Source organism: Dipteris shenzhenensis, chromosome 2, assembly GCF_047967505.1.
Source record: "Dipteris shenzhenensis isolate YYH24624 ecotype China chromosome 2, Dip_SZ_1.0, whole genome shotgun sequence".
Classification (NCBI taxonomy): domain Eukaryota; kingdom Viridiplantae; phylum Streptophyta; class Polypodiopsida; order Gleicheniales; family Dipteridaceae; genus Dipteris; species Dipteris shenzhenensis.
In genome coordinates, this window is record NC_141597.1 from 3,495,023 (window position 1) to 3,639,201 (window position 144,179).

At 43.3% G+C, this 144,179-nt stretch overlaps 2 protein-coding genes across 2 annotated transcripts; both read left to right on the forward strand.

The window, feature by feature from the left end:
• Positions 1-15,323: 15,323 nt before the first annotated feature.
• On the forward strand, positions 15,324-76,079 carry LOC147904245 (glycosyltransferase BC10-like). Its single transcript, XM_087385470.1, has 11 exons — positions 15,324-15,654; positions 26,611-26,727; positions 26,866-26,966; positions 46,847-46,918; positions 58,204-58,285; positions 63,085-63,165; positions 63,364-63,402; positions 63,715-63,780; positions 65,677-65,823; positions 75,374-75,502; positions 75,786-76,079. Exons 1-11 carry the CDS (start codon positions 15,424-15,426, stop codon positions 75,801-75,803), a joined length of 1,083 nt encoding a protein of 360 aa, XP_087241596.1. The 5' UTR covers positions 15,324-15,423; the 3' UTR covers positions 75,804-76,079.
• Positions 76,080-129,924: 53,845 nt separating this feature from the next.
• Positions 129,925-139,209, forward strand: LOC147904246 (3,9-dihydroxypterocarpan 6A-monooxygenase-like). Its single transcript, XM_087385107.1, has 3 exons — positions 129,925-130,897; positions 131,007-131,642; positions 138,844-139,209. The coding sequence occupies exons 1-3, from the start codon at positions 129,977-129,979 to the stop codon at positions 139,207-139,209; spliced, it is 1,923 nt and encodes a 640-aa protein (XP_087241233.1). The 5' UTR covers positions 129,925-129,976.
• Positions 139,210-144,179: the final 4,970 nt, after the last annotated feature.

Sequence of the window (144,179 nt, forward strand, 5' to 3'; positions counted from 1 at the left end):
TATACACACATATATATACATATATATACATATATATATGTATATATATACATGTATGTGTATATATATGTATATATGTAGATATATATATATATCTATACATGTATATGTATATATGTATATAGATACATATATATATATATATATATACATGTATACATATGTATATGTATATGTATATGTGTATATATATATATATATATATCTATACATATACATATACATATACGTACATACATTACATACATACATATATATATACATATATATATATGTGTGTGTGTGTGTGTGTGTGTGTGTGTGTGTGTGTGTGTATTGTTATTTTAGATCCTTTTGTGATTAGCTGGTTATTTAGTGTTTGATCTCATGGCTATAGGATATTTGACTAGCTTTGTTTCTTTTTGTAGGTATATTTACTTTGCTAAATACCTAAGTTTAGTCTTAATTATTTAGGATATTTTCCCTAAGGTTTATTTTAGGTTCCCTATTTATGTATTGGTTAATTATTCATAGATATATATTGTTCTTTTGTTTACTCATATATATATATATATATATATAGAGAGAGAGAGAGAGAGAGAGAGAGAGATAGATAGAGAGAGAGACAGAGAGAGAGAGAGAGTTTAAGTTTTTGCTTTATCAAGTCATTTCTTAGTCACCATATTAGACCTAGAGTTCCATAAGAAAGTTCTAGAGATTGACCGAAATACTTTCAAAAATGACTCGAGTCTTCTTTGCTACTATTGGCTCAGTTAGCCAGTAGAAGATTGGTGCCAACTATGGCACCTGAATCACACATACAAAAAAGCTTCACTCATAATGCTGGTGCAAATTCAAAATCAAGTTGAGACTTGATAATCCAAAATGAGAAACAACAAGAACATTTTATGATTACAACTCCCGAGTTAATGAAAAGGTTTTTTGAAATTCATGGAGTAAACGACATCTCCTCTATGTATCCAAGGAAAGAGAGACTATTTGGAGACACATCTCCATGCCCAGTGGGCACTCATAGCCTAACAACTATGGATGATCTCAGTCAAGGAGAAAGAGAGATTATTACACAACGATAGCATACTCTCCCACCTTTCGATAGCTCACAATTAAAGCCCAATGGAATTCCATATGCAAACCCTTATATTCCTGAGAGACATATGGAAATAAATTTAGCATTGGTTAATAACAAAGCATGGAAATTCGGTGACTACTCACTCTTAGAACTGATTTCTATTTACATGTGGGCAATAATGGGAGACTTCAAAAAAGAAGGAAGAGAATTTAAAGAGTGTTGCAAAGGCTTAGCAAAGGCACAAGAATATGTGATTGATGAGAGCTACAAACTCATAGCAAGCTTCAGTATGAGCCATTTCGATGCTGATTGATGTGAATGTGCATATGGCATGTTCTTACTAGTAAAAACTTGCAAGGTAGAGAGTGGACAAAGAGAAAAGAAACATCTAGATGAAACATGGAACTATGTCCATACGTAAAATGCCTATGCCCAAAAACAATACCCAAAAACAATGAAATGCAATCATATATTTTATGGTTTGACCATGCTACATGGTTCTTGTTCAATAACATTGATTCTTTGATGAAGTGTGAATCCTTAAAAATCAAAATGATGACACTAATCATGTGGTTTGCAAATGATGCTAGACTAATAATCAAGGCATTGATAGTCTTTGCACAATTGAACTCATAAAACAAGGACTTAAAATTATTTGTTGTGACCAAAACGTGGATCTCTTTACTGCGGTGGATGGGAAAGGAATCCAATTTATACAAATGATCCTTAAGTCTATTGAGCACATCACTTTTTATGAGGATGACCAGATAAGAAAACAGAAAACACTTTTTTGCCCAAAGTAAGGAGATGGGAGGGCACGTAGAACCATATGATAAAAATAAAGCCAAAGAAAATCACTCCACCATCATCAACTAGACCGTATGTCATGAATATAGGTTCCCTAGTTTAGTCCTCTAATTCTAGTATGGGGAGAGGGCATGGGAATGCAATAATATCTAACACCATTACATCAAAGAAGTATGTGTTAACTCATGATGACTTACCAGTGCGACGATTGTGGAATTGACCGTAGACTTAGATGGAATGCAAGGATGGAGGAAGATGTATTATTCATTTACCACATGGTCATATTGGTTTTGAAAAGCGTAAAAAATATCAATTACTATATTTTCACGTACTATTTATCAATGGAATGTTAGAATCCATCTCTATAAAGAATTTGTTTGAAAAAGTGGTTCAAAAATCCCATGTGAAATTTGACATGAACATATGGGATAATGTTGGCTTTGGATGAAAATTTACACCCAATGTACAAAAATATATATATAAACCAAATGAAATATTTTGTGAAGTTCTTATCAATGAGAAAATATAATGTACATGTGAATCAGAATGGCTAAGGCCATTCAAAGAGAAGGAGTTTGGTCATGTAGTAGCATGTGACTTAAAAATAATACAAGACATAAGTCTACCAAAAATGATAAAAAAAGGATTGAATCATACCCCATTAAGACCAAACAACCTTTAAGAAGTGAAAGGGGAATTGATATCCATGATGGAATCAATTGCAGAAGTCATATGTCCAAGCCTAGGTAGTGAGGAATTAAAAAAATATTCACGGATGACCTAGATCAGTTATGTAAAATCTTGAGTCTTTGCAAAAATCGAATCAACTCTCAAACATACTGAGTAGAAAGAAAGGAGAGATAAAGGAATTGACAAGAGACTTATATCTATGCTACATATATAAGGCTCAAAATAATGTAGCATGTGCATGCAAAATATTAATACGACAATTAGCACGAGAAAGCTTGAAGGAAAAGATTTCAGGTGTAGCACAAAATCAATAGAGGAAATATCCATGAACATGTGTGAAATACACAGATCAAGATATCCACAAATCAAAGTGTTATCAAAATGGCTTCCATATATAATTGCTTCATATAAAACACAAAAAATCCTTCAGATGGATAACAAATGCCCATAATTGTTGTTTCTCTCAAACGGTAGTTTTAAAAATGTCACTTCTAAAAGTATGCCTAATGCCACTTCAAGAAGCTTGCAAAGATATATAAGCAAAAATCTTTCTACATAGTGGATCAAGATGTTGCATATGGATGACATATACTTAAGGAATGGGTTGTAAGAAGTAATGGAGAAATTAATCACATTAGCATTCAAAAGAAAAAAGAAAAAATACATTCTCTTACCAAATGACATTACTAAACCAATCATGAATGGGATATGGATAGACAAAAGTGATAGAGTGGGTTTGAAGTTTGAAAAACATAACATTATAAATATAACAAACTGATTCACTGAAAACATGTTTATTTGACTAGGGGATAAAGTGTAGAAGCAAACAAGAATACCTATGGGTTCTCATGCTCACTAATGTGGTGTAACCTTAACCTCTTCTACTTTGAATTCTCATTCTTTAAAAGACTGATGAGGCTTGAAAGATGGGACCTGATAAATCTTTTCCAACATTCATTTAGATTCATTGATGATATATGTCTGATCAATGTCTAGAAACAAAAAACTTTACCCAGAATGAGTAGGGGTAAATATTTGGAACTTGAACAACTTCCTTACATACTAAATTATTACTTGTTCATAGATATATTGTTCTTTCATTTACTCCTACACACACACACATGCACACGCACATAGATATATACATATATATATATTTATATATGCATGTATGTTCAAAGGGTAGATGTCATGAACTTGGTTTTAATGATGGTATGCTTGCTTTGATCAGCCAATGGTGATTATTTATAACGTATAGCCATGATCAAACATGAGCATTTAACAATTTGAACATTCAAGACACATACTAAACAATGGATGTGGTGTCATTTTGGAAAATACATCTTATCCAATGACGACACTATAGTCATCAACAACTTCTACATTGTACTAAACAACAAAATGGCATTGGACAAGACACGTTCGATGAAAACTAGAACTTGGCACACTTGCTGATAATTTATTGCAAAGTCGAATTACATGACAAGACAAAACCAAATAGATGTCCATAACATCATTAATTGTGAATTTGGTTATAATTAATTGTAACATGGATAACCTGTTTTAGACCTTCCTTCCCATCATGACATGTATTGTTCTAGCAAAATGTTATGTTGGATGGTGGCAGGTTAGTATCTCACCTTCAATTAATATGACAAATTCCACAAAGTTTGATAAGAATACTGAGGTATTTATATCATGAGTGTTATTCGATTGATATATAGTCTCTTGGAAATTCCTTTAAAGACAATACTAGAAAAAGAAATTTACCATTTGATTGAAATACTGCAAGAAAATTTACTATTAGACAAAATGATGCTTGGAATTCGACTTGTATTGAATCAATTTTTGTTGAATTAAAGTTCACGAGTGTAGACAATTGGTTTGCATATGTTTTGTAAACACACACACACACACTTCCTACCCCTTCCTACTTTTGTTTAAACCCTTGTTTCTTTATCTTCCCACCTTACCCCCCCCCCTCCCCCCTTTTTTCCTTATTCATCCCTACTTTCCTTTACTTTTCCTAAATTTCCTTATTCTCCCTTTCTCTAATACTTTATCCCCAATTTTTCTTATTAGTTAAATCTATTTCATTATATTCCTTAGAATAAGTTTTTACCTACCTCACTTTTTTCCTTTCTTTTTTCTTATCTCTTTTTCCCTTATTTTTCTTTCCTTCTTCCCTTTTTATCCTTTATTAATGGCCTTCTTTCCTTTTTTATTAATCATTTTTTATAATTCCATATAAATTTCTTATAATTTTTCTATCTTCTAATTTTACTGGGTTCTTTTCTAATTTTTTACTTTTCTTCCTTATCTCCTAATTTATTAATTTTTCTTACTTTTCTTTATTACTTTTTCTTTTCGTGATTAATTTCCCAATTTTCCTTGTATTTCTTTTTTAATTTCTCCTTGTATTTTTAATTTATTTTTCCTATTTTTAAAGTTAAACCTCCTAAACTACTCCTAACCCATTTAATTAAACTCCCTAAATCTATTTACTACAAAGCTCTCCACTAAACTACTCATTAACAAACCTAAAACATAGCGCCCCACTCCTCGACTCTCTATTTCCCGACCCCTCCCTTCCCCGACTCCCTAGCCTATAAAAGACCACCTCCTCTAATCTAGTTCCTCCCATTCACTCCCAACGTCCTTGCCTCAGTCTCTACGCTCCCCTACTCCCTCGTACCTATTACCGCTTCACTCTTGTCTAGCGATCCCCGTGCCGATGCACCCTCTTATTTCACCTCCTTGTATTCTCTGGTGGCAACATTACTGTTACGAGAATTAAAATTATCCCATTAATTGAATCCTTCAGTATTTAGTTTAGTGAGATCCAGCATTTTTGTCGCGCTGCTGATGCATATGTGCTCGTTGTTCCGTAGTGATGCATGTGTGCTCCTACATGGTTGGATATATGGTTGCGGCTGTATGAGTGTGTAGCATTGTGTGCATCACTTACGCGATGACGGTATGTGTAGCATGTGTGTACCATCCGTACAATTTTATTCATGTATAGCATCAAGTGCACCGTGAGATGGTATGTGTCGCATGTGTGCATCATTCATCTGTGATTTATTGATTTCGTGTTACTATAATACTGAAAGGTTGATTGATTGTGGTGATTAATTCCAAGGTTATCTTATGCTTGAAATATTTCATTACTATTGATTGTGTGAATCCAGGGAAAGAGTAATTGATTGGGCGATGGCATTTGGCAAACATGATCCGCCATATTTTGGGCGCATAGGCGCAACTCCAGTGGTGCGGGGATGAATAAGGCTTATGCCTAATTTTTGATATTACAAAAGCTTATGTACATATTTGAATTTTGGAATATTAGTGGCTTGGCTAAGTGTATAAACTAAAGTTAGTAAAAGCTTTATTTTTAGAAAAAGCCAGCTATTCTAGAAGGTGGATGGGCTTTTTGTAAAAGAATGCATGGAGGAAAGCACAAAGGCTTTTGTATGATTTTTTCTCAGAAGCTTTTTGGAGGAATATACATAAATACATAGGAGGTGGAAGGAGAGTACCACTCCTATGGGGGGAGATTGTACCCAGCACACTTGTTCTATCTCTCCCGTTTGTGAGTTTTGAGAGTTGGTGCATATTTTTGAAGAGTGTTGCTGTGTTTTTCAAGGATTTGCAGGTTTTGCAAGCGTTTCCCATTGCAGTGGTATCATAGCCCAGGTTTCGTTGTCCATAGCATGGGAAGCACACGCATCCCACTTCCTCGAACAGGAAACCGCAGCATGCATCAAATTGCAAACATCACGTACGAGAGTGCAATGAAGTTCGAGGTAGCAGAAGCGAACAGTGCACAACGGATCAGAGGCACGAAAACGTGCGGTGAAGGAAAAAAACGCAACAAAAGAAGTCCTCCAAGTGTACGACAAAGGCGGTGACCAAGGCATAGTCCTTGGCATACCTGGCACCAAAGGCATCGTTGGTTGCGCACGAGGAAGCCTTGGAAGATTGCTCTTAAAACTTGCTGGGAGGTCCCCCCATCTTGGTACTGTCCTTGCTCAAGTCCCCTTAACAATTGGTGACTATCCACTAGATCAAGTCACTTTGTTGCTCTATTCTTTGAAGTTTCTAGTCATAAAGATATCCTTCAAGGCAAAAGTGCAAACAAGGGAGCAACCCAACGGATTTTGGAAGAGGAGAATCTCAAAAGCAAGTGTTCACAAGAGCAAGAGGCAGTCTACAAGTGCTATTCGAACACGAGCTTTGCTTTGTACCTTGCAACGTGGATTCACTTGTTGGAATCGTGTGAGTTCGAGAGCCCACAGAGATACTATTTGACAAATAGCCGCTTTGAAAGCTCGAAAACCAAATTGAGATAAGTCTTGTGTTTGTGTGTATTTCCTTTCATAGTGATTTCTTCTTTGCACCGTGCACATACTTAACTGTGTCTGGAAGGCGTATTTCATCAGAGATAGGTTATCCTGAAGATCTACATCATGATGAGGATGTGGAAAACAATCACCATCGGTCAAGAAGAAGTTCAACACCGATGACACTTACTAAGGAAGAATGGCGAGAACACTATCAGCATGAGAAGCAACAACGTCAAGAGATTGAAGATGCTCGACGCCAAGTGATGACAACTTGGAAGCCACCTATATCAATTGAGAACGAGGAACCTATGGTTGCATCAGATTCCCTGGATGCATAGACACATCATGCATGGGACCTTGAGTACATGCACGACATGTGCGACATGCATAAAGCCAACGAAGAACGTGCAAATTGAGTGTTAAAAGAGATGACTGAAGTCATAAAGAAGCGTATGAAGGACAGAGATGATGAAAAAAGTGAAAGTAGCAAATCATCGGACACCAGTGATAGTGAGCATGAAAGAAGCAAGATGAGACATCAAAGGAAGAAGAAGCGACATGTGAAGACTTCACTACAACGACATCATGACACTACTCCTTCACATGAGTCCAGCGATGAAGACAACGTGGGAAAGGCCATCTTGAAAGCACTCAAGCTTCGTGATAAGAAGAAGTCTGGTAAGATTAATCGCAAAATTTTTCTTTTCCAAAATATGATGGTAAGTCTAATTGGAAGCCTGCTAAGTCATGCATTAATCGAAGAACCAAAGAACTTGTCACATGTTATGAATGCAAAGAGAAGGGACACTACTCTTATGAATGTCCAAAGAATCCACTTGCTATTGCTACACACAAGACAGGTACCCAAGCAAAGAATGCTACCAACAATAACGGAGGCAATGGAGGGAGAACCAATGGACGTACCAACGGTAATAGTCAGCGCAACAACTCCGCATAGATCAACTACATTGATGATGGATCCCATGATAAATCTTTCAAGCAAGAGGGTGAGGATGAGGACAATGACACTGAAGATGCCGACTACACCCCTTCAGGTAAGTGTTGTTCAAGTAAAAGTGCATCTTATTTTCATACTTCTTTGTTACATATGACTGCACTATTGCACGAAAAGGAACATAGTGTCTTATTTGATGATGGAAGCACCCATGATTTCATTTTGCAATGTTTAGTTGAAAAAGTTAGGGCTCTCAACTATCAAAACAAAATATAAAGTCAAATCAGTTTTTCAAGGATCGAATTATAATTGTTTGCAAATGGTTAAGGATCTTGAGGTGACTTTAGGGCCATTAGTTGAGAGCCGTGATTTCTTAGTCACTCCTTTGCGTGAGCAAGATCTCATTCTAGGCGCGTCTATCATAATGCCAAACCTGATTATCTTGAATGCACCATTACTATGACTCAAGGCACTGAGACTATGACTCTAGAATGTGACAACAATCTTCCCCCTTGGCCTATATTGTCACATACCCAAGCTACAAGAGCTTTGCGCAAATGTGAGAAGACATATCTGGTTATGGACAATAAGATTGAGGCTAGTCCTGAGACTAAGAAAACTAAGCAAGAGACCTTGGATCCTTTTCTAGCTACCTATGACAACTACTTTATGGAAGACTTACCCCCTGGCCTACCTCAATATAGACTTGAGGATCATAAGATTGACCTTATTCCAGGTAGCGCACCACCGTGTAAATCACCATATAGGCACAATCCTACTGAGCAGTAAGAGATTCAATCCCAATTAGATCTTTTGGCTAGAGGCCTAATTCGACCTAGTAGCTCACCATTTGGGGCACCCGTTCTTCTCGTCAAGAAGAAAAATTAAACTTTTTCGAATGTGCATCGATTATCGTGCCTTAAATAAAATCACAGTGAAAAATCGATACCCCATTCCGAGAGTTGATGATCTTTTTGACAAGTTCAAAGGATCCACAACCTTTAGCAAGATCGATCTTAAGTCAGGATATCATCAAGTGAGAGTGACCAAGCCCGATATTTTCAAGACTGCTTTTAGAACCCAAACTGGTCACTATGAATTTCTTCTTGTTATGCCTTTTGGATTGACCAATCTACCACATTTAGTCGGATGATGAATCGTATCTTCCTACCCTATCAAGACTTTGTGGTAGTTTTCTTTGATGATATCATGATTTACAGCAAAAGTCGAGAGAAACATGAGAAACACTTGAATCTTGTTTTCTCTCTCTTACATGAGAACCAATTGTATGCCAACCCGGATAAAAGTTCATTTTTCCAGCCTGAAATTGAATATCTTGGACATTGTTTTAGCTGAAGACATGCGAGTAGATCCCAAGAAGGTAGAAGTGATAGTAAACCGGCCACAGCCTAAAGATATCCATGAGTTATGATCTTTTCTAGGTCTGTGTAGTTTCTATCGTAGATTTGTTAGAAATTTTGCACACAAGGCACATCCATTGACCAAACTACTGCGTAAGACTCATGCTTTCTCTTGGGGTGAGTAGCACACTTTAGCTTTTCAACGACTTAAGGGTGCAATGATGCACACACGAGTTTTGACCATGCCGGACTTTACGAGACCCTTCTTTGTCATGGTTACTGATGCTAGTGGACAAGGTTTTGGGGCTGTACTTGTGCAAGATAACCATCCAATTGCATTCGAGTCACGTAAATTAAAACCAGCAAAGCTAAACTATTCCACGTATGATAAAGAACTAGCCGCTGTGGTGCATGCCCTTAAACTCTGGAAACACTATCTTATGGGTTCCGAGTTATGCATTAAGACTGATCACCAGAGTCTTAGACATCTCCTTACTCAGTTGATGATCTCGGATCGGCACATTAAATGGGCTGCCTTTATTGACAACTTTAAACCAATGATTCAATATCAACCAAGCAAAGACAATGTAGTTGCCGATGCACTGAGCTGCGAGCTAACATAAATGATATCTCAGTCATCGAGGGAGACCCTTTCGAGACTATGAAGGCAGACTATTCTACTGATCGAGACTTTTTAGAAATTTGGCATAAGATTAAGCAAGCTAATAGTACCCCTATGGCCTCGTATTCCATTCATAATGACTATCTATTCTACGAAAAGCGCTTGTGTGTCACTGCACCGTTTTGATGCTTGGTACTAGAAGAGGTACATCAGCCACCCTACATGGGACATAGAGGCATCACTGCTACGTATTAGACTGTAATTCAAGATTTTTTCTAACCTAAGCTTAAAGTTGATGTTGCAACTTTTGTTGCATAATGTCTTATTTATCAAAAAGTCAAGAGCAAATATCAAGGTTTACTTATGCCTTTACCAATTCCTGATGGCCCATGGGAGCAGATTTCTATGGACTTTATTACTGGATTTCCTATGACTAGCTCAGGTTTTGATATGATTTGGACTATCATTGATAGATTTAGCAAGCATGCTTACTTTATTCCTTGTAAGAAGACCTTGACCGCAATTTAGGCTACTCATTTGATCATCAAGCACATCTTTATACACCATGGCCTTCCAAAAGTAATCGTGTCAGATTGGGATAGTAAATTTTATCTTTTGGACTGCACTCTTTAACAATCTTGGTACGAAGTTAGATTTTTCCATTGCTTTTCATCCCGAGTCTAATGGCCAAACCGAGGTCACACAAAATACTATTTGTGACATGTTAGGTGCTTATGCGTCTAGTCAGCCAGGAAAATGGGACAAATTTATACACATATTACAATTTGCCTACAACAACACTAAGCACTTTGCTATAGGCAAATCTCCATTCCAAATTGTCTATGGAAAGACCATTCCTACTCCATTGACCCACCTTAAGCACCAAGTAGAGGCTGCTAATCGATTTACTGAAGATTTCTCTAGCATTTTGGCTAAGGTCAAAAAGAATATCAAGCATGCTCAAGTTGTGTATACTGCACGTGCAAACAAGGGTAGAAAGAAAGTTGTATTTGCTGAAGGTGACCTAGTCATGTTATGTATTGAGAAGCGTAGACTTAAGAGTATTGAGACACACCCTATAGTTAAGTTTGCTCCTAAATCCTATCGTCCCTTTAAAGTTTTGGAGCGCATTAATGACAATGCCTATTGGCTCGAATTACCACTCGATTGGAAAATTCATAATTCTTTTCATGTGCACCTCCTGAAACCTTTCCATGGAGACCCACCAGTTCAACTTATTTTAGACGATGCACCGTTGCTTCAAGGAGAGACCCAACTCTTAGAGCTAGACCAGATCATTGATCAACAAATCACTCAAACAAGACGTGGAAACTCGTATCCTATTTATCTTCTTACATTTAAGAACCACCCTGTTGAGGATGCTAAGTGGATGCCCGAGCAATATTTTCGCTAGTACCCTGATTTATTGACTACTTTTTTGTCACGCAATTGAGGCCAATTGCGATTTCAAGCAAGAGGGATGTTATGAGAATTGGAATTATCCCTATAATTTAATCCGTCAGTATTTAGTTGAGTAAGATCCTGCATTTTTGTCGCGCAGCTAATGCATGCGTTGTCACTATTCCGTAGTGATGCATGTGTGCTCCTACATGGTTGGATATACGGCTGCGGCTGTATGAGTGTGTAGCATTGTGTGCACCACTTACGCGATGACAGTATGTGTAGCATGTGTGCACCATCCGTACGATTTTATTCATGTTTAGCATCAGGTGCACCATGAGATGGTATGTGTTGCATGTGTGCACCATTCATCTGTGATTTATTGATTTCGTGTTACTATAATACTGAAAGATTGATTGATTGTGGTGATTGATTCCAAGATTATCTTATGCTTGAAATATGTCATTACTATTGATTGTGTGAATCCAGGGGAAGAGTAATTGATTGGGTGATGGCATCTAGCAAACATGATCCACCATATTTTGGGCACGTAGGCGCAACTCCATCGATGCAGGGATGAATAAGTCTTATGCCTAATTTTTGATATTACAAAAGCTTATGTACATATTTGAATTTTGGAATATTAGTGGCTTGGCTAAGTGTATAAACTAAAGTTAGAAAAAGCTAGCTATTCTAGAAGGTGGATGGGCTTTTTGTAAAAGGGTGCATGGAGGAAAGCACAGAGGCTTTTGTATGATTTTTTCTCAGAAGCTTTTTGGAGGAATATACATAAATACATAGGAGGTGGAAGGAGAGTACCACTCCTATGGGGGGAGATTGTACTCAGCACGCTTGTTCTGTCTCTCCCATTTGTGAGTTTTGAGAGTTGGTGCGTATTTTCAAAGAGTGTTGCTGTGTTTTTCTAGGATTTGCAGGTTTCACGAGCGTTTCCCATCACAATTACCTCTTGCTCAGCATTGTCTACATAGACCAGCGAGGCAATGACCTCATTGCCACACTCCAGATCGTAGACTCCCTTTGCTGAAATTACTCCACGACACAGTCTTGATGATTGTGACCTCACGCTTTCCTCTGCACACTGAGCATTTGATGCAGTACCCCGGCCCCCGCCCCCCCTTTATTTATTTTTACCCCTCCTCTCCCTTCTCAAAATTTCCCTTCTACTTCATTACCCCCCCCCGGCCGCCAATCTGCTCTATATGCTCTAATTTCCCCCTCTATTTGGTTCATTTTTCTTGTATTATAAACTTCTTGTTTTATTATTATTTTAACTTTTAGTTAAATCCTTTTCTAATAGCTATCCCTATTCATTATATCCCTAATTAGTACACTTTCATCTAGGTTTTTTCATTTTCTCCTCACCCTTTTTCCTTTTTCTTGCTCTACTTTTTACTTCCTTACTTATCCTACCCTTTCCCTAGTTTATCCTCTTGAATTTTTAAATTATTTTTTTAATAACCCTCGTCCCATTTTTATTTCAAATTAGGTCATTCCAATCCACACACTAATGATTCGTCTTTTTACATTTACAAATTTGCTACCTAATTCACACTTGAACAAACCCATCTTCTTCACTTAATTTTTACATCGTGCTGGTTAAGTTTATGGTTAAGCTTCTGATATATTTTGACCCCGATAACGAGGAGCGTTTATGACACCTGTCTTCCTAACCTAACTTGGTTCTCATCATGTTTTCTTGTTGGATGGTGGCAGGTATGCAGACTCTCCTCTTCAATAAAAGAGATGCTTATCAGAACTTCACCATGCTCCAATTTATTTTGCAAATTTTTTTTTTGCAAAAACATTGTTGTCATTTCTTTTATCTATTTTTATTGCGATTTCGTAGGTGCTTTACCTACATATGCAAACTATGCCTTAATTCTATAATGTTATCTTTCCATCCTTTACCCTTACACTTTTGTCCTTTAACTATGCAAAAGGGGTTGTCGTCTTGTCTTCCACACACACTTACTTCACCTTCTATCCCTTTTATGCCACTCACGCTCTAGTATTCCATGTGCCATCTGAACCTGCCCAAAGGAAGTTGTGCACCATCCATCTTAGCTGCCCCATGCATCCTCGATGGAAACACCAGCAAGAGGCTATGTACTAGGCCATTGCAAAGAAGAACCTGATTGACTATTAGTGCTCTACCTACTAAGGAGAGTTTGGCCAAGCTCTAGCTTGCGCCAAACACTCTTTAGAACTAGGGCAATTTGCTGCTCTGCTGAGATGTCCATGCTCACCTGGCAGCCAAGGTACCTCGTTTTCTAGCCTCACAAAATCGAATGAAAGCCAAAAGCATCCCTCCACTCTTGGACCTTCTATAACCTCCTCTATGCCCTTGAAAAAGCCAATATTTTGGTCAAGTTAATTTGGGCCCCAGAGGCCTCATAGTAGATAGTGAAGACCCCCATGATTCCCTCAAGGCTCGTGGCGGTTGAGTCCTCCACATACAGAGCTATCATGTACAAATAATGAATTTAGCAACTCCTCCTCCTATCAAATCCGCAACCTCATCTCTATAAAACCAATCACTTGAGAGCATAGAAAATAGGGCAACGCCTCTGCTAGTACAAAAAGAAATAGGAAGGGGCTAAGGGGGAAGCCCTACCGAACTAAGCAAGAAAGAGAGAAGGCCTCACCCGTGTGCCCCCCAATGATCACATGGCTAGAGCTCCTGCATAGAGAGCTGAGACCCTCTCCAAGAAACCTAGTTTGGGTATGGTGTTGTCCAAAATGGACCACTCGATTCTATCATATGCCTTCTCAAAAATCAAAATCCAAGAGAAGGATGGAGAGAGATTGCGACTCCTCCTTGGCCCAATCTACTCCTCCTAGAAGTTAAAGATGTTGTCCAAGATAGTGTGTTCCTGAATAAAACCTATGTGCATGTCATGAATGATGTCCAGTAGTAGGTGGTGTCTTAACCACAAGCTCAAGACTTTGGCCAAGATCTTGTAATAAGCATGTCATGAATGATGTCCAGTAGTAGGTCATCAACCACTCTTGTAACCTATTGCTCAGGCCCCCTTCTCCGAAGGTAGCTACTAGAGGGGCAGAAGCCGCACGCTTTGGGGAAGATGGGCTGGTTGTTGGGGGGGCTCTTGTTTGCTCCTCGTGGGAGTGAGAGGTTGCTTGCACTCTGCTCTTGCAGTTAGCCCATTGCCTATGACTCCTACTACTGTTGCCGGTAGGGCCTCTAGGTCCTGTCTGCCTAAGGCTCCCTCTGTTGTCTCTGCCCATCCTACTGAGGGGTAGAAGGGCCCCAACCCTGACTATGACGTCTGGTGCAATCTCTAGCTAGGTGGCCAATCAACCTACAACATAGACACTATCCTGGTAACCTAGATACCTCTAGCCTCTATCAAAGCATTTGCCCCTCAAGGTCATCTACTATCATCGTGAGCCGAGGGACACCATCATCTACCACTACTGAAGCTGTAATCTCCGTGTGACCTTGATAACAAGGGGGCTTGTTTAGGACACCTGTCTTCCTAACCAAGTTAAAGCATGTTCTCATACAATTTTTTTATATTGGATGGTAGCATGTATTCAGACGTCTCCCTTCAATAAAAGGTTGGTCAATTGTTTACTTTCGGAGTTCACAAGCTCCTCTTCTTCTGACAAAATCTTGAATTGTCTCTACTTTATCAAATTGTTGCGCTCAAACTCTTTTTCAAAGGAGCTCTATTTTGTCGGAAGCTTTTCTCTTATATTTCCAAGCATTTAACTATGCCACACAAAAAAAAAGGAAGATTACACAACATTATGAGTTCCTATTTTGTTTAGATACTAAGTTTATATATATATAGTGGGTTTTGTTCTTTCCAAGTGGGTGTGTGAACTCGTTGGTGCCACTCACCTCGATAATGGAGAAGGTACCTTTCCCTTGATGAGAGGGGGGGTGAGGCTGAGGAGTCACGACAAGTGGACAGCACAAGATGTCAAGATGGATGGTGACATGGAAGGTGGTTTGAATCATGGGTAAGGGAGGGACGGCCAGCTGGCGGGGGGAGGCCATCGATGGCAACTGCCACTCAAAATACACACACACACATTCACCCCACTTTACCCTTCCACCACTCTCCTGCAACCCGTTACCACTCCCCTCCTTTCTTTCTTCAGCTCCCACAGTCCACACACTCCCCATGACGAAGAAGAAGACTGTTGGCCATCATCGCTGGCGATGGAAATTAGGGTTCCTTTTCTTCCTCTCCATCTTGCTTCTCACCATCCTCAAACTCCAGACTTTCCTCACCTTGCCTTACCTCAGTACCTTCCCCTCGCCCCCATCTTCAGAGCTGCACCGGAAATTGGCCTTTCTGTTCCTCGCTCGCAACCGGATGCCCCTCGACATCGCCTGGGATCGTTTCTTCAAGGTCTTGCGCCTATCCTCAAGTGGTGACCCTATTGAAATTGTCTGAGATCGCTCCCCTTCAATGTCCTTGCAGTTCCGATCGATCGTCCCCGTTTCATTAGGAAATGCTCCCTTCATGTTCACTACTGTAAAAGCAACCAAGGCACTACGAATGTCTCTCCATGCTTAGCTGTCGATTAACCTTCAATAAAAGTTGCAATGCACGTGTTACACTGATGGCAGACGTGGAAGATTGGTATGCGTGATGCCTCTACAAGGCGAAAGCAGACTCTTGACCTGCAGTAGGGGAGAGCTCCCCGTTCCCTCTCCTCTATATAAATAAGGGTCCACCTAAAAAATTAGGAGCATACTAGTCAAATCTGATCTGCCAGCTGGTTGGCTAGAAGGAGCAGCAATCAGCGTAGCAAACTTCATGAAGCGATCCAAAATGGTTACACACATTGTCGTTCCCAGTGCCAATGGCTAGTGGTAATCCATGACAAAGTCAGTGCCGATCTGCTCAAAGGGATGATCTAGAATCTCAAGGGGCTGGAGTAAACCTGGGAAACATATTGGTGTGCGTCTCTCTACAGATGCGGCCAAAAAATATTCTCTCCAACTTCTCTAATGTGCCTTGATTAATGTCCACCAATCGTTGAGTCATGAGCTGCTTTCAATAAGCATACAAAGTCTGCCCTTGTGAAATAAGTACCCACCATGTATGGCAAAATCACCGGGCTGGTCATCCAACATCAGCTTGTACCAATACTTCTCAAACTCTCGAGTCATGCTACTGTTTCTGCATCTGGGAGAGCGTGAACCTGTTCCCCCCTTTCTTCATATAGGTAGGTAGGACCTTGAAATTGTGCCACCAATGAGCTCCCAAAATGCTCTCCGCTGCAGTAAGGTGGAAGGGTTCCTTTGGACAGAGAGTCTACATATGCTCAGTGGAGCACGCGGGCTAAGAGACACTGAGAAGGAGAGAAAGGAGAGAGAAAAGGCACAAGAGAACTGCAAAAAACCCCGCTACAACTGGGGGAAAACCTCGCAACCAACAGGCTGCTCGAGAGCTCAGACAAACAGCTCAACAACCTCGAGAAATGGAGACACAAAGAGTGGATGGACTGCTCCACACTCCTGCCCTAGGACTGCTCAACAAGGCAGGCTATGCTGCTCCGCAAGGCACTGGACTATACTACTCCAAGAGATGATACCAAACAATGAGAATGGGGGGCCTATATATAGGCAGCCCCCCTTGCCTGGTCGGCTGATGTAAAGGGGGCTGACCCCCTTGCTGTAGGGCTGATCAGCATGTGGGACGACCCAGCACTAGGGCTGCCCACAGCCCTATAAAGGGGGCCTTTCCCCTAGCCTATGAAGGCTGACACCAGCCAAGGTGGCCGACCTGGAGGTCAGCCCACCCTATGCTCTACAGCCCTCATCTAGGGCGCCTATAAGGGCATACCCATGCAGCACAACAGGGTATATCTGCCCAGACAGCCCTGCACGAACCTCCATGGCCTATGTGGCAACGCATGAAGCAGAGGAAAGCCACACAGTCCTACTCTCACGGAGGCGGGCACACCCACAACACAGGCCCTCTCTCTCTATGCTACCCTCACTCATTGGGTGGGCACACCCACAATCAAGGTCCTCTCTAACTAAGGTGACATCAGGAGATGTTGACCTCCAACATGGTCACCTCCCCACTTATGAGCCCCCAAATGAGGTGCGCATCGGTGTGTTGGACCAGAGAGAGAAGAAAAGAATGGGGCTGCCACATGGGCATCAAGCCAAAGAGAGAACCTGGCAGATGGAAGACACCATGGAGGACAGCAAGGGCTTGGAAAGGTCACGTGGCTGTTTGAGAATGGCTGAAGCAGATCTGTGTGGGGGATCCAATTTGGAAAAGAGGCGATGAGCTGGCAGGTGACGTCAGCAGTGCTTGGAGCTGTACGGAGCAGTGCCACGTGGCGCAATGGAGGCAGGAACAGCAGCACATGTGTCATGATTAGGGAGCTGGTTGGGCTGGGTATAGCCAGCCAACCAGGCCTATTTATAGGCTGGATACAAGGCTGGGCCTTGCATGGAAATGTGGGCCAAAGGCCCTTGTTTTGTGTGCCCCTTTGGGGCAGTTTTTGGAGGCAGTAAAGGCGGCCAGGGAGGGGCTGAGTGGGTCGGCCAGATCTCCCCGTCCTTGTCGGTTTTTTGGTAGGCCCTTGGGCCTATAAAAGGCAGGCCTTGTGGCCTCGTTTAACATCCACTTGGAGCAGCAAGTAGCCTGCAGATAGGAGCAGCACATGAGCATCCCCTTGGGCATATTCTTAGGAGGTGAAGGGAGCACAAGGAGCTGCAGACTAAGAGCTAGGAAAGCTGCCCACCTACACTGGTATCCATACAGTAAGGTGGAAGGGATCCTTTGGATAGAGAGTCTACATACGCTTAGTGGAGCACGTAGGCTTAGAGATCTAGAGACGTCGAGCCATTTAGCAATAGAACATTTTGGTATTGCATCTTGTCTAGTTTGTGGATGGGTGGAAATATAAAGTGTTGCTTTTATATTTGTCTCTGAGCATTGTCTATTTCTAGTTTGCACACACACATGGATGTTGTGAAGTACACTCACTTGTTGAAGCATTGATTCCATAGTGAACACTTCCGCGTGTAATTCCTGGGCTAACTATCACTTCCGCTGTGGGATACCTTCTGTGTGTGTGAGGTCACCTTTTCTAACATAATGTTAGAGTTGAGCAAATTAGTGTATCGCACGATTATTCCACTTAAGATTAATCATGGAAACTTATAGAGCGTTTAACTCATACATAATTGAGAATATGCCAATCAAGAGATCTATATTTAATGCAATACATTCATTGAAATATAGCAAGTAGTAGTGTTTGGGAAACGTCAAAAAAGATACATATGAAATAGTGGTGATAGCTCGATTTGTAGGATACAACTGCTAGACAAGGTTAGAAGAAGTTAGAACTTCAAATAATCAAAACATGATAGCCATTCTATATTTGTGTAGGTCTAATTTCATAGCATAATTGCAACCCATAAACACAAAACCTTGCAAGATCAAATGATTAGTGAGGGAATAGGTAGGAAAGATTACCCAAGGACCAAACACTATAGTTTGCATTAAGAGGATGAGTTTGGGCATGTTCGTGGATTCATCTAGATATATGTTCCTGTCATATTAGTGGACGTGCAAATTTCACCTTGTGAAGTTTTTGTCCATATTGTGGCTTGCCGATATTGTGATAAATTCTTTCTATCTTTAGTGGTGCGTTGCCCTATCAGCTAGATTGTCTAAGCATTTCTTTGCTTAGATGCTTGTTTGGGAAAGACTAAAATGAAATCGAATAGTCTTCACAAGCAATTGTAGCTTGAATGAAGAGAATGTGGACTACTTTTTAATTAGCCTTCTCTTGTAGTGCTAGCCTTTGTCATGGTTGAGTCTGTCCTTCACCTCTGGAGTGTGGATAGAAACTCATGTTGGGTGCGGGAAGAAATGGAAACGGAGTGGAATGTAAGGGAGCAAACAACAAGCTAAAGCAAACGTGAGTACTTGCAAATGCATAATGAAAAAGTACAAGCAGGTGGCCTATATGCCTCGAAGTCAACCATATGGTTGACCAATGAAGTCAACCTAAGGGTTGACTGAGTCCTAAGACTAGCCTACAAGGCCTACAAAGGGTTGGCCTATATGGCCCCGAAGTCAACCATAAGGTTGACTAGTGAAGTCAACCTAAGGGTTGACTGAGTCCTAAGATTAGCCTACAAGGCCACACCAGGGCTAAGTGCTAACAAACCCCCCTCCATGGTATGGCTAAAGTATCCTGGATACATCTTAGGTTCATGGTTGCCGTCCAAGATGAATATAGCAACCTATGACAATACAGGGAGATCAACATCACGTAACAAACGGTGCCAAGTGTAAGGCATGTCGAAAAGCCTCAAACTTGGGCCGTGGTAGAGCCTTCGTGAAGAGATATGCTAAGTTGTCCTCCGTGGGAACATAGGACAATTGTATGTCTCCAACTGCTAGTCGCTTTTGAACATAATGATAATGAACCTCAATGTGCTTTGTGTGCGCATGAAACACAATAGCCAAAGCTGGGCTGTCAGTGTAGATGGTAGTAGAAGCTGGCTGGCTGATGTCAAGATCTGCGAGTAGCTTATGGAGCCAGGATACTCTACCGTTACTGTGAAGGCTGCCCTGTATTTTGCTTCACAACTAGAAGTAGCAACTGCAGGCTGCTTTTTGCTGAACTATGAAATGCATGAAGATCCAAGCGTGAAACAGTTGCCACTGTGAGAGACTCTCGTGTCATAACAACTTGCCCAGTCATTGTTTGTGGAAGCATGCAAGACCAGTGGAGTCTCGTCACCATAGAACAGTCCCAAATTTTGTGTGGCCTTCAAGATGGAAGATCCGCTTCACTGCTTGCCAATGCTCTGTACTAGGCATGTGCATGTACTTGCTCAACTAAGAGACGGCATATTGAAGATCAGGCCGGGTATGACATAAATAAATAAGGCAGCCTACAGCTTGCTGATAAAGGGTGGCACCAAAGGGTGCACTCCCATCCTCGGAGGAGAAACGAAAGCCAGGCTCCAATGGTGTAGAAATTGGCTTGCAATCTTCAAACTAGAAGCGGTCTAGGAGCTGTCCAATGTACTTGGACTGACTCATCATTATACCCCCTTCAACATATGCAAATTAGACGCCCAAGTAATAGTGCAACCGGTCCATATCTGTTTTGCAAAGCTGCCTTGAAATCTGCAATTTTTTGCAGGTCTGGCTGAGTGATAAGCTTGTCATCTACATATAGAATTAAAATCAGAAATCCTGATTCACTCTTTTGAACATAAAGAGTAGCCTCCATAGGGCTGTTTTTTTGAAACCCAAGGCATAGCAAAAAGGAATGTACCTTGGCATACCATGTCCGTGGTGCTTGCTTTAAACCATAAAGAGCCTTTTAAAGCCAGCATACCTTAGTTTGAGACCCTGGAAGTTCAAATCCTGGAGGCTGAGTGACATAGATCTCTTCCACTAAATCCCCGTGAAGGAAGGCGGTCTTGATATCCAACTGATGGACCTCCCAATGCCTGTGAGATGCAAGAACAATGACACACTGAATAGTCGTGATGCGTGAAGTGGGGGCAAATGTCTCTTCAAAGTCAATACCATGCTGTTTGGCATAACCTTGCTCAACAAGGTGAGCTTTGTAGCGATCAACACTGCCATCAGCTTTGCACTTCAATTTCCCACATTGTGCCGATGGCACGCTTGCTGGCAAGCAAGTCACACAACTCTCAAGTGCCATTGACATGAATGGAATCAAGTTCAGCTCTCATGGCCTGCATCCATTCGTGAGTTTCAAATGCATCTTTGTGACATAGAGGCTCCTCATAACAGGCAGTGGCAATCAATGCAACATTCAGCTCAAGCAAATTGCCATGCATCTGTTTTTGTTCCCCTCTGGTGTAGGCAACCAAGGGTGCGTCTTGCTTGCTGTCCCTGAGGGTATCCAAAAGCCAACGAGGGACTGATTTTTGCTGTCTCTTGACAGCCCTCTCCTCTTGAATTGCTTGCTTGATAGCATGGCCATCTTGCGGTGGAAAATCAGGCTGAGCAAGAGCAACGGGAGGAGGATTGGAGCTGCTAGAAGCATGTGGCATGGTGCTTTGCATTGTGTCATTTGTATCTGTGAAAGGCGGAATAGAATCAAACACATCAGAGGCTTCCATTGAAGGCTGTGTTTTACAGTCCAGCCAAGGTAAAGGGGCATGCTCATAAAAAACCATGTCCCTACTGACAATCACCTTGCGTGTGCTAGGCTGAAACAATTTGTAACCTTTGCTTGGAGAGCTGTAGCCAATGAAGATGCATTTGTCAGCCTTATCAATTGAGAGGGTACATGCAGTGTCTTCCAAAGGCGGCTTTTCCATTCCTAGACATTATGGGAGTTTCCACTGGCATAGCTGGTAGCACCCTCGAATCCCACAGCCGTTAAGGTTCTTCTTTCCCCAGTTGACAAGCAGCAGGTACAGCAGGCAGCTCAGTCCCTCCAGGACAAGGCGCTCGTGGGCAGAATTGTGGGCCTCACGAGGCAAGCTTGGCATTAGAGGGTAACCACATTCAGGAGGTCACCATCTATGGAAGAGGCGTCTTCCTCATCCAGTTGAGCTCCCTCGATACAACCTTGAGACTCGTGGAGCAGAGCCCCATCCTCCTTGGCTTGCATCTAGTATACCTCTTTCCTTGGTACCATGGCTTTACGATGGAGGACATGGACACGACACACCATGTTGCTCGCTTCCCGGTTAGGCTTCGCTTCCCAGGGCTCCCAAAGGAGTACAGAGCCATCTTCCCGTCCATTGGTTGGGCATTTGGCACAGTGCTTGAGTCTCTGCCAGATTCGGCCACAGTAGTGGTAGCAGATGACGGGGTCCCCAGGATCAGACTAGTGGTGGACAGCCTAGAGTCCCTCCTAGAGTTGATTCTTCTAGAGACCCTTGGAGGGGGTACACTTTGACAGCGAGTGGAGATTTGTGGGTTACCAGGCTAGTGTCTTCGTTGCAGACTGATGGGTCACTTAGCCAGAGATTGCTCCCGTGGCCATGGCCGAGTGCCTCCCCCCCCACCCAAGACACCTTGGACATCACCTATCACTCAATATCGTGTTTAGCTTGCACAACCAGCCCACTTTGGAGCCTTTGCATCATGGGTCTTTTATGTCACGTGCCCTTCCAGTGACATGGACACATCCTATATCTTCTGCGTGAGGCACCTCAATTACACTACTTCCTCAGCACAGTCGAGGTTGTGTTTCACGAGACACGTAGATACCTAGAACCTGATATTCCACATGAGCTCGTTGTCCATCTTTGGAGAGACTTTTACCCCTCAGGTTCAGCATCTCTAGGGTACTCTCCACCTTCTTCAGCTCCCAAATATCCTCCTGAGCAGGTTTTACCTTCCCCAAGACAGTATTTACACACAGTATTTACACTCTGAAGGCACTCCTTCTCTTGGATATCCTCCGGAGTATCTCAACCAACCCCTTTTCCCAGCCTTACCTGGATATTTTTCCACAGGAATTGCCATAGCGGTTACCACTTTGACGACGAGTGGATCATCCAATCGAACTTATTTCCCGATAGTAATCCACTGTCGAAACCTCCTTATTGGGTTTCTTACACTCAAAATGAAGAAATCCAAAGACAGGTGACCGAACTACTCGACAAAGGTCACATTCGGCTTAGTTGCAGCCCTTTCGGATCTCTTGTACTACTACTGGAAAAAAAGAATAAGTCAATGCACCTCTGCATCGACTGCCGAGCCCTCAACAAGCTCACTATAAAAAACAAGTATCCATTGCCTCGCATGGATGACCTTTTTGATCAACTTCTGCACGCAACATAATTTTCAAAGTTTGATCTTTATTCAGGTTATCATCAAATCTGCATACGAGAAGGCGATGAGTACAAGACAGCTTTTCGAACAAAGTATGGACACTATGAATGTTTGGTCATGCCTTTTGGGTTAAACAATGCCCTAGTCACATTCATAACACCAATGAACGACATCTTCAGGCTTTTCCTCGATAAGTTCGTCATCGTTTACCTCGATGACATCCTTGTTTTCAGCAGATCCTTACATGAGCACAAACAACATCTTCACCAAGTTTTTGAAGTTCTCCGCGCAAATTCTCTCTACATCAACGTTGAGAAGAGTGAGTTCTTCAAAACCCAACTTGAATATTTGGGACATGTTATTTCAGCCCAAGGCATCTCTGTGGATCCCAAGAAGGTCGAGGTAATCCGAAACTGGCCTACTCCTAAGAATGTTCATGATGTCTGCTCTTTTCTCGGATTGGCAAACTTCTTCCATACAAAGATCTATCGGTTTTTCGAGATTGCAGCTCCGATGTCCGAATTATTGAAAAGCATGGCAGTTTTCCAGTGGCTTGCCGAAACAGAGTATAGTTTCCAACAACTCAAGCAAGCACTCACTACCACACTTGTTATGGCTATTGCTGACCCAAACCTTCCGTCCGTTTGAGGTCATGACCGACGCTTCCGACATTGCTATAGGAGCAGTCTTGAGGTAAGAAGGCAGAGTTATTGCTTTTGACAGCCATAAACATTCCGATATCCAAACTAGATACCCGGTTTATGATAAGGAGTTTCTTGCTATTGTACATGCTTACCGCTCTTGGAAACATTATCTCATGGGAGCCGACTTAGTGGTAAAGACATACCATCACTCTCTAAAGTATATCTTTACTCAGCCAGTAATGAACGCTCGACAAGCACACTGGGTTGAGTTTCTGGCCAACTTTCACATGACCATCGAGTACATTCTAGGACTACGCAATGTAGTTGTAGATGCTCTCTTTCTTTTCTTTCTTTCTTTCTCAGCAGGCTAACTCTAGCATTAGCTATGGTAATCTCTACATTATCTGTGGATGTTCCAAATTCGTTCAAAGGGAAGTATCTCCATGACAAAGAGTTCGGCACAGCAGTACAAGTTCAGAATTTACCATGATATTTTCTACACCAGTTCATTATCTTCACCAGGGTCTTATTTTGAGTGGCAGGAGATGTTACGATCTGTGACATATTCCTTTCTCTACACTCTAGACTTATGGATGGTTTGATGAATGGACACTTGTGGAAGGGTATGACCTTTCGACGGGACACTTCCTATGAGGCACAACCCTTCACAAGAGACACATTCTATTGAAGAGACACTACCATTATAATGTACCCTCTCATTAAGGGTCACACTCTTCACATGGGGTACACACCTCTTCATGCTCATACACTTTGGAGTACACACCTTTTCATGTGTGACTCTTCACTCTCTATATAAGAGCGGCCCAACTGTATGGATGACAGACTACATACACTCAAGCAATACAATATTCTTTGTTCTCTGCTATTTCAGTCTCTTTTCTGTTCCTTAGCACATTTCTAAATATGGATTTCTTACAGCAAATAGCTGTCTTGCAAGTAACCAGCCCAAATCAAAGGGCAGATGTTTGCAAATTTTTCCAATGCAAAGCTGAGCTGAATTTGTTCCAAATGATGGCTGAATGTTACAAATTTCAAAGGACAAATGGCCCAAATCAAAGGGCAAATGCAAATAGAACCCAAATTTGGCAGTGTCAAGCAAAGAATGCTGCAAATATCAGCAAATCTAGCAAAAGCCCCAAATTTGGAGAGGACAATTATGCCAAAAAGAGCAATTTCTTGCCAATGTCACTGAAAAACCCCCAATTTCATATCAAAGCAGCCAAATGTCACTGCTATATAGGCAAATGTGACAAAATAATCTGCAAATCTGAAAATATCCCGCAATCTGCCACCAATAGATCCAAAATCCCCAATGTCGAAGTTGAAATGAGTAAAAAATAGGGCAAATACTGCAAAAGCCCCAAAATGTGACCAAAAGGAGCAAATGTCATTGCAAAATCTGCAAATGTGACACAAAAGCCCCAATTTCTAGAGCAAAATCAACTGAATGTCACTGCAGTGTGTGCAAATGTGTCATAAAAGAGGGTGAAAAGCTTCAAATCCAAACAGTACCAAGTAGATCTGAGTCAAGGGAGCAAATCCCAGCCAAATGGTGCTAGTAGTTGGAGGAAGGCCCAAATGACTGAAAAGAGACAAAAAAACCTAAAAAAACAGCCCAAAAATTCTCGAAATCAACTTTTGACAGGTTGTACGGATTCCTGGCAGTGGTGTGCACGTGTCGGTACATGTCCATACGGCTGTACGGACGTCGTGCAACTGTACAGACTAAAGTTTTTTCAGTTGAATGGTGCGGGACAGGGTGGTTTGTATGTGGGCAGCTCAAAAATTTTGAAAAACGTCAAAATCGGACCTAAAAAAGTCGAAAAACAGCTGTTGGATTGCTTTTTTTGCTCCAAAACAGGTTTCTAGTGACGAAATGAGGCACCAGACCAAGCTGGAGCAAAATGGCAGGTAGGAGCAATGGCTGAGCATGAGGGGAGGTATTTAGGAGCAAGAGAACTTGTTCTGATACCACTGTTGGATGCGAAAGCAATGTAAACGAGTGGAATGCAAGGCAGCAAACAACAAGCTGAAGCAAACGTGAGTACTTGCAAATGGATAATGCAAAAGTACAAAGGCATGGCCTATATGGCCCCGGAGTCAATCGTATGGTTGATCGTGAAGTCAACCTAAGGGTTGACTGAGTCTTAAGAGTAGCCTACAAGGCCTACAAAGGGGTGGTCTATATGGCCTCGAAGTCAACCATATGGTTGACTAATGAAGTCAACCTAAGGGTTGACTGAGTCCTAAGACTAGCCACAAGGCCATACCAAGGCTAAGTGCTAACAACTTAGTACGAAGACCTTTGTATAAATGGATGCTCAAGTATGTGTGGGTGTGTGGATTTGTATGTGTGAGAGCATATGTTTATACTATGGTCTACACCTACCGTTGGGTGCTGATGACATCGGTGGATGTCATAATAGCTAGTCCTTGCTATGCATGATGGAGTTTATGGTTTTCAACCTTTATGAGTGACCATCAGCTATCATGAGATTGAAACTGCACTGTGTTTTCTTCCTTTTTTTAAAGAGGATGAGTTTGGGCATGTTCGTGGATTCATTTAGATATTTTTAAGATGATAAAATGTGAAGCATGCAACAATGGGGAGATTTAGTTGAATAAATATTGCTTTTGTGAGCTGCATATTATTAGCATAGGGCAAGTGTCCAGTTCTTTCTTGCTTCAATCTTGACCAATCTTTCACTTTGTAATCTTTAGCATGTTAATATCTCTTCTCTAAGGTACTTTTCAAAGAATGCTAAGCTGGGTAAATGTGCTCGCACATCATGCTTGCAAATCTTGCCATATAATCTTTTCTATATGTTAGTTCAGCATGATGTTCTGATTTTCACTTTAATGGTTTGGTTTATATCATGTATAGGGTGCTGAAGAGGGGCTTTTTTCAATATATATCCATTCACGGCCTGGATTTGTGTACAACAAAAGGACTACAAGCTGCAGACACTTTTACAATCGTCAGCTACGAAACAGCATTTTGGTACTGCCCGTCTGGTCTCTTGGTTAACCCGTTTTAACAGATCACGCCTTTTGCTGGAGTTCACCTAAGGAGATGCTGTTTATTGTCCACATATATCTAATCTGTGAGGGTCGTCAAATATGCATGTTGCCTATGCAGGTAGATTGGGGAGAGGCAAGCATGATTGAAGCAGAGCGGTTATTACTGGCGGAGGCTCTAGAAGATCCTGCAAATGATCGTTTTCTTCTTCTCTCTGATAGGTGGGAGAGATTCTTCATGCTTTTTGGTGTGCAAACAATTGTGTTTTAAATAAGTATTTCCGATCAATTATCAATCTCTAAAATACATCTGATTGGCAAGTATCCTATTTTGAGGGCTGAGGATATTCAAAAGCATCGGAAAAGTGAGCTTTCTTTTACAGTTTTGTTTGTTTTTTTTTGGGGGGGAGGGGGAAGGAGAGCATGGGGGAGTGCCGACAGAAACTCAGTACGAAGACTTTGTATAAATGGATGCTCAAGTATGTGTGGGTGTGTGGATTTGTATGTGTGAGAGCATATTTTTATACTATGGTCTACACCCACTGTTGGGCGCTGATGACGTCAGTGGGGATGTCATAGTAGCTAGTCCCTGCTATGCATGATGGAGTTTATGGTTTTCAACCTTGTGAGTGACTCTCATGAGATTGAAACTGCACTATGTTGTGTTTTTAGAGGATGAGTTTGGGAATGTTCCTGGATTCATCTAGGTATATATTGAAATAGGGGGAAGGGAGAGGGATGAAGAGGCTGCCATATGGGCAGCATACTGATCTTTTTAATTTCTACATTCATCCACTCTGTCCTGGAAGAGACAACAATGGTGTCGGCCATTGTACGGGCCACACATTGTGTTTGATTATAGTTGGGGGCCATGGAAGGGGCTTAAGGGGCTGCTGTCAGCCGTGGAGATTTGCAGAAATGTCGGCACCATGCAATCACCGAATCGCACAGACAATACCTAAGTATTGAATAAAGAGATCTCAGCATCCACAAATTGTGGGAAAAATACTCAAGGATGAGCCAAGTACATCCAGCCAACGATGCTGGGCAAAATAGCAGTCAAGGATGGCTGCCACCTACTGAGATCTACAGAAGAGAAGTTATGCCATACTCTATACAATCTGCGGTGCCTTCAGAGACTTCTGTAGCTGCATAGGAATGACTAGAATTAGCTGCCGATTTATAGGTAGTGAGGGGGCCTTGGAACCTGCCAAAATAGAGACTGGTCTGCTGGTTAAAACCCAACTGGGTCTGAGTGGATCTGCCCCGATTTTGTCAGGGATCTGCTCTTGTCTGAGACAGCTGTTCCAAGCTCCAATTTCAGGTGTACACAGTCCTCCAAAACGGTGCCTCGCTCCCTCAGTGCCTTGACCCCTTGTCCTCCTGATGTGGGAGCTCACAAGGTAGTGACACCCCCCCCCCCTGAGAAAAGAACTTTCTATTAATGACGGCCACACAGAGGATGCATTGATCTATGGACTCGCGTGCTCTTCTAGACCATATTTTCATTGCGAGATTGTATTTCACAGATGGTGTATATTCTGATATGGGCTATTTTTGCGTATTTTCTTTATTCTCACTGTAAGCTGCAGCAACCTGGGTAGTTTGCTGTTTTAAGAGGAGAGTATGTCATGGGGACGTGAAAAGTGATGTAAAGTATTTTTGTAACTCAACCCATGCTTAACCCGGGGTAAACCGTGGTTAAGTCCAATATGAGGGACTGGCTAGAGGGAGTGCAAACTTTCCTAGAAGTTCCTAAGGGGCAAAGTCTAGGTGCACCACTAGGTCCTAGGGGCAAGGCAAAGGCACTAGAGCGGGCTCTAAAAGTTGGGCCCAAGGACAAGCAATGTTGCCCTTGGTCAGGTGGGTTAGAGCTTTAATGAAGGGACATTTGTAATGCATGCAGTTGCATGCCTTTTACCACCCACCATCTCTCTCCCCTCACCCGCCTGGAGCATTCCAGGCCTAGCAGAAGCACTCTGGGCTGATTTTGGCTTTTTGGCTGGCTGTTGCTGCTGCTTTTCTGCTGCTCTGGCTCTTCCTACAGCTCTTGCTGAGGCAGACCAGCTATTGGCACACATCCCAAGGCAGTGCACGGTTGCTGGTGCACATTCCGAGACTGTACATCACGTTTATTGCACTCCGTACAGCCGTATGGACCTGAGGTGCAGTCTCTGAGGCTGCTGTACGGACTCCTTGGCACACATTCTGAGGCAGGTACGATTCCCGAGGTGACCTGTGGTTGGTTAGAAGCGAGGTTCAAGGCCCAGATCCCAAGGTCGAGGCTTTGTGGCAGATCTGCAAGCCTGTGTACCGCTTCAGCCCTTTCCTGCCTTCCTTCCGCCTTCTTTCTGCTCTTTCTCTCATCTCCCTGAGGCTGGAAGACACCTGCGCCCTGTTGGGAGCCTGGTTAGAGGATAGGCGCGAGGACTGAGCTCGCCCCTCTGCCACGGACAGTGGGTGTTTTGTTAGTGTCTCCTTTTTGACTGTTGTTTCTCATTTTGAAGTTAGTTGCAGTGCTTTTCTTGTGTCTGGAGTCTTTTCTGGTCCCCACAGGCTCAAGCAAGCACTGAGAAGCAAAAGGTGTGCCTAGGGAAAGGCCAGAGGGACAGTGTGTTGCATGTGAAAGCCTTGAGGCTGCTTGGGTATACTTTGCTAGTGGTTTGGATCCTTGGATGCCTTTCAGTTGGGTCAGGACAGAACAGGGTGCCTAAGATTGCCTTGCCATTTGGATTCTAGTGGTGCACTTGGATTAGATGCCCAGAAGACATACAAAGAATTTGCAGAGAGTAACAGTGCAGGGGTGAGCCCCTGGTGTAAAACGTTCCATTCAAAAGCATTAAATAAATACTGAAAGGGGCGCCAAGGCATTTGGGGCCAGTGGGTTCATTGTGTACTGTTTTCACTGAGCAGGGGCATTCTAGCCTCCCCATTGTTGTTGTTGAAGTTTATTTCTAAGTACTGTTAATTGATTGATGTGACTGAAGCTTGCCTTATGACTATTTATGAGGTTTATGATTGAGTAGACGAAGATTACTGCCCTTTAGTTTCTTGAAGGCCGGTTACAAGGACGAACCAAATAAGAATGTCCACATGGGCAGCACTTTGATGGCCATGTGGGCAGCAAGCTCACAGAAAAACACAGAGATATGGGGCTGCCACATGGGCAGCACATGGGCTGCCATGTGGGCAGCAGGTTCAAACGAGCACTTGGTAGTTAAAAGTTCTCCTGGAGGGCAGATCTGCTATGGAATGGCTAGCAGGCTGTCAGAGGCAAGGAGGAGCAGATCTGCACAGGAAAACCAGCCCGGAAACAATGCGAGTACGTGGTGCTGATGCCAGCAACTGTACGGTGGTCTACAGCCGGCTGTATGGAAGCAGAGGACCAGATCCAGAGCTGGAACATGGCCTGACAGGAGGCGGAACAGCAAGGCTGGATAGGCACCTAGTTTGAAGAGCCTATGGGCCTGGGAAAAAGGCCAGGAACAGGTTGGGTTTATGAGCAGGACTGCTTGGGCCAGCGGCAGCCGGCCAGGCCGGGCCTGCAAAGGCATCAAAAGGAGCCAACCAGGTTGGCCAGCAGGGCCTGCGTGGGTCGGTTTTATGGAGCTGGTTGGATCGGCTAGTTCACCTACTGGGTCAGCCAATTCGTGTAGCTCTCAGCCCCTATAAAAGGGGAGCCCTTAGGGCTCATTCCACATCCACTTGAGCAGCAAGCAACCTGCAGATTGGAGCAGCAGCAGATCAGGACCTATAGGGCCTACATCCAGGAGCTCTAGGGGAGGCTGAAGAGCTGCAGACATAGCTTGGAGGGGGCTGCACACCTAGGCTGAGAGATAGGGCAGCAAGGTGCAGGGATCAAGGCACGGTGACTAAAGTTTTCAGAAGCTCGGCAAGGAACACACGGGCTCATGGATCTAGAAGTGCCAAGGAGGTAGTAGGACAACTTTTGGTAAGGGCAGAGCACCGTAGTTTAGTGGGACTCTAGACCCTTGCTCGTGCCTCTGCTCGCTCCCCTGCCTCTGCTCGCTGCTCCTCCCCTGCCTCTGCCTACTCTGCTCCTCCCCGCCTGTTCGCTGCTTCTCCCCGCTTCTGCCCTGCCCTCCACCCACGCTGCCCTGCAGCTCCACCCGGCCTGCCCTCCACCCGCGCTGCCCCGCCCTCCACCTGCGCTGCCCTGCTCTCCCGTGAGCAGCTCCCTCCCTACTCGCCTAGCCTCGCCGCTCTGCTGCTTCGCCCTTACCCGCTCGCTCCCTTTCTACTCGCCTAGCCTCCCTCCCTACCCGCCTAGCCTCACCGTCTGCAGCTCCCCCCTACCCGACTAGCCTCGCCACCTGTAGCTCCCTCCCTACCCACCTATCCTCGCCTTAGCTCCCCTCCCCGTCTAGCCTCGCCGCTTGCAGCCCCTTCCTGCGTCCGCCTGCAGCCCCCTCCCGCGCCCGCTGCCTCCTCCGCCCGTTGCCTCTTCCGACCCTCCGCTCATGCTGTTCCGCCCATCCTCCTGCAGCTCCGCCCTCCTGCAACCCCTCCCCCTCCTTCGCCCGCTGCCTCCCCCGCCTTTGTCCCCACCCTCTACCATAATGGACGAAGGGGGATGAGGACAGGGACTCACTCAGGCGGGAGACCCTTCGGTCCAAATATACATACACGAGGAAATGGGGAAGGGGAATGGTGACAAGGGAAAAACACAAAAGCAACTCAACTTGGAGGACTTCAACAAATGCAGCAACCGGAGCGGTTTGATAGTGGACATGTAGAGAAGGGGGAACGGGGAAGGAGAGGAAGGCCACGGAGGGCAGGGTGAGAATGAGTGGAAAGGGGGGGGAGAGGGTAGAGTGAACTAGGTAGAGGAAGTGCACAGGAGAGGAGGAGCAGAAGTGATGTAGATTAGATGTCAAATCAATATGTACCTTACAAATCTTTTGGGGTTGACTTATATAGTCCCCCTCATTCCCCACAATTCCCTTCCTATTTTCCCACCTATTTCCCACATAAAACCCGTCCTTTTCCCACCTTCATTACAGCCATCCCTTCCCAAAGAATTTTGCCCTCAAAATTTCCATGAGGCTGCCTAAAATGGAAAAATACTGCAGAACCCGATCAGCTTTGTAGTCCTGCACAATGCTCTCGGGTTGCCAAGAATTCTCATCTTCAGATAAACCTTTCCATTTGATGAGTTATTCTATGTAAGCCTTGTTCCTGAGCACATGATCTTTGAAGTCTTTGATTTGCTCTGGCACATAAATGATGTGGCCCTCTTCATCCATAGGCGGCAACTGAGGAAGAACCTGGACATGCTGTCCTACATGTGGTTTCAGCAAGGATACATGGAAAACATTATGGATCATGGAGGTCCTGGGTAGTTCCAAGTGATATGCTACCTTCCCAACTCTGCGGATGATTTTGTAGGGACCATAATACCTGTGGGCAAGCTTTGTGTTGGTATTACCTTTCAGCGAGGCATATCGATTCTTATGGAGACGTAAATGCACATAATCCCCTTCTTCAAAAGATAAGTACCTCCTTTGTTCATCCGCATACTTCTTCTGCTTGGCTTGGGCATCGTGCATATTCTTCTTAGCCAACTGCAGAAGGGCATCCATACTCTCCAAGTCATTTCTTGCTTGCTGATTTTTCACAGCCAAGTCTGCAACCCTGGAAGGCATTCCCACTTTGCATCCATACATTGCCTTTAATGGACTCATGCCAATAGAGAGATGTTTGGTGCTGTTGTAACAAAATTCAGCCAATGCTAACCATTTGTCCCAAGACTTCTGTGTGTCATGACAGTAATGCCTTAAATACTCCTCCAGCCATTTGTTCACCCTCTTTGATTGTCCATCCGTTTGGGGATGATAAGCAGTACTAGGCGCAAGGGAAGTACCAACTGCAGTGAATAACTCCTGCCAAAAGTGACCCATAAACTTAGCATCCCTGTCACTGACAATCTCTTGAGGAAAACCATGGTGCTTGAACACATTCTCAATGAATTGCCAGGCAACCTGTGAAGCGGAGTACCGAGTCCTAGTCGGTATGAAATGGGCCTGCTTGGTCATCCTGTCAACCACTACGAATATGCTATCCCAACCCTTATCTGTAGAAGGCAAGCCTGTAATGAAATCCATGGCAATGTGAGTCCATTTGCCTTCAGGAATGGGTAGTGGTTGCAGAAGGCCTGTGGGTAACCGGCTGTCCACTTTATTTTGTTGGCAGGGCAAACATTCACTGACATACTTAACCACGTCTCGCCACAAGCCATCCCACATAAAGCTTTCTTTGACCCTCTCATATGTTTTGGTGATACCCGTATGCCCTGACATAGGAGATGAGTGCATTTCCTGTAAGACCAACAACCTGTACTTGGAGTCTGGTACAAGATAAATTCTATCCTTGCACCATAACAGTCCGTTGCGGAGCTGAAATCAAACATGTTCTTGGCTGGACGGACTCTGTAACTCCACAAAGATAGGGGCTGCATCAGAATTTTGCATGTATTCCTCCTGAATCCCAAGTATCCACTCCTGATGAAGCGTGGAAATGGCAGACAGTTTGCATGACCACATCCTAGACAAGGCATCAGCAACCACATTCTCTTTCCCTTTTCTATACTCAATGTCAAAGTCATAGGACTGAACTGCAGCCAACCATCTCTTTTGCTTCATGGATAAATTAGGCTGCGTTAAAAAGTACTGGAGTGTCCTGTGATCCGTTTTGACGTTAATCTTGCTACCGTACAGGTAGTGGTGCCATTTTGCAAAAGCATGCAAGATTGCCAGCATCTCCTGATCGTAGACATGATAATTCATTTCCCTGGCATTAAACTTCCTGCTCTCAAAAGCAATCACCCCATGCTCCTGTCTTAGGACAGCCCCTAAACCTTTGCCATTGGCATCCGTCTCAACAATGAAAGACCATGAGAAATCAGGGCATTACTAAGGGCATCCTTGAGATTCTCAAAACTGAGTTGTGCTGCTTCTGACCATTGGAAGGCATCCCTTTTCAGCAAATCAGTGAGAGGGGCAGCCCTTTTGGCAAAGTGTCTGATGAACCTCCTGTAAAAAGAAGCAAGACCCAAAAAACCCCCGAGCTGCGTGGTATTATGTGGTTGTGGCCACTCCTTAATGCATTTCACCTTATCTGGGTCTACCCTGATTCCATGCCTGCTTACAACATGTCCAAGATATTCAACCTCATCTGCCATAAATGTGCACTTGCTGGCCTTGACATAAAGCTGATGCATCCTCAAGATTTCTAGCACTTGTCGGACATGGCCTATGTGTTCCTGTGCATCCTTATTGTAAATGAGAATGTCATCAAAAAATACCAGCACACATTTGAAAAGAAGGGGGTGTAAAATCTTGTTCATGAGTGCCTGGAAGGTGGCTGGTGCATTAGTCAAACCAAAAGGCATCACCTTGAACTCATATAATCCTCTTTCTGTACGAAAGGCAGTCTTATGCTCATCACCCTCTTTCATCCTGATCTGATGGTAACCTGACCTCAAATCAATCTTCGTGAAATACTGAGCACCCTTGAGTTCATCCAGCAGGTCATCAATCCTGGGAATAGGAAACCTGTTCTTAATGGTGGTCTTATTCAAATCCCTGTAATCAATGCACATGCAGAAAGAGCCATCCTTCTTCTTCACCAGGAGTACTGGAGATGCAAATGGCGAGGTGCTATGAGCAATGAAGTTTTTCTCAAGCAAATCTCGCACCTGTGTTGCCACTTCTTCCCGTTCAACCTTAGAGAGTCGGTACGGGGCCTTGTTTATTGGTTTACTACCATGTTCCAGGACTATGGCATGATCAACATCTCTTTTTGGGGGCAACTGAGATGGCATATCAGCAAACACATCCCCAAATTCTAAGAGCAATTTCTGCATTTCACAATTATCCACATGGGGAATGCCACCCTCTTGAGGTACAGAGACATTCAATGCATATATGGCACTTTCTTTCTTGAGCTCCCTAGTTAGCTGCCTTGCTGAAATGACCTGCAATTTCTGAGTTACCACGCCCTGCAATGTAACGGATCTACCCTTGTGGCAAAATTCAAGAGATAAGGCATTCAAACCTATGCTGGTTTTCCCCAATGATTGCAGCCAATCACACCCCAGGACAGCATCTATTGGCCCCATATCCAATGCCAGAAGATCACCTGCAAACTCATAGTCTTCAGAGAACTTGATCCTTGCATCCTGGCAACAATGTCTGCTGATCATATGCTGTCCATTAGCTATCTCCACTTTCAGGCCATGGTCTATCTTAGTAGCAATCAATCCCACTCTTTGCAGTGTCCTGCAATTAATGAAACTGTGAGTGCTACCGCTGTCTACCAATACATGAACAGATCTGCCATTAATCATTCCTTTCAACCCGATTGTGTCAGCACTTTTGGCACCCATCAAGGCATGAAGTGAGATGGCTCTGATACCAATGTAGAGAAGGGGGAACGGGGAAGGAGAGGAAGGCCATGGAGGGCGGGTGAGAATGAGTAGAGTGAACTAGGTAGAGGAAGTGCACAGGAGAGGAGGAGCAGAAGTGATGTAGATTAGATGTCAAATCAATACGTACCTTACAAATCTTTTGGGGTTGACTTATATAGTCCCCCTCATTCCCCACAATTCCCTTCCTATTTTCCCACCTATTTCCCACATAAAACCCGTCCTTTTCCCACCTTCATTACAGGACAGCACCGCGGCCCAGAGGAAAGGGGCCCACCCGAAGCCCATGCCACTCACCACAGCCTCGACCACTATGATTACCACCACCACTTCGCCACCATCATCTGCATCCGCCTCATCATCTATGCCACCTCTCCCTCTCCTGCATCATCATCACAGGCCTCCTCCCTAGTAGCCCCATCACTAGTCCCATCAACCACGGCTCCACAGTACTCCTCCCTCGTATCCCCTCTACCTCTCAGTCAGCCACCCTTCATCGCCTCGTCTGGCCTCGCTACTCCTACACACCACTTCCCCGCGCAGATCACGTTGTCCCCACCCTCATTACAAACTCAGCAGCCCACCTTCATTCCAATCCCTCTCGAGATCCAGTTCCCACCCGGACCATGATTTCCTAGGTCCCCACCAGATGCTTGGGACTCCCTATTGGCTGAGATACACAGCATCCGGGCCCGCCAGGCAGATCTGACACATTACGCTCAGGAGCAAGCCCGCTACACCCTGGAGTAGGCCCGTATTATATATGAGCAGGGCACCCTTATCCAGGGGCTCAGACATGACATCACACAGCTCCGAGAGGAGCTCGGGACCCTGAGAGCAGCGCCCTAGTCACAGAGATGGAGGCACAGATAGCCATGATACAATTGGCTATAGCAGAGACGACTAGATGGGTGGACGTGGCGAAACGGGAGCCCGCAATGGCAACCGTTTCAGCCGCCATATAGGAGCAGTAGCAGTGGGCTTCAAAGGCCCTCAACATCCGGATACGAGGGATCATGCGAGACAGCACCAGCACCACGACGACACCCACGGAGGAGGTGATCGCCTTTGTGACCACCACCATGGGGGTCCCCGACCACGGCATAGAGGGAGCATGGCGTGTTGGGAGAGACCCCACCGAGAGTAGCCCCTAGTCATCCGCTTCAGAGATTCACATGCTCAACTAGCAACACTCCGACGTAGAGCCGCTCTACGAGAGCACCCCACCCTGTCCATGGATGAGGATTTGACACCATTGCAGATTGAGGAGCGACGAGTTCTTCTCCAGCAGCAGGATGTTGCCGGCAAGGAGGGGAAATGGGCCATGGTCCGAGATGGTAGGTTGTTGATCGGCACCCGTCGGGCTCCCACTCGTGTCCCCTAGGGGGACGGGGCCTATGAGACTAAGGTTTTCGAGACCCTAGCCTGTACCATTTGGAACTGTAATGGTACCTTATTGTCAGACCTAGGAAACTTCTCGGAATCTTACACAAAACGAGACATAGTCTTTTACACGGAGACACACCAGAGCCTAAAGTGTCCACTACCGATAGTCAGTGGCTACACATGGGAGTCAGCCTTCAGGGATGAGACGAGGAATACATGAGGAGTGTGTGGATCAGGCGGGGTCGCAGTATTGTACAGGTCTTCCCTCGCTGGAGTCATCTCCGTTGAGAGGAAGGACGCACACTCTCGATTCATGTGGATCCGGATCCGATGCACGGCCACTCGTGACCTTTTCATAGCAGTATGCTACTTCCCGCCAGATACATCCCACTTCGCTAGAGTTGCGTGAGAGGAGGGTGAGACATCGCCATATGCATCCTCACATCTGGATATCCTAGATCTTTCAGCTCACAGGGAAGTTGTCCTTGTTGGAGACTTCAACGCCAGGACGAGCACGCGCCAGGCACCACTCTTGGACTTCCGAGACGACTCTATCATGCTACGAGACACGGACCTAGACGGAGCAGGTATGACCAGGATCTCATCGGACTGGCACGGGTCTGTTACACCATATGGACATGCGCTCCTTGACCTGGGCAGGATGCATGATCTCATCATCTACAACGAGCTTGACCTATGGCCCTTCTCAGGTGGTTTTACTTGCTTCCCATATAGGGGGGGCACCAGTGTAGTTGATTACATCATGGGATCCCCTACCTTCACCTCACGTATCACCGACTTCACTGTAGCACCACTCCCTCCAGGAGCTGATCACACATATCTATTCTTCACTATTGCCACCTCACACTTAGCCACATGACACCTACCACGACATACACTTTGATCAGAGCCTCTCCCTTGCCTACTCTGGGCGCCTAAATAGACTCCTCGTTAGCACCGATTCTAGCAAAGCTATTCAATGACGCTGTTTGCCTTGGCTTCCCCTGCACTTGGACACTCAATACCATCACCCCCATCCACAAGGTAGGGGATCCCATGAACCTGTGTAACTACAGGACTATCATGATTGGACATGTGATGTCCAGGATCTATGCAGCAATATTGGATGCATCGGTCAGCCTGTCCGCAGAGATGAGAGGGCTCAGAGCAGAGGGTCAGGCCGGTTTCAGGCGAGATCATGGGACTATGGATCACATACTCACACTTAGGAGTGTCATAGAGGAGGCCAGATCACGGAAGGAGAAGGTATATTGCTGCTTTGTGGATTTTCGCAAAGCCTTTGACACAGTGCCTGGAGCTCGACTCATCATACGCCTACAGGCACTGGGATTTGACCAGGAGATCATTTGGGCAGTCATGGCACTTTATGAGAGAGTCTCAGGCGGAGTTCGGACATGTGCAGGATGGACAGAGGGGTCAAATAGGGTTGTCCCTTATCACCAACCCTGTTTGGCCTCTACATCGACAAGCTTGAGACTTTCATGGGGGCTTCCGGAGGGACTGGTTGTTCACTTGTCGGGATCATCATCAGGATTCTTCTTTATGCAAATGACGTGGCACTCTTGTCGTCCACACCTGAGGAGCTCCAACGACACCTAGATGCATTGCAGGCTTTTTGTTTATCCCATGATTTGGAGGTCAACCTTGGTAAGACCAAGGTCATGATCTTTAACACCTCTCAGAGTAAACATGCATTGGAAGCAGCTCACTTTCAGCGGTGGGTCACCAGTTGAGATCGTATCCTCATACACTTACTTGGGGGTCATCTTCTCTGGCCCGGTCTTCACGATGAGACCAGCGATGCAAGCCAGACTGAGCAGGGGATACGCCTCACTGGCTCGGCTAGAGAGACAGTGCTTCCACTCCCACTTCTAGGACCCTCAGACCAAGGCTCTTCTCTTCGACTCCTTGGTCCGATCAGCCGGTATGTATGGCAGCCCTTGTTGGGGACCTGACATGTTAGATATAGAGTGGACATGGTTGAAGCGCCTGCAGATCCTTATGCTCTCACGGATGATCCGGGGGAAACCATACGTACCACATCATATCATTCAGGCCGAGTTTGGTGCTTCTTTACTCCAGCTAGATGCAGCTTTTCAGACCATCACATATCTGCACCGGGTTAGATCATATGGAGGCTGCACATCAGGGAGACAGAGGTTGCCATGGTTGGCTCTCGATTCCTCCATGAGGTTGGCAGTAGAGGGAGACGAGCGATGCTGGTATACGCGGACTCACAGATGGTTTGTGAGGCTAGGGTTTTACATCGATAGGATACCTAGTTTTCAGTACAGTTTGGATGCCCCCTCAGTACTCCCACCCACCATCCTGATCGGGCCACACACCAACCAAGTTATTTAAGAGGGTCTCATGCAGCTACACACCTTTAGGACCTGGTTGGAGCCGAGGGAGCTTCTACAGAGATCACTGTCTTCGTATTTCGGAGGTGGGATTCATCACACCACCGGGGTACACTTAGCTACACATGCCTCACTCACTACGGATCTCCATCGGACAGTTTTGGATATCAACACACCGCCTCCGCATAGAGAGCGGCAGAGCAGAGGGGATCCCTAGGGAGCATCGCATATGCACATTGTGCGACTGTCAGGAGGTTGAGTCAGAGGAGCATTTTATTTTTAGGTGCCCAGTGTACTACGAGATGGGAGGTCGCTACCACTGTCTCTTGAGAGACGGCTTCGGTCTCCTTTCCAGATTCCTCGCCTACCCAGATCAGAGATGCCTTGCGGCCTTCATTCACGAGGGGGTTCGACACAGAGAGTACTTATTCAAGCGACGGGGCTTGGCCACACCACAAGACACCTCTCAGAGCAGGATCACAGAGTTCTTCCCATCGAGTAATATTGATCGTCTAGTCTCTGGCCGCAGACATGACAGAGACCCCAACATGACGTCTGCAGCACGACACACGAGGCGTCGAGGGGACACATATCACTCTGGGGGACCTCCCGTCATTGTTTAGATCTGGGACATGTCCCACAGGAGTCACAGTGGCTCTAGTCGTGCGTCGAGCCTCCTCCAGGAGACCGAGACGCACGGCACCCCCTGACAGACGCCAGCGTCCCATCATCGGCTACGCACTAGCCAGGGCGACATGACATACGGAGGATTCCGCTCCGCTCCAGTCTTTTTCCTTTTCATTGTCACACCCAGATGTATTTGACTATGTATGATCAGACTTAGGACTCAGCACGGGTGATGATGCTCGTTTAGTAGCTCCACCCTTACTGTGGTTTGTATCAGGTTTTCTTTCAGTCTCATAGACCCATTGGTCTTCTGAAGACTCTAATAAAATTTCTTTCTTTCTCTTGGAGCATTGTCTATTTGCTGGCTTGCACATATGCATGTTGAGCACACACAAGTAAATGTTGAGCACACACAAGTAAATAAGTTTGGATTGTATAGTTAAACACTTAGGTGTGAGTTATGAGGCTATCTATCAGTCTTCTGCTGTGTGAAACCCTCCGTTCACACACAAGTAAATAAGTTTGGATTGTATAGTTAGACACTTAGGTGTGAATTATGAGGCTATCTATCAGTCTTCTGCTGTGTGAAACCCTCCGTTTGGTTCATTTCTAACAGTTTCTAGATGACATGGACCACACCATCAGAGAGAGGATGTTGCTGTTTGATCTATGGGTGTTTGGAAGAGGCATAGACGAAGCCTTTTGATGTGTCTCAGCGCTCTTCCTAGGGAGCAGATGGAGTGGATACTTCGAGGGGTGGGCTATGGCTCACTATGGCTCATTGAGAGGGGGTGTCACAATATTAGGGTCAAATCCCATTTGTAAGCTTGCACAAAGCTTGATTTTGGCAAAAGAAAAAGAGAGAGAAGATGATCAGCAGCCTCTTCCTGGTATGGATAAAGAGCGGACATATTTCTTATTTGAGTTTCAAGATTGTTTTTCTGAGTTTTTACTAGGGGAACTTTCGTCCGAGAGGCCTGAGAACCATGCTATAGATATTATGCCAGCTAGTAGTCCTTCAAATATACCACCGTATAGGGTCAGCGCAGCCCCACGGGAAGAAATATTGAGCCAGGTGAATGAACTGCTGCAAAAAGGGCTGATTTGGTCAATTTTCCCCGTGCTGCTCTCCCGTCTTGTTGGTGCAGAAGAAGGATGTATCTTGGTGGATGTGCATCGACTTCTATCAAGCACTTAACAAGATCACGGGTTTCCCATTTCTCAGATCGATGAAATTCTGGACACACTTGAGGGGTCTTCCATTTTCAGTCGCATTGATTTGAAGAGCGGATATCATCAGATCCGCATCTGACCACAAGATGTGCAGAAAATGGCTTTTAGGACCACTTTTGAGCTTTATGAGTATCTTGTCATGCCATTCGGGTTAACTAATGTTCCCGCCACATTCAATCGAATGATGGACAAGATTTTTAGAGAACAGAGGTCTTTTGTGGGCACATTATTCGATGACATTATTGTTTTCTCCAAAAATGAGGAAGAGCGTCAAAAACAATTGGCGGTAGTGTTTGAAGAATTGAGAAAACATAAGCTGATTATTAATGCAAAGAAAAGTAAATTCTTCATGCCAAAAATTCACTTTCTTGGGCATATCATACCAAGGATGGAGTTCGGATGGATCCGGCGAAGGTTGAAGCGATCAAGAATTGGTCATCACTCAGGAACATCCACGAAGTATGGAGCTTTCTTGGGTTGTGCTCATATTGCAAGAGGTTTATTCGTTACTTTGCTGAGATTGCTTCACCTCTGCATGCTTTGTAAAAGAAGGGAGTATCTTTTCGCTGGACTCCCCAAGAAATTGCAGCTTTTGAAGAGCTGAAAGAAAAGTTGTGCTCTAACCTCGTCGTAATCTTGCCAGATTTGAGAAAGCCGTTTGCTGTCCAGTGTGATGCATGTGGCAACATCATTGAAGGAGTTCTTATGGAGGATGGAAGGGTCGTTGCTTATGAGAGTAGGGTGTTGCAGCCCACCGAGATGAATTTCCAGATTTATGATAGTAGATGCTTGCTGTACTCTCAAACAGTGGAAGCAATAATCGTTGGGTGCTGATTTTTATGTTTAGACGGATCATTCTTCTGTGATGTATTTTCTCACATAGAGGAAATTATCTAAGAAGCATATGTGCGGGGCCAACTTTATGTCTATGTTTCATTTTCGGATTGTGTATGTTCCTAGAAACAAGAATGTTGTTGCAGATGCACTTTATATGGATGCAATATCCAAGAAACCACAGGTTGTTGCTGTTTCTATTGCCTATCATGATGAATTGGATGCCATGAAAGAGCAATATGCTTCAGATGATGACTTTGCACGGGTATATGATCAGTGGTCTGAGGAACAAAGGAATGATCATTATGTTCTTCGAGATGGTTTTCTGTTGATGCATGGCCGTTTGTGTGTCACAAAGCATCCGATTGCCAAGGTAATGGCTGAAAGTCATATTCCGCCTTATGCAGGACATAGAGGAATTGATGCAACTGTGAAGGCTGTTGAGCACTTCTTTTACTGGCTAGCTTTGCGACGTGATGTTGAGGTGTATGTCAGGACATGCATCACCTGCGAGAAAGTGCAGTAGACAGGTAGAAAACCCCTGGACTGTTACAACCACTCCCCATTCTGGATAGACCGTGGCAAAGCATTGCTATGGACTTCATCTTTGATCTTCCTCCTACACCATCAAGTCATGATAATATCTGGACCATTATTTGTTGGTTTAGTAAACATGCTCATTTTATTCTGGTGAGGAAGAAAATTTCATTGGACCAGATGGCAAAGCTTGTCATGTCTCATGTCTTTAAATACCACGGAATGCCACAATCTATCATCAGTGACGGGGACCGGTGGATGACAAGCTTGTTTTGGAGAGGATTGTTTGAAAATATGCGTTACCGTGCTGAATTTCTCATCCTAATTTCATCCACAGTCTGATGGGCAATGTGAAGAGGCCAACGGCACCGCCCTTGATCTCTTGAAGTGCTATGTTTCGGAGGATAAGGCAAAATGGGAGCAGTACTTGCCACTCATTGAGTTTGCCTATAACAACGTGGCTCATACTTCTACAGGAAAGACTCCTTTCGAGATGTAGAAGGATACAGGAAAGTTCCGCCCCATTGTGCACACCAAAGATAAAATCTTTGAAGCTGATAGGTTTGTGGAAAACTTGGATGAGGATTACACGAAAATCAAGATTGCTCTCCAGAGATCTCAGGATAAGCAAAAGAGAGCCGCTGACTGTTGTCATCGTGAGCTGCAATTCAAAGAAGACAATTGGGTTCTCTTACGCTTTCAGAAAGCTCGGCTGAAAAAGAAGAAGGGGAAGGACAGGCTGTATGTTAAGCTTGGTATGCGGTAGTATGGTCCCTTTCAGATTCTACAAAAGATCAATGACGTAGCTTACAGGCTGAAGCTACCGGATCATTGGAAGATTCACAATTTGTTCCATGTGAGTCTTTTGAAACCGTTTCAGGGAGATGTGCCAGAGGATATGCCTCTTGAAGATCAGTCTAAAGTTGAAGAATTGGATGAAATCTTGGTTCTGGGACAGATTCTGGCACATAGGGAACGCAAGGTAAAGGTAGAGTTATCTGCCGCTGTCTCATTAAGTTCAGAAACTATCCAGCTATCGATGCGAAGTGGATGGAGGAGGGAGAACTGGTAGATTCACCTCAGTTGTTGCAGTTCTACCTAGAGTCATTTGAGCTTGAGTCGACTTCGGTTGGGGTTCATTTAGGCTCATCGGAGCGTGTGTTTGGAGCATTGCTTGATTCTCAAGAGGGGGTAGCACCTCCACTCCCTTGGTTCAGACTACTCCGGATATCTAGAGGTTGCTTGGTGACACTATTGCCTGAGGTACCGCTTGCTGACGGTATATCTGCCGGGAGACTTCTGGATCAATGTACTAGTCAATGCCAGTTTCTGATTGTATATTTGGAATGACTGGTTATCTCGAGCTCTGCCGAGCCATTCCTTGTATATATTTTCTGATTTTTCTATGCTGTTTATGCATTTCTGATGTTTTAAGCAAAAATCTGAGGAGCTACCCTGTAATATTGGCAACGTCTCTACCGCTCAGTATTTTCAGTTTTCTGATTTTTTGTGCTTGCTGTTTTGAACGAGCAAATGAGGACATTTGCTGTGTTTCAAGAGGGGGGTCGTGAATTTCTAATTTTTAGGAATTTACAGTGACTGACCTGGCCTCAAATTGATTAAATCTGTGAAGGACACTTCAGTGCAATAAATTCCATGGGCCAAGGCAAAGGATCTAAGGGTTAGAGAGGGGTAAAGTCCTTGTGACTTGCAGGGCAAGCAAACGTAGCTATTTTTGGCTCAAGTGGATTGGGGGCTAAGTCAGGGCTGGTTCAGCTTTCTCTTAGATCAGAATCTTGTTTTTCTTGCTTCCCATCTATCCACACACCTTCCGGGAGCCAGTTTGTTAGATCTGCCATTACCCAGGAGCCTTGCTAGGCCCAGGATAGCAAAATCGCACTTCCCTGAGGCTGTGACAGGAAATCGCACTTCATCAGGATCTTCCCGGGAGCAGATTGGTGAAATCGCAATTTGTCCTGGAGCCTTCCAAGATAGGTAGTGGTGATTGCGCATTCTTTCCATTCGCTTCCAAACAGGGCATTTCATCGTTTGCGTGCTCCCAGAGGTGATCTAGGAAATTCACAAATTGCAAGAGCTGCTAGGGCTGTCCATGGATTGCACAATTTGCTAGAGAGACCCTCTAGTCCATTGTTTGACTCCGGACGAGTGCCACAGTAACCCCAGTCGGCCATACGCTAGGTCTGAAAATAGAAAGAGAGAGAGAGAGAGAGAGAGAGAGAAGAAAGAAACTTTGTTAAAGTCTTCGGAAGATTGATGGGTCTATGAGATTGTGAAAATCCTGATACAACAAGCTGTGGTAGTGGAGCTACTAAACGAGCATCCATACCAATGCAAAATGCAAAAATGCAGAAGGGCAGTACTAAGTCCTCAGTACAACAGTCATGTCGATGGTCGACTATATATCAATCTCAGCATCAATATCATCATCATCCTTGGCAACAACAAGATATCAGGATGGATGAGGCAGTGGAGGCATAAAGTCGGCAATAGAGTGCTGTCGGCCACTCAGAGGTGCGGTCCTGGCACGTCTCCTGGTCATAGCTCTGCGTCTAACTAGGGCTACTGTGACCCCTGTCGGTCGGCGGGCTCCGACTCTAAACAAGGAGGGGATGTCTCCAAGTGTGATCTGTGTGTCGACCCTCTGTCTGAGCTGTTGGGTCACGGGCTCCGGGTCACGGTCATGTCGAGGCCTCATCTCGTTGGGGTCAATGTGATCTAGCTGAAAGAACTCCGTGATAGAGCTCTGAGAGGGATCAACCGAGGAAGAAGTCTGCTCCTGTCTCCGTGCTCGGAGTGTCCTCTCGTGGTGTCTAAGTGCCTCATGAATGAAACCTGCCAAACACCGTTGGTCTGGGTAGGAGAGGAAACGGGCTAAAATCCCATAACTATCCCTGAAGAGGCAGTGGAAACGTCCTAGGATCTCATAGTACACAGGACACCTGAAGATGAAATGCTCCTCTGTCTCAACCTCTTGTATGTCACACAGTGTGCATATGCGCCGCTCCCTAGGTAGTCGCTCTGCTCTGCTGCTCTTGATGCGAAGTCTGTGTGAAGAGACCCGGAACTGCCCAAGAGAGATCCTTAGCGAGTGGGGTAGGTGAATCTGTGTGTATCCTAGTGGGTCAATGAAACCCTCTGCTGTGATATGTAAGAAGTGATCTCTGTAGAAGCTAAGCTTCGCTGGGAGTTCACTCGGTCCCAACCAGGTCCGAAAAGTGTGCAGCTGTAGTAGATCCTCACGGATAACCTGGTTGACCTTGTGTGATAAGAGGGGAGAAAACGGAGCATCCATGCTATACTGGAAGGGAGATCCATGTGGAGCCTTAGTCGCTCAAACCATCTCTCTGTATGTGCATACCTGCACCTCTGATCTCCTCATGCTGCAAGTGCCATAGAAGAGGATAGAGCTACCCATGGTAGCTTGCTACGCCCCGAGGTATAATCCCCATATTCCCTAACTCGGTACAGATATGTGATATGACCTGAAATGCAGCATCTAGCTGTAAAGGGGGTGACCCAAACTCAGCCTGAATGATCTGGTGAGGAACAGATGACTTACCACGAATCATCCGTGATAACATGAGAACCTGTAGCCGCTCCACATGGGCCCACTCTGTATCTGACAAGTTTGGCCCCCAACAAGGGCTGCCGTACATCCCCGTTGGGCGAGCCAAGGAGTCAAAAAGCAACCCCTTGGTGCGTGGATCCTGAAAGTGCGAGCGGAAGCACTACCTCTCTAGTCTGGCCAATGAGGCATACCCTCTACTCAAGCGTGCTTGCATCGCGGGTCTCATAGTGAAGCTCGGTTTGGAGAAGATAACCCCAAGATAAGTGTATGATGAAACTATCTCAACAGATGACCCCGCAAATGTGAACTGCTCCTGACGCATGATGGCTCGAGATGTTATTCCTGGTTTTTTGGCGGATTTTGTTTCTTGATTTGTTTGTTTATTTTTCTTAGGTACCTTCTTCCTTTCTTCTTTATTTATTGTTTCTTTCTCTTTTGTTTAATTGATGTATTTTGGTAAGCACTGGGTTTGACCACGAGACTTTGCGGGCCTTTAGAAACCCAGTATAGCTGCTTATGCTTGGGCACTGATGACGTTATAAGTGTTGCTTTGCTTGCTAAATATGTCTACCTTTTGTTTTTAAAAATTTTTTTGTTACCTCATTTTTCTTCTCTTTTGTTTTCTCTTTTATTTTCTTTGTAGAATTTTGGTCTTTAGAACAACAAAATTCTGAACTTGTACGATTGGATATATTCTAGTCTTACCAAGGTATATTGTGCTTAGAAGTAGTTTTAAAGTCTTTGTGCCACTAAATCTCTGTAACTACTATAGCTTATTAAGTTACATGCTTGCATGCCTTTAGGCTCTTGAGATAGGTCAATTATCTTTGAACCATCAAGTAGATGATTGAGTGAGTAAATGATATTCTTCTGTTGTTAAATGTTCCTTTATTTTGTTCCTAATGTACTGCTTGTGTAAATTGTTGGCTGTGACTGGAATGTATTGCACGAGTATGGTTCAATTGTCCCTAATTATAACATTATTTGAGCTTCTAGAAGGCAGACATCTATGCCGAGGTTGAAGAATGAGCAGTTCTGACGCTTGCTTATCTTGTGTGTTGCTTCACAGCTGTATTCCCTTATACAATTTTACCTATGTATATGAATATGTTATGGCTTCACCGAGGAGCTTCATTGACAGGTATTTGTTGTCCACGGGATTCTTATAGTTTTGTGTATCCTTCCACTATGTGTCAAATATTAATACCTCATCAGGGCATCTGTTTTTGGTAGCAGTATTTTTCTCCATTGCTAGTAAAAAAGAAGTCCTAGAAATATTTTCACATATGCACAATCCCTTTGTTTTTTCCATAAAGTTTTCATGCGCAGTTTGCAATGATGTAGCACGTAGGTATTTTTGCTTTTAATATGATTCCAAGGGGCATTGACTTGCTATCTCTTAAGTCTTCTTTTATTCTCTAGAAGCTTGTCTCTTTCCTCTAGTTAAAAAGAAGTCCTAAAATTGTTTTCACATATGGACATTGTGTTTGATTCTTCCATTAAGCTCTTATGCTCAACATGCAATGATGTAGCACGAAGATAATTTTACTTTTAATATAATTCCATCAAGCGCTGACATGTCATCTCATAATCTTTTCTCCCCCCCCCATGTCTGTGACATATTGATGTGGTCTTGGATTGTGCTTAGTTAAAGGTTATTGGGATTTGGGAATGTTTAATTGATTAGGATGCTATTTTGTCCATGGGCCAAAGAATTTATGAAGCACATTATTGTGCTTAAATTGCCAAAAACAAAGCATGGTAGTGCCCCTCATGTTGATGTGAATATGGAGTAGTTGCTACATGATTATGCCGCCATTTTTGTTGATATGTCTTATGAGTTTTACCTTTAAGATGATGCACAATAAGATATTGCATGGAGAATGGCAGTAAACTGATCAAGGAGGGTTGGAACTTCTCTCTTGGTGTGGAGAGGAGGGGTTAGCTGTGAGAATTGAAGAATCAAGGCCTCATATGCGAGCCCCAAAATGGGGAGGACAATTGGACTTGACACCGTAAAAGTTTAGGGTATGGGCTGCTATATAGTTGGTTCATCATTAAGCATGTGTGTGCTGCTACATTGGCAGCACTTGGGCCAGTCGTCGGATGAATGTAGGCAGCAACAAGGCTACCATGTGGGCAATACACTTGGCTTCCATGTGAGCAGAAGCACTTGACATGCTACGTAGGAAGCAAGATGGCCACATGGCCAGTAGATGTATGCAGCAGCATGGGTTGGGAGGCCCAGCAAAGGGGCAGAAATTAGGGCATTTTAGGGCACAAGGGCCCTTGGAACAGACCTGACTAGGGGATCCTCTAGTCAGCCAAGGTGTGGGTCATTTGGGGCCTAGGATAGGTTAGCCATCATGGGGTAAAGCCGGCTCTTCTATAGGGTCATGTCAGCGAGTTGAGCACACAAGATCCACACCTCAGAAGGCGGATCCCTTGAACCCTCTGCTCCTCACGTTGAAATGGACCTGCAGGTTGGGACTGCTGAATGAATGTCTGCCCCACAATGAGGCCTTTCTATAGGGCTGGATAGCCCCATAAACTTGGCCGACCAATCAACAGACTGGCCAACCTAGACAGGTCTGCCAATGCGCTATTGCCTCCTGCTGCCTATATAAGGAAGCACCTGGCCTCTGGTCTTTGCTCCAAATCGGCTACGTTCTGTTAGCCTTGCACCAGACTTATCCTGCCTGTGCCGGCCTGCTGCAGGCCTTTCGTACTGCCATGTCCATGGTGTACCTGCTGCTGCTGCTACGGCACGACCTGCAGTACCATGTGTTCCTGCTGTACCAGCCTAGGTACCTCCACAACCTTGACCTAACAACAGATCTATGTGCTGTCCATTTGGCAGCCAGTCTACTGCTCACATGGCTGCCCTGAACATTCACATGGCCCGCTGCTGCTGCTGCACCTCCCACTGCTGCTGCCGCTGCTCCGCCCACTGCCTCCTTACTCCGCCCCTCTGAGGCTCTCCGCCTCCGCCTAGGCTCTCCACCCCTGCCTAGGCCTCTCCGCCTCAGCCTCCCGCCTCCTTGCTCTGCCTCGGCTCCTTACTCCGCCTCTCCTACCTAGGCCTCTCCGCCCCCACTTGACCCTCCCGCCTCCTTGCTTCACCCCTGCGCCTAGGCCTCCCGCCTCCCTCCTTCGCCCCTCTGCCTCCGCCTAGGCCTCTCTGCCTCCTTCTGCCTCTCGTGCTCGCCACACCGCTCCACCCTCCCGTCTCCTCGCTTTGTCCTTCTGCCTCCTTTCTCTGTCCTCCCGTTGCAGCTCCGCTCGCTTCGACTGCAGCTCCGCCTTGCAGCCCTTCCCCTCCGCCTGGCTGCCCGCTCCCCCTCCCTCAGCCCCTCCCCCTCTTGTAGCACCACCCTTCCCCTATAATGTGGGCGCCTCCCACCATGGGGGGGGGGGGGGGACCTCATACTCTGGCTTCCACTCCATCTCCCGCACCAGGACTTGTGCACAAGAAATCGAAGTCAGTCCAAGAAAATGGGCAAAAGCGATAAAGAGACGGACAAATCCAAGAAAGACGACCAAAAAAAAAAAAACAGCAAACACAACTAAAACTCGAGGATGTGAACACACGCTACAACCGAAGTGGACTTGGGGTTGGCGGCAAGGCAAAGGCAGGACCCAGCTTAGCTTCAGCTCCAACCTCACTCCCTGATTCTACTAGAGATCAAGAAGCTGCTCGTAGATGACTTTGGTGGAGGTGGTTGTGCAGTAGTAGCACCAAAACAGCTCAGAGATGCAAACAACAGCCTCAAGTAGGTCGGAAAAGCCTCCAAAAAAGCCTCGAAATTCTGAACCAATGTGCACAGGTGGTCAGTTTCTGCTGTAGCGTAGTGCAAACCCTAAAATTGGTGATGAAAAAGCTTCAAAACGTCTTCAAAGGGCCACACGTGCAGCGTGCCTTGAACAGTGTGCCGACCAGCAAGCTAGGAGGCCGCCAAGGGAGGTAGAGCACTCAAGGACAGCTCCAAAAGATCCTAATGGTGGCGGCAGAAACAAAAGGAAGTGAAGTGGCTATGGAGGAGGAGAAAACAGTAGCTAATGGCTGCAAGAGGAGGCAGAATAGAGGCAGAAATGAGGCGGCTGCAAGGAGGAGGAAGCTGAGCAGAGTTAGGGTTTAGGGTTTGTTGGAGAAGATGATGACGTGGCAGGACAGGTTAGGGCAGGATTGACCAGCTCTGATACCATGCTAGGAACATGGTGAAGACAGAGAGAGAGAAGGTTAGGGTGTGAGGAAATGATGCTCAAATGAAGACATGAAGATGGCTTTCATTCATTCATCAAGTATGACAAGATAAGTGAAGTACAAGCTTTATATAGGCTACTCACTCACACACTAGCACCTAGTGCATATGGGATAAGTCCCATGATGACACATGGCACTCACACATGACTCGCACACATAGACTAGTACTAGATCACCTAGTACTATACACCAACACTTCACATTAACACACTCTTTGACTATGATATCTCCAATAGAACAGTCCGCAGCTTCCTTGATGTTTTGAGTACTACTCTTTCTTTGTTTATCTCACTCGAGCCTCTTGCATCGGGACTGGCGAGAAGTGACCAGCCATCCAAATGCCTTTGAAATCACTGCAAGTGGCATCAAGCTTAGTTGTTGAAGGCATAGCCCAAGTGGATCAGAAGCTCCTCTGTAGACTCCATTCTCATCCTTGATTGTGAGCTTGAGCACAAGCACCTTGGTTGGGCTCCCCTTCAACCTTCCTCTACTGAATCATCTCCGAGATTCTCCTATTCAAAGGGTCAGCTAGAGGCCCTTTCTTGGCGGTGGCATGATTGTGGCGGGCTTTTCCTCATGGGCACTTTCTCTCCTTCTCCCTTTCCTCACGGGCGCTTCCTTCCCCTCTCTTCACCCTCTTCTTCCTAGTTCCCGCATGTCAGGGAGAGGTGTAGCGAGTCTTTGGTGGCGACCTTTGGTCTGGCTAGAGGGGCTCTATGGCAGCACCCTCGATCCCACAGCTGTCAAAGTGCTGCTTTCACCATCGGATAAGCAATAGGTACAATATGTAGTGAAAATTCTTCAAGACAGGGCAGTGGTAGGTAGGATAGTTGGCCTCACTCCTTTGAGGAGACAGATCAAGGACTGGATCCAAGCCAACCTAGCACTAGATGGTGACCACATTCAAGAGGTCACTATTTATGGACGCGGTGTTTTCCTCCTCCAACTTGGCTCCTCGGATACTGCTTTGGCTCTCGTGGAGAGGAGCTCTATTCTTATGGGCCCTCACTTGGTGTATCTCATCCCTTGGTATCATGGATTCACAGTGGAGGACATGGATTCGGCTCACCATGCCCCCCCCCCCCCCCCCCCCTTTTCTTGTGACGCTCCGCTTCCTGGGGCTTCCAAGGGAATACAGGTCCATCCTCCTTCCATAGGGCGGGCCTTTGGCATAGTTTTAGAGTACCCCTCAGAGTCAAAGTCAGCAGCGGTGGCAGATGATGGAGTCCCTTGACTCAAGCTTGTGGTGGAGAGTTCGGACACAGTTCTAGAGGTGATCCTTCTGGAGACCTTGGAGGGAGGTACTAGAGACCTTGAGGGAGGTATGCTTCGCTAGTGTGTGGAGGTCTTCAGTCTACTAGGACATTGTTTGAGGTGCAGACAGAAGAGACACCTAGCCAGAGATTGTACGAGAGGCTTGAGCAGGGCGCACCCCTCTTCACAGGAGACACGTGGGCAGCATAGCGACACGAGAGAGGGCGGGACTCGGAGTCCACTCAAGCAGACACATCAACAATATCTGTGACAACAGGTGGAGTCCCAGACCCCCTGGGTGGAGCCCTCAGAGGGAAGGTGGACCAGGGTAAGGAAAAAGAAGCGAAGCAAATGGGCCAGAAAGAGCCAATGGCAATCGCAAGAGGGGAGCATAGGTAGCTTCACAGGCATAGAGAGATCAAGTGGGTGGCCTACAAATAGGCTTACCACGAGACCGAGAGAGAGAGCCTTCGACTTCGGGACATTCTTCAGGCCCTCTAGAGGAGAGACTCTTCGCCCATTCACATGGCCCATAGCAACACTGGGAGTGGGCATCAAAGACCCCTAGAGCACGAATCCCCCCGGCCCCCCTCAGAGACTGGAGAGGGAGCCAAGAGGTCGCAGGTACCTGCTACACCTTCTATTGCGACAACAGATGATCCCACCTAGTTGCCTTCAGGATTCAATTGCCTCCTCTCTGCCACCCCCTTCCGTGCCTTCCCCACCTCAGCCTTCTCTGCTTGCCCCTCCCACGGTGGTTACCCTCATCACCCCCCTCCGCCAGTCCCCTCTCCCTCCCCACAGACACCAACAGCCTCGCCCGGGGCCTCTTCCTCGGGCACCCCGCTAGGCCTGGCGGTGGACTCCTCTTTTGTGAGTAAGGCAAAATCTTCTACGCTGATCTCTCTCCGGTTGCAAGGCAGTGCTTTGGGCACATAGGATACAACCTCTTCTCATACGTCGGGGGAGAAGGGTTTTGGAGATTGAGCCCTCAAACCTCCACAGGCCGGCCTTTGCCGAGGGAGTTTTGGCGACTAGGACCTTGGAACTATTTGGAGATCCTGGATATGGAACTATTTGGAGATCCTGGATACGTACCCTATGCCCCTGGAGTTGATCATTTTGATCCTGCAGCCCCAAAAAGGCAGCATCAACGCAGTGGGTTCCCGCACCCACCCAGTTCAGATCCTCTATTTTGCTTCCTTAGGGATGGAGAAGTGGACTCCATAGCATTTTGACGCGATGTTGGAGCATCAGGTATATCAGATGATGGACGAGTGGATGGGACCTCAGGGTATGGATCTTTGGTTGGCCCATGGTAGCTCTGCGTATTTTCAGCTTGGCCTTTCTCCAATAAAGCCTTGATCAAGCTTGCTCGTAGCTGTGATCCGCTTGCCACTATAGATGGTTTTTTCATGGCTTCACTATTGGACACTTAGTAGTGTGCTGATCTATTTGGTGTAGATGTTTCTTCTATGGAGTATTGGGCTCGGAGGGTGGGGATTGAGCTAGTGGCGATGCTAGTTCGTCGATGTACGGTCACAGATTATTTGCCCTTTAAACCCATGAGTTTGACGGTGGTGAGTTGGAATGCGCACGAGCTACATGACCGTGCGCACAACTAGCAACTGTATCTAATTCTATGCCAGGAATTGTAGTGGGCCCCTGGTTGGTAGGCCAATTGATTTTCTCTTAATTTAGGAACACATGTTCTAAGCAACAGACATAACACGCCATCACAGTGTTCTCCCTGGGAGGGGCCCAGACATTTGGTCTCCAGCAATTGGTAGGAGTGGTAGGGTATGCATTTCGGTATCACAGGCGCTGGCCCCGGAGGTTTTTGCACAAGGTGAGCTCATTTCAGGCCGGGCAGTTTGGATGGGCCTTCAGGCAGGAGAGGCCTGGATTGGTATATTGAATGTGTACGCATCCTCTTGTAGGCAACACCACCCGTCTTTTTGGCGGCGGCTCACAGATTGCCTCCCAGAGGTGGACTCATGGATTGTGGGGGAAGACTTCAACAATCTTGAGTTCATGGAGGACAAGCAGGGAGGATCCTCTTTCGTAGAGATGCCAACAGGGGAGAGGAGTACTTGGGAGCAGTTTATTTTTGCGATCGTTGGTGGTAGGAATCCTTGGTGCGAGTCAGAGTTTACTAGGCTTCTAGGCAGCCTATGCTTTTCCTTTGGCCATAGATGGCATGATGGGCTGCTTTAGCGTCTAGACATATTATATATTGGTGACTGGGCTTTACTTCGTGGTGGCTCCACCGGCATTCTAGCAGGCACCCCAATGTCGGACCGCTCGCCAACAGTTCTTCATTTGGAGCAACCTCGCCGTGGACTCCTTCAAAAGGCAGTCCGTATACCAGGCGCTCTCTTACAGGAGGACGACATCGAACAAGTGATGGTAGAGCTCTGGAGATAGCTTGAGGACTGTCCCATCGAGGGGTGGGCGACATGATTGGTTGAGTGGATTCAGCGGAGCAGTAAGGAGCTATAGGGCCAGGCATTGAGACGGCGAGCTGCTCTTCAGGAGCGGGAGCGAGCTTTGCGTCGAGATCTTGCATCCATTGAGAGACTCAAGGAGCATGATCTGAGGTCCTAGTGGCTCAGAGACCGTTTGGAGTGCGCACGCTCAAAGCTACAAGACTTCGAGGTCCTCAGAGCATAGTTCTCTTACCACTCCTCTAGGGCGAGATGGGTCCAATAGGGGGACATGATGACTAGACAAGTTTTTCAAACCACAGGACCACAGTCAACTGGGATCCATCTACATCGTCTTAGGGACTCTCAGGGGCAGATGCACTTAGACTCCTAGGTGATTCTCGAGATGACTATAGCCTTCTATTGCCACCTTTTTCAGTCTGAGGATGCCTCGGCCGCCACTCTTTTGGCTAGAGAGTGAGTTTGGGAGCATGTCTGCACAGTTGTTTCACAGAGTCTTAGTAGATGCTTTGAGGAGCCCTTCATGGATGAGGAGTTGCAGGAGGCCTTACATGCTCTTCCAGCCTGGATGTGCCCAAGAGAAAGAAAGAAAGTTTATTAAAGTCTTCAGAAGACCGATGGGTCTATGAGACTGTGAAAAACCTGATACAAATGAGCTGTGGTAGTGGAGCTACTAAACGAGCATCCACACCAATGCAAAATGCAAGAAAGACATAATGCAGTACTAAGTCCTAAGTACAACATAGTCATGTCGATGGTTTGACCTCGACCTTTTTTCATTGCTTTTGGGAGCACATCTCCACCCCACTCCGGTTAGCCTGCCAGGAGATTAGCCTGCCAGGAGATCTTTGACTCGGGATCCCTTCCACATTCCTTGAGCAAAGGTTGGATATGCCTGATTCTGAAGGGAGGAGATAGAGCGGATATTCTGCAGGGGAGTTAGAAGCCGGTCTGAGGTCGAAGACCGAAGGTTCTATCTCGACAATGAAGACCGATTACCCTTCTAAACACACCTTACAAGATCTTGCCTAAGGTCTTGAGCCTGCGCCGCCTGAGACCCCACCTTCCAGATAGCATGCATGAGACGCAGACAGGCTTTGTCAGGATTACAGCATCTTGGATAATATCTTCACCTTCTGGGAGGCAGTTGATTGGGCCAAGGAGGAGGCGCGGCCTCTCGCTATCCTTCTTCTCGATTTTGAGAAGGCATATGACAGAGTTGAGTGGTCCTTCTTGGAGGGGACTATGCAGAGACTTGGTTTTTTAGAGAGATGGATCAAAGGGGTTTCAGCTCTTTATGCAGTTAGCTCTAGCCAGGTGATCATCGGGGGCCATATAGGCGAGATCTTTTCGCAGTTCCGTTTAGTGAGACAGGGATGTCCTTTGGCTCCTTATTCTTCCTTTTTGTGGCGAAAGCCTTGGGCTATTTTCTGCATTATCAGGCACTTGGCCTTATAGGGATGAGGCTGCCGATCCGACAGGAGGAGGAGCTCCTAGGTTCGGAGTTTGTAGATGATACTGTGCTCTATGTTGACGGCTCTACAGCTAGTCTAGAGAGGGTCAGAGGAGTACTGTCCATTTATTGTGAGGCCTCCAGAGCTCACATAAATTGGATCAAGTTTGTTGGCTTCTTCACAGACATGGAAGCGAGCTAGGAAGTTCATAGCTGGGGAATAGATTTTGGCTTTTGATGGATTCTGAAGGGCGAGATGGCCAGATACCTGGGCTATCAAGTAGGCATCGACATTTCGGCAGAGCAACAGTTCTAGACCGGTTCTGGAGAGTGTTCGTTGGAAGCTCTTATATTGGAGCTCTGCTAAACTCTCGCTTGCAAGCTAGTCATTAGTGAACCAGGTACTCCTTGCCACATCTTGGTACATTGCTTCTTGTTGGTGCTTCCACCGAGGTTGCATGGGGAAGCTACGGCGCTTGGTTCAGAATTTCTCTGGTTGGGATCGGATGGCACGCGCAACACTAGGGCCAGGGTGACTTGGCAGACAATGATTTTGCCCCAGGCACAGGGTGGACTTGGTATTATTGATCTAGAGATGCAGAGTCGAGCCCTCTTGGGCAAGCTGGTAGAGAGGCATCACCCCAGGGGCGGAACCATGGAAGCTCCTACTCCAACAGGGGTTTCTTGAAAATACGCCTCGCATTGGCGAACAGTGGCAGCAATCATACATGTGGATCTTCTCTAAGACTCCGTTGACAGGGAAGGGCTCTTCGTTGATGCGGAGTCTCTACAAAGTGTGGTAGAGATTGGCAGGAGGACTCATTCAGGCTAGTCCATCTTGCAGAGAGGAGTTTGAGAGAGAGCCGCTCATTTGGCACTCGGAGGCCAGAGAGGTGGAGGGAACGCATGCTTGGGTAGCAGACTCATATCAGTTGGGCACAGTGGGACAGAGGCCCGGCCAGATTCTTTGGGACATGGAGACGACTTCCTAGAGAGACATATGCCCGCAAACAAGCTCTCTCTTATCTTCGGGGAGTAGGCATCAGGATGTAAGAGATCGAGGACGCGATCCCGGACTCTTGGTAAGAGGGATTACGGAGCCCTTGGACCCCCATTGCTAGTCAGGATAGTTCTCGCGGACTGGGGTATCGCTCCGAATCGGGAGTCACTTGGTTTCCCCCAATCTCCTTCTATCGGGTGGGACCGAGAGGCACATTGCAGGTGGAGTCGGAGATGGATGAGGAGACAGAGGTGGACTTAGAGGACCTGGAGTGGCAAAGGGTCAGGATTGTGGGCCGTTTAGGTAGGACTTGGTATATTGATCCCTCCATAGTCTTATTGACCCTAGAGGGAGCGGTGTGGCGCCTTTGGATCTGGGAGTGCCGACCCTTATGTGACATTCCGTGGGACGCAGGGGAGTGGTTTTGGCTTGCCCGCATTGGGCATTCGGACAGGGGGGAGGAGGTTTCCTTCTTTGCATACACTACTCGCATCGGGCGTCGTCTACAACTTGGGGCAGTAGCATGGTCCTCCATGAGGGAGTGCCATTGGCTAGAGCAAGATGTTTCGAGGGAGGTCATAGGTTGTTTTTGGCCCCGCCTTTGGACAAGTTTGCGCCTGCGGAAGATTTCTTATTTCTTCTGGCTGTTGGTGCATGGGGGCCTGCCTATCGGTCCCTAGCTAGAGCAAATGCGGATAGATGGCAGATGCACTGGTGTATGGACGGAGTTTTGGAGATGATTCCGCACTGCCTATGGGGCTGCCTTGTTGCACAACGGATTTGGCTGGCGTCCTTCAGGATTGTTGCTAGCACACGAAGGATGAGCAGGGATTTCACGTGGGGGACCCTGTCACGCTGGCCTATAGGCTACATGGACAGCATATTTCCCGGATTGAGGTCCATAACGCAGCTCAGCCCTCCCGTCCATGCCCACCACCTCTCTCGGAGGATGATGTTTGGGAGACTGTTTCCAGCATCACTACCTGGAACGCTTGGGTGGGTCAATGCAGTTGGGTGATGTGAGGCCAGACAATTTCACTGGCGGCTACCCTAGTAGCCATTTGGCAGGATATCATATTTACCTTGTGCACCATTGGGGAGCGCGTACTCCAAGCTCGAGAGCGACCATCAAGGGGCAGGAGCGCTTTCGCCAGATATGGCCGGCATGAGTATTCTACACCCTTTGCGCGAGGGGTATTCGCTGGGTATGTAGACCAGCATCATGGTTAGTAGCTCCTGTTTCGGAATCTCTACAGGCAATGAGCCATGAGATCCGATAACGGGTGTTTGTTCTTGTAGCTGGTGACCACTTTTTTCTTGTTTTCATTGACAGCTCCTTTTGGAAGCTGGCTGTATGGTTTTTCAAGCATTAATAGAGTTTACCTTTTTCTGGGAAAAAATAATAATTGTTGGGTGGTAGTAATGATTTGAAATATAAAAAGGCAGGAAATGAGTGCTTTGTTGAAATTTTAACAGCAAGTCTCTTGTTTATATCTTCCTGCTCCTTTAGACAAAGCTAGATCAATTTCTGTTTGGTTTTTTTATAAAACCCATTGTCTAGTGGCCAACCAGCTGTCAGAACTCTTAATCTTTCTGGCAGAGAGAACCCTCAATCTTTTTGTTGGCACTAAATCAATGCATCAAAATGTAGATAGTCTCTGAAAGTTTCATTGTTGCATTGGAGAAACTGCTTCAAAATAATTGTTCGGTGGTAGTAATGATTGGAAATTTAAGAAGGCAGGAAATGAGTTCTATGTTTAAATTTTAAACAGCAAATCTCTTGTTTATATCTTCCAGCTCCTTTATTCAATGCAGGTAAGCACGATAAATAGCCTTATTTTCATCAAAATTTTCACAAAACTTGCATGATAATTGTCTTCAAATTGGTCATTTTCTACCAAGCATGCACAGTTAATGGTTTTCAGATTGCAGTAAGTGATTGGAGGTTTGCTGGTAAGTTCAGATCAACTCAGCAGTTAACAGGGTGGTTATCTTGTGTAAAAAATAGTTTTCTTGATGCAAAGGAGAAGCGTTACAACCCAAAGATGGCTCCCTCGATTCAAAAAGAGAAATGGAGGAAAGGATCACAGGTCGCTTTCTCTTTGAAATATTCTATAACCTTTGAATTCCTAAACTTTCCAGCTTGAATCTTTTCTTGTATGTTTAAAACAAAGAAGAAAATGCTTATTCAACATAATGAGAAACTCAAAATCCCCTGAACTCTTCATGTTGTTGTTGTTGGAGATATCATAGCCAAAGAGTGTGTTGGTGTATAGTACTAGGCGATCTAGTACTAGTCTATGTGTGTGAGTCATGTGTGAGTGCCACGTGTCATCATGGGACTTATCCCATATGCACTAGGTGCTAGTGTGTGAGTGAGTAGCCTATATAAGGCTTGTACTTCACTAGTCTTGTCATACTTGATGAATGAATGAAAGCCTTTCTTCATGTCTTCATTTCCTCACACCCTAACTCTCTCTCTCTCTCTGTCTCTGTCTCTCTCTCTCTCTCTCTCTCCCCCTTCACCATGTTTCTAACATGGTATCAGAGCCACCTTCCATAGCTGCCACATCACCCTAGCCCTAACCCTAATTCTGCTTCAGCCCTTCTTCCTGCAGCCGCCTCAGCCCTGCTCCATTTTGCCTCTATTCACCTCCTCCTTGCACCCGTTTGCATCAGCTTAGAGTCTTCACAGCCTGCCGCCTCCATTCTGCCTCCTCTTTGCAGCTATTTGCTTCAATTGTTGCCTCCTTTCAGCCTTTTTGCCTGCATAGCCAACCGCCTTGGTTCGAGACCTTTTGGAGCTCTAGGCGCCCTTCACAGCCTCCATTTGGAGTTAACTGCAGAGGCTGTGAGCGTAAGTGGAGCTGAAAGTGTTACTGAAAGTGGAACTAGAGTTGACACTGAAGCTGAAGATGAGGCTGGCGCTGAGGTTGAGGATGAGGATGTAGCTGAGACCGAGGTTGAGACTTAAGCTGAAACTGAAGCTGAAGCTGAAGCTGAAGCTGAAGTTGCGGCTGAAACTGAGGCCGAGGTCGGTCCCGCCTTTGCTTTGCTGTCCACTCTGAGTTCACTGCGGTTGTAGCATGTGTTCAAATCTTCGAGTTTCAGTTGTGTTTGTTTCTTGGCTTTGTTGTCGTCTTTCTTGGTGGCTTTATTTGTATCCTTGCCACCTTTCCCCATTTTGTAGGACAGACCCGCGTTCGGTGTAGGACTTAGTCTTTTTGTAGGGGCGGGAGTGGAAGCGGGAGAGGGAGCGGGAGCAGGAGCAGGAGCATGTACCCCCCCTCATGACAAGAGAACCCCTGGGGGTTGAAACGAGGCTGTAGGTCGGGGTGGGGGAGGGGCTGTAGGAGGATGTAGGCGGGGAGGGCTGAAGGGGTGAAGCCAAGAGGGAGGGAGGGTGGCGAGGCTAGGTGGGGGGCCAAGAGGGAGGGAGGGTGGAATAAGGAGGGTGGAGCAGAAGTGGGGAGAGAAGGCAGCGAGCGGGGGAGCTGAAGGCGGGGAGGCAGCGGAGGGAGGGAGTTGCAGGCAGGTGGGGGAGCAGGAGCGGAAGGGCGGAGGGGTTGTAGGCGGAGCTGCAGGCGGGGCAGCAGGAGCAGTAGGGGAGGAGTGGGAGCGGAGGCAGCAGGCGGGAGAGAGAGATGTATTAACGTTTGCAGGAGGCCTCGTGGGACAAAACCAAAAGTAACTCACTATGTGCTGAAGCAAAGGGCTCACTAAGGCCCTTGCTGAAAGCTAAAGTGCTAAACTAGTGAGCAAAATAGCAAAGCACTAACGTCTACGAAAGACCACAGGGTCTATGAGACTGAAAAAACTGGATACAATTAAAATTAAAGCTAAGGGTGGGGCACTAAACAGGCACCCATACCTAAGGCTGATGTCAAGGATGAGAAAAGTAATATATTGTACTATCGCTCCGAGAGAAACCCGAAAGTGGAGTACTTGCCTTCTGACCCCCTCATTAGTCTTGCAATTAAGCAGATATATAGCCAACCAATTGTTAATTTGTTGCCCCACAAAAGGATTAAACCGAGGACGTATATACCTATATGATCTGAATGTAGTCCATCACACACACTAAGACTGAACCACATTCTGAGTTCAGAATTATTATATCAAAAAATATAATGATTTCAATCATCCGAAGTCAACTCTTCAACTATTACTCATGCATGTTGTAACACGCAACGGTAAATGATCGTGTAATCACAGCGAGGCCTTCTTTAAGCATTAATATGAGTCGTCTTTGGGTGGGTTAGAGATGTAGAGTCGACAATCGATTTGGTCCATGTACCCACTGTGGGCCCCCTCCTCCAATGTGGGGGAGAATTTTCTTTAAACTTGGAGAACTTGAAATACAAAAGACAGTGGACACTTGTGTAGGTCACACGGATTGCAACTCTGAAGAGAACACTTGTGAACATGTAGAGCTGCGCTCAAAGTCCTGAGAAAGAGATTCAGCCAACAACCAAGGCCTCAATGCTGCCCACACTCACGTTGAGACCACTTTGCGAGGCTAATGCTGTCCACGGGCATGCACGGTTACGGCGTGAGTGAGATAAAATGAGCTCTGAGATCAAGGAAGGATGTTAAGATTCCATTTACTAGGAAGCGTTGCTCTCACAATGGCAACAGCTCATAGATCAAAATTTGGAGCCAAAAGGTTTCTAATGTCCCATTTTGTCTCTGAGTATCCAATGAATAGAAGTTTTCAAAGCTTAATTTAAAGCATTTATACAAAAGACTTAAGACTCTATGCCAGTTTTCCCAAATGTACCTGATAAGTCAATGGGTCATATTAATCTTGTTGGAAATAGAAAGACTCAGGGAGTTTCTTTTTTCTCAATAATATCTACAGATTTACAGGCTAATTAAGATTATGAGGGATATCAGGATGGGGAGGACGTGGGCAGTGTGAGGGAGGGGGGCCGAGGAGCACAATTAGCAGCTATGCTGGTTTGTGCTTGCCCAGATGGCTCAGCCAGTAGGCAAAGGAACAGCATAACCTGTCACTGCAATTAGAATTTGGGGTGAGTTTGTTAGATATCAATGCTCCACTCTCGTGTAACTACGCAGGAACCAGCTAACTCTACTTGTAAGCCTTCCATATGAGGAGAAGGCATTTGAGTAGCTTGGTTATCCGGTAGGTCCTGGTTTGGACACCAGATGGGGACCATGTGTGGCCTGATGGTTGGACGGCTTCAGATACAGTTGGCACACTGCCAACTAGGCTACATGCAAGTGCGGGAAGGCATCCCATGATTGACCGCACTGAGGGTGGACGGAGCAAATCCCGAGCCAGCCCACTCTCGGGTTGTGAGGCTCGTTTGGAGCCCCAGATGATCCCGGATGGCTCTGGGCCGAACGGTAGGTTGGTTATCCGATAGGTCCTAGTTTGGACACCAGATGGGGACCATGTGTGGCTTGATGGTTGGATGGCTTCAGATAGAGTTGGCACACTGCCAACTAGGCTACATGCAAGTGCGGCAAGGCATCCCATGACTGACCACACTGAGGGTAGAGAGAGCATTTCTCGGGGCAGCCCACTCTCGGGTTGCGGGGCCCGTTTGGAGCCCCAGATGATCCCGGATGGCTCTGGGCCGAACGGGTACGGTGGGTTAGTTGCTCTATTTTGCGCCACGGTTCTATCTAATGGTCGGTAGCCTATTTCGGGACCGACCCCCAGTCGGCCGTTTTGGGCGGACTGGGTCGGTCACCCAATTGGGTCTAACCGACTACAACTGGTGGCTATATAAGAGCAAGCCCGTGAAGCCCATAATCATCACTGGCTACAGCAACCCTGATTCCTTAGCATCCAGCCTCCGTCCTCTACTGTTTCCAGCACGCCATCGAAGCTTCTCACACAAGAGCGCACGGCTGGGAGGCAGCGCCATCTATTGTATCAGTTTTACAGTAATCAAATTTTTGATTCTCCATACTATCTGCTTTTGTCTCTTGCATACGAGATCCTGCTATCTGTTGAGCACAGACGTTGAATTGTTTTCTTACAGAGTTGTCACTGCAATACATAGTCAAAACTCCAAATTTCAACTCATGTAGGTAGATGCTTCCAGATAGGAAACTGTTCCCTTTTTCCTAGATTAAGCTTTTTAAGTACATTTGGGTTTTCCTCATTTGGTACTCTTTTCTAGTATGTTGGGCTAGGTGGGGTGTGGATTAAATACGGCGTAAGGAGCAAAATTTTCTTCAAACTTGAGTTTTTAATTGTCTATAGTAATGTAGGTAAAGAAGCTCCAGTGTCTTGATGACTTGCAGAGCTTGCAGAGGGGCACAATTAGCAGCTATGCTGCTCAGTGCTTGCCCAGATGGCTCACCCAGTAGGCAAGAGAAGGAGCAGCATAATCTGTCACTGTAATTAGAAGTTGGGGTGAATTGTCACTGCAATACATAAACAAAACTCCCAATTTCGACTCATGCAGGTTGATGCTTCCAGATTACAAACTGTTCTTTTTCCTAGATTATGCATTTCAAATTTAAAAGTACATTGGGGTTTTTTTTTCATATTGTAACCTTTCTAGTATGTTGGGCTAGGTAGTGTGTGGATTAAATGTGGCGAAAGAAGCAAAAGTGTCTTCGAACTTGAGTTTTAAATTGTCTATATAAAAGGTGGTAACATAGATAAAGCATTTCCAGTGTCTTGATGACTTCCAGAGCTTTAATGGCTCTTTGAGATTATAAGAATAATCAGTTCGAGTGGACACACACACACACACACTGATGCTTGGCGCCCTCTCGGTCCTGAGGAGTGGATTTACTTCCCCTCTTCCCAAAAAAGACTCCCCATATTTTTAAAAAAGAACCTATATTGTGTGCAAGTTGTCTGTTGGTTTAACTTTAATATTTTCTGTCTTTAATGGGTGTGCAGTGGTTCGTATTGAGGCGGGACCATGCAGCAATTGTTGCGTTTGACACTAAAATATTCCCTATGTTTCAAGAACATTGCAAGGTAAAAATACGTAGTCACGTTTCCCAATGGACATGCATCGTGCCTGAACCTGTTACATTTGTATGAGATCGTGAGATTTGAGCTGTTGGCAAAGAAATAGGCATTGCATCTCTCTCTCTCTCTCTCTCTCTCTCTCTCTCTCTCTCTCTCTCTCGGGAATTTCATCAATGGTGGATAATAAATGTTTGCCAACTGCAGAGGCGCCCTTTACCAGAATTTTGGAGGCAACAATATATGGTATGTCTCTAGTGAATTTTATGTACTCTTTAGAGGCTTTTATCTTCTGTTTTTTTGAAAATCCTTGTAGTTCCTATTGTTTTCCTTTTCAAATCCTCCTTGTCTTTTCTTATAGTTCCCGCTTAGTAGTTGGTGGATCTCATCTACAGCAAGAGCAAGATATTGGATTTCCTTTCTTCTTTTAGTTTCAAAAGTCAATTGCACGTGTGAAGGGGCATTTATTGATGCAGAATGCTGGTTTTTTTGGTAAATTGAAAGCTATGGCTATTTAAGATACTCAATTATACCTGAATGTTGTCTTTGGATGGTTAGAATGGAGATCCATCGAAACAGCATAATTGCATACCGGATGAGCACTATGTACAAACATTGTTAGCAGTAAGAATCATTCCTCTTGTCCATCTTTATATGTTAAAATTTTCTGAGCTTCTAAATCGATCAAAGTTGGAGGAACCTGTGATTTGGGAAATTAGGATCATTGCTATACCTTAATTGATATGTCTCCAGGGAAAGATGTGAAAGTCTAGAATGGAGCCATTCAATGTCAATGATCCTATAAATCTCCTAAGGTACATAAATGATTTTTTGTCTTGTTGTAGCCCCTTTATGATGTACTTGGGGCTCCAACAGTCTCCCTGGCCAGGAGATGTATCTCATGCTTTAGGATGGCTGGTTTGGTTAATGTTTCAAGTGTCTTTCAAACCAAGGCTTAATTTCCTTTTCGTCGTATTATCCTGCCCTTCCTTCGTGCCATGCTACCCTTTTGGCCCAGTCTTTCTTTGCAGTCCCCAGTCCCTCTCTCTTTCTCTCTCTCTTGAAGAAAGGGAATGCTCACCACGCTCATGAATAATTCTTGAGAGGAGGGATTTCCCTCAGAATGCCAGCTCAACAAGAATGCAATGATCCACAAAGGAAGGGACAGCAAAGTGGCAAAAACTACAGAACAATCATGGCAACCAGCGGAATGACCAAAGTGTATGGATCCATGGTTTGAGTGTCAGCCACCACATTTATAGGTGCAGCTGCATGCAGTGGAAACCTCCCAGACTTCCCGGATGGCACACGGAGAGTCTAGTACATTGGAAGGTGACCCTGAAGTAGACTTTACAGTGATAGACATTCAGGCACCAAAAACATGTAGAGGGAGATCCAAATTGGGAGGAAGTCATGAAGGTTGAGATGGAATCCATACTCCTAAATCATACTTGGAATATAGTGTCCAGTTCCGGAAAGAGGAAGGTCACAGTAACCAAATGGGTCTTCAAAGTGACGTACAATTCCTATGGCTCATTCAAGGGCAGACTGGTAATCAAAGGATACACTTAGGCAGAAGCTTTCGAATACAAGGAAACTCTTTTCTGACAGCAGGTACCATAGAGCAGGTCTTACTATTGATATACATATAGACGGACATTGTTATCCCTTCTAATTGGAGACCTTGAGCAAGAAGCTTACATGGAACAGCCTCCAAGGTTTCAGCTTCTAGGAAATAGGGTGTGTGGACTCTGGAAGGTGCTTTGTGAGCTGAAATAGGTCCTGTGAGCATGGTAGACACGCATTGAAGAGTACTTTAGATGAATCGGATTGTTCAGAAGTTTTTTAGATGCCAACCTATATACATGACCCCCTCCACGCCCAAGAAATAGACTTCTATGAAGTATGAAAGACACTACCCAGAGTAAAAATCCCCTGGTTGAAATAAATCATGCAGAGCATGAAAAAATCATGGCATCAAAGACCATGCAAAGCCTGAAAGAGCCAAGACTAGCTCGGAAATGCCAGAACATGCCATAACTAGATTCAAAAAGAAGGGGCTGTTTTTCCATTCCTTGAGAAACAACCTTCTCCTGGTCAAGACTGCTCTAGAAGGCCTCTGCAACCTAGACCATATGGGCATTAAAGTATGCACAATGTTTGTCAATATGCCAGCTAAAGTTTGAACTGGGGAAACATGCTTCCTATTAATTGTCTCTGTACATCTGGCCCTCCAAAATTTCCAGGCAATGATACTAGAGCTCTCTATGGCAAGGCCTGGTCTCAACCTTCAAACTATCTGGTATAATAGTTAGAAGGCCTCAAATTTCAGATGTCAAGCTCTTGAAAGTGTATTCCTGATTGATCGTTTTGTCCACAGTGTGTTGTAACATGCAGAAAAAAAGGTATTGATTTGTGGGTTTTAAATATTCTCTGAGCACGTGCTTAGACTTACTTAGCTGTGGTTTATGTGGAACTAACTTGAGGTTTCGATTCTGTATCTGTTGTGGAAAAGACCAGATAACAGGAGTTGAGGGTGAGATTGAACGGAGGACTCTTACATATACTCTATGGAACCAATCAGGCAAGGATCGAGAAAGGAAGGGATGGCACCCTGTCACTTACGGATATTCGGATGCAACTCCTGAGCTTATTAATGAAATCAAGGTGCACGATCAACCTTAAGCCTGAATGACAAAATTTTCTTGAACTTGGGGCAACACCTTGGCCTGGATCTACAGTCATTCTAATACTGCAGCTGGTAAGTGTGACAAAAGTGTCCTGTCTTTATTATATGTGGGTCCTGCAATAGGATTCAAGCTCACTTTTTCTAAAGGACCGCTTCAATTAACATCCAATTGGACAGAAGCAAATTTGGATTTTAGGATAGTTTGACATGATAACATGGATAGTGAGTGAATCACTTTATACTTCGGAGCATTTTTAAACTTTGTGCATGAATAGAAATTCTGATATGGGCAGGCACATTTCACAAATTATTGCTGCAAAAATGAATTTACATATAAAGGCTTTGGTAAGGAGTTGAAGGAAGCTCCATGTTCATAGGAATGTTATGACACAGAAAACCTTGTGCCTAGTGTGTTCTTGACTAATCATTCAGCTTGATTACCTGTGATTGAGTACCTTGTTGGCATCTACACAACTCAGAGAGTTGAGTTGCTGCATCCCACTAGTAGAGGTTGTCTTCCCCCCCCTTTTTTTTGATGCCCTATTCATGTGATCACCTGCAATTAGAATTGGGTGGCAGGTAGCAGAGTGGACACGCCTCAATGACGACAGAGAGCAGTAGCAGCCAGAGAAGTGCATCTCTGTGGGGGAGAAGAGGGAGTGTGGGTGAGAATGGGGGAGTGTGGGTGAAGGCGGAATATAAGTGTAAAAGGAGAATGTGAGAGGATTCACCATGCATATAACAGAAACTAGCTCACAAAATTTAAACTCCGATGCTGCCCTGAAACAAGCAAAGAGCAGTGTGTACAAGTGATGCTCCCTCTCAATTATATTCTCTTTTGTGAAGGTTGGTAACCACTAAGTCTATTGCAAGATCAATGACCAGGACTGCGTGTAGTTGCAACCTTATTGTATACGGCAGAGCTGAGGCTCCCTGTAGACCAGGACTCCATGGCGTTCTAGGGATGACGTGCGAGTTGGCACCCTCACACTTTGCTCCAGTTATGGACTATTTGTTTCTTCTTGCTAAGCCAAAGAATGCTTTTTTAGGAGCAGTTGTGGCCCGTTAAGTGAGTTCTTGGCACATCCTGATCAGCGACGCGGGCCATTGTCCTCCTCCAGGCCTAGAGACATAGAGATCAGCTCATACGAGTGCAAAGGAGAGGCCAAGAGGTACCGTTAGAGCCCAGTCAGAGGATGATCATGGAGTTTTTCTCCGATGACCTGAGCCAGGGGCAGCAAGGAGCTAGATGTCGTAGAGACCTAGAGCTAGAGTGCACAACTTGACAGACTCGACCTCACATGAGGACTTACTAATCAAACACATTAAGGGCCAATGTTTGGGAAACTGAAACGCAGACCCCTCCACTCTTGCCTACTGCAAGGGAACACACATCAAGGCCCTGTCTGGGAGGAGATGATTGCGTCTGATATCTATTGCTGAGAACATTTGCTCCTGAATCAAGACAAAATCAACTACCCGTCCTACCACAGCCCTCTAAACTAACTCTTGACAAAGGATCATCTGCTGTGGCTACTGTGCGATGCATAATTGTGAAGCCCATGCATGTTCCAACTCCCCATGATCCAACTCATGGGGAGTAGGGGGTGCGGGGGGCCGGGTGGGCGTGGGGGGGAAAGAACAAGGCCTTCCTATGGATGGGAGGCTGAGCGAAAACCGTTGAATTCTGTGGCTTCCACCAGCAATGGTATGATAGGCTCAATGCCTACCTTCATGGCCCACTGCATTGTGAAGGAGGCCTCTACACCAAGCTGGATAGCGTACTGTTGTAACGTCCAATAACCTGCTTAAGCTGGAATTCCAGTCCAAGCGGAGCACGGCTATTGCAAGGCCCTCTCTGTCCAGAAAGCTAACTGGAAGACAGCCGTGTCACCGTGGTGGGAAATCCTCAACTCCCTCCCCTAAGGTCCCAAACACTCCTCCATCATATGGTCCCTCATCATGAGATAAAAAACCATGGGAGTCTACTTCTCTCCCGTGGAGGCGAAGTTGAAACCCCAAAAAGGATGAGAGGAGAAACCCATTGCTCCAATGGAGCCCCCCTTACAGGGCTGCAGGATCAAAACAGTCACCTCCAAGGCCAAGGGGTGGGTAATCATCTGGGACTTCGAGAGTCAACTGGGCCTTCTTAGCTGCTTTGGTGGAAATTATGTCCTAAGAGCTGCTTGAATTTGCCAGGATAAGGACCTTATGACCACCAATCTCGCCATAAAACTGAAACATGTTGGGAAATTGACGAGGATTCCTCTTCTGCTGATCTTTAAGATCCTCTATGACCATTGATGTTGTCCCCATAGGAGCTGAAACTGTGGATGAGCCACCTGATGTGGCTCCTTCTGCTCAAAGCTTCTGGTAGTACAGGCAATCTTCCTTCTTGTGACCCAGCACAAGCATCGATTCTCTTTGGCAAAGTGCTCGCGTCGTTGCATCCAAGTACCCGCCATAGCCTTTGCTATGCTTCGCCGTCTAGCTCTGCTTTTACTGCCTATTCCCACCATCGCCTGGCATGGAATCCTAGGACTTCTTACTGTTGACCTGCTTGGATCCTTGACCCTTGTGCATGAGCTTTCTTAGCAAGCTCTTTTGCACATGTAATCCTGTGGCGTGAAACTGCGAGCATACCACTAGAATTGATATAATCAAAATCATTGATCAGTATACATGCTCAAATCAGCAAACAAAACCACCCGACCTACATCCGACCACGTAAAGGGGGGGGGGTTGTTTTGTTGGGGGTGGTTGCCTCTCTTTTGATTAAATTGTTTTTTGCCCTCTTTTGATTGAAACATTTTTCGCCGATTCTGGGCCTTGGCACCCGCAACTTGCTCTCCTCTCCATCCCTCCATTCAACAGGTTGCTCTCCACCCTATAGGCTGCAGCCTGCTCTCCATCCTCTCCCTCCTGCAGGCTCGCAGTTGCTCTCCATCCTCAGCCTGCTCTCCATCCCTCCACTACTTCTCCTCTCCTACCCCTCCATCCTCCTTCTACCTCTCATCCTCCTCCTCCGACTCCTTCTACCTCTCCATCCTCTTTCACCTCCCCATCCTCCTTCTACCTCTCCATCCTTTCTCACCTCTTCATCCTCCCTCTCACCTCTCCATCCTCCCTCTCAAACTTCGGATTGTGATAACTTCAAACTTGTTAGAACTTGGAACTTAGAACTTAGTTCATGACACATGTTGATTGTTGAAGCATCATTCATGGATAATAGATGATACGAGATAGATCAATCATCATAGGAATTCAGAATCATAGAAGCATGCATGATGCTTCAAGTATAGATAATTGTATTATGTATGATTTGCACTCTATTGATAATTATATTATATATTAAAAATAAAAATTTATACATAAATTGTATCATATTCGTTTCTTCCGTTTCCGTTTTGGCTGGCAACTATGTTGGAGAGTCTACCTCCCTCTGCTGTTAGCAGTTTACAGCCTCAGATTGATGCCCATGCTCAGCCTGGTATGCCTCAGCATGATGACAATGCTATTGAGCAGGCAATTACCAAGGAAAGGGTTGTCATTAGATAGCATAAAACAGTTCCAAGATAGCTGCTGGATATTCTCAAGGACAGCAAATAGACTGAGCCTTTGGCTGCCTATACAAGAGGTGCACAGCGTCAGATGCATTGCCATTTCTTGGATGTTGCATTGATTGCCACAGCCTGTAATGAAAAGCCTTTATGCCATAAGGGTGCTTTTGACAGCCAAGAGTGGATGGATGCTATGAAAGCTGAGTTGGATTCTATTTACATGGGAGTTGTATGACTTGCCAAGATTGGCAAGCCTGCCATTGGCACGAAGTGGGTCTACAAGTTGAAGCATAAAGATGATGGCAGCATTGATGGCTACAAAGTTTGTCTTGTTGACAAGTGCTATGCATCACTGCCATTTGTGTCATTGCTATTCCAGCTCACCAGCATTGGGAAGTGCATCAACTAGACATGAAGGACTACCTTTCTTCATGGTGACTTGGTTGAGGTCCTAGGAAGTCTATATCAGGCTTCAGGCAACGTCCTGGTTTTAAGGTTGAGGGATTTGAAAATAAGGTATGCCGGCTGCGTAAGGCCCTATATGGATTCAAACCAGCACCTTGGGTGCTGTATTCCAAGATTCATGCGCATTTGATTCGCCTTGGTTTTCGAAACAGCCACAAAAACGACACTTTATGTCGGGAAGTGTGGAGCAGATTTACTCATTTTGATTGTCTATGTGGATGATGCTTGTCACTGGGCCATCCACTCAGAAAATTGCAGTCTTCAAGGCCAATTTGCATAAATCTTTCGCCATGGCAGATATGGGTCAAATGCACTATTATCTTGGCATTTAATCTGCTCATTTTGAGAAGGGGTGGGGGGGGGGGGGTGTTTATGATGAGCCAGTCCTAGTATAATTGGACAGCTCTTGCATCGCTTTCAATTTGAGGATTTTGACACCTTTGGAGCTGAGCTTTCTTTTATCCTTAGTGGATGGCAATGATCCATTTGATGCCACTTTGAATCAGCAAGCTGTTGGTTGGCTGATTTGTATGTGTCACACAAGGCCTGATCTGTGAAACGTGTCTTGCATTACTTGAAAGACACACAACATTTGGGGCTTCTCTATGCTGATAAGTCTTCACTGGTCATGCATGCTTTTACAGACAGTGGCCTGGCTAGTTGGTACAGCACGATGGTGTTGCACAGTGGCAATTGTTGTATGTGTGGAACTTCATGCATTTCTTGGTTCAACAAGAAGCAGCCCACGGTTGCCTGATCTGTAGTATGTTGTTTCCCAGTTAAGCAGGTTTATGCACAAACCTAGTAAACAACATTGGCAGTCAGTGAAACGTGTCTTGCATTACTTGAAAGACACACAACATTTGGGGCTTCTCTATGCTGATAAGTCTTCACTGGTCATGCATGCTTTTACAGACAGTGGCCTGGTTAGTTGGTACAGCACGATGGTGTTGCACAGTGGCAATTGTTGTATGTGTGGAACTTCATGCATTTCTTGGTTCAACAAGAAGCAGCCCACGGTTGCTACTTCTAGTTGTGAGGCTGAGAACAAGGAAAATAGATATTTGGATTGTGTCTCGCGTCGTATGCTACTTGTAGATCTTGATGTCAGCCAGACATCTTCTACTACCATCTGCACTGACAGCCAGAGTGCCTTGGCTATTGCGCACAATCTCGTGTTTCATGCTCGCATCGAGCACATAGAGGTTCACATCAATATGTGAGGGAGCAACTGTCGATTGGAGACATACAATTATCCTACGTTTTTGGCAGATCTCTTCATGAAGCTTTTCGGCAAGCTTTACACTTGGTACCTTTTGTTACATGAATTTGCTATCCTTGTACTAATAGGTTGCTATACATTATAGATGAACATGTGCAACCATGATTTAGTTTCCAAGATACTTCATCCATACCATCGAGGGGTGTGTGTTGTTGGTATGCCTCTTGTAGGCTAGATTAGGACAATTAGTACAGTTAGTACTAGTCCTATCTAGGGTTAGTATGCTTAGACCATTTAGCCTAGTTGGGTCTATATGTCTAGACTTGTACTTTAATTTCATTATCCTTTCTTGGATGTACACTAGAGCTTTGCCCTCCTATTGCACTCAACAAATCTTTGCCAAAGTCTTTGTGTCTAGGTCCTCACTTGTGGAATACAATTTGATTGCTTAAGGCGTTGGAAGGAATGTCCCAATGCATCTACCTCGGTCATCTTGAGAAATGTCCCAGTGCATCTCCCTTGGGTTATGGAGATTCAAAATCTTTATCGAGTTTTCGTCTCGTACTTGTCTTTGAGAGGAGTCCACATGTCATGACTATTAGATGTTGCAAATCCAGTCACTAACAATACTCGGCTGGTAGCCTATCTATTTTATAGGCATGCTCCATGGATAGCCTCGCTAATCAACCCTACATTGAGTCATTTTGCTCAATGGATATATAATTACCCACATAGCCATACCTCCTCTGTGTCCTAGGTAATCCAATAATAAAATTCATAAAGATACTCTCCCATTTTCCAAGTGGGATCTCTAATGGATATAATTACCCACCTACCTTTAGGCGTTCAACTTTATTGACTTGGCTTTTTGGCACTTTATTACATAGTCTTGGATGTCCTTATTCATTTCGAGCAAATAAAATTGCCTTTTCAGAAGCACCTAAGTCGTCTGAATGCTCGAGTGTCTAGCACTCGAACTATCACGACATTCATAAAGAACATGGCTCATTATATTAGTATCCAAGATATATACTCTACCATTGTAGAGTGGATAGCCATCTCTCTTTCATTACCTTGAAAGTGATGGATCCCAATGAACCATTTGTGGTGGAGATGGATGCTAGTAACTGTGCAGTAAGTGTGGTGCCTTTACAAGTGTTCGACCATCAAATGCTTTTGAGAGGAAAAAGCTAGACTTGGCACAACCAAAATACTCAGCAAATGAGAAGAAGTTGTCTATGTTTTGAAAAAGTGGAGATATTATTTAAATGGTGCCAAATTCAAAATCCTGTTTAATCACGAAAGGATCCAATGGATTTGTAAAGCTTAAGGGATGAAAAGCTCGATGGGCTGAGTTAATGCGAGAGTTTGAATTTCAATTAAGGTATCAGAAAGGGATGTGGTAGTAGATTCCCTTGGTTGAATGCCAATGGTTAATAAATTGAATTTCACTCAATTCCAAAACGACCTTCTAAAGCCTTTAAAATAAAAATGTCAGCATAATGCCACATATTCTGAAATATGGGAAGCAATTAAAGAGAGGGATCCAATTAATCAAAAGGATTTGACCAAGAAGCCACACAGAATGGTGACACACAAAAAGTTGGTGGTTGGGGACTTCTGGAGCTCTAGCTATAACCACTTTCAAACTTTCTCTTTTGGCTTCTTCCCGAATGAAGGTTTTCCCCTTCCGCTTAAGCTTATTTTTCATCGGAACAGCTAGTGTAGCATATTATTAAATGAATTGACAATAGAACCTGATAAAGCTAGGATTATCTACAATTCCTCTGAATTTGTGGGATGTGGCCATTCTAATGTAGCCCTAACTTTGTCAAGGTCTGTATATTGGGATGTAATATGCCCCAAATTCTTTACTTCTTTTGTAAATAAGCACACTTTCAGTAACTGGAACACGCACCTCTAGTGTTGGTGGTGTTGTCCTTTAGTTTTACTATAAATTAGGATATCCTCGCAAGAAGGGAGATGATGAAAAACTTTTCCTCTTATTTGTTTGAGGTTGCGGATGGTTGAACTTTTGTTTTCTTAGAGCATTGAACCGTCGACTTCACCAACCTCTTAAACAGTGATTTGTGAAGGTTGTTCTTTGAACCAACTCTCACTCAATTGATGCAAACCTCACTTTCCTTAGTGCAAACCTATGGTTGAGGTGGCAAGTGCCTCTTCTTGCTTGGCTTCAGCACCTCTATTTGAGCTTCGGGTTTTCTACCCCAGTGCTGCTGCACAATTTTCCAGGTGTTTGTTGCGATAGCTCTAGGCTTTGCTATCACATTGAAGCCAAAAGCTGCCTTCAATTTAGTAGACCTGGCTGACGTTCACTGTAATACGGCTCTGGATCGCCCTTAACCTTATTTCAAAGATACTCTGCAGTCTCCTCTGTCATGCTCACCTTTTGAGCCCAAGTATGTGCTGTAAGTGCTTTCTTGGTGAAACTTCGAGTCTTAAGTGCTTCTATACACTTGTCTGGAGGTCGTCAATGGCAGAACATAAAACTCATTGCTTCTCTGACTGCACTTAACAAAGACCTCACAAATCGAATTCAGCTGTGATACTAATGGTACAAGCTCGAGGACTGTCTCCAAGATTCAGCACCCAGCCTCAGGTTACACGTCAGCTCCCTTGTCTTGCCTTCTCATATGGGACCAGCCTTGTTTGGAACTCTGTGGAACCCTATGTTTGACATTTGGATTAGTGCCATGTGTCTGTTAGCGACTTTCACTTAATAGGCCCTCTCATAGGCCTTTACTTCCACCCCATAACTGATCCCTAAGCCTAAGTATAAACCTTAGGCCCAAGCACTTTTAACCTTGTGATGGGATAACATTTCTTAACACTGTCAATCCCATCACCATTGAATCTAGACCATATCAGGTTTGCATTCCAGGGTGAGGCTAAGTATGAAGGAGTGAACAGAGAGATGATCAAGTAATGGAGAACTTTGGAGCAGAATGAGAATTGCGAAGCAGGTTAGGCCTATTTGGACGCATCTACACTTGTGCTTGAAGTAGCTCATCACAATGTGCAAGATGTACAGAGCAGACCGAAGTATCTTAAATGGAGTTGAAGAGCACATGGTTTTTAATTTTAGGAGGCACTTTATCCATGAGATGAACACAGTCCTGCATATGAAGGGTTTAAAAAGTATACTGCCAAGATTATTTGTAGTTCAGAAAGAGAAGAATTAAGGAATGAGTAGACAAACTCTTAAAGTTTTCATGCAAGTCCTGAAAGATATATGCTAGTCACGGAGTACGTGCAAGGTTCGTAAGGCTACCAGGTCATGTGCATGGGAGAATTCAGGGTAATAAAATGGTAGAGAACAATGAGGGGTGGGTGAAACCATAACAAGTTACTTTTGTTGTATGCAGGGGCGTCTGAACACGGAGGATATAAGCCGATTTCAGAAAGCCTTGCATTATTCAAGAAGCTGTGCTTTTCATGCATATAAGCCCATTGAATTACAAATTGAATAGTACTGAAAGTAAAGTAAGATAAATTCCTATGAATCAAACACTTGCAGAAGTCTTTCAAGATTTGGATGCTGATGCCATGACAAGCATATAGAGAAGTGCGGAACAAGTGTGAGGTCTTGAAGGGGACAAGGGAAAATACATTCTTGATGGGACCATGCTGTGTGCAGGGGCATCTGAACTCGGAGGACTAAAAACCAAGGCTTACATCTACAGTAGTTGAGTACTAGCATTGTGACAGATCAATAGCACATGATGTATTTGCCGATCATTATACAAGAAGCTGTGCTTTACATGCATATAAGCCCATTGAATTATAACTTGAATAGGAACGAAAATAAAGTTAAGATAAATTCAGCATACTGTCCTATGAATCCAACACGTGCAGAAGTCTTTCAAGGTTTGGATGCTGATGCCATGACAAACATGTAGAGAACTGTGGAACAGTGAGGAAAGGTGAGGTCTTGAGGGGGACGAGGAAAAATTCATCTTGATGGCACCATGCTGTATTCATTGGGGGATAATACATCAAGTACCCTGCATTGCATTTCTTAGTGTTATGGAAAATTGGGCAACCTGCCCATGTTCGTGCAAAGTGTTTTTTAATTCTTTTAGCCAATTATCTTGAACAGTTTGTGTCCCTATTATTTTGTTGTGTACTCCTTCAACAGAAAGAAGGTTTTTTAAAAGCATTGTGAGTAAAAAGAAATTGCTTAAGTATCACTGGTAGGAACTCGGTTAATCCAGCGTTGAATGTTGAATGTATCTGAATGAAAAGCTTGCAATGTTACAGGGAATTAGGTCTATTCACTATGAGACAGAATATCGGACAGAATGGTGCAGCAGTAATGGAACTTCGCGACCCTGCTTTTTATTTGCAAGAAAATTTACAAGGGGAGCAGCCCTTCGGCTGCGAAATCAGGTAATATTTTCAACATCCTGAAAATTTACTGCAACCTGAACACTTAGTCTAGTACATGATCTGTATAATAATGACGTGGAAATATGTTGATCGAGATGGAGGCAAATGGAATGCTTGCCCTGTAGATACTGTCAATGGGGACCTTCTAGACAGGAAAACAGGAAGCATTTGGGACCGCATCTTGACTTAATTTTGCATGAAAATTTGGATTTGGAGCTCTTAAATATGAGGGCTGAAGTTTGAGTGATTCATTATATATTTTTCCTTGGTCTTGGTCTGGCAGACAATGCATGAAGGATAAAGAAACACACCGGCTTAGCAGCCCCTTTGTGGCGATTTATCATCCTATACTTCACAGATGGGTTATTGGATCCCCATGTATTTATATATAAAAAGAAAACTCCGCATGCCACCCAGTCTTATGCCTGCTTTGTTTGCAAAGGCAAGATGTTACTTTAGTTTACCTTCAAGTTGTTGGTATCAAGCCACAGGGACATGTATATTATTATTTCTGCCTAATTTTGAGATGGAAATGTTAGGGAAACACGATTTTTGGTTCTGAATCAATAAAGGTCAAAGACGCAATTTTTTTAATGTTGTTTCAATCCGAAATAAAAAAAGTACCTATGTGGAGAATTGCATGCTTGTTTGGGTTGGGATCAATAGATTTCTCTTCCATTATGTCATGCCTTTTTCCACATCTTTTTTCAGAGGATGCACTATAATATTTCTCATATATGTTTTAATTTGTTTATTTGACTTTCTTTTGAAGTCAAGCTTGCCAATGTTCATGCTTGTGATACTAAGTTTGGAAGAGAGCTGACTCTTTGTTGGTGTGTATTTTAACCATGATGGCTGGTTGAGAAAGTAAGCAATTGGTTGAATGTTTGTGCCTATCAACTTTAGCCCACATACTTAGCAATTATTGAGAAACCTTGATCTTGCGTTTTATACCTTCGAAATAAAGACCATCCTAATTATGGGGAGTGTTGATGTATAGGGTTACGGTTGGTCATAGACTGATGTATATGTTTGTATACATAAGGTAGTGGTTAGAAGTTATAAAGAGCCACGAGAGACTTGGGTCATGCATGAATAGTCCTTGTGGGTTTAGGGCAACCATCATTTAGGGTTCAATGTATAATGTATCATATTCATTGTGAAAATTAACACGTGTGCATGTGCTACCCACCATAGTTCAACACCTATGAGGCAAGTGGTTGTAGACTAAGGATCTCATATGCATTTTTATAATCCAAGTTTAGAGAGTCTAGTGCATGTACATAGGCTTTAATGAGAAAGAGACATTGAATGTTGGAATCCTTGAGCATTTGCTTGAATGATTATATGTATGATGGAATACTTTATGGTATGCTTATAGTTATGTGAATTATTGTAGATATTATGGAATCCTTGTGTGAATTCTAAATTTCTTGTACATATGACAGTATGCCTGTGCATATGACATAATTTGAAATGCTTGTACATTTGCTAGGACACTTGTACATATGCAAGAATGTTTGGCCATATGCTTCAGTGTGTGTATGTATGCTTTCATTAAATAACAAAACGTTTTGTAAGACTTGATATTGACCACAAAGGCACCATTGCTAGAACTACTCCTGTCCAATAACCCTCAATTTTTGCTACCATCGTAGGAGCTCCAATGTCAATGGCTTGTGACAACACCGTCAAGGTCAATCTCTGAAGCTCCCTTCACTTGACCAACACAAATGGCAACAAACATCGGCACTAAGTGACAGGGTCAACATTAATGTTGGATTTCTTGTTACATAATCATCCAATAAGTCATAGGCCTTTTTTTCAAGCCCGACACCCTTTGGAATTTCCTTTGGGGTTGACATGTTTTTGCATCCTTGGCCAAGCGATGACAATTCAAGCACATGCTCATCGATCTCTCTGTAGAGGCTTATTGGATGGGTTTCTTAATTGCTCCTTTGGGCTTCCCTCATCCATTTGGAATCTCATTTTTTGATTTGTCTGTATAAATTGTGGGTTAAACAAAAGTTCTATGGCTACTCAGTCTCTATTAGGTGGACTTTTTTTGACGTTGATTTTTCTTGCTCGAGATGGTTACGACATCTTTTGTGGTTATTCCTCATTGACATATGTCCTTGTCCTTGGCCTCAACATATCCCACATTGTACATAGTGCATGGGTGTATGTACATTGGACAATAATGAATTGTATGACTTGGCTCATGAGGATTAACACAAATGAAAGTCCACTTTTATCTAGAAGATTGATGGTAGGGTAGGTTTGGTACTCATGTGAGGGTTTTTTGTATTCCACCACCTATAGAGGGATTGATTGCATTGCCACACCCCAATAAATTGAGTAGGTGCTTGGACTAAAAAATTATTTGCTTTCAATCTCCTACAATTTGGTGTCATTATTTGGTTCAAACTTCTATAGTCTTTGGTGTTATAATTTGTCATATGGCAAATTGTGTCGATTATTTGGTTGCCTAATTTTATAGTAGCATCAGGAGTATAACATTTTGTTTGGTAATGTCCGTAACTTGTACACATATCACTATCTTGAATTCTAATCAAATTGAGTTGCAACTCCCTCCTTTGTTTATGAGGGGGCTCAACCACCTCTTTGGCATCAATTATCGGAGTTGAATGAGTGCTTGATTGTGCATTCCTTACTCACTCATTGCCACAAGAGCTTGGCTAGTGGCTCCTACTTGAGCTTGGTTCATGGGTTGGTAGCGCTTGCTATCCATATGGTAGAATGGATTTTGGCAATATTGTCATGGATAAAACACTCTGAATAGTAGGGAATCGGGTTGGGAATTGTCCCATCCTCCGGTTATACATGTTTTGCTTGCATGGTTGTAATCTTGCCAATGGTAGGTTATACATTCCTATTACTCATATGCCAACCACTATTGTTTGGAACATCCATACTTGAGGTCTATGGAACAATAGGCATTGATGCGGGTGCCATTGTCATAGGCACCAAAGCATTCCATGGAGATATCTATTGTATCATTGACCGCCGTTGTAAAATTTGGGACATTGTATTGGCAATATTAAAATGTGCCCCAATCTTTGTAAGCTCCCAATGTAGGTTGCTACATTTCCACGTAGACACTCACATCCATAGGCAGCTCCTTCACAAACCAACCCACTTGAACAAGTAATATGTTGTTACTAATGAGCCTCTTCATTAGATTTGCATAGGTTTATATTGATTGATAAGGCAAGATGGTAATATAAGAGCTCCTCCCTCACGATTTGCAAACCTAGTGGGTCTAAAGGCCTTCAAAAATGCAACTAAAAAATCATCCCACATGGCAAAATTGGTCGTAGAAAATTGGGCTTACAAGTCACTTGCAAAGCCATCTAGAGTGGTCTAGATTCTTAATTTATTTCATTAGTCCCTTGATTATTGGCCATAGCTAATTTATTAAAATGGTTTATCTGCATGTTAGGGTCTTCTGCAAGACACTTAAAATTGCTATGTTGCTTTGTGGAATTCAATTTAGCCATTATTGGTTGTGGGGTGTGAGTAACAAAGGGTACTATCGGGTTTTGGATTTAAAATAGTTGTGGTGGCTAGTGCATGATTAGACTGATAAGGTTTAGGTAATCTACAAGTTGAAACAAGCTTGAAATGTTGATTGCATCGACTACAAGAGGAGTTAATTGCACATGAATTGTCCTCACATGCAAACTTGTATCTCAAGGTTAGATCCTTGTCTCCTTGCCTCTGCCCTATTTGTTAGTCTTTGTCTAGCTCTTTGCTCTCCTTTGCTACCCCCTCCGCTAGCTCTGCTACCCCCTTCGCTACCACTCGCTAAACCCCTCTACTACCCCCGCCACCCCTCGCTACCCCCCCGCTACCTCTGCTACCCCCTTGCTACCCCCTTGCTAACCCCCTCCGCTACCCCCGCTACCCCCCACTACCCCCTCCGCTACCCCTCGCTACCCCCTCTGCTACCCCACGCTACCCCTCACTACCCCCTCTGCTACCCCCCCGCTACCCCCCCGCTACCCCCCCCTACCCCTCTCTACCCCTCGCTACCCCCTCCGCAAACCCCCTTCGCTACCCCCGCTACCCCCTCGCTACCCCTCTGCTACCCTCTGCTACCCCCCCTCCCCCTCCCGTTAAATTCTTTTTTAAAATATTTCCAAAAAAAAAAAAACCCCGCTCTTAGCTTTGACTTAAAAAAAAAAAAAGCAGCTTTGATTTCCAGCAATCCCTTCTTTGCCCATTGCTGTTTCCCCCATGATGAAGGGAACAGGGGGATGAGGACAGGAGACTAGGCGGGAGGCCCTTCGATCCAAATTTGCATACGCGTGGAGATGGGGAAGGGGAACGGTGACTCAGTCTGGAGGACTTCAACAAACACACCAACCTGAGCGGTTCGACAGTGGACAGCACCACGACCCAGCATGCTACTAGACATGGATCTAGACGGAGCAGGTATGACTAGGACCTCATTGGACTGACACGGGCCTGTTACACCATATGGACACGCGCTCCTTGATTTGGGCAGGATGCATGATCTCATCATCTACAACGGGCTCGACCTATGGCCCTCCTCAAGTGGTTTTACTTGCTTCCCACACGGGGGGGGCACTAGTGTAGTATATTACATCATGGGATCCCCTACCTTCATGTATCACCCACTTCACCGTAGCACCACTCCCTCCAGGAGCTGATCACACATACCTATTCTTCACTATCGGCACCCCACGCTTAGCCATACCACACACACCACATAGGAAGCACGACACCTACCATGACATACACTTTGATCATAGCCTCTCATCGGCCTACTCTGGAGGCCTAAACAGACTCCTAACCTACATCAATCACATACCACTCATAGAGGACCGTGCTGCCCTGATTAGTCGCACACTCCACAAGGCTGCCCTCCAAATCTTTCCCCACACCACATGGTCCATTAGACCACCACCTCTTGGTTCTGTACCTTGTAACAATTGGTATGATGCGGAGTGCAAGGCTTATCGCCGACAGCTCCGACTTGAAACCAGATGCCACCTCCCAAACACACCAGACACGGTATGCAAGTACCAACGTCTCATACGTTGGAAGAAGTAGATTTCTTCATCGAAATGAGGAGTTGTTGCACATCTTGTACAGCAGCAACTCTAAGGATTTTTGGCGGAGATTCCTTGAGCATAAGTCCCCATCACCCCTCACCGACACGAGAGTCTAGCACATGTATGCACACCATCTTTATGATGTCCCACACCAGCCTACTCCATATCTCATACACACACCTTGCCCCACCACTTGCACGTTGTTCACCAGAGGGGGAGTCAAGGACGTGACATTGAAATTGCACAATGGTCGAGCTAAGGATCACGAGGAGTTATGCACTCAGTTTATCACATATGGGATCGACACATTAGCCTCGATCCTAGCAAAGCTATTTAATGATGCTGTTTGCCTTGGCTTCCCCCGCACTTGGACACTCAACACCATCACCCCCATCCACAAGGCAGGGGATCCCATGTACTCGAGTACTTACAGGACTATCATGATTGGACATGTGATGTCCAAGATCTATGCAGTTGTATTGGATGCATCGGTCAGCCAGTTCGCAGAGATGAGAGGGCTCAGAGCAGAGGGTCAGGCCACGGTTTCAGGCGAGACCATGGGACTATGGATCACATACTCCCACTCAGGAGTGTCATAAAGGAGGCCAGGTCATGGAAGGAGAGGCTATATTGTTGCTTTGTGGATTTTTGCAAAGCCTTTGACATAATACCTCGAGCTCATCTCATCACACGCCTACAAACACTAAAATTTGATCAGGAGATCATCTGGGTAGTCATGGCACTGTATGAGAGAGTCTCAGGCCGAGTTCGGACAGGCGCAGGTTGGACAGATGAGATCCTAGTACCATTGGGGTCAAATAGGGTTGTCCCTTATCACCGACCTTGTTTGGCCTCTACATCGATGAGCTTGAGACTTTCATGGGGGCGTTCGAAGGGACCAGTTTCTCACTTATCGAGATCATCATCAGGATTCTTCTTTATGCAAATGACGTGGCACTCTTGTCATCCACACCCGAGGGGCTCTAGCAACACCTGGATGCACTGCAGGATTTTTGTTTATCCCATGATTTGGAGGTCAACCTTGGCAAGACCAAGGTCATGATCTTTAACACCTCTTGAGCAAACATGCAACGGAAGCAGGTTACTTTTACTTTCGGTGGGTCACCAGTTGAGATTGTATCCTCATACACTTACTTGGGGGTCATCTTCTCCAGCCCAATCTTCACAATGAGACCAGTGATGCAGGCCGAACTGAAGCAGGGGACACGCCTCACTGGCTCGGCTAGAGAGACAATGCTTTCACTCCCACTTCTAGGACCCTTGGACCAAGGCTCTTCTCTTCGACTCCTTGGTCCGACGAGCCGGTATGTATGGTAGCCCTTGTTGGGGGCCTGACATGTCAGAGATAGAGTGGACACGGGTGGAGCACTTGCAGTTCCTCATGCTCTCACGGTTGATCCAAGGGAAACCGTCTATACCACATCACATCAGTCAGGCCGAGTTTGATGCTTCTCCACTCTAGCTAGATGCAGCCTTTCAGACCATCACATATCTACACCGGGTTAGATCATACGGGGACTGCATATCAGGGAGATAGAGGTTGCCATGGTTGGCTCTCGATTCCTCCATGAGGTTGGCAGTAGAGGGAGATGAGCAATGCTGGTATGCACGGACTCACAGATGGTTTGTGAGACTAGGGTTCCACATCGATAGGATACCTTCTTTTCAGTACAGTTTAGATGCCCCTCTGGTACTCCCACCCACACACCTTTAGGACCTGATGGTTGGAGTCTAGGGAGCTTCCAGTGAAGCTGAGTTTCTACAAAGATTACTATCTTCGTATTTCAGAGGAGGGATTCATCACACCACTAGGGTACACTGAGCTTCATATGCCTCACTCACTACAGATCTCCATCGAATATTTTCAGGTATCATCACACCGCCTCTGCATAGAGAGCAACAGAGCAGAGGGGATTCCTAGGGAGCATCGCTTATGAATATTGTGCGACTGTCAGGAGGTTGAGTCGGAGGAGCGTTTTATTTTCAGGTGCCCAGTGTACTACGAGATCCGAGGTCGCTACCACCGCCTCTTCAGAGACAGCTCCGAGCACCTTTCCAGATTTCTCGCCTACCCAGATTAGAGATGGCTCGCGACCGTCATTCACAAGGGGGTTCGACACAGAGAGTACTTACTCAGGCGACAGGGCTTGGCCACATCACCAGACACCTCTCAGAGTTCTTCCCATCGAGTGACATTGATCGTCAAGTCTCTAGCCGCAGATGTGACAGGGACTCTGACCCACCGACGATTGTAGCATGACACACGAGACATCGAGGGGACACACAGATCACTCTGGGGGACCTCCCGTCATTGTTTAGACCCGAGATACGTCCCACGGGAGTCACGGTGGCTCTAGCCTTGTGTCGAGCTTCGTCGTCCAAGAGATCGAGATGCACGGCACCCCTTAATGGGTGCCAGCATCCCATCACCGACTATGCACCAAGCAAGGAGACATGACATACGGAGGATTCCGCTCCGCTCCAGTCGTTTTCTTTTCATTGTTACATTCAGATGTATTTGATTATGTATGATCAGACTTAGGGTTCAACACAGGTGATGATGCTCGTTTCAGTAGCTCCACCCTTACTGTGATTTGTATCATGTTTTCTTTTAGTCTCATAGACCCATCGGTCTTTCAAAGACTTAATAAAATTTATTTATTTCTTTCTTTCTCATGCGCTTACGTCTTGTCTCAATTCATGTGACATGAGTGTCTTGGATCAAGGTAGAGTTGCTTTCCTCAAGCTGTCCTCTCATCCCATCAACTCAAGTACGTCTTTATGCTCCATTTTCTCATCTCCTTGCTTGCCTTATTATGCATCACAATACATTGAGTTTCTTCATTAATTGCTATATATCCTTCATTAAATTGCTCTTGACCTCTAAATTTTATAAATGAAGGAGGATGATCTATGATGTGGATATTCTTTTTTTCTAAAGGAGTCGCTACCACATAAATTTTGGCATTGCTATTGGGGACGCAATGCAAAGTGATAGTTTTGGCTATGTGTGTAGATAGATCCCTAAGTCTAACAAGGGGCATAGAGAATATGATATGTTGGTAAAACTATTCCACAATTCATGAGAAGAATAGAAAGATGCTTTACTAGCAAATAGATGCCTTTTGCTTCCTTTGTGGTAGAAAGCTAAACAAGGTAAGAAGGGTAACAACATAACTAAACCACACAAATGCCTAATTCATTAAAGACAAAAAATATGCCAAAGCAAAAGTTATCATCTCTGTGAATACTTTTTTCGCATTAGTTTGTTAATTAGTGAAACTGAAGCCTTGTTGAGCTCAAGGAATGAACCAGAGCTTGATGTATTTAGTAGGATTGAAAGCTAGATTTTGAAAAAAGGTGAAGTCTAGCCTTCAACATTAAATTAAAACCTTGAGAATATGTCAAATTTTTATATACTAAATATATATTTTTGAAAACTAGTATGCTAAATATACTTTTTTGAAATTTTGTTAACTTTTGGAAATAAGGCAAAAAAGCCCCAAATTTGGAACCTTGGTGGGATAGGGATCGAGAGAGATGGTAGAACTAAGGAATACTTATCCCATGTTTCGAGGTTTACCTCTTGCTAGAAAACCATTTACCCCCTTTGTCCAAAAGGCAACTACTAGCCCTTGTCTTTTATCCCCCTTTGTTTAAAATGCAACTACTTGCCCTTGTCTTACATTCTCAAAAGGATAGCCATGTTCAGAAGCCCCCCTATCTTTTCCCTTTGTTCAAAAGGGCAGGCACTAGCTAGCTTGTGTCTAAAAGAGTAGCCTTCTATGGTTGCCCTATTTTTCATCTTATTTTAAGCGGTCCTATGTGGGATGGTGTGACCCATCTCCATGCATAATTTGGCCCTATTTGGAATTTAGGACTCCTTTAACCATCTTCCATGCCTTTGAAAGCTTGTTGATCATCTCAGCAATGGTGGGTTAAATTTTCATAGGGTAAGGCCAAAGAGGGGTTATAGTTTCCCAAATGCAATGGACCTTGATGGTGAAATGGGTAAGGACCGAAATACATTAAAATTTTTAATCCTATTAGAGAGCCATGAGAATATCTTTCACCATCCTTCCATGGATGATTTTTTCAAGTTAGTTTTGTTCAGAACCTAAACTTTTATATTGGCATCGAAAGTTTGTATGACCTAATAAAAATAAATGTTTGAAATATTTGCTAGAATTTGAAACTTTTATGCAAAGAAATTTAAAGTTTTGCCAAGATTTACAATTTTTACTTCAAAATTAAAAAGAAAACATATAAGGAAGTACTACATTCTACTAATATTGTGAAACTACAAAAACAATCTTGAAAACTTTTCCCAAGATTTTATATTAATATATAGTCATAGCTTCGATAAAAGCATCCCTGCATCCTTCCCATCCTTCAAATCCCTAGTCCCAATCTAGGGCCCAAATTTGGGGATTTTTGACTACTACACAAGGGCAATGCAATCCCAACGAACGTCGAAATTTGTGGCTATATGAGAAGAAGGATGTGGCCCAAATCCATGCACAATTTGAGGTAATTTGGAATCCCATTAATTCTATTTCATCATGTTCCATGCCTTTTTAGTGCTTCTAGATTACCATGATGATGGTCAAAAATTTTATAGGATAAGGCCAAAGCAGGGTTGGCTTTTTGGCTAGAAATGAGGTCAAACAAACCTATCGAGTTCGTGGTTGCAATGGGAGAGGGTGCAGCTTGCACCCATGCATAGCGAAATGTGGTCTCATGTTCATCCAGTTGAACCCAAACTTTGTAGGATGCTAGGAATTATTAATTCCCATGCCCGCACCAACATTGCATGGTGCATCTCGAGTGCATGTGCATTCAAAATAGGAGTATTAAAATTACAAATGATTAACAACAATTAAAATTTAAAAAATGGTTTGTTAAATAGATGAATGTGATATATTCCAACAAAACATTTATTTAGAATTGTAGCATGGTTTAGTGGTACATAAGCCTTCTCTTTGTACTTAGTTTTGGATGGTCAAACACGCTTGCCAAAACCTCGTTCTCATAATGGGGTAATTTGTTTCGGTCTTTTGGGGTTCTCTCTCTTTCTTAAAGAAAACAAGATTGCTCTCTACATACTTAGCGATCACTTTTCTCATAGTTCATATCCTCTTGATGAAGTATAATACATAAGAAATTACATAATAAGCTGAGTAAATTACAAATAAACACATCAGATGGAATGAGAAGTTTGTACAAGTCAGTGAGCATGCCAAGGAAGATAATCACTTTTGATGTGGAGAAAGAAAGTTTATCAAAGTCTTTGAAAGACCAAAGGGTCTATGAGACTTTACAAAACCTCATAGAATGAGCTAAAGGGGCAGAGCCTCTGATTGGTCATCATCACCCACAATGAATATAGCATAATCATATCATATCAAACCTAATACCTCAGAGAAATATTAGCACATGGACAAGGTGGTAAGTTGTGATGTGACATCACTATGATGATCCTATAAAGATCAGGCCAGCTCAATGGGAGTATGATCAAGGGGAGTGTGGCAATGAATGAGGATGTGATGACCATGAAACCTATGATAGGGCACTTACGGTGGTCTATATATGTGACACATTGTGGTCTCCTAATAGTGGCCCTGCATCAAACAAGTGCCACTGTGACCCTGGTCTATAGTGTCCTGGTTTGATGAACATACAAGGGATATCCCCAAGCATGTTCTATGTGTCATCCCATTGTTGAGTATACTGTATCACTGGCTCTGGATGAGATCTGGATATGGTCCTCATTGACACTTGGATGTGGTGGTCCTATGATCCGACTGGAAAAACTCCATGATCATGCTCTAAGTAGAGTCTGTCTATGTGCCCTGATCCCACCCTGTGTATCGTGAGCAAATGCAATCTATGCCTCGACTTCATGGATGCAAGCAACTATGCATCTTTGATTTGGATAAGAAAGGAAGCTAGCGAGGGGTCCAAAAGCCATCCTTGAAGAGACAATGATAATGACCTTAGATCTCATAACAAACTGGGCATCTGAAATTGAAATGCTTCTCTAACTGAATCTCTTGTCAATTACAAAAGCTACAGATGTGGCTCTCCCTAGGTATGCCCTCAAGACATCCACTCTCAATATGGAGTTGGTGCAATGAGACACAAAACTACCTGATCAATATCCTCAATGAATATGGGAGGTGGATTTGGTTATACCCTAGTGGATAAATGAAAGTCGTCCTCTAAAATCCATATGCAATGGTCCTTCTAGAAGTTGAGCTTCACTAGAAGCTTGCTAGAAGCCAGCCACGTCCTAATATGGGTGGATTGTAAATGAGAAATTTCAAAAAAGGAAACAAGGAAAAAAAGTCGAAGGTTTTTCCATGAAATTTTTACAAAGCACCTTACCAACACCCATTTTGGTGGATATCTTGATGGCAAAGTAGAAATGATCTAAGGTCCATATGAGAGAAGGGGGGAGAGAGCTAATACGAGTGCATTGAAAATGAGAAATTTCAAAAAAGGAATAAAGAAGAAAAAGAAAATAAGCTTAAATTTGCAATGAAATGCTTATGAACCATCCTTACCAACACCCACTTTGGTGGATATCTTGATGAAATGTTTACGAACCATCCTTACTAACACCCATCTTGGTGGATATCCTGATGACTAAGCAGAACCATATAGGTAAATAGAGAGATTTACAAAGATGGATCTTCTAACTCCGTGAACCTCTTAAGGCATACTGGTGTTATATATGCAAAGCACATATAACAACTAGAGGGGGCGATGACACAGAGATCACAAAACAAGATTCTAAAGAAACCCTTTGTGTTTCTTTTGAAAAGTCCTTTTTTATTATGGTTTCTAAACTCCAAAGATTTAAAATATTGCAAGTGTTTGTTGATAGCATTATTGAATCTTTGGAAGGAAAATTAATAAAATGTATGTTCCTTCCAAACGGACCCACATTATTCTCTGGAGTAATAATATGTCTTTGTGTTGCTATGCAACAATTCTAGCCCTATTTTGATGCTTATATTGATGATTATGTTGACACTATTGAGTGGTTTTGTTAAGTTTATATTTTGATGCTAAATGAGCCTCTTATTTTGATCCTTGTTTCAACATCATTAAATAAAATAATACCACTTTTAATTCCTAAGTTAAAAATGTTAAAATTAGCAATTTCCATTTTGGCTTGTCAACTAGATACTCAAAGTACACTTGCACTTCTGCAGCCATGCTGGTAGTCACAAGAGCATAATTAGTGCCTTCAACTTGAATTGCTTTGCCTTTCTAAGCCTATGTCAACGTGTTGATCCAACTTTTAGATCAGAATAGATAAAGCCTTGTATAAATGGAAAAAGTATTTGCAATAATGCATATCGCATTACTATAGGATTATCACATGGCACATACTGGGATTTGGCTAACAAAGCAAAGTATGGAGTAAAGTTTAACATTCATGGAAACACAAGAAGGCCCAAAACAAGAGCCTCAATGGTCTCGGCAACAACAATTTTAAAAGACTACATTCATGAAAATGCTTTACCTCAACCCCATCTATCTGAAATGCATCTTTCGATAGGTTTGACAAAAAAAGAAGTGTTTAAGTCTATTGGAGAAACACAGAGGCAAAGAGGGCATGCTCCGACATCTTTTCACAAATTGTATACTCTTTGGAAGAAGAGCTTTGTACATGTCAAATTTCCAAAAAGGCAAAAACTGTCAAAGTGTAGTGATTGTGATGATCTAAAGCGAGCACTTGAGAGTGCAACATTTCCAAAAAAAAAGGAATCATACAAAAAAAGGAGAGAATTTCATCATGGACTTGTTCGGCATTCTAGACTAACACATGCATTTTGGAAGGAGCAAGCTATTTCTATTTCTCATTCAAATGAGTACATGTGCATTATTGTAGATGGTATGGATCTGAACACAACAACATTACCTCAATTCATTAATACTCCACCTAAGCTACAAGGAAAATACTTTTTGAAGACACATCTATGTGGAGTGTTAGTGCATGGATTTAAGTTTTTTGTAGACATATGGATTGATTCCTTGCATCTACATGATAGAAATCAAGTTGTAACATTAGTTATGAAGGCAATTCACGGTGTACATGCAGAAAAATGTCACCTACTAGCAAATTTGAGAATACAAGTAGACAATTGTTGCAGATAAGAGAATAAGAATGTACTCTTTAATGCACTTTGCTCAATGCTAATCGCTCATCGAATCTTTAATGAGATTGAAGATGGGTTTTTGTTGGTTGGACACACACATGAGGATATCAATCAAGTTTTTAGCACAGTCTCAAGAGAGCTAAAACATAGTCTCAAGTTTTTAGCACAGCCTCAAGAGAGCTAAAACACAAGGACATGGAGATGATGGATGACTTGATAAATAAGAAAATGTGGGAGGCAAGTTGGTGGCTGCAAGGAAATGATGTAGAAGAAAAAATAAGAATACTGCTACTAATTATTTCACACATTATAGAGTTTTTGAAGATGCTCACTAAGGAGGAACTAGAAGGAGATAGTGCAAATGAAGAATGCCTATGAAAATACCATTCAAGCATTAAGAAAGACTCCAAATGACGGTGTTCAGACGAGATTGAATGAGGATGGCATTCAAGCAACAAGTGACAATGAATTAAACATTCAAACGAACAAGTGTCAGGATTTCCCATTTGTACTTAACACATTTATCAAGGCAGAATTGAGTTATTAAAAAGGCTTCGTGTCAGAATTCTTTGTGCAAAGACTCATGCAGAGCAATATTTCTTGTAAACATATGACAATGTAAAATTGCAAGCATAGCTATTAATACTTTTGGAGCACATTTAAAGAGTCTTCCATGTCTCTTGTCTATTTTAACCTTTAAATTTTTTGGGACTTCAAGAGTGTTATAGTTTTTTACATCAAATTTAAGTGCATTCTTTTGGATTAAATTATATTAATAACTGCATTCTTTTGGATTAAATTATATTAGTAAGTCTTTATTTTGAAAGTGTTTTTTAATAGATTTAAATTAATAACTCATGATTTTTTTAAAACGTGAATAGGATTGTTAAAAACAAGAAGTACAAAAGTAGGATTTAATTGAAGTTTTTGCAGTAGTAGTGCACCATTATAAAGACATATTGTGAGATTTATTATGTGGAAATGATAGTGCCAAAAAATGAACTTTTGATTCTCGAATGAGATTTTCATAAAGTAAACTTTTCATTTGGGAAGGATTTTTGAGATTAGTCCAACAGTAGACATATGAGTCCAAAATTTATGAAATAAGTGTTTATGGCTGTTACTTGGTCAAGCATAATATTTCAAAAGATTTCTTTGAGTTTCTTCTATTGATTTCAAATTCCTATAGACTTGTTTGAGGAATCTTTTTTTAGATCAAGGAGTATTACAAGGCAACCAATCATGTCATCTTGGCATAGGAAGATGTCTTACTCATGCATAGAAGGAAGACAATGATCCATGGCCAGGAGAGAGGAATACATGCTCCAAGGCTACAGAGGGTGGCAAGCTTCAGGAGATAGAAAGGCTGCAATTAATTTTGAACTAGGTGTGGGTGACTGGGAAAACCCATGTGCTATAGCTACTACAAACCATCGGCATCGGTCCGATCAATCTAGATAAAGCATCATTCATGGACCAAGAGGAGTTGATTTTGATTACTACACCAATACCAAGAGTGAAATGGTTGTAGGAAGCCATCTAAGATGACCTGAAGTATTCAATCAAGAAGCAACCCTCAAGCATTCGATGGATCCATAGAAAGTCTTTATATTGAAGAACTCGCGAAGCCCATACTCAAGCCAAGAACTTGGTGTAACATCTGATTCGAGAACTGTAACCTCAAAAGGAGAATTGATTATCTTTTCTTCATGTGAATTTCACATTTTTTTGAAAAAGATAGGCATTTTGCACGATGCTTTTTGAAAAAACACTTAAAAACCATGTTTTAATGAAAATTTTCTCACAATATCTTTTGGAAAAACGAGCAAAAAATCCTTCATCTAGAATACTAAAATTGCACGAAATACATTAATTTCTCAAAACCATTACAATATGGGCCTATGCGGGTCATTGTTTGCTTGGGTGTAGCCATTTTTGGTGAGGTTCAGGGAATTTTCTGTATATAGGTATCTTGTATGACTCATAACTTATGCATTGCTAAACGGAATTTGGCAAAATTTGTCTTCAAGTTGTAGTACAATTCCAAACTTGAACATGAGACCAAAAAAATTATGGAATAAGGATTTGGAACGAGATCATTAAAGCTTACAACTGCTATGTTGCATGTGAAGCATGCATCTTGAAGACTATAGGATTTACCAATTTATTCAAAAACATCAAAATTTTGTCCTGTACATACATGCAAAAAAGTAATCATTCAAAAGTACACTACGTGAGCTTTTCCTCAACCCATGGAAACACCTAAATGAGAACATTAGGCATGGATTAACGGGCCTCCAATGTTGTGCTAAAGTGACGCACAACCATTTGAGGGTGTGCATGCTCCATAATATTTTTTAATTTGTTGAAATCCAAAACGGATTGAAGATTTGGAATCCAAACTAGTGGGAATACTGCATGGTGGTCTTAAAACATTGATAGTTGTTGGTATTGGTATCTAGATTCACCCTAAAATGGAAGAAGTTAAAAATGTGCATGTGCAAAGATCTTTTAATAAATCCAACACTATTTACAATTTTGAATTGTTTCTTTTTCCATGCACTTGCTTGCTATAGGGCTCATAAGCATGCCAAAGGTCATTGCATTTCATAATAAATAGCATCAAACCTGATAGCATGCCGTTTGGCCTATTTGTGTTTTGAAGCATTTTAGGCCACATTGCACTTGTTTGGGATATCTAGTTCTACTAACGTATATCGCCAAAGGGGGAAAATCGATGGTTGAAAATTTCTCTACTCCCGTAAATTTCAAATTTTCAGACCTCTCGCCCATAATATCTTGGAAGATCAAGTACCTACAACCTGCCCCTGCCCTACAACCTGCACGCACCTTGCACGCACCTCGACATGACCTTGTGTAGACTTTGGTTTGGCATTATCTTCTTTTGGGTAAGTTGCCTTCTATCCTGGGCTGATTGTGGCCATGGCATCAATGGCAACATGCATCTTGCCATGGCTTGCAAGAGAAGCAAATAGAGGCTATGAGATAGGAAAGCTAAAAAGCCTAGTCAAGTCACGAGGAATAGATTGTGGGTCGAGGAAAGCAAAGACACAGTATCGAAATGGAAACAGAAGAAACTTTTGCAACATTTGCAAAGTAGAAACAACAAGAAGAAAGAAGACTCCTTGCATAGCAACAACATGAAGTGGTTGTGTAAATGCATACATTCGATCATTGCCATTGGAGCAAAGAGAGTGAAGAACATGAGCTATGGTGTCACGGTTGGTGGGGGCATTCAAGGTAGCAACATCAAGCCATTCACGTGAATACCAATCTCGAGTCTTCACAAGCTTTAGCTTGCATCCTAAAGTTCATAGAGTAACAGCCCTACCAACACCTCAAGAGATGTATGCCCAAGAGGTGATGAACCTGAGAAATGGCTATAGAAAGTGAAAGGGGTGCAAAGCTTACATCAACGGGCTATAAAGAGGGCAACATTAGCTATGTTGGTGTCCCCTGAAACAAAGGAGAAATGGCTTGGGCACACAATATCAAAGATGTCAATTAGAAGGACCAACATGGCTCTAGTGGTTGAACGTAGAGTAGAAGCAATGCATGATCATTCCAATTTGAGAAGTTTGTGGGCTTCAATAGAACACAAGAAAAGGAGAGATAGCCTAAGTGCAGAAGTCATTGCTACAATGATGACATTTTGGCATAAAAATACAAGAGTTTCTCCAAATAGAAATAACATCTGTAAAAAGTGAATGGGATGCAAGGTGCTTGAGGAGCACATCATACACATGCTTGATACAGTGCAGGTCAATGGTGCCTAAACCAACCTAGTGGTTGTTTGTGATTGATCTTCGGGATAGTTTACTTGTTTCATTTCTTAAACTAGGCTTGGACTAAATGTGATTGTCCTAAACCAGCTTGGTGGTTGGAACATCATGCAACTGTAGGCTAGTTTAGCTCAATCGCCAGTTATGTGATTGTCTTGAACTAGCATGGTTGAACAGACATTAGGTTTTGTCTAGCCCGATGGCATGGCTGAGCAAAAATTAACAATATATTTTGCAATAGAATAGCAATATATTGTTGTTTTACTAAACCAGCCTGGTGGTTGGAACTTCATGCAACCGTGGGCTCATTTAGCTCAATCACTAGTTATGTGATTGTCCTCATCCAACGTGATTGAACAGACATTAGTTGTTGACCAGCCTGGTGGCGTAGTTGAGCAGAACCAAACAACAATATATTTTGCATCAGAAAAGAAATATATTGTTATTTTACTAGACCATCCCAGTGGTTGGATCATAATGCAACCGTGGCTACTTTAACTCAAGCACCAGTTATGTGGTTGTCCTAAACTAGCATGGTTGAACAGAAATTACTTGTTGACCAGCCCGGTGGTTGAAATTATTGTGTTTCTTAGTACTTAAACTCTACTTAAAATTTTTAAATTTAATTTCCTACTATTTGGGTCATATACCACTATTTCGAGACCGGGATGGCTTGGACTTAATGTGATTATCCTAAACCATCCCGGTGCTATTCAAGACAAACAAAAGTTACTAATTGAAATTGTGAAATTCAGAAATGAAATGCAATATATTGTTATTTTCTAATTGTGAAATTCAGAAATGAAAAGAAATATACTTGTTGTTGTCTAATATGTGAAGTTAAGATGTTCAAGCTAAACTAGCCCAGTGGTTGAAATTGTGACAGTATCCTAAACCATCCCGGTAGTTGAAATTGTGACTGTCCTAAATGTGTCCTAAACCATCTTGGTGGTTGATTGTCCTAAACATGTCCTAAAGCAGCCCTATGATTAAAATTGTGATTGTCCTAAACCAGCCCAGTAGTTGAAATTGTGACTGTCCAAAACCATCACGGTGGTTAAAAATTATTTTGCTTCATTATGTACTTTAATTAGATCGCATTTTTGCACGTACTGTGTTTTGTCTTGTTTTAGTAGTGCAAAAATGGGGCTCATTGTACTATTGTTCCATTTAAAAGAGGGCTCACTATTCTATTTCTCCCACATGTTGGGTCAGCAGATGGAGTTGTATCTCAAGTTAATGGATCATAATCTTGACATTTCGATTGGGCAGAGGAGCTTTGAGCATTGTAAGCACTAGTACATTAGGAAACTCAAAGACAGGAATGTTTGTTGCTGCAAAACACACATACACTTTGACTTGGCTCTGCAAGCTATGAATGACTTGAGGTATGGTCGTGTTGGAGCATTGCTTAATGGGGATCGATGCCCATGTCTCCATGATGAATGTGAGTCTATAGGCCTCTTGGATCCTCATCATGTGTTGCAAGGGAGAGTAGGTTCTATAGCCTAAAGTCTCTGTGGGAGCCAATGGTTTGTCCAAAGGGAGATCATGAGTCGTGTCGCATTGAATGCATTCATGGTACATGCAAGCATTGCAGTCTGAAGATGAAGAAGAAGACATTTCATGTTTGTCCAAATGAAATGAGGGAAGACAACCATGTTGCTCTAAAATGGAGAAGATTTGGAAATGTGAATGTTGAAGGATCCGATAAAAAAAGATGGCTACTATTGCATAAGAGCACAGTCTCAGCTGAGGGAGATTATAGGTCATGTGGTTTAATCCATCCCAAAATATGTGCTTCACAATTTCACGGTGGCCAGCTAGTAGGATAAGCTATTTAGGACATGCCTTGCCAATTTTCCCCATGACACTATTGTCTCTGTCATAGATTTTGCTGAAAATTATTCATTTTAAGAACAATATGAGATACAAAGTGTTCACGGGTACAACAAGTAGATAACAATTCTTATGCATATCAAGTACACTCATTTGCTTGATTCTTCTATGATTGATGCCAATTTGCTTGTTGCTGACTCACTCCTGACTCACAGGAGTCTAGGTTAGTGCAATACACATACCATTTCTACATTTCAGATGATAGGGAACATGACACCTTATTTGTACAACATTCTTTTCTATTACATTGGGAATGGTTGAAAAATGAAAATCCCCATGCACAAAATATAAAACAACATTGGGTGTGGTTAGAGGGTGCTACCTCTCAATTTAAATCAGCACATGGATTCTACTTTGTCTGAAGGTTTCCACTCAGCACCAGGCAACTTTTTGCTTTGCATTTTTTGACTAGGATTCATAACTATTGCTTGTGGTCTAGAGCCTTGTGACGAGCATGGCTGACTGACTTCCACTAAACTAGGATCTGTACTATCTTCCATTGACTCCTTTGTTCTAGTATAAGTCCTAATTTTCACAAATCCCTCACGAGAGTCAATGACCTCTAACTTGTAATAATGACTAAGGATTCTACATCTTTTACATCAACCTTTATCACATAATTTTCCATGAACACTTTTAAGCAATTAACTCATATTTCATAGAGTTTACAGTATGAACATGCAACAATGAAATACTAAACTAACATTTTACAAAACCAATAGGCAATAGCACTTACATATATTCTAAATAATTAAAACATTGCAAAATTATAAAAAAAAAAAAGCTTTTGCATACCTGAGACCTAGTAATAGTCTCTCTGGAGTTACCAATGTATAATTTGAAAGCCACTCTATTGTCTTCACATGTGGTCCTATATAAAAATTATTATTGAAAAATACATGCATGTAGATTACAACACAAGCCTAACAATACAAGATACACATGATTCAAAAAATAATAACACAATAGTGAGCTTTTCTTTAGGACATATACTACCTAGAATAGGACACAATGCCTAAAAGTCAACCACACAACAAAACACAAATGTAACTAAGATGAATGGCCTCCTCAGGGATTACTTTTGCCCAACTCACTATAGGACAACGAACCCAAGATTCATCCATTGCACAATACCTATGTTAGAAACGTCACACGAGGACTACTACTACACAATAATAGGACTAGTAGCCCACAATACACAACAAATAGCATACAATCATAAGCAACACGTGAGAATAGATATTAGGACTACTCTTGCCTAAAGAAGGACAAATGGCCCAAAACACCTATTTCATTAATTTTGGAACTTTTTGTGTTGTTTTTGGACGAAGCCCAAAAATCCTTCCCAAATGAAAACTTTACTTTGTGAAAATATCCTTCCCAAATCAAAATTTGACTTTCTTGAAAATATTCTTCCCAAATCAAAAGTTCACTTTGTGGCACTATCATATTCACATAAAAATATTGTTTTTTCAATCTATACTTTTGCACCAACATGCAAGAATTTGAAATAATCCTATATTAGAAATTCTAGCTATATCTAAGTTATTTGTTAATTTAATTATTTTTAATATTTTTCCTTGACATTTTTCCTTCCCAAATCAAAAGTTCACTTTGTGGCACTATCATATTCACATAAAAATATTGTTTTTTCAATCTATACTTTTGCACCAACATGCAAGAATTTGAAATAATCCTATATTAGAAATTCTAGCTATATCTAAGTTATTTGTTAATTTAATTATTTTTAATATTTTTCCTTGACGTTTTTCGTTGACGTGATAAATTTATAAATCCATGAAAGGAGACTTAAATATTTCATGAAAATAACATTGTCACTCGGCAATATGCACAAAATTTAGCAAAACTTTTAATAAATAGAAAGAAGACATTATGCCATAAGACCCAAGTTTTGTATTGAACCAAAGAGGTATAATAGCAATTATAGCTATTATTATATGATTACATTGAGAGACGTTGCTCTCAGCTAGAGTCTTTATATCCAAAATGATATAGATTGAACATATGTTTACAATTTAAATTGTTGCTCTTAAAGAGCCTCAATTCGTGCCATCTGCATAATTTGACTCCCCATTGTCTTATTGCTCAATGTCATGACAGTCCCTTGCCAGGTGCCATCTGCATAATTTGACTCCCACTTGTCTTGCCAAGCCTTGCCCCTTGGGTGCATTGACTCCCCATTGTCTTATTGCTCAATGCGATAGTCCCTTGCCAGGTGCCATCTGCATTAACTTCCTATTATCTTGCCAAGCCTTGACCCTTGGGTGACATCCAGTGCAAAATACAGGTACCATCTGCATTAACTCCCGCAAGTTATCTTGCCAAGCCTTGCCCCTTGGGTGCATTGACTCCCCATTGTCTTATTGCTCAATGTGATAGTCCCTTGCCAGGTGCCATCTGCATTAACTCCCTATTGTCTTGGCAAGCCTTGACCCTTGGGTGACATCCAGTGCATATTTTGACTCTCATTTGACATAGGAGGTGATGAATTTGATTATAATTGTCTTGGATTGGCTCCTTGCCTAGTACCCAAATAAAATCCTTTAATGGACTTCAATACAAAGCTTTAATCATGGACATTCTTCATTTGCGCTGTCTCCTTCTAGTTCCTCCATGGCGAGCATCCCTAAAAATTCGTGTATATGCAAAATAGTTTGCTGTGGTATTTTTATTTTTCCTTCTACCTCATATCCCATGTGCTTCTTTGATTTCTTTGCCCTTGAATGCCAAGACACTGTGATTGTCTCCGTCGAAACTTGAGAGACCGCTTCATCATTTGGGACCCACTCCTTCATTATACAATTAGTATATAATGTGTTGTTATCCATATTCTCCTTCCTGCCCTTTGGCTCATACCATACTGCTGTAAATGTTGTAGCTCTCCCTTGGTCATCTCTTTGCACATCAACTACTTTTGCAACCCAAAACTTCACATTCTCATATTCATCATCCGATGGCCAAACCACAACAAAACAATCGACCTCTATATCTACTTGTGGCATAAACTCTCTCTTCTTCAGTCCACAATATGGACGTGGGAGTAATGATACAAATTCATTTTCAAAGACTGGAGCTGGGCGCAAATCGTTATGAACATTTGGCCAAAACATATTGCATTCTTCCTTGACATCCTTTGAGCCTCGCATTCTCTCAAGGTCCTTTATTAAATTTCGTGTCTTGTTAATTACAGTGGTAGTGTGTTCTCTCCAAGTAGGCTTCGAATCAGGATATCTTCGGAGCATTTCCTCTTTGTATGTAATAAATGCTTTTAATCCTTCTATTTCACAATTAGACCTCTCATTAAATTCTTGTATAGGAGCCCATGTTGGATACCTTTCCTTGCTAGGAATTGAAGTTAAGACACTGTAAGGTTCTTCAGGTTCCCATTTTGTATCATGAGAATACTGTTGCCATTGCATTACGGGTTTTTCATCTTAAAAAAAAAAACGAAAGTAGTGTGGATTGGTATGACTTGTCAATGCATCACCACCCGTTTGTATGAAAGGTAGAATGAAGCTCTTCCAATCATACATTCTTTCGAGCCTCTCACATACTGTACTTTCCTTACGACCACCAACTTGCCTGCCACATCTTCTTACCAAGTCATCTATTGTCTCCACACCCTTGCATTTAAGCTCCCTTGAGACTGTGCTAAAAACCCGATCGATATCCTCATGTGTATGCCCAACATACAAAAATCCACATTCGACCTCATTGAAGATTCAATGAGCAACTAGCATGGAGCAGAATGCAAACATGAGTACATTCTTATTTTCTCGCTAGCAATTATCAGCTTGTATTCTCAAAGTCGGTGGCAGGCGACCTTTTTCTGCATGTACATTGCGAATTGCCTTCATAATAGATGTTACAACTTGATTGCTATCATGTCGATGCAAGGAATCAATCCATACATCTGTAAAGAACTTAATTCCATGCACTAACACTCCACATAGATGTGTCTTTAGAAAGTGCTTTCCTTGTAATTTAGGTGGAGTGGCAACAAAACGAGGCAATGTTGTTGTATTCTGATCCATGCCATCTACAATAAGGCACATGTAGTCATCAGGATGCGAAATAGCTTGCTCCTTCCAAAATGCATATTTTTGTCTGGAATGTCGAATAAGGTCATGATGAGATTTTCATTTTTTTTTTAATAATTCCCTTTGATTTGGACATGTTGCACTCTCAATCGCTCGCTTTAAATCATCACAGACATTGCACTTTGACATTTTTTGCCTCCTTGGGATTTTAACATATCCAAAGTTCTTCTTCCAAAGAGTATACAAAGTATGAGAAGAAGATACGGCATCCCCTCTTTGCCTTTGCTTTTCTGCAATAGAGTCAAATACTTCGAGCTTTGTCAAGCCCATTGGAAGGTGCATTTCAGTGATCGCGTCACCGTTAGGGAGTTTGGTAGATATATGGGGTTGAGGTAAAGCATTTTCATGTATGAAGTCTTGCAAAATTGCTGCTACCCTGACAGTTGAGATTCTTGATTTGGACCTTCCCTTATTACCGTGAATGCTAAATTTGTTGCCGCCCTTTGCCTTGTGACTAAATCCCAATATGTACCATGGGATAATCCAGTAATATTGCGATATGCCTTATTGCAAATCCTTTTTCCATTTACGAGAGGTTTTACCTTTTGTCTTGAACTTAGCCTTTTATTGCCATTCTGAAGAAAGCAAGAGAGACTTGTGAGAAGGTATTCATTTCTTTCGCTTCCTCTTCTTTGCCACATGTGTCCTCTACATTCCCTGATGTCTGCAAGATCAATGAAGCGCATACATCTTCGCTTGCAACATAGATATACCAATGCATTTAACATGTTCTCCTTCTTCATTACTCTCTTCCTCTTTGGTTGCTTTTGTGGATCTGCCTGGATTCACTTTCTCTTCATGCATATGTATGACCGTTTTCGTTCCTCGTGCACATTGTTATCTGTATTTATGCACTTCTTCTCCTCACATTTGTTTGTAACCAAGCATCCATGATTGGTTGTTGCATCCTTGTCCATATCACAATCAAAGTTAAATATTGAATAATCCTCTGTTGATCTCATCCTCGTTTTTAACATACTCTTAGGACCATTCAATGAATTCAATATTCTACGAGAGTATTGAGAACCTTGAAACTCTTCCACTCCTGAGAGAACATCACTCATTGGGACATCTTGCATGGCTTTCACAAATCCACAACCTTGATTGACACCAGTTTTGTTAATATGCATGAACTCATCCACACTTGACAAGACATCGCTATTGAAACCTTTGCCCTTCTCACTGTGCAAGAACTCATCCACCCCTGATAAGGCTTCGCTTCTAAAATCATTTTGTTTCTCGGAACCAATGAACTCATCCACTCCAGATAAGATGCCACTTCTATAATTGAGTATATTGAAATCATCCACATTTGAAGTGATAGAGCCTGGTACATGGGCACACTTTTTAGGTCCTTTGATATTGTAGTATACGTTGTCTTTATCATTGAAAACCACGTGCCTCTTTCTCATGTTTAAAAATTGCATGCTCCATCTCATATTCTTGCCTACCTCATAGTAGGGATCACATAAGGATGTTATGTTATCAACCATACCATCATCAGTGACTTTTAGAATCCTCATCTGTGCAAATGACCATTGCTCCACTTGTTCAAATCCCAATACTTCACCTTCTGCTACAGTCTTATTTGCAAATGATCTCATTTGTAAAATGTCCCCTATAGTAAAATCCAAGGTGGTGCACTTTGTATTCTTGATAATGTCTATTGCATAAGTCTCATCTTTGTCCCATGCTATAAATGATTTGTTGGATGTATTGTAGGGAATAACATCTCCAAGTGTTTCCATATCTCCACATTTATACTTTAGCTCAACATGTGCGCTAAGAATCTTTGATACAGTAACTGCCACCTTATCTTTGCCAAGTCTTCGAAAGTGGCAAATTGAATTGGGATCACTATCATGGATTGTAGCAAATGTAACTACTTCTCTTTTGCTACATAAAATCACATCCATCCCTGGAACAAAATCTATAGCCATCTCCTTTGTGAGAGTCCTTCGCAAGCAAGCTGCAGTAGCAACAATTACATAAATATTAGTCTCTTTTTAATAATCTACTCATTTATAATAATTTTTAATTAGTACTTAATTTATTGGTGGGAGAAGTTATCCGATCAAGTACTCATCAGATGGACATGCCAAGTTATCCTTTGCATGGTCGATCGAGCATTAAATACTATTTTTGCTCTAGTGTCATGCACATCCGTAAAAAAACATGAGCCTACTAGGTATGTTATCCAATCAAGCACTAATGGGATGCGTGTGCCACTTTGCATGTAAGTCAATTCCGCCTAGTTGAGGGTGTGTACAAAGTATTGTGCCCATCGGATATGCTTTGCATTGTCGATCAAGCATAAAACACCGTTTTTGCCTTAGTGTCATGCACAACCATGAAAAAACACGGTCCTAAGTGTGTTAATCAAACAAGTACTTATTGGATGGGGGCTCCACTTTTAATGCAAGTTTGTTTCAACTAGATTGAGATGCGTGCAAAGTATTGTCACCATCGGATATGCTTTGCATGGTCGATCACGCATTATACACCATTTTTTCAGGATTTTTTCCCTAGTGATATGCACATCCGCAAAATAACACGCCCTTAGGTGTGTTATCTGACCAAGTACTTATCGGATGGGTGTGCCTCTTTGAGAACATTTCAATACCACCTAGGTTGAGGTGTACAAAAAGTGTTGTGCCCATCGGATATGCTTTGCATGGTTGATCGAGCATTAAATACTATTTTTGCTCGTGTCATGCACATCCGTTAAAAAAAACATGCTGCTAGGTGTGTTATCTGATCAAGTACTTATGCGATGGGAATGCCACTTTGCATGTAAGTCAATTCCACCTGGTTGAAGGTGTGTGCAAAGTATTGTGCCCATCGGATATGCTTTGCATTGTCGATCAAGCATAAAACACCGTTTTTGCCTTAGTGTCATGCACAACCATGAAAAAACACGGTTCCAGGTGTGTTATTCAAAATAGTACTTATCGGATGGGGGATCCAGTTTGCACGCAAGTCCGTTTCAACTAGGTTGAGGTGTGTGCAAAGTATTGTCACCATCGGATATGATTTACATGGTCGATCACACATTATACACCGTTTTTTCCCTAGTGGTATGCACATCCGCAAAAAAACACGCCCTTAGGTATGTTATCAGACCAAGTACTTATCGGATGGGTGTGCCTCTTTGAGAACATTTCAATACCACCTAGGTTGAGGTATAGGAAAAGTATTATGCCCATCGGATATGCTTTGCATGGTCGATCGAGCATTAAATATCATTTTTGCCTTAGTGTCATGCACATCCATAAAAAAACACGCTGCTAGGTGTGTTATCCGATCAAGCACTTATGCGATGGGAATGCCACTTTGCATGTAAGTAAATTCCTCCTAGTTGAAGGTGTGTGCAAAGTATCGTGCCCATCGGATATGCTTTGCATTGTCGATCAAGCATAAAATACTGTTTTTGCCTTAGTGTCATGCACAACCATGAAAAAACACGGTCCTAGGTGTGTTATTCAAACTAGTACTTATCCGATGGGGGCTCCAGTTTGCACGCAAGTCTGTTTCAACTAGGTTGAGGTGTCTGCAAAGTATTGTCACCATCGGATATGATTTGCATGGTCGATCACGCATTATACCACCGTTTTTTCCCTAGTGGTATGCACATCCAATCAAGTACTTATACGATGGGAATGGCACTTTGCATGTAAGGAAATTCCACCTGGTTGAAGGTGTGTGCAAAGTATTGTGCCCATCGGTATGCTTTGCATTGTCGATCAAGCATAGAACACCGTTTTGCCTTTATATCATGCACAACCATATAAAAACACGACCGTAGCTGTGTTATTCAAATAAGTACTTATCGGATGGGGGCTCCACTTTGCACGCAAGTGTGTTTCAAATACATTGAGGTGCATGCAAAGTATTATCACCATCAGATATGCTTTTCATGGTCGATCACGCATTATACACCATCTTTTCCCTAGTGATATGGACATCTGCAAAAAACACGCCATTAGGTATGTTATTTGACCAAGTACTTATCGGATGGGTGTGCCTCATTGAGAACATCTCAATACCACCTAGGTTGACACGTACCAAAAGTGTTGTGCCCATCGGATATGCTTTGCATGGTCAATCACGCATTATACACCGTTTTTTCCCTAGTGGTATGCACATGAGTAAAAAAACACGCCCTTAGGTATGTTATCTGACCAAGTGCTTATCGGATGGGTGTGCCTCTTTGAGAACATTTCAATACCTCCTAGGTTGAGGTGTACAAAAAGTATTGTGCCCATCGGATATGCTTTGCATGGTCGATCGAGCATTAAATACTATTTTTGCTTTAGTGTCATGCACATCCGTAAAAAAACACGCTGCTAGGTGTGTTATCTGATCAAGCACTTATGCGATGGGCGTGCCACTTTGCATGTAAGTCCATTCTACCTAGTTGAAGGTGTGTGCAAAGTATTGTGCCCATCGGATATGCTTTGCATTGTCGATCAAGCATAACACACCGTTTTTGCCTTAGTGTCATGCACAACCATATAAAAACACGGCCATAGGTGTGTTATTCAAATAAGTACTTATTAGATGGGGGCTCCACTTTGCATGCAAGTTCGTTTCAACTACGTTGAGGTGCGTGCAAAGCATTGTCACCATCGGATATGATTTGCATGGTCGATCATGCATTATACACCATTTTATCCCTAATGATATGCACATTCGAAAAAAACACGCCATTAGGTGTGTTATCTGACCAAGTACTTATCGGATGGGTGTGCCTCATTGAGAAAATTTCAATACCACCTAGGTTGAGGCATATGAAAAGTTTTGTGCCCATCGGATATTCTTTGCATGGTCGATCGAGCATTAAATACTATTTTTGCTCTAGTGTCATGCACATCCGTCAAAAAACACACTGCTAGGTATGTTATCCGATCAAGCACTTATGGGATGGGCATGCCACTTTGTATGTTAGTTGATTACACTTAGTTGAAGGTGTGTGAAAAGTATTGTGCCCATCAGATATGCTTTGCATTGTCGATCAAGCATAAAACACAGTTTTTGCCTTGGTGTCATGCACAACCATGAAAAAACATGGTCCTAGGTGTGTTATTCAAACTGGTACTTATCGGATGGGGGCTCCCGTTTTCACGCAAGTCCGTTTCAACTAGGTTGAGGTGTGTGCAATGTATTGTCACCATCGGATATGATTTGCATGGTCTATCACGCATTATACACCATTTCTTCCCTAGTGGTATGCACATCCGCAAAAAAACACGCCCTTAGGTATGTTATCTGACCAAGTACTTATCCGATGGGTGTGCCTCTTTGACAACATTTTAATACCACCTAGGTTGAGGTATAGGAAAAGTATTATGCCCATCGGATATGCTTTGCATGGTCCATCGAGCATTAAATACCATTTTTGCCTTAGTGCCATGCACATCCGTAAAAAAACACGCTACTAGGTGTGTTATCCGATCAAGCACTTATGTGATGGGAATGTCACTTTGCATGTAAGTCAATTTCACCTAGTTGAAGGTGTGTGCAAAGTATCGTGCCCATCAGATATGCTTTGCATGGTCGATCGAGCATTAAATACCATTTTTGCCTTAGTGCCATGCACATCCGTAAAAAAACCCGCTTCTAGGTGTGTTATCTGATCAAGAACTTATGCGAAGGGCGTGCCACTTTGCATGTAAGTCAATTCCACCTAGTTGAAGGTGTGTACAAAGTATTGTGCCCATCGGATATGCTTTTCATTGTCGATCAACCATAACACACCGTTTTTGCCTTAGTGTCATGCACAACCATATAAAAATACGGCCATAGGTGTGTTATTTAAATAAGTACTTATTAGATGGGGGCTCCACTTTGCACGCAAGTCCGTTTCAACTACGTTGAGGTGCGTGCAAAGTATTATCACCATCGGATATGATTTGCATGGTCGATCAGGCATTATACACCATTTTTTCCCTAATGATATGCACATCCGCAAAAAAACACGCCATTAGGTGTGTTATCTAACCAAGTACTTATCGGATGGGTGTGCCTCATTGAGAACATTTCAATACCACCTAGGTTGAGGCGTACAAAAAGTTTTGTGCCCATGGGATATCCTTTGCATGGTTGATCGAGCATTAAATACTATTTTTGCTCGTGTCATGCACATCCGTAAAAAAATACGCTGCTAGGTATGTTATCCAATCAAGCACTTATGGGATGGGCATGCCACTTTGCATGTAAGTCGATTCCACCTAGTTGAAGGTGTGTGCAAAGTATTGTGCCCATCGGATATGCTTTGCATTGTCGATCAAGCATAAAACACCGTTTTTGCCTTGGTGTCATGCACAACAATGAAAAAACACGGTCCTAGGTGTGTTATTCAAACTAGTACTTATCGGATGGGGGCTCCAGTTTGCACGCAAGTCCGTTTCAACTATATTGAGGTGTGTGCAAAGTATTGTCACCATCGGATATGATTTGCATGGTCGATCACGCATTATACACCTGTTTTTCCCTAGTGGTATGCACATCCGCAAAAAAACACGCCCTTAGGTATGTTATCTGACCAAGTACTTATCGGATGGGTGTGCCTCTCTGACAACATTTTAATACCACCTAGGTTGAGGTATAGGAAAAGTATTATGCCCATTGGATATGCTTTGCATGGTCGATCGAGCATTAAATACCATTTTTGCCTTAGTGCCATGCACATCCGTAAAAAAACACGCTGCTAGGTGTGTTATCCGATCAAGCACTTATGCGATGGGAATGCCACTATGCATGTAAGTCAATTCCACCTAGTTGAAGGTGTGTGCAAAGTATCGTGCCCATCGAATATTCTTTGCATGGTCGATTGAGCATTAAATACCATTTTTGCCTTAGTGCCATGCACATCCGTAAAAAAACACGCTGCTAGGTGTGTTATCTGATCAAGCACTTATGCGATGGGCGTGCCACTTTGCATGTAAGTAAATTCCACCTCGTTGAAGGTGTGTGAAAAGTATTGTGCCCATCGGATATGCTTTGCATTGTCGATCAAGCATAACACACCGTTTTTGCCTTAGTGTCATGCACAACCATATAAAAACACGGCCATAGGTGTGTTATTCAAATAAGTACTTATCAGATGGGGGCTCCACTTTGCAGGCAAGTCCTTTTAACCTATGTTGAGGTGCGTGCAAAGTATTGTCACCATCGGATATGATTTGCATGGTCGATCACGCATTATAGACCATTTTTTCCCTAATGATATGCACATCCACAAAAAAACACGCCATTAGGTGTGTTATCTGACCAAGTACTTATCGGATGGGTGTGCCTCATTGAGAACATTTCAATACCACCTAGGTTGAGGCATACGAAAAGTTTTGTGCCCATCGGATATCCTTTGCATGGTCGATCGAGCATTAAATACTATTTTTGCTCTAGTGTCATGCACATCCGTCAAAAAACACGCTGCTAGGTATGTTATCTGATCAAGCACTTATGGGATGGGCGTGCCACTTTGCATGTAAGTCGATTCCACCTAGTTGAAGGTGTGTGAAAAGTATTGTGCCCATCGGATATGCTTCGCATTGTCGATCAAGCATAAAACACCTTTTTTGCCTTGGTGTCATGCACAACCATGAAAAAACACGGTCCTAGGTGTGTTATTCAAACTAGTATTTATCGGATGGGGGCTCCAGTTTGCACGCAAGTCCGTCTCAACTAGGTTGAGGTGTGTGCAAAGTATTGTCACCATCCGATATGATTTGCATGGTCGATCACGCATTATACACCGTTTTTTCCCTAGTGGTATGCACATCCGCAAAAAAACACGCCCTTAGGTATGTTATCTGACCAAGTACTTATCGGATGGGTGTGCCTCTTTGACAACATTTTAATACCACCTAGGTTGAGGTATAGGAAAAGTATTATGCCCATCGGATATGCTTTGCATGGTCGATCGAGCATTAAATACCATTTTTGCCTTAGTGCCATGCACATCCGTGAAAAAACACGCTGCTAGGTGTGTTATCCGATCAAGCACTTATGCGATGGGAATGCCACTTTGCATATAAGTCAATTCCAACTAGTTGAATGTGTGTGAAAAGTATCGTGCCCATCGGATATGCTGTGCATGGTCGATCGAGCATTAAATACCATTTTTGCCTTAGTGCCATGCACATCCGTAAAAAAACACGCTGCTAGGTGTGTAATCTGATCAAGCACTTATGCGATGGGCGTGCCACTTTGCATGTAAGTCAATTGCACCTAGTTGAAGGTGTGTGCAAAGTATTGTGCCCATCGGATATGCTTTGCATTGTCGATCAAGCATAACACACTGTTTTGGCCTTAGTGTCATGCACAACCATATAAAAACACGGCCATAGGTGTGTTATTCAAATAAATACTTATCAGATGGGGGATTGACTTTGCACGCAAGTCCTTTTCAACTACGTTGAGGTGCATGCAAAGTATTGTCACCATCGGATATGATTTGCATGGTCGATCATGCATTATACACCATTTTTTCCCTAATGATATGCACATCCGCAAAAAAACACGCCATTAGGTGTGTTATCTGACCAAGTACTTATCGGATGGGTGTGCCTCAGTGCGAACATTTCAATACCACCTAGGTTGAGGTGTACAAAAAGTTTTGTGCCCATCGGATATCCTTTGCATGGTTGATCGAGCATTAAATACTATTTTTGCTCGTGTCATGCACATCCGTCAAAAAACACGCTGCTAGGTATGTTATCCGATTAAGCACTTATGGGATGGGCGTGCCACTTTGCATGTAAGTTGATTCAAACTAGTTGAAGGTGTGTGCAAAGTATAGTGCCCATCGGATATGCTTTGCATTGTCGATCAAGCATAAAACACCGGTTTTGCCTTGGTGTCATGCACAACCATGAAGAAACAGGGTCCTAGGTGTGTTATTCAAACTAGTACTTATCGGGTGGGGGCTCCAGTTTGCACGCAAGTCTGTTTCAACTAGGTTGAGGTGTGTGCAAAGTATTGTCATCATCGGATATGATTTGCATGGTCGATCATGCATTATACACCGTTTTTTCCCTAGTGGTATGCACATCCACAAAAAAACACGCCCTTAGGTATGTTATCTGACCAAGTACCTATTGGATGGGTGTGCCTCTTTGACAACATTTTAATACCACCTAGGTTGAGGTATAGGAAAAGTATTATGCCCATCGGATATGCTTTGCATGGTCGATCGAGCATTAAATACCATTTTTGCCTTAGTGCCATGCACATCTGTAAAAAAACACGCTGCTGGGTGTGTTATCCGATCAAGCACTTATGCGATGGGAATTCCACTTTGCATGTAAGTCAATTCCACCTAGTTGAACGTGTGTTCCAAGCATCGTGCCCATCGGATATGCTTTGCATGGTCGATCGAGCATTAAATACCATTTTTGCCTTAGTGCCATGCACATCTGTAAAAAAACACGCTGCTAGGTGTGTTATATCTAATCAAGCACTTATGCGATGGGCGTGCCACTTTGCATGTAAGTCAATTCCACCTAGTTTAAGGTGTGTACAAGGTGTTGTGCCCATCGGATATGCTTTGCATTGTCAATAAAGCATAACACACCGTTTTTGCCTTAGTGTCATGCACAACCATATAAAAACGCGGCCATAGGTGTGTTATTCAAATAAGTACTTATCAGATGGGGGCTCCACTTTGCATGCAAGTCTGTTTCAACTACATTGAGGTGCATGCAAAGTATTGTCACCATCGGATATGATTTGCATGGTCGATCACGCATTATACACCATTTTTTCCCTAATGATATGCGCATCCGCAAAAAAACACGCCATTAGGTGTGTTATCTTACCAAGTACTTATCGGATGGGTGTGCCTGATTGGGAACATTTCAATACCGCCTAGGTTGAGGCGTACGAAAAGTTTTGTGTGCATCAGATATCCTTTGCATGGTCGATCGAGCATTAAATACTATTTTTGCTCTAGTGTCATGCACATCCATCAAAAAACACGCTGCTAGGTATGTTATCTGATCAAGCACTTATGGGATGGGCGTGCCACTTTGCATGTAAGTCGATTCCACCTAGTTGAAGGTGTGTGCAAAGTATTGTGCCCATCGGATATGCTTTGCATTGTCGATCAAGCATAAAACACCGTTTTTGCCTTGGTGTCATGCACAACCATGAAAAAACACGGTCCTAGGTGTGTTATTCAAACGAGTACTTATCGGATGGGGGCTCCAGTTTGCACACAAGTCCGTTTCATCTAGGTTGAGATGAGTGCAAAGTATTGTCACCATCGGATATGATTTGCATGGTCGATCACGCATTATACACCATTTTTTCCCTAGTAGTATGCACATCCACAAAAAAACACGCCCTTAGGTGTGTTATCTGACCAAGTACTTATCAGATGGGTGTGCCTCTTTGACAACATTTCAGAACCACCTAGTTTGAGGTATAGGAAAAGTAATATGCCCATCGGATATGCTTTGCATGGTCGATCGAGCATTAAATACCATTTTTGCCTTAGTGCCATGCACATCCGTAAAAAAACATGCTGCTAGGTGTGTTATCCGATCAAGCACTTATGCGATGGTAATGACACTTTGCATGTAAGTCAATTACACATAGTTGAAGGTGTGTGCAAAGTATCATGCCCATCGAATATGCTTTGCATGGTCGATCGACCATTAAATACCATTTTTGCCTTAGTGCCATGCACATCCGTAAAAAAACACGCTGCTAGGTATGTTATCCGATCTATGGGCTTGCCACTTTTCATGTTAGTCAATTCCACCTAGTTGAAGGTGTGTGCAAAGTATTGTGCCCATCGGATATGCTTTGCATTGTCGATCAAGCATAACACACCGTTTTTGCCTTAGTGTCATGCACAACCATATAAAAACACGGCCATAGGTGTGTTATTCAAATAAGTACTTATCAGATGGGGCCTCCACTTTGCACGCAAGTCCGTTTAACCTATGTTGAGGTGCGTGCAAAGTATTGTCACCATCGGATATGATTTGCATGGTCGATCACGCATTATACACCATTTTTTTCCTAATGATATGCACATCCGCAAAAAAACACGCCATTAGGTGTGTTATCTGACCAAGTACTTATCGGATGGGTGTGCCTCATTGAGAACATTTCAATACCACCTAGGTTGAGGTGTATGAAAAGTTTTGTGCCCATGGGATATCCTTTGCATGGTCGATCGAGCATTAAATACTATTTTTGCTCGTGTCATGCACATCCGTCAAAAAACACGCTGCTAGGTATGTTATCTGATCAAGCACTTATGGGATGGGCGTGCCACTTTGCATGTAAGTCGATTCCACCTAGTTGAAGGTGTGTGCAAAGTATTGTGCCCATCGGATATGATTTGCATTGTCGATCAAGCATAAAACACCGTTTTTGCCTTAGTGTCATGCACAACCATGAAAAAACACGGTCCTAGGTGTGTTATTCAAACTAGTACTTATCGGATGGGGGCTCCAGTTTGCACGCAAGTCCGTTTCAACTAGGTTGAGATGAGTGCAAAGTATTGTCACCATCAGATATGCTTTGCATGGTCGATCATGCATTATACACCATTTTTCCCCTAGTGATATGCACATCCGCAAAAAAACACGCCCTTAGGTATGTTATCTGACCAAGTACTTATCGGATGGGTGTGCCTCTTTGAGAACATTTCAATACCACCTAGGTTGAGGTGTATGAAAAGTGTTGTGCGCATCGGATATCCTTTGCATGGTCGATCGAGCATCAAATACTATTTTTGCTCTAGTGTCATGCACATCTGTAAAAAAAAACACGCTGCTAGGTATGTTATCCGATCAAGCACTTATGGGATGGGCATGCCACTTTGCATGTAAGTCAATTACACCTAGTTGAAGGTGTGTGCAAAGTATTGTGCTCATCGGATATGCTTTGCATTGTCGATCAAGCATAAAACAACGTTTTTGCGTTAGTGTCATGCACAACCATGAAAAAACACGGTCCTAGGTGTGTTATTCAAACAAGTACTTATCGTATGGGGGCTCCAGTTTGCACGCAAGTCCATTTCAACTATGTTGCAGGGCGTGCAAAGTATTGTCACCATCGGATATGCTTTGCATGGTCGATCACGCATTATACACCATTTTTTCCCTAGTGATATGCACATCCGCAAAAAAGGACACCCTTAGGTGTGTTATCTGACCAAGTACTTATCGGATGGGTGTGCCTCTTTGAGAACATTTCAATACCACCTAGGTTGAGGTGTACAAAAAGTGTTGTGCCCATCAGATATCCTTTGCATGGTCGATCGAGCATTAAATACTATTTTTGGTCTAGTGTCATGCACATTTGTAAAAAAACACGCTGCTAGGTATGTTATCCGATCAAGCACTTATGAGATGGGTGTGCCACTTTGCATGTAAGTCGATTCTACCTAGTTGAAGGTGTGTGCAAAGTATTGTGCCCATCGGATATGCTTTGCATTGTCGATCAAGCATAAAACACCGTTTTTGCCTTAGTGTCATGCACAACCATGAAAAAACACGGTCCTAGGTGTGTTATTTAAACAAGTACTTTTTGGATGGGGGCTCCAGTTTGCACGCAAGTCCATCTCAACTAGGTTGAGATGCGTGCAAAGTAGTGTCACCATCAGATATGCTTTGCATGGTCGATCACGCATTATACACCATTTTTTCCCTACTGATATGCACATCCGCAAAAAAACACGCCCTTAGGTGTGTTATTTGACCAAGTACTTATCAGCTGGGTGTGCCTCTTTGAGAACATTTCAATACCACATAGGTTGAGGTGTACAAAAACTGATGTGCCCATCGGATATCCTTTGCATGGTTGATCGAGCATTAAATACTATTTTTGCTCTAGTGTCATGCACATCTGTAAAAAAACATGCTGCTAGGTATGTTATCCAATCAAGCACTTATGGGATGGGCGTGCCACTTTGCATGTAAGTCTATTCTACCTAGTTGAAGGTGTGTACAAAGTATTGTGCCCATCGGATATGCTTTGCATTGTCGATCAAGCATAAAACACCGTTTTTACCTTAGTGTCATGCACAATCGTCAAAAAATGCAGTCCTAGATGTGTTATTCGACTAAGTACTTATGGGATGGGCATGCCACTTTGCATGTAAGTCAATAATACCTAGGTTGAGATGTGTGCAAAGTAGTGTGATGATCGCCTATGCGTGCATTGTCGATTAAGCATAAATCAGCATTTTTGCCTTAGTGTCATGGACAACAACCAATAAAAAACATGGTCCTAGGTGTGATATTCTAAAAAGTACTTATTGAATCGGCGTTCCACTTTGCATGGAATACCATACCACCGCTTTTGAGGCACGTGCAAAGTATTGTGCCCATCGGATATGCTTTACATGGTAGATTGAGTATTAAATACCGTTTTTTGCCTTGGTGTCATGTACAACGGTCAAAAAACACGATCGTAGGTGTATTTTTCAAACAAGTACTTATCGGATGGGGATGCCACTTTGCACACAAGTCAATACTGCCTAGGTTGTGGAACGTGTAAAGTCTTGTATCCATTGGATATGCTTTGCATAGTCGATCTCACATGATACACCATTTTGTTCCTAGTGTTATGCACAATCGTCATAAAATACTTTTGGAGGTGTGTTATCCGAACAAGTACTTATGAGATGGGTGCACCACTTTGTATGCAAGTCAATAAGACCTAGGTTGAGGCGTGTACAAAGTTTTGTGCCCATTGGAGAAATGTAGATGCGATAATATTAGAAAATTCTCGGTATGTGTATATGTGTGTGTGTGTGTGGCAAACAATTTTGATACAAAGTAAACACCTAGTGCACAAATTATGCACTTTATACCTTGAGTAAATAAGCTTTTGATGAGGATAAATATGTCCTTGAATAAAAGCACAGTTGTTGTATGACCACAATAGGATCGCTTTGACACCTGTGATTTTGCCCATATGTAAGTTTGCAAATAGTATAAAAAATCATATAATAATATATTAATAGTTTGCAAATGTGTATAGCAAGTGAGTAATGGGAAGTGGAAGTGGGAATGAGGAGGGAGGAGTGGAATGGGAGAGGGAAGTAATAAGGGTGTATGATAATAAGTATAAAAAATAGTATAATAATATATTAATAGTTTTCAAATGGCAAGTGAGTAATGGGAAGTGGAAGTGAGTGGGGAGGGAAGAATGGAATGGGAGAGGGGAAGGTAATAGGGGAGTAGGATAATACGGGAGTGAAATGAGTGAGGGAGTTAATAGGTGATGAAAAAGAGGAGGGTGAGATGGGGAAATATGGGATTTTGGGAAATGGGAGGAGTATGGGACGTGGTGGAAATGTGGGATGGGAGTGGTGGCAATGGGGAGGAAGAAGAAATGGATGGATGGGGGGAGGGCTAATGGAAGATTGGGATGAGGGATGGGGGTCCAATGGGAGAGGGGGAGTAATGGGAGCCAATGGGAGAGGGGATAAATGAAAAGCCAATAGGAGAGAGGGGAGGAATGGAAAGCCAATAGGAGAGGAGGAGGAAAACCTAATGTTTCTTATATATAGTCTTCCTTCTTCATTCATTCTCCCCTCATTTCATTCACTGAAGCAAGAAAGCAAGGACGATCAAGAGAGCAAGGAAGGAAGAGCAAGAAGGCAAGAAAGAGCAAACTTACAAACTTTTTCCAGGTACTTGCAAAATTTTTTGATTAATTTTTTTTCTAAATTTTTTTTTAAAATTTGAAGAGAGAGGAACTAGAGAGAGAAAGGTTCAGGGGAGGAGAAGAAGAGGATGGAGGGACTGGAGGGAAGGGAGGAGGAAGGGAGGGAGAGGGTGGGGCTGAGTAGAGGGAGGAAAGGAGGAGGGAGGGGGGGAGGAGGGGGGGACTGGGTCTCCCATGGAGGGGGGAAGGGGGGGCTGGCGGCCTGGAGGGGGGGAAGGGGGGGGGGAGAGGAAAGGGGGCGGGAGGGGCTGGCGGCGCTGGCGGGGGCGGGGAGGGGGGTGGGTGGGCGGGAAGGGGTGGAGGGCTGAGGGGGGGGCGACTGGCGGCCGCGGCCACCAACTCGGGGGCGGGGAGGGGAGTGGGTGGGGGGGAAGGGGGTGGGAGGGGCTGAGAGGGGGGGGCTGGCGGCCGCAGCCACCAGCTCGGGGGCGGGGAGGGGGTTGGGTGGGAGGGGTGAAGGGGGTGGGAGGGGCTGAGAGGGGGGGGCTGGCGGCCGCGGCCGCCAGCTCGGGGGCGGGGAGGGGAGTGGGTGGGGGGGAAGGGGGTGGGAGGGGCTGAGAGGGGGGGGGGCTCGGGGGCGGGGAGGGGGTTGGGTGGGAGGGGTGAAGGGGGTGGGAGGGGCTGAGAGGGGGGGGGCTGGGGGGGAAGGGGGTGGGAGGGGTGAAGGGGGTGGGAGGGGTTGAGAGGAGGGGGCTGGCGGCCCGGGGGAAGGGCGGATGGGAAAGGGGGGGGAGGGCTGGGGGGGTCGCGAAGGGGGGGGGGAGGGCTGAGGGGGGGGAAGGGGGTGGGAGGGGTTGAGAGGAGGGGGGGGCAGCCCGGGGGAAGGGGGGGTGGGGAAGAGGGGGGGGGAGGGCTGGGGGGGTCGCGAAGGGGGGGGAGGGCTGAGAGGGCGGAAAGGGGGTGGGAGGGGTTGAGAGGAGGGGGGGCTGGCGGCCGCGGTCGCTAACCCGGGGGAAGGGGGGGTGGGGAAGAGGGGGGGGGAGGGTTGGGGGGGTCGCGAAGGGGGGGGAGGGCTGAGAGGGCGGGAAGGGGGTGTGAGGGGTTGAGAGGAGGGGGGGGTTGGCGGCCGCGGCCGCCAGCCTGGGGGAAGGGGGGTGTGGGGAAGAGGGGGGGAGGGCTGGGGGGCTGGGGGGTTGTAAAGGGGGGGTGGGGAAGAGGGGGGGGAGGGCTGAGAGGGGGGGGCTGGCGGCCACGGCTACCAGCCCGGGGAGGGGGTTGGGTGGGGGGGAAGGGGGTGGGAGGGGTGAAGGGGGTGGGAGGGGTTGAGAGGAGGGGGGGGCTGGCGACCGCGGCCGCCAGCCCGGGGGAAGGGGTGGTGGGAAAGGGGGGGGAGGACTGGGGGGATAGCGAAGGGGGGGGGGAGGGCTGAGAGGGGGGGAAGGGGGTGGGAGGGGTTGAGAGGAGGGGGGGCTGGCGGCTGTGGCCGCCAGCCCGAGGGAAGGGGGGGTGGGGAAGAGGGGGGGGAGGGCTGGGGGGGTCGCGAAGGGGGGGGGGGAGGCTGAGTGGGCAGGAAGGGGGTGGGAGGGGTTGAGAGGAGGGGGGGCTGGCGGCCGGCCCGAGGGAAGGGGGGTGTGGGGAAGAGGGGGGAGGGCTGGGGGGTCGCGAAGGGGGGGTGGGGAAGAGGGGGGGGAGGGCTGAGAGGGGGGGGCTGGTGGCCGCGGCCGCCAGCCCGAGGAGGGGGTTGGGTGGGGGGGAAGGGGGTGGGAGGGGTGAAGGGGGTGGGAGGGGTTGAGAGGAGGGGGGGGCTGGCGGCCGCGGCCGCCAGCTCGGGGGAAGGGGGGGTGGGAAAGGGGGGTGAGGGCTGGGGGGTTCGTGAAGGAGGGGGGGGGAGGCTGAGAGGGGGGGAAGGGGGTTAGAGAGGTTGAGAGGAGGGGGGGGCTGGCAGCCGCGGCCGCCAGCCCTGGGAACGGGGGGTGGGGAAGAGGGGGGGAGGGCTGGGGGGGTCGCGAAGGGGGGGTGGGGAAAAGGGAGGAGGGTTGAAAGGGGGAAGGGGGGGAAAAGGGGTAGGGGAGGAAGGGGGTTAGGGGGGGGAGGGCTGGCAGCCACAGGGATGGGAGAGGGGGAAGGGGAGGGGGGGAGCGGGAGGGGAGGGGTCGACGGGGGGGTTTTGGCGGCAAAGGGAGGGAGGGGAGGGGAGGGCGGGGGTCGAGGGAGGGAGGAGTTTTGGCGACGGAGGGAGGGGAGGGAAGGGGAAGGGAGGGGAGGGAAAGGGGGGAGGGCGGGGTCGAGGGATGGAGGGAGGGAGGGAGGGGAGAGGAAGGAGAGAGAGGAGAGAGAGAGGGAGAGGAGAGGAGGGAGCAGAAGGAGAGAGAGGGGAGAGGAGGATTTGACTTACTATCACGAGCAAGAGCGACAAATAAGATTTGACTTACGAGAAGAATGAAAAGGACTTACGGGAAGAATGAAAAGGACTTACGAGAAGAAAGTATCGAGAAGAATGTTGAAGAAAGTATCAAGAAGAATGTTGAACACAAATTTGAATTCAAAAGGAACGTACGAGAAGAAAGTATAAGAAGAATGTTGAACACAAATTTGAATTCAAATTTCCCTCTCTTTTTTGAAAATTCAAATTTATGCGTAGGAGGAGTGGGCTAGTTTTTCTTATATATACTTTTCTTTCCATTCATTCATTTTAACTCTCTCCTCATTTCATTGAAGCAACCAAGAGCGGAAGAGAAAGGATAAGCGGAGCCTTACTTTTTTCACTTTTTGCAGATAAGTGGAGCCTTACTTTTTTCACTTTTTCCAGGTACTTGTATTCTTTTTCATTCGTCTTGTAATTCTTTTTCTTTACTTACAATTCTTTTTCAATTAGTTTCTTGTTAAAGTTTTTGAGTTCTATTTCTTAAAATTCATCTTGTAATTCTTTTTCTTTACTTATGATTCTTTTTCAATTAGTTTATTCTTAAAGTTTTTCAGGAGGGTGGTCTTTTAGAAGGCATTATAATTCTTTTTAAATTAGTTTCTTATTTGAGTTTTTGAGTTCTATTTTAATTAGTTTTTTATTTATATTTGAGTTTGAAAATTTGAGAAATGAGAGAATAGGGAGGGAGAGAAAGAGAGAGGAGAGAGGAGAGAGGGAAAGAGAGAAATTAAGAGAGAGAAGAGGAGCTCCTTAAATGAGAGAGGAGAGGGAGAGAGGGAGAGAGAGAGAGAGATTCACAAAGAGAAGAGGGGCTCCTTAAATGAGAGAGAAGAGTAGGGAGGGAAAGAAAGAGAGAGGAGAGAGGGGGAGAGAGATTAAGAGAGAGAAGAGAGTCTCTTGGGGGCCGTGGCTGCTTTGAGGGAGGGAGAGAGTAGGGAGAGAGAGAGGGAGAGAGAGAAAGAGAGAGAGAGGGAAAGAGAGAGAGGGAGAGAGAGAGAAAGAGAGAGAGGGATTAAATTAGTTTCTTATTTGAGTTTTTGAGTTCTATTTTAATTAGTTTTTTATTTATATTTGAGTTTGTAAATTTGAGAAATGAGAGAATAGGGAGGGAGAGAAAGAGAGAAGAGAGAGGAGAGAGAGAAAGAAAGAAATTAAGAGAGAGAAGAGGGGCTCTTGGCGGCTAGAGAGAAGAGGGGCTCCTTAAATGAGAGAGAAGAGTAGGGAGGGAAAGAAAGAGAGAGGAGAGAGGGGGAGAGAGATTAAGAGAGAGAAGAGAGTCTTGGCGGCTGTGGCTGCCAAGAGAGAGGGAGAGAGGGAGAGAGAGAGAGAGAGATTCACAGAGAGAAGAGGGGCTCCTTAAATGAGAGAAGAGTAGGGAGGGAAAGAAAGAGAGAGGAGAGAGGGGGAGAGAGATTAAGAGAGAGAAGAGGGTCTCCTGGGGGCCATGGCTGCTTGAGGGAGGGAGAGAGTAGGGAGAGAGAGGGAGAGAGAGAGAAAGAGAGAGAGGGAGAGAGAGAAAGAGGGAGAGAGGAAAAGAGAGAGAGGGAGAGAGAGAGAGGGAGAGAGAGGGAAAGAGAGAGATGTTTATCAGGATGAAACGTGGCGAGAGGAGAGAGGGAAAGAGAGAGAGAGAGAGAGAGAGAGAAGAGAAGAGGGAGACTTAGGGAGAGAGAAAGAGAGAGAGAGAGAGAGAGAGAGAGGGAGAGAGAGGGAGAGAGAGGGAGAGAGAGGGAGGAATGAAACTTCTATGCTAGAGGGAGGGAGAGGGAGAGAGAGAATAAGTGGGATGAGGATAGAGAGGAAAATACTTAAGAGTTGTCAGAGAGAGAGAGAGAGATTAAGAGAGAGAATGAGGTGTCTTGACTATGGCTACAGAGAGATTTAGGAGTCGAGTGAGAGAGAGAGAGAAAGTAAAGAGAGTTTTATATATTTACATGTTTTATATTATACTTTTAAAAAATTATAAAAGAGTGAATTTATGGTTTGTTTTGAAGGTGAGATAATATTTTTATATATATTCATCTTTTAAATTGAAAAATGTTAACTTTTCTTTAGATACTTGTTCTTCATTTATCTCACATGCAGGTTTAGCCTCTACATCACAACCCCTTCTTTTGCATATTTAAGCCTCTTAAACCCCAGCACATTAAAATGAACACAGAAAAAGAAATTATTTATTGCTTTTCTTCGCTTCAACGGTTGGTTTAGCATAGTTTAGCATAGATTAGATTGCCTTAGAGGAGAGACAATTCTCCAAGTTGCCAATCGAAGCCATGCTCAAATTTTTCTAACTAGTTCCTAATCGTTGTCAGTCCCTTCGCTCACATGCGGTTTAACACTCATAACATGCTATTAAATAAGACCTTTTACCATTTACCAAGAAGTTTATCAGTGGGCAGATTGCATGAGCAGATATTAGTGGACAGATTACATATATCAGTGGACAGATTACATGTCATGGGACATATTGGAGCTTGATGATTATTGGTTATTTTTATTACATTTGTATAAATATTTAAGCTCCTTTATTGTCATAAAAACCCTTGTAAAGCCTTCTATGCTATTTTTTACATTTATTGTCATATGAAGTGCCTTGTAATAAACCCGACCATCCCGACCATTCACTATTTAACGAGTATCAGCGGGATGCATAAGTGGATATCATGTGGGTTGCATAAGTGGATATCAGTGGAACAGTTTTTAGTGGATAGATTGCATCAGTTGGGTATCAGTGCACAGATATCAATGGATGGACAGATTACATGTCATCACGAAGATTGAAGCTTTATGACTAGAGGGCAAATCAATGGATGGATAGATTACATGTCTTCACGAAGATTGAAGCTTTATCACTAGACGACATTTTATATTACTTGTAAAGCTTTATTGGCTAATTTTTTTACATTTGTACAAATATTTAAGCCTTGTAAAGCCTTTTAGGCTATTTCCCACATTTATTGCCATATGAAGCCTTGTAAAGCCTTTTGGGCTATTTCCCACATTTATTGTATCAAGGGTTGTATATTGTACTTTACTTGTATGTATCTAAATTCTTCATTATCTTTTCTTGTAGGATTATGGAGCAATCAGCTAATGTGATGGCTATCCTAAATGACTCTGAGATCAGAGAATGGGTTTCTGATGTCACTCTGAATTTCAAAGGAAAGGAATATAGCCCCAATGGCTTTTGTAGGTGGACTCGATATCACATGGGCAGAAGAGCTTGGTTTCTTCATCAAAAGGAAAAGATACTCTTTCTACTTATGTCAAAAAGGGAGTTCAATGGTGTTGAAGATCCATGGGATGCTACTTTCTTCAAAAAAGATATGACTTCAAGCCTTGTGGTAGGCATAATAATACAGCGAAAAGACACCTTTGTGGATATTTTAACAAAGAGTTTAGATCCTGAAGTTGGCGGTATTCATTTTATTGTGTCAAGGAGAGACTCAAAGACCTTTGTGATGCCTCCTCCTCAACCATCAAAGTTTCCAGAGCTGCAAAGTGCATTGGAGAGTCTTTCATATACTTGGGAGCAATTTCCTAGTGTGGTGGCAAAAAGGATGCATGCAAAGATAATGTTTGAATACTTTCAGGATGCAGAATATGCTCCTCATATTCAAGGATCTTCACATGAAGGAGATCAAAAAGCTCAGACTTCGATGCAGGGACAAGAAGAACAGGCACACTGTCACAAACCTGTAGAACATGAGTGCAAACTTCTAGAGCCAGAAACGGTGGATGTAACTAAGGATGATGAAAAACAAGCCTTGAGTGCACGGGAATTAAAAAAAATTGAAGAAGATCAAGGTCGATCCACTGCAGTTACGCTAGAAGCTCTTGCTAGCAAACCACGACGTGAAATGCAAAAGGCTCGTACTGCAAGAGCCACGGTTCCAAGCAGTAAAAAAAGACATCGTCCCACTGTAGAGAAAGATAATGTGGATGAAAAACGGTCAAAAAAAGAGAAAGATGAAGAAGACTCAGAACCCGAGGCTGAAGATGATCATGATGAACTCACATTAATCAAAAATCTTAATCTGCGTCTTAATGAAGCAGTTACAGATGATGATGTGGGATATATCTGGGGTCAAAGGACGTGGTTTGTGAATGCCAAAGATGTGGAAGCTGCAGCTCTCTTTACTAATAGCCGAAGCCTCAGATATATCCTATGCAATGCAAATATACGAGGCTTTGAGAGATGGTAAGAAACCTGTGGCAAGCAATGTGGTCTTGCGCCCAATAATGTTTTGTCCAACCAAAAATAGTTTTTTGTATCAAATAACATTTACAGGGCCTACACATTTCGAGGAAACCTTCAGTCAATTCTTTAAAGGCACTCTTAAAAATATTCCACATGAACAAGGTGAAGAGGCATAAGGTGAGAATATGCTAAAGGAAGTAAAGAAGGAATTCCTCCTTCATTGCAGATTCCAGCCCATTGATGGTCAACATTGGGCTTATGCTTGTAATCAGATCGTAAGGGAAGCAAAGGAGGGCAAAAGACTCACTCCAGAACAATTTGCAAAGATAAGTTCATTCCATTATTATCGTGCAACAATCTGTATATTCAAGCATGAGATCAAGTATTTGATTGAGTCCAAAAGACTTAATCATTATGTCCATGGAAAGCGTAAGATATCCTCAACATCAGAGGTCTTACAGAAGGCAAGGGTTATATGGACAACATTTGGTTCTCCAAATCTTGATTTGAAGCGAAAGGTCACAAAAGCAGACGCCGACACACTCACAAACTTCTATACTTCTTTGAGTGCAGTTGTGCCTAGGGGAACTCAAGAGCAAGAAGAAAGTATGACAAGCCTCAAGGTGGTGAGGGACAGATATGCCGACTACACTTCTATCATATTTCGTCCTGTTGAAGTGTTCAATGAGATGCTTGAAACGTGCATTGCTTGTGAGCGTGGACAGCTGACCTATGAAGCTCCTTTGTTTATCTCCGGCAAGTCAAAGGTAATGGATAAGAAGGAGTTGATGGCAAGGATGTGGAGGCCTATAAAGTACTTACCTGATAAGTGTGCATCCATGGCAGCACAAAAAATTTTAAAGAAAGAATGGTTTTTTGGAAAAAAAGACAAAGACCACTGCATGGAAGAATGCATCAATGTACAGGTGAGGCGTGATGCAGTGCATAGTGCCATTAAGTATTTGCTGTCAGAGAAACAAATTCCACTAACTCATTGTAACATTGACTATAATGTGGTGAAGCATATAGCTTCTTTATCAACACCCAAGGTAAAGCTATGGGCAAACAGGTGGATTAAAAAGGATGAAGATGGGTCGGAAATAGTAACCTCTTATATGAGAAAAGAAATCCCACAACAGGTGGTTGCATATGTGGAAAGATTAATCAGCGAGATAAGGATGCCGACAGATATGCACCAAAGCTTTCAATTCGATGTAGAGGTTACGATAGAGTTTGGAAGGCTTGTGAACTTCAGGGGAGTCTCAGAAGATGACTTCTTCAAGAATGAGTTAGCATGGGATAAGCCACAACTATTCTTTATCAATGAAGTTTCTAGCGATGATATCCATAACTTCATTGATAGAATAGTATATACCACCATTAACAAAGTGGCGATTTGCAACATTGTCATTTTTGTTGATAAAAAAGACAAAGAAGCCATGCAGGTTACTCTAGAGTGAGCATATTCATCAGATTTGAAGATCTATAGTGGTGTTTATGCAGCAAAGAGAGGCAAGAGAGAATGTGGCATAGCGATTCAAACTCTTAAATCATTCTTTCTGTGTATGCGGAGTCCCAACCTTGATCACTCCTTACAAAAGAACATAAGAGGGAATTCAAATAATTTGAGATTGATGCTAGAAGAGCAAGATATTCCCAGGTCCATACATTATAAAAAAAACAACTATGGAAGTCCTGCAAAAAGTGGGAGTCTCTTGCTTACCATGATGGAGAATTTGCTATCGGCAGGTTGGGAGGTCACCTTGTGTAGGATGGGATATTTATTTGAGGATCTCCTAAGAAAAGGCAACTCCACAAATATTATTGAAAATAAGCATTTCATGGCTTATTTCCAGCTTCAAGCAGATCTAACCACAGGCTATGAAAAAGAGATAGACCACAAGGACACCGATGACATGGATGATTACCTTGAAGATCGTAATGTCCCAGTTGATGATGATGAAAAGATGGACTTACATGACCTGTTCACAGAGAGGTTGGTGGATGAAGACAAACATGATGATGCCTTCTTTGATAATTATGGCTTGCAGGGTTATGAAAAAAGGCCACTACGACAATACTTAGTAGTATGAACTCTCTATTTCTCAACTAAATACAATTTTTTAAATAAGATTTAAATTTAAAGATAATGAATCTAATCTCTCATATTTGTTTACAGGCAATAGAGGGAGAAGAAATGGATGAAGTCAATACGGAGGCACGCCCTTCTACTTCAACAATGCAACCACCTCTAAATTTGATTGAAAAATCAAATTTAGCTACATTGGATAAAATGGAGAGCTCATTTGAAGTTAGGATCGTTTTGAAACGAGAACCTCAGTATTTAAGGTTTGGTAGAGTGGAGGTTTCAATCCTCTCCAATCCTTTAAAAGAGGTTAATGACAATGTTATCTTGGCCATTCTCAGGTAACGTTTATTTATTTGTTGCTACTTCAATGAGCTAACATTTGTTTATTTATTCACAGTGTAGTTATATATCAGTTTCCTAGTGCAGAATGCAAATCAATTCTATGAGCTAATGTTTGTTTATTTCTTGGTGCAGTGTAGTTATTTCTCAGCTTCCTAGTGCAGTGCAGCATCGTGTCTACATGCTCGATGCTCTCCTTTCTTCTATTCTTAGCTCTCCTCAAAAGACTATAGAAGATGTTTGTACCTATTTAAGCCCTTTGAATTTAGACGGGGTGCGAGTCATCTTAATGCCTTATCATGAGGCGTAAGTATCAACTCTAACCTTATTTTTACTATTTCTTTGGCAAGTTTGTGTAAAACAATAATCATTTTTATTTTGGTCATGTAGCTCACATTGGAGTTTGATCTTCTGGGATCTTGAACTCAACCATTTATGGTTTGTGAATTCAATAGAAGGCTATCATGCCAACTCCCCAAGGTAATTATTCTCTTAATATTTTTGATACTTTCTTATTTTGTATCTTATGATCATGACATATTAATATATTTAATATGTCATGATGGACAGTGCTGCATATCGGCTAGTATCTGCTGTCAGAACAACCACGGAGCAACAAGATCAAGTAGAATTCAAAAGACGTCTGCCAGTGGAGCAAAAAGATGGACACAGCTGTGGGTGGAGAGTTGCCTACAACTGCATGTTGTTTCTTAGAGAGATTTTTGATTTGGAGTTACCAGTCAAAATGGAATCATATACAGAAGCCGATCTGCTAGCATTTCGGGCTGAGAGTATTCAACATCTAATTACTACCATTGGGAAACAACCTAAAAATATGACTACATTGCAGCATGTATAAAACCTTATCTTTATACTTGTATGCTTGTTCAAGCCTTTAATTGGGATGTGTAAATCTCATAACTTTTTTATATTTTCCTCCAAGAGGAGAAGAGACTGAGTCTAATGAAAGCATGCTATCTTTATACTTCTATGATTATTTAAACCATTATTTTTATTTGGGATGTGTAAATCTCATAACTTGTCTAATGAAAGCATGCTATCTTTATACTTCTATGATTATTTAAACCATTATTTTTATTTGGGATGTGTAAATCTCATAACTTTTTACAATTTTCCTCCAAGAGGAGGAGAGACTCACTCTAATGAAAGCATGTATGAAACCTTTTTAAATTTTTGCTCCAAGCAGAGGAGATACTCACTCTAATGAAAGCATGTATGAAACCTTATCTGCTTGTTTAAGCCTTTATTTGGGATGTGTACATCGCATAACTTTTTTATATTTTTATGGTAGAAGGAGGATGTGGAGGACATAGCAAGTGAAGAAGAATACAATGTAGACTACTCTCTTAATAAGATGAGTCATGAAAATATGAATCTATTGGAGCAGATTGGAAGTTCATTCACCGCTATGTTGTTAATTCGACAACAACCTCATTTTTTTGAATTTGGTGAAGAAGAGATTTCAATCCTCTTGAATCCTAAGAATGAGGTTAATGTCAAAGTCATTACAACCATCCTCAGGTTTGATGCAGCCTTTTCCTTGGCTTTATACTTTGCTTATTTTGATTAAACCCAAGAAGCTAATACTTTTTTTTTTAATATAGTAATGTTATAGCAAATTTTCCGCAAAATATACAAAGCGTTTCATATATGCTCGATCCTCGTATTTCGGAAGTGCTTAGCAACAAAGAAGAAACCATAGAGGATGTTTGCAAGTGGTTGAAGCACGTTCCTATGAATGACGCACGAGTTATTTTTACAGCATATTATGAGAAGTAAGCATCAAACCCTACTTGTTTTTTCTATTGCATTGCTAGAATTGTCTCAAACATAGTTATTATTCTTTATTGATAATGCAGCTCACATTGGAGTTTGGTAGTCGTGGACATCCTTGCGAAGAAGTGCTTCTTTGCCAACTCAATGACATCCGTCCATGGCAATGTGTCAGAGTAAGTATAGACTACACTTGTTGTCACTTCTTGACATGTAGATTGATATGCAATGCACATATTCACTGTTATTATATGTTTTGATGTGCAGATCAGCTCGAAAGTTAGTAGGTGCTATCGACATAGTAATGCGGCAATGTGACTTGGCACAACAAATAGAGTATATAACATGTCAGGTATCACATCAAGAGAATAGCCACATCTATAATTATGGATGGAGGGTGGGCTACAATTGCTTTTTGGTACTTGGTCAAATTTTTGAGATACAAAATGACACCACACTGTCAACATATATGGATTTGCATCTCTATGCATTTATAACATGTACCATTCGAGCAATCATTGATTGCGAAATGAATGCCGTCAAAGAGTCAAAGAGGATAGAAGACCTCAACTCTACAAACATGGCTTCATTGGAAGGATTGGGAAGCTCTTTTAATGTTAGGGTTATGATTCAACATAGACCTCAGTATCTTGAATTTAGGGGAGAGGAGATTTCAATTCTCTCTAGAGCTTCAAATGAGGTCAATAACAACGTTATGATGGCCATTCTCAGGTTTGATACAAACTTTTTCTCTGCTTGATAATTCAATATTTTGATTAAATCTAATAAGCTAATATTCATTTATTTGTTGCAGTATAGTTATCTCACGATTTGGTAGAGTCGTACAAAATCGTGTGTATATGTTGGGTTCCCTCCTTTCTCCTATACTTAGCGATAGCAGAAAGACAATAGCCGATGTTTGTAAATTGTTACAGCCTTTACATTTACATGGCGTGCGAGTCCTATTTATGGCATATCATGAGATGTAAGTATCATGGCAACCTTTATTTCATCTTATACTGGCAACATTGTGTTAAATAATAATGGTTCTTAATTATTTGTGTAGGGAACATTGGAGTCTGGTGGTTTGGGACCTTGAAGACAACTATTGTTGGTTTGTTAACTCGATTGCAGGCTTTCATGGCTCAGTGCAAACGTAAGTATTCTATTAATCTGTTGTTACTTCTATATTATGTACCTTATGTAATAGACACACTAAGTTTTTTTAATATGTCACGATGAGCAGGTCGATTGAAAAGTTGGTATCTGCTATCAGAGAAACAGGACAGTACAAAGGCTCGGTAGACTTCCAAAAGCGTTAAGTAGTAGAGCAGGAAGATGGGCATAGTTGTGGGTGGAGAGTTGCCTACAACTGCATGTTGATTTTCAAAGAAATTTTCTCACTTAAGCCACAGATCTCATCGGAAGACTCTTTGGAGCTCAAATATTCAGAGGAGGATATACAATTGTTTAGGGCTGAAATCATTCGAGACCTAATTGCTACCATTAGAATACAATGTGCAATTGAAGCAATATTAGAGCTTCCCTTTAAGGAAGAGGAGACTGAGTCTACTATGAAAGCACTGCACACTACAGAAGAAGTAGAGACCCAGTGTACACCTACAGCACCACAGCCTCCACTGGAAGCATCAGAAGAGTTGCCACCGCCTCTGCTTGCATTTAAGGAAGAGTATACGGAGTCTACTCCGAAAGCACTACATACTACAGAAGAAGTAGAGACTGAGTGTATATCTACAGCACCACAGCCTCCATTGGAAGCATCAGAAGAGTTGCGACAGTCTCCACTAGAAGCATCACAAGAGTTGTGATGCATGTATGATGTTGTGTTTGTAGTTTTTGTTGATTATACACCAATTTGTGACTTATTACTTAAGTGGCATTTACTGATGATATTTATATAATTATTTCATGCACACAATTTTATGATATGAATGTGTGATGATGTGATTATTTGGAAATAAATCCTTGTGTGATGAGAATTTTGATATGAATATGTGATGATGTAATATTTGTAATATATTTCTTCATGCACATAATTTTATGATATGAATGTGTGATGATGTGATTATTTGGAAATAAATCCTTGTGTGATGAGAATTTTGATATGAATATGTGATGATGTAATATTTGTAATATATTTCTTCATGCACACAATTTTATGATATGAATGTGTGATGATGTGATTATTTGGAAATAAATCCTTGTGTGATGAGAATTTTGATATGAATATGTGATGATGTAATTTTTGTAATATATTTCTTCATGCACACAATTTTATGATATGAATGTGTGATGATGTGATTATTTGGAAATAAATCCTTGTGTGATGAGAATTTTGATATGAATATGTGATGATGTAATATTTGTAATATATTTCTTCATGCACACAATTTTATGATATGAATGTGTGATGATGTGATTATTTGGAAATAAATCCTTTTGTGATGAGAATTTTATTCAGTTGGATAGTCTCCACTCACTTAAAGTAGAGCATTCGCAATGCTTCTCTCACTTTATTCCAACCCTTATCCTTATCATCTCCACTCACTTAAAGTAGAGCATTCAATCTCCACTCGCTTTATTCCAACCCTTATCCTCATCATAATGAACACATCGTGCCTCTCACTTTATTCCAACCCTTATCCTTATCATAGTGAACACATCGTGCCTTAGTGCACTTGTATTCTTCCATCCTAGTCCTTCCACAAACACTCTCTTATTTCTTACATCCTAGTCCTTCTGAGTAACTTGTATTCTTCTATCCTAGTCCTTCCACAAACACTCTCTTCTTTCATCCATCCTGATAACCAAGTATTCTTCTATCCTAGTTCTTCCACAAACACTCTCTTCTTTCATCCATCCTAGTGCTTCTCATTAACTTGTATTCTTCCATCGTAGTCCTTTCGCAGACACTCTCTTCTTTCTTGCATCGTAGTCTATCTCCCTTTCTTTATCATCTCCCCACCCATGGATGTCCTTGGCATTGTCGAAGACATGGAGTTCGGAATTAACAATCTCAAAGAATGGATTGCTGACCAAGGAGCACAGAGAGAGGCCAGAATTTGACAAGGTTCTCCTTTGACTCACATGGAGAGAGAGGAATTTGCTGCACAAAGGCACGCAGAGAGGGAGGAGACTCTCAAGATAGCAGAGAGTGAAAGACTTTTAAGACGTATGATAAAAGCACGACAAGATCTATTAGACTTCTTAAGTAACCTGCGGATGCTGAGAGAATAATAAGAGCCTCTCAGAGAAATTATAAAGAAACAATTTGTGATTGCTTAAATTTCTTCTTCGCATGTAATTATGTTGAGGATACAGCTGTAGAGGCAGTGAAAGATTGGGTTGTTGAGAAGATAAGAGAGACCAATGATGAGATCTTCTAGACTTAGGGTGATTAAGAAGATAAGAGAGACTGTATTAAGGTGTTTTTTGACACCATATGGCTTTGAGTAATATGATCTACTTCTTGTACAAATGTGATTTTAAGATGATGTTAACAGAGACTGTATTAAGGTGTTTTTTGACACCATATGGCTTTGAGTAATATGATCTACTTCTTTACAAATGTGATGTGCTCTTTTTGCAATGTACTCTAGTTTTCATAACATGTCACGCCATTTTTTCTAATTTGATTTTTAAAAATCTTACTTTTTGTCTCTTTTAAAAATGTGATGTACTCTATTTTTAATGTACTCTAGTTTTAATAACATCTCACGTCATTTTTTCTAATTTGATTTTTTAAAATCTTCCTTATTGACTCAATGTTTTGTTTTATAAGAGCCTCTTTTTTTGAAATGTTTTATCCAAAATTATCTCACAAAATGAATTTGGACAGTGCAAGAGTCCAAAATTAATGAAATAGGTGTTCCAAATACCTAAACACAAACTCTGCAATTAACAAACTGAGTGTCGAAGGCCCTTGCAATGATACATATCATGGATTACCCTTGCCCAACAAAGGACAAATAGCCCAATCTGCGTAACAAGCTAGGTCTCATCAACACTCTAAAGAAATGTCTGTATCAAGGACCAACACAACCCAGGACAAATGGCCCAATCAACAAATCATTTTAGAGCTTAGTTCTAAGAACAATGAACAACCAAGCCTTAGGAAGGGTGTGCTGCCCAAGGAGCTATCTCTACACGCTTCTCCAAATCTGGGGACGTTTATATTATGTATTAAGAAAGCTCACCGAGATTTAGTCATCTCCTAGCAGAGCCCGTCGGGCTATTGCAATAGCCCGCCGGCAATAAAATTGCTCGACGGATACTTGAATATCCTGGTGGGATAATTAAATAGCCGGTTTACTGGTTAATCTTTGATCGGTTATAATAATACACATGTTATTAACGTTACAACGTAAGTACGCAATGTTAATAACATGTTCACATTTACGATATTACGTTAACGTAATCCCGGCCTGTCTCATAATGACCTTGTAACTGCCTTTTCTCCCTTGGCCATGATCTTTGGCTACTGTGCTCTCCCGCAATTGTGTCTCCTTACTTTGTCTTGTGTCTTCTGGCTTGCAAGCTCACTCTTGTCTCTCTTGGCCTACCTGTCTCTTCCACTATTGCAAGCTCTCAAGCACTCTCTCTCTTTGTCTCTCTCTGTCTCTCTCTCTCTCTCTAGTCTTTCTGTGTGTGTGTGTGTGTGTGTGTTAAGGAGTTAGTACTATTAGTTATGTCTTGTTTTGCTCTCTCAGTTTTCTTTTTTGTTTTTAAGCTTTAAGTCTTTTTTGGATCAAGCTCTAATTTTCTATTTTTAATTAATTGTTCTTTACTTATAATATTCACACTTTAATTTTGATATATACCTCCAAATTAATTTAAATAGTTTACAATATCAGAGTATATTAATTCGAGCATGCTCAACGGTAACCACCACTAACCCCCTTGATGGTCCAAAAGTTTTACTTGAATGTAGTGGATTAAAACACCCCTTGTATTGAAATTGTGATGGCCACTTTAGTATCTAGTTAGGAGTCTAGGTCTTTGGCATAAGCGATAACAAAAGAGAGGATGAATAGGCTGAAAAATCTGCAACATAGTAGTAAGGATGCGCCAAATAGGCCTATGATGCGTGCCCAAACAGAATTGTTTCTTGGCTTGACGAAAGGATAACGATCAACCGTCACAACAACCACATTGAAAAAACCCAAAAATATGCCTTTCAAGGCTGAAGAAGGGCCAAGGGAGGAGTGAAGACGTGATTCCATTGAAGATTTTGGATACAAAGGGTGTACCCTGGGTCAGGAGGTCGGCCCGACCAACGCAAAAGCCAAAAGCTGCTGCCATTGATGTAGTAAAAACACACACACACACACAAAACACACACCGCAGCCCCCTCCGAGCCTACTTCAACACACCTACCCTCAGCACGTGGAGTCTCTTCAGTCCTAAAACCCGAGTTTAGTCTGAGTGGTGCTCTTTGTTTTCTTGCAAATTTTAAAATCGAGTTGCAATGCATGTGTCTCCTTCCACTCCTTTATGCTTTCACAAGCAGGCAATTGACATGGAAAAGCTGAGTGTAGCCGGGCCTAAGAAGGAGGCGTCCGGCCTGTACATCGGCATGCGGCAGAAAAGTGATCCAGGTAGATGGGAAAACACAGGTAGCCGGCGCAGCAAGGCAAATTAGTTGCCTGTCTATGACTTCCGGGATTCGATGCGTTGATGTCAAATTAACTGTAACGACGGCTGTCCGACTTTTGTGAACGGGCTCATCTTGGTGCTCGACAAAACTTTCTTGTAAGGTTGTGTTCGTGATCTCATCTTTCATCCCTAGCACCACAACTATAAGCCACTCAATCACAAGTTGTCGATCAATTACAGCAACAGACCGAGAAGCATGGAGTCGTCTACCATGAACACCATCGCAGTATCCCTACTCTCCCTGCCCAGCTTCCTGGTTTGCCTCCTTGTATCCGTCCTGTTCCTCAGGAAAGTATTGCTCAAATATTCCGCCGTTCTTCCTCCAGCTCCTCGATCCCTGCCTATCGTGGGTCATCTACACCTGCTCGGCGAGCTTCCCCACCAGTCTCTCTACCGAATGTCTCGAACTTACGGGCCCTTGATGCATTTTCGATTGGGTTCTGTCCCTGCTCTCATAGTATCATCGCCCTCCATGGCGAGAGAAATAGTACAGAGCAACGACCTTGCATTTGCTTCTCGCCTTCGTACCGCAGCAGGAATGTACACAATGTATAACCGCTCGGACGTCGCCTGCGCTCCTTACGGAAGTTATTGGCGCCGAATGCGGAAAATTTGTGTGATGGACCTCTTGAGTGCCAAGAGGATGGAGGGATTCAAGCCGGTGAGAGTTCAAGAAGTGGCTCGCCTAGTGCGGTCTGTTTGGGAAGACAGCGTTTCAGGACGAAAGATCCAGGTCAGGTCCAAACTCTCGTCCCATGCCAATAACGTGATCTTAAAAATGGTGTTGGGAAAGTCTTATTCGGACTTCTCTGGCGATTCTGCGATCAACATGATCGAGCTATTGAATGAGCTATTCTATCTGAATGGCCAATTCGTCATCGGGGACTTTCTGCCCTTTTTGCAATGCATGGACTTGCAAGGTTACGTACGTCGGATGAAGAATGTTTCGAAAAAGCTCGATGCGATGTTGCAAGGACTTATCGATAATCGGCGTGCGGCTGGGAAACAAGGGAAGATCGGCGCCTCGAAGGACTTGTTGGAGGTTCTGTTGGCCGACGTCGAAATGACCGAGGCAAGATTCAAGATCACCGACGACTCGATCAAAGCCATTCTGCTGGTACTCTAATTATTGCCTACTGTGTGATTCATCGCTTTTCATGACTTTGTGGTTAGCCTTGCAGACCTGATGAAACGAATAACGCTGCTGCGTGGGGATATGGATGCAGGATATGTTCAGCGCCGGGACGGACACGTCGGCCGTCACAGCCGAATGGGCCTTGGCGGAAGTGATGAGAAACCCGGACATCATGAGGAAGCTGCAAGCAGAGATGGATGCAGTCGTGGGACAGGAGCGGCGTATGGAGGAATCCGACATTGCGCAGCTTCCGTTCTTGCAGGCGGTGGTGAAGGAGACGATGAGGCTACATCCAGCGGCACCGCTGCTGATACCGCACCAATCGACGAAAGCGTGCAGGGTGGCAGGGTTCGAGATAGCGGAGAAGACGATGGCGATAGTGAACGTATGGGCAGTGGGAAGGGATGAGAGAGCGTGGGAGAGGCCATTGGAGTTCTGGGCGGAGAGGTTCATGGAGGGGGGGAGCAGCAACAAGGTGGAGGTGGCGGGGCAACATTTTGAGCTATTGCCGTTCGGGGCGGGGAGGAGGGGGTGCCCTGGGTGGAGCTTGGGGCTGGTGAACGTGCAGATGGCTGTGGGGAGCCTCCTGCAAGGATTCCAGTGGGAGCTCATTCCCAAGAATGAGCCCTTGGATATGAGAGAGAGATTTGGACTCACTCTCGTTAAGGCTTCCCCTCTCGTTGCCCTTGCCTCACCCCGCTTACCTCCCCACCTTTATCCCTTCGCCGTATAGCCTTATGTTTTATGTACACCCCTTGCAACTTTTATCAGCCTTCCTTCCTCCAACCTACACGGCTAGTTCATGCCATGGTTCACGCACTCCCCTTGAAGTTGAGCAAATGTAAGACAAAGTAGCTTAAAGAATATATGTTTGCAATAGCAATTAATGCTTGATTATTGTAATTATGAAGCTGGTCCATCCTAATAATTAGCTCTAAGCTCTACATGATTTGAGACCATATGCTAACCGCACAAGCTGCTCCTAAAAGAAAATACAAAAGTAAAATACCAAGAGCCAAAAAAAGGGGGTAATCAGCTCTAAATGATTAGACAAAGTTATGGACATGTTACCATTTGCTAAGCACACAAGCTTCTCTTAAAAGAAAATAAAGAAATAAAATGCCGAGAGATAAAAAATGGGGGGATCAATCCCAACCGTATGAACCTACAAAATGCCCCTGTACTGTTGGGCCACAAGCTGCTCTTACACATCATTTCTTCATTTCACATTAAGAACCCAGGTATAAGAAAGCCAAACATATATATTCTCGATAAGGGCTACTACTCACTCATGCATTGCATGCTCTAAAGGCTTCAATGGGATAATTTGAGGAGTGCTCAAGCCCTTCTATACGTGAGGAAAGGTGTGACTCCACAAAAGGTTCTACCAACCTAGATAGGGCTGTGATTGGAGCCCATATTTACTCTACCATGTGTTGCAATAGATGCTAACCAAACCTAACTTGGGTTGTCTTGCCTTGCCCTAACCCTAACTTCCTATCTCCCTATGCAAGAGCCCCATAGCCCCACGTATAGACCCCAAAATTGAGGGTCCTTTGCCCCTTTCTTGCCTAGGTTTCTACGTTGACGTATTGCCCCTTGTCCTCTTCATATCCCTAGGGACACACAAATGGACTCCAAGTGGAACAATGATTGAAGAAAGACAGATTCCTAAAAGCTTTCCATTATTCATGTATGTCAAAAAATAAGTCCTGTTGGATATCCTTAAATCTAGCTCAATAATATTGCCACCAAGAAAATTGATAATTTGATTATATTTGCAAAGACTACAAGGAAAATCTCCTTAATATGTTTTCTCCCTATCCCCCTTTCAATACAAAAATGGAATTGAATTTTACTACTTAGAACGACCACTGATACAACTTCCAAAAGGGATATATCTACACCCCAGGCATGGGCATGATGCTTTTTAATATAATTTTAGCTTTCAATCATCTACAACCAACATGAAACAGAGCGAATAATGGATTCATTTATAATCATTCTCAATTCACAAGATTTTCTAAAGTATCGAGTTCTTGGCAAGCATATGCATGTTGAATTCATTTGGTTTACTAGGCATGAACACGTTGAATGGCATTTGCTTATTGCCTTTTGTGATTGTAGAAGCTCACACTATAGATAAATTCATGACTGCACAATCCAATGAAGCTAAGCCTCGAAGAACTAGATGTGCCTCTTAACAAAATCTATGAGGTTTTGATTCAACCAATCATAGATGGGCAATATTTGAAGATGATAATATAGTGTCTACAAAAGTAATTATTTGAGAATTAAGGCGATTCGGGTTAAAGGATTTGAAGCTGCATGAACTTTCCAATGCATCTTTTAGAGTAAGCACAAGCACAAGGAGAAACCATGTCTATGGCTATACTCAAACATAAGATAATCCTGGAGGTCAAAAACTCAAGAAAACCATAGGGCTTTTAATAGCCAACTGTGATGCAAGAAGAAATAAACCAAAATATCATAGCTTAAAATTGCCAACATAAACACTTTGCTTGAGCAATGCTTCAAATAGAGCACTACAAAAGTTTTCAGCACGTGTGTATAAGAGTTAAGAGCAAACCCACAAAAACTAAAATACAACATTGTATACACATTTTGAGTTACAGAAGTTCTTCATGTGCATGCACCTACATCTTAATTGGCCTTTAAAGCACACCCAAATAAATTGGTTCTGCTCATGAATGAGTAAGATTACTCTGCATTTTGCAGGTTGCCTTGCTTCATGATCTCCTCCCACCTTTGATCTAGATCTACCATCTTGCAAAGACAATATTCATGCCACAATAAGCCACAATAGTTAATAAGAAGGATTTGATGTTGGTCAGAAGTATGCTGAGTTTAAAGTACTCCTTGGCTATGAAAAACTTGGCAAACTTTCTCTAATCCGCCTTGTATTCGAAATAGTTGATAAGAAGGATTTAATGTTGGTCAAAAGTATGCCGAGTTTAAAGTACTCCTTGGCTATGAAAAACTTGGCAAACTTTCTCTAATCCACCTTGTATTCGAAAGATAATCACAATTCCCAACGTTTGTGGTAATGCATTCATCCTCCAATCTGATACAAGGATCAATCCATGCATGGCAAGAAAACTACCCACAACAATACACAACTAGAAGAATCCACCCACAAAGGGAAGGGGAAGAGTCTGTTTCAAGCCTGGGTGGATTTGGAAACCAATAGAAGGGGGAGACATCTTGATGAGGTGGGTGTGCCTGAAGTAGAATTTAATGAAATTCTAGCACAAAAAGGAGTAGCCAGGCCCAGACGGGAGTTCAAAGACATGATGTATGCGGAGTTGAATGTAGGCAAGGCAAAATCAAGATTCCAGAGAGGCATATGGGAAAGACACTAGAGGGGATCATGTTAGATTGCCTTAGAAGAAGCCTCTCACCAATTCTAGTGCAGCTTGATTAAACTTCAACAATTGCTCACCATTACTCCTTGCCAAACTCGTGGTGAAGAATTCAAACTTGGTTAAACTTGTGGTAGATTTGTCCTGCATCACCTCTACTCCTACATAGCCATCTTCTCCGTATAGCCATATTTTCCCTTTCCACTACTACTCCATCATCATGCCATCTTCCAATGCCAATATGGACCCAAAAAGTGCTGTTTTGTTCATAAGCTTGTCTTTTGTGCCCTAAATCCATCCCCCTACTTACTGATTTAGGATGCACCTCTTCTCATCCATTGTTTAGGAAGTGCATTGTAGAACTTGGAAGTAGGGCATCCCGCACCCACTTTCTTTGGAAGTTGAAAACTCAAAAGTTCTCTTTTCGAGCATGGGTGTCACGTGTCAGGTTCAAGTCCATAAGCTTTCACAATTCTCCATTGCTAACCAATTCCATGGTTTCCACGTGTCCATCAACCTGAATTCCAAGGGAAACTGGATTGTTGCTATAGCTTGCCCCTTTAATAGTATATAGTGCCAACAAAATAGTTTCTTATCCTTCAGCCATTTGAACAATTTCTAAACAAGTATCAATAGTTCTTTGTATACCATGGGTAAAGTTCTTGTAAAATCTACAATCCCATGAGCTTGACACCAAAGCCTATTTTCAAGTTAAAAAATTCCATGCAAAAAGTCGATTCAATCTACTAACTTCTAAACTCACATTAATTAGGTGCTTAATCAAGCATTCTACATAACATTACCTAAGCACCGCCAAATTCACAAGCCCATACAAGATTTAACCTAACATGCTAGCCTAATACTAAAGCTAACATAAACCATCCTAACCTATTTAACCCAAACTTATGTAACCCAACCCAATCCAACCCAACAAAAGCTAAGTTAATCCTAGCTAACATAACTTAACATAGGATATGGGGCGAGCTGAGAGGGTGGAGAGGGAGGCCATTAAGAGGAGAAGGTAAGTTGAGAAGGGAGAGGGGCAAGTAGGTAGAGGCAAATGGTAGGGAGGGAAAGTGACGAAGGAGGCCCGATGAGCAAGAGAAGACGAGACCATGGGGGAAGGGAGAGAGACAAGGAAAGGAGGGCTAAAGGGAATGGAGGGAGGTGACATAGAAGGGAGGGCTGGGACAAAAATGAGGGAGGAGAAGGAAACATAAGAGGGAGGGGTGAGACAAAGAGAGGAGGGGGGGAACTTAGGTGGCAAAGCAAGGGGGAGAGAGAGCCAAGCGGAGAGGGAGGGAGAGGAGTAGAGTAGGGTGAAAGAAAATGGTATGCAATAGAAGATAACAAGTACATAATAGATAACACTTTTTTTTTTAATAACAAAAATTTAAATGTACCAAAATGACCGATACAACTGATGGCTACTATTAGAGCTTCGATGGTGATTTGAACAAATGCTAAACAAAGGGCTGTGAGATTAAAGGTCAGATACAAGTCAAGATAAGAGGGGTGACTATTATATAATGCACCATGCTCGTCGATGAGACTAACTATAGGTCCTTTAGAAGTTATACAATTGAGCCAACTACAAATCATATAGAGGTTGTAGCAATGGACCAAGGGCCTTTGAAACCCAGATCCTTGATTGTGGGGGTTGCTACCCCCCTAGCACCCCTTGCTTCTTGGGGGGATATCACCCCCCCACCCCCCTCTTCAAGGCTAGTATCAAGCTCTATCCCACACAACTAAATGTCAAATCCATATAGGCCATCTCCTAGCCATCTAGTCTACAAACAAAGACCCCTTCTAGTGTCTAAACTATGGACCCTCCCAATATTCGGTGCCCATCACAACTTCTCCTCATGTGGGGGCCTTACAACATTGGGCGCTTAGAATACCGGTGGGTAACTTACATAGAGATGGGCATTTGAGCTCACTCTAACATAGGGAGGGAAGGAGTAGGGACGAGAGGGAAGGGGCAGAGGAGATTGAGCGGGGAGAGGAGTTGGGCTGGGCAAGGGAGGGGAGCATCTAGGATAGGGAGGGAGAGGGGGAGGCAGAGAGGAGAGACGGAGGGAGATGGTACCAAGGAAGAGGAAGGGAGGGAGTGGGGGAGGTAGAGAGGAGAGAGGGAGGGGAGCAGCTAGGACATGGAGGGAGAGGGGGAGGCAGAGAGGAGAGAGGGAGGGAGATGGCAACAAGGCAAAGGAAGGGGGGAGAAGGTGATGAGATTAGAGGGAAGGAGAAGGCGAGAGGGGAGAGTTAGGGGAAGCGTCTTGAAGTGGGGAGCCTTAATTATGATTTTTAAAGGGGGGTGCATATTAATTTAGGTTAATTGAGGTCATTCATGAGGGAGCCTTGAACCTTCTAACTTAGGTTAATCATGTTAATTATTCATGGGGGAAGGATAACTAATTGATTGGTTTCTGGTTTTTCATTTGAGGCCAATGCATGATTGGGTGTAGCCATTTTTTGTGAAGTTCAGGGAATGTATTCCATATGGCTAACTTGCTTGATTCGTAACTTATGCATTTCTCAATTAAATCTGACAAACTTGATGTCTAAACTGAATTTGAGATTAAAAAATTACATGATTAGAATCTTAAATGATAGTGTTAAATGATTGAAAATGCTATAATGCCTATGAAGCATGCAACTTGGATTGTATAGTCTTGATATCCAAAAAGTTGAAAAAAAAACAAATAATTGATAATTGTTCTACTCATATATGGAAGTAATTGTTTATTTGAAAGTGCACTACTTGAGCTTCCCACAAACCAAAGGAGGTAGCCAATTGAGAATGTTTGCTATGATTTAAGGGATCTCCAATACTGTGCTGCTCTAGTGTTTATACCTTTGGGGGCAAGTTCAATAACTTTTGAATGATTTGGTCAAAAAGGCAAAAATTTTGAAAAAATGTACTCAAGACTTATGGAGATCTAGTGCATGGTGGTCTTAAAACTTTTATATTTGGTGAAATTTGTAGCTCCATAAATGGATGCACCAGAAAAAACTACATTCATACATTTGCAATGCTCTTTGAATAAATCCCACATTATTTATAATTTTGCATTGCTTCCTTTTAGAGTCACTACTATGCAATGAGGCCCATAAGCATGTCAAAGGTGGTTCCATTTCTTAATCCACAACATTAAACTCGATGGCCAGCCATTTTTGTTTTTCCTTTTTAAAGCCATTTTGGGCTTCTTTACACTCTTTTAGCAGGCACTGAAGGTGCAGGAACGAAATGGAAAGAACAAAATGAAGATACAAGTTCAATGATAACCAAATGTACTCACATGATAGAAAGCTTGATGTAGATGTAGACTCCTCTGATTTGACACAAGGAAGTACAACACTCTTATAGAGTGCACACACAAACTAAAGTACCTAGTGTATATGGGATAATTCCCAATATGACACGTGGCACTCTCACACAAATACTAGTTCCTAGTACACACTAGAACACTCAACTTGACTTCATGTTCTAACAACCCCCCATGAAGGAAAGGTGAGTGATAGCATGAGTTCATAAAAGATGCAGTTCCTTGATATTCCCAACAAATCCCCCCTCAAGGAAATGCCTCATACTACAAGGATAAATCATAGGCTCATGGTCTCTCATGCCAGGTCTCTGGTCAAGGATAAATCCACGGCTCTAGTCTCTCATGCAAGTTGGACATCCTTGGGTAGGTACATAATATGGGATATGCCAGGATAAACACACAAAACATAATAGATACCTCTGAGAGGTCAAACAGATAAGACAAGATACCTTTGCATACTCATAGCGGTTGCAACAGGTTTACAAAATCCTTTTTGGAAACATGATCCAGGCAGGGAACCCTAGAAACAGAAATCAAGTTCATCGACACTAAAAGCACTTTCATCATTTATTTCCTCCACCATATTTGCTGAATTTTTCTTTGAGAAACAATTATTTTCAGAGTGGCCATTCTTGCCACAAATCCCACATGGCTTGATGCGAAAACAATCTTTCTCATCATGATTGTTTTTGCCACAATGTCTACAAGCTTTAAAATTCATCCTTTTGAACTTGGTTGCCAAAGCTAGTTCTCCCTCATCCTTCTGTTTCTCTTTCTTCCTTTCCTCTTCCTGCAATACACTTATGATTCCTTCAAATGAAGGATTAGGACCATATTTCAGCGTGGTTACCAGGTTGTCGTATTCTTTTGGCATGCTTTTGAGAAGCACTACCATAGAATCATCTTCTGTCACCGGTGAATCAACCGAAGCCAACTGGTTCATGAGACTTCTCATTTTGTTGATGTGAGCATCAAGAGGTGCTTCAGATGTCAGCTCTAACTCAAAGAACTCAATCTTGAGTGACAGCTTAGAATGCTTGCTACTTGCACCAAATAAGTGGTCAAGCACAGCCCAAGCTTCAGCAGGATCTTCAAGATTGGCAATGTGATGCAGATAATTGTCTCCAAGACCCAATGCAATGATTGCGAATGCTTGCTCGAGATGTTGAGGTTCCTTTTCCCTCTCGTTTGATGAAGAAGTTCCCTTGACCAGATTCCACAGATTGTACTTCATCAAGTGGAACTTGATCTTCATTTGCCAGGTGTGGAATCCTTGGCCATTGAACTTTTCAATGGAAACGTGAGTATTCATGGGAAGATGCAGGAGAATGGGGTGCACTTTTACTCAGAATTCAGCAACAGTTGGTGTGCTGAATTGGAAACAAATGACGGGGCAGAACTGCAGCAACAAATGATGGCGATGAAGAATGAACTAACCGCTAGACAGTTGCTGAAGGATGGGACAGAACTTGGCACAGATTTTGAGCAGATTATGGCACTGATTTTGGAGCAGAGGTTAGCGTTGATTATTGGGCGAGAACTGGGCGCAGATTTTCAAAAAGATGACGGCCAGATCTAGGGGCAAATAGGAGCAGCCAGTTTTAGGAACAATGACGGGCACATTCAACAGGATATGACGACCAAGATTGGTGCAAAATGTGGCGCAGATTTATAGCAAGGAATAGCACAGATCTGGGGCAGGAATATGGACAGCAATGGTGACCACAAATAGGAGAAATCAAGGTAGATTTTGGCGAGGAGAATGGCTCAGCATCAGGAGAAGTACATGGCAGGATGATGGCAGGCAATTTCAGGAAGATGGTGGGCAGAAGTAGACGGAGATGGCGGGCAGCTCGTGTTGATGAAGATCGAAGGGAAGTTCCAGCTCCATGTGAAGGGGTTAAGGGAAGGGGAGCTCCATCATAGAGGAAGAGGGCAACTTCCTTTTCTGGCCGCGCTCATCCTCTAGGCTGAGCTAGGAGAAGGGGAAAGGAGGAGAGAACCTGGCTCTGATACCACATGAAGGTGCAGGAACGAAATGGAAAGAACAAAATGAAGATACAAGTTCAATGATAACCAAATGTACTCACATGATAGAAAGCTTGATGTAGATGTAGACTTCTCTGATTTGACACAAGGAAGTACAACACTCTTATAGAGTGCACACACAAACTAAAGTACCTAGTGTATATGGGATAATTCCCAATATGACACGTGGCACTCTCACACAAATACTAGTTCCTAGTACACACTAGAACACTCAACTTGACTTCATGTTCTAACAAGCACGAGTTGGTGACTTGTACAACTGGATGCAGCAAAACATGGCCACCGGTTTTTCCCAAAATTTGACTCTTCCTATTTCATTTAAAATTTTCACGAAATTTACTTCTCTTGTGCACGCCACTTGGTCCTTCCCTATCACCTTGCTCTCACCTTGTCACCTAAACATTCTCGCAAAATTCAAATTCTCCTAGAATCCGACTTCTCCCAAAATCCTTTGCTTCTTCCCTTCCCTGCTTCCTTTTGCAAATTGTTTTACCATGCTCCTCAGGGGCATTTGCCCCTATGGCTCCCTTAGCAGTAGCGATAGAGACTAGTAGCTCCAATCAGCATGGCAAGATAAGGCTTATATAACTTGCACATCAAGGAGATACACTTAGCTTTGGATATAACATCTGCCTTCAAAAATATGCCAACAAAATGGACACAGTGGGATACGTTGCCCAGTTCTCTTTTTCATAGTTCCATCATATGATATGCCACACTCCGCTCATCTGTGAACTATCAAGTAGGAGTGCTCAATAATAAACGATTGTATCCACACTCATATACAATCATCTAGGGTGGACATCATGTCTCTGTAATTCCCACTACATATGCAACATTCCAGATATCTTTCTGGATCTTGGAACATTCACAAATTTTTGATTCGTATCATGAAAGTCCTTGTCTCTCTTCACAAGCTAGCTCGTCTAATAACATAGATCATTTCTTGTTTATTTATTCACTATCTTTATTTAAAATACGGAACCACATGGTACGATGGAGGTACGATGCAATTTGTCATGGGTTCCAAGAGAACTAGACAGAGGCTACAATTAAGAAAGTTGATATACTCGATCAAGGTACGAGAAGGAGGTTGAAGGTCATGGAAATTGATGATACAATATCCAACGATAATGGAAGCCATATTTGAAATGAATGCAGAGGGAGAGACAATGCCCAAAAAAATGCATCCTTACTAAGTAGCTAGCCTTGGAGGCAATAGATGCATCCATTCAAGCAGTGCTGCCAAAACAAAGACATGAGTTGTGGTTTCGAGGCAGCACATCCGGTCATTTGGGGTACTAACTAGCTCATTCCCTTAGAAGCTATACCATGTACCTCAACAATGTGAAAGGGGTGCATAACTTAGATCATCTAGCTGTAAAGAGAAAGTGAGGAAGTCATTGCTGCAGTGACATTATTTTGGCACAACACCAGACATTTTTCCAAACCTGAATGTTAAATTTGGGTATCTTTTTTTCTCACAAATAGGTTAATTTTCATTTGCATTTGATGAAGTTTTGGGGAGGAAGAGGGAGGGAGAGACACAACAAGAAAAGGCACCTACAGACGTGCACACAGACGCGTTTCCATAATTTCAAAAAAACTTACAGATGCATCTATTTTTGTGTCTATTGGCGCATCTATAGACCCATGTCTAAAGGCACGTCTATATAATAGATAGATGCACATATAGACACACCTATAGATGTGCAAGTAGACACCCTATTAGAAATTTTAAAAAATACACAGACGCGTACATAGATGTGCCTATAGATGCACAAATAGATGCCTTGCTACAAATTAAAAAAAAATAGAGAGACACATTCATAAATGCTTTTATAGACGCTCTATAGAATATTTTTTGTTAATAAAAGTAGAATTTTGTGTGGTTGAACAGAATGCTATGTATGTTGTGTATGCTATGTAGTTACAAGAATCCCATTTTCACATTGTGCAATTTAATTCTTACAGCCAACCGTATTTTTGCAAGCACGTCTATAGCCAACAATTACAATTTTGAATAAAACATTACAACTCCAAAATGTTTAGTTCACAAGGCATTAATTGATAGAACGTTGCACAAGGAAATTGAAAGCAAAAAAAAAAAAGGAGTGTATATTAATTCATAACTCAAAAAGTGCTTGTATGTACATATATATAGCAGGAAGCCAAGCCACGTCCTATGGCTTTAAGTACAAAAAATAAGAGGAGGGTATATACAAGAGAGGCACGAAGCCAAGCCAATGGCTTCAAGTACAAAAAATATTAGCTAGCACTACTTCTACGACTAATCTAAGATCTTTGCATCCTCGCTCCCTTCTTTGCCCCCTTCTTTGTCCCCTTCTTCACTCCCTTCTTCCTCATCTTCTCCCTCTTGATCAGCCGCAAGGTCCTGTAAATGAGGAACAACATGTATCAATGTATGAAAAATCAAATCCTTACTTACAATATTGACATTATTTAATTACTTTCAAATACTTGGGGGGGCACTCCAGTAGCCCTCACGCTTGTGAGCGGTGTGGGGCTGGCCCCTTGGTGGTTGACCTCCCTCAAGCCTGGCAATCTCGGCTAGTGCCTGCCTCTTAAAGCGAAAATCTTTTATTGCCAAGTATCATAATAATCTTTGACTTGGCCCATTTATTTATGAACTAAACATTGGGGGGATTGGGATACCTCGAGCGAACAACAGCGAGGGTCTCATCACCCAAATTTTTTGGATGGTCTTTCTAGTAGTGAATAAAGCAATCTTTGTAGTTGTTAGCAATTACAGAGCACATGAAGGCCATGATGTCCTTCCCCCGTGCATCCATCAAGATGCCTCCTGTTTGAGTGATGTCATAGTAAATCGTACCATCACACTCTAGCACATCTGCATCATCTAAATCATCCTCGTCCCCACCACTACCCCCCCCAAAGTAGGTTGCCATGCATCCCCCACCGCTCTCCCTACTACTATGCCTACTGCCCTGTCACGTTGAGCTAGGACGATGGCCACTCATATAGTTGGAGAAGCGACTCTTGACTGCACAGGAGTATGCTAGCCACTCGTAGCTCGAGAAGTGACTCTCGATGGCACGGGAGTACGTTGGTGGCTTTGTGAGGCAGAAGGACCTCCTGACCATAGGGGGAAGGGGCTCAGTTCTATAGAGCCGGCTGGGTTGTCTCGACTCTATTGGGGTGATCTCAGCTGGTGGTTTGGAGTCTGTACTACCGACTCTTGCGGGGTGTTTGTAGCACCCTTCATGTATGTGTATAACTCCGTAGGAGTGCGAGGGTGCCCCAAAAGGTTATATAACTCCCGAAAGATGGCATCCCAAAGATCAGGTGAGGCTAAAGAGCTTCCTGGCCACATGATGAAGTGAAGAAAAGAAAAGAAGAAGATTATCATTGAGCATGCCCTTGTCACGAGATGCAAAAGAAAAAATAGAGTGACAGCCTGACATTGAGCAAGCATTTACGGAACTCCTACATTCTTTAAATTAGAGTGACATAAGTCTGTATCTCCTTGCTCAATGTCAGGCTATTGAAGCTTCACATGGGAAAAGAGAGGAAAAGAGAGGAGGGAAAGAGAGGAAAAGAGAGGAGAAAAAAGAAAGGAGATAAGAAAGAAAAGAGAGGAGGGAAAGAGAGAAAAAGAGAGAAGGAAAGAGATGAGAAAAGAGACGAAAAGAGAAGGAAAAAGAGGAGATAAGAGAGAAAAAGAGAGACAAAAAGAGAAGGAAAGAGAGGATAAAAGAGAGAAGAAAAAAGAGAGACAAGGTGAAGGAAAGAGGGGATAAAAGAGAGGAAAAGAGAGGAGAAAAAAGAAAGGAGATAAGAGAGAAAGGAGAGGAAGGAAAGAGAGAAAAAGAGAGAAGGAAAGAGATGAGAAAAGAGACGAAAAGAGAAGGAAAGAGAGGAGATAAGAGAGAAAAAGAGAGACGAAAAGAGAAGGAAAGAGAGGATAAAAGAGAGAAGAAAAAAGAGAGACAAGGTGAAGGAAAGAGGGGATAAAAGAGAGGAAAAGAGAGGGAAAAGAGAGGAAGGAAAGAGAGGAAAAGAGAGGAAAAGAGAGGAGAAAAAAGAAAGGAGATAAGAGAGAAAAGAGAGGAGGAAAGAGAGAAAAAGAGAGGACAGAGATGAGAAAAGAGACGAAAAGAGAAGGAAAGAGAGAGATAAGAGAGAAAAAGAGAGACGAAAAGAGAAGGAAAGAGAGGATAAAAGAGAGAAGGAAAAAGAGAGACAAGGTGAAGGAAAGAGGGGATAAAAGAGAGGAAAATAGAGAGAAGGAAAGAGAGGAGAAAAGAAAGGAAAATAGAGGAAAATCTAGGAGAAAAAAAGAGAGAAAAAGAGAGGAGGTAAAAGAGGAAAATTACCATGAAAAGAGAAGGAAAGAGAGGATAAAAGAGAGAAGGAAAAAGAGAGGAAAGGTGAGGATAAAAGAGAGAAAAAGAGAGAAGGCAAAGAGAGAAAAAGAGAGAAGGAAAGAGATGCAAAAAGAGACGAAAAGAGAAGGAA

What these genes read in the sequence shown, in the direction of transcription:
- LOC147904246 (XM_087385107.1), top strand. Translation starts at nt 129,977, where the DNA reads ATGGAGTCGTCTACCATGAACACCATCGCAGTATCCCTACTCTCCCTG. An exon ending in CGATCAAAGCCATTCTGCTG is followed by an intron (nt 130,898 to 131,006) that starts GTACTCTAATTA and finishes ATATGGATGCAG; the next exon opens with GATATGTTCAGCGCCGGGAC. An exon ending in CCCACCTTTATCCCTTCGCC is followed by an intron (nt 131,643 to 138,843) that starts GTATAGCCTTAT and finishes TCCCTTGACCAG; the next exon opens with ATTCCACAGATTGTACTTCA.
- LOC147904245 (XM_087385470.1), top strand. Translation starts at nt 15,424, where the DNA reads ATGACGAAGAAGAAGACTGTTGGCCATCATCGCTGGCGATGGAAATTA. An exon ending in AGCTACGAAACAGCATTTTG is followed by an intron (nt 26,728 to 26,865) that starts GTACTGCCCGTC and finishes TTGCCTATGCAG; the next exon opens with GTAGATTGGGGAGAGGCAAG. An exon ending in TTTCTTCTTCTCTCTGATAG is followed by an intron (nt 26,967 to 46,846) that starts GTGGGAGAGATT and finishes GTTGCTTCACAG; the next exon opens with CTGTATTCCCTTATACAATT.